Genomic DNA, 141932 nt, shown 5'->3' with positions numbered 1-141932 from the left:
GGGGAAGCCACCGGGGGAAGGGGAGTAGACTGATGAAGGAACAGGAAAGGTGGCAGTCCCTCCAGTATCAGGGTGGCGCTGCTGCACACCTGGCAAGAGTTGAGTGGTAGCAGAGTGAGGTGCCAGGCAGGCCTGGAGCCCCTGAGCTGGGTTGCCCGTGGGTTTGGAGAACCACAGGTTTTGCTGGTGCATTTGATGGGATCTAGGAGATAAGGAGAGGGGTCCAGGCTGACTTCTGGGGTTTGAAGGAAAAATGGCAGGAAGGTGGAAAAGGGGAAGCAGGGGAGAAGACAGTCCGGGCTGGGAACCCAGTCTCCCAGGTATTTAGCTTGATTCCCAGAGGAGTCAGTTTTCCATTTGTAGGATACACAGTGGGACCAAATGCTTAGGTTTCTGCCATTCTTAAAACCCAAACTGGAATCTTTTCTGGAAAACAGTGGAGCTGACAATCAGGAAGGGGTTGTTGAAAGAGCAGCCTCCACATCACCTCTCAAGGTCATTGCATAGACTCAAGGGCAAGTGACTTGAACTGCGTGGAATGAGAAGGCACACCTCTGCGGTGACAGATAGGTGGCCCTGATGGAAAGGTAAGAGCAGGAAACTACAAATTTTTGATGAAGTCCTGTTCAAATTGGAGCTGCCTCATTATAGTGGCTTCTTACTACACAAAAAGAGGTTTGTGACATTCATAAATACTGAAGTGTAACCCAGCACAGTGGTCTGTGCCTATAATTCCAGTGACTCAGGAGGCTAAGGCAGGAGGATCACAAGTTCAAGGCCAGTCTCAGCAACTTAGCAAGATTCTATCTCAAAATAAAACAAAATTAAAAGGACTGGGGATGTGGCTTAGTCGTACAACGCCCCTGGGTTCAATCCCCAGTACCAAAGAAAGAAAGAAAGACAGAAACATGACATGCCTGTACCTTCTCTCATTTCCCAAGGACAAGAACTTTGGCCCAGATCAGTCGTGAACCTGAACACCCTTTCAGACCAAGGTCTTGAGCAGCAGCTTGTCATTCTTTCTGGAGGATGAGAGAGAAATGTGTATAGAGTCCTGACTGACAAAAGAGATTTCAGCTGTTGGCAGACATCACTGGGGTTGATATGAGCAGGTCATTGAGGCCAAACTCCCTTCTCACACACGTGCCAACATATGCCTTCAGGGGAGTTGCTGACCCCGATGGGCACTAATATTTGCTTCTGAGTTGGGTGGTGAAGTTGCCATGGAGGGTTTTGAGTTTCCCTTCAAAAATTGCTATTGAGTTGCAAAGATCTTTCTAGAGGAAACCAGGTTCTCCTCAGGCATCCCCCAACCAGTAACTGAGCGTGGCAGGAGTCCTAGGACCCAGTCATTTGTGCTTGGTGCCATACTCCTCTCAGGGACACTGGCTGCAGAGCTCCCAGAGAAGTTGTGTGCAACTCAGTCAGGCTCTACTAAGCCCGGGGGCTCTCTCTGCCCATCACTTCTTCCCCTGTTCTCTTTTGCACAGATTACCTTTAATAACCCTGTTACATCTAGAACTCCTTCTGTGCATCTGCTTCCTGGAGGGACCAGACACCTTTCTCAGGGATGTGTAATGAGAAAGAAATGAGAGGACATGAATGAGAATGCTGGGTCTGATTGGGCAATTGCTGGGTGGCACTGCCCACCTGGAACAGAGAGAATGGCATTGTCTGAAGCTGATTCGGGCACCTACCCAGACACCCTGTGGGTCTCAGGCAATGTGAGCTGATTTGGATTCTCTGAACCTCAGTACTTTCTTTCTTTTGTATCAGACACTAAAATGTCCCAGTGCCAGGAAGCCCATGAATAAGGGCATGCTTGTCCCCAGCAGCAAATAGCCCTGACTCGAGGTCTTCCAAGCCTTGGCCAAGCCTGCTTCATAGAGAGACTAGCCCATAATCAGACCCCACCTGCCCGCCCTGCAGTTGCTGTAATGTTTAGCAGTTCAAAATGGTGACATTTACCCCTGGAACCCAATGTCCACGAAGTCTAAAGGAAAGATATTCATCTGTTACATGAGTGATCCCAAATTCCCTGAACACACAGGACCCTGGCTTCTGCTTCCACCCTACCAAGGAAGCCGCATGTTCCCAAGCCCTGGACCCTTGCAGCCTGACCGGGCTGGAGGGGCCAGATGGATGTAAGTGTTTGACTCACTGGTGCCGATGGTATTTGGCACAGTAGTATGTTTCTGAACCAAGTATCAGGAAACCTGGACTCTACCCAAATTCTGCCACCAACTTTCCTGTATGACCTTAGGAAAGACATTATTAGTTCAGGTTGGCCTTGGCATATTTACCCATAACAGGGTGCTCAGAGCTGTGATGAGAGTTTTGAAGGGCCGAGTCAAACAGCTCCTGGGTTGGAGCTGGATCCCTGGGTGGCTGGATCTAGCACCTACATTCCACCAATTTCCACTAGCACAAGGGGAGAGGGCAAGGTGGGGGGGGGGGGAGAGAGAGAGAGAGAGAGAGAGAGAGAGAGAGAAATCAGTAACTTTCTGGCCCTAAGTGCAGGAATTGGTGATGATACCCTTTGTCAAGAGGAAGAAGGGCAGGTTAGAGAGAGGGAAGTGTTGGGACATTGCAGGGGCTGCTGTAGTTTGTCTAGGTTTATGCTCAGCACATTTCCTCAACCTTCCTTTCTAGTATAGAGTCTATCTATAGTGGACAAAAGAGAGATAGATAGATAGATAGCAGCTGACTCCTCCCACCTAGTTTTCAGGGATAGAATTTGACCCAGATTTGACCAATGAGAAAACCTCACTCCCCTAACCACCATGATTGGTTCTGTGGTGGACACATGACCCAAGCCAGCCAATCAGAATCTTCCCTGGGATTTTGGGGGATGAGATGCATGCTTTTCTCTGGAATCACAAGTAGACAGTGGAAGTAACATTGGAAATGCATGTGGCTGTTGGGGCTGCCATAAGAAGTCATTCTGCCTCAGAATGAAGACCTCTTCTCCCCTTCCTCTGCCAAAGGAAGGAGGGCAGAGTCCTGATGTTATGTCATTTGGACACCTGAATGCAGCTACACCTGAAGCAAGATGTCCCTTTGGACTTCTCACTTGTGCAAGTCAATAAATTCCTCTTCTTTCTCTCAACAAATAATATCTGAGCACTTAGTAAATGTCCAGTACTTTATTGGACACTGGGAAAACAACGTGGGAGAAAATATACATGGTTGAGCTCTTTGGGAGTTTGCAGGTTGATTGAGAGAGCATTTCCCCTAGCTATGAATCTAACAGGAGTTTGTCAATTGAATTTTCACAAGGGATGTGAAGAACACAACAGATGGTGTCTGCAAGTACAGTTTTATGAGAAATGTAGAGGCAATCTACACGTGTGCATTTTGTCTATTGATCCTCAGCAGAAACCAAGAGCACAGCGTTAAGATGTGGTTTGGTAAAAACGACTCTGTGAAAGCAGAGAATTGCGGTGCTGGTGTGGTGTGTGCCTTCCTGGCAATCTGAGTTGAAACAGAAAATAGAACTTGGAGAATCTCTGAATGGCTGACTTGTCCTCTGGCAGCCTCTTTTGGATGACAATTATCCTAGCTGTGCTCTTGACAGAAGTAACTTGAGAGATAATTTTTTAAACGTTTAGCTTTTTAATAATAAAGATAACATAAGCACATTAACAAACATTTGGAAATATAGGAATATATTCCTTATAATCCCACAACCCTAATACGACCATTGTTTAAAACATTTTTGAGAATACAATGAGAGAGCTTTTGATGTGGCGCATGAGCTCCTGTAATGTGTTCATTATTCTGTTCTTGGCTTACCAAGAGTCTGGGCTCTAAAGTGAGGATAAGGTAGTAAAAAGCCAGGTGTGGGGGCACATGCCTGTGATTTCAGAGATGTGGGAGGCTGAGGCAGGAGGATTGTGGATTCAAAGCCCTGCCTCAACAACCTCATGAGGTCCTAAGCAACTTAGTGAGACCCTGTCTCAAAATTTAAAAAGGAGCTGGGATGTGGCTCAGTGGTTAAGCACCTCTGGGTTCAATTACTGGTGCAAAGAAAAAAGCAACTCTGAGGTCAGAGCTAGCAAGATAGAATCCTTCCCTATTCATTTAAGAATTGTGTGACCTTAGTCAAGTTACTCAGCCTCCCTGAACCTCAGTTTCTTCTCCTATAAAATGGAGATAGTAATGATAACTATTTCATTAATGTGCTATGAGATTGAAATGAGATGGAGTTGAACAATATTAATCCTTTCCTCACTGCCTGCCTTAGCCACCGACTAAGTACAGTCACAGTCCCCTGATCCTGAATGAACCCCATGTCCCGAATCCTCCAGTGACAGACATGCATGGACCATCAGCCATGTATGGGCATAGGAAAGGCCTTGTGTCTTGGTGTGGAGAGGGACACTTGCGTGCTCTCTCTGCACACCTCCGGGTGGATCTGGGACCAATGCAAGTGTCTCTGGAACCAGACTCCTCTTTCTTCCTGGATCCTCTCCTCCTAAGTCTACACATTTGACAGCGTACGTCATCCTTCATCGTCTGCAGAGAAGTCAGCTGCTACTTGAAGAGGGATTTGTATTCATCCACAGTAGGAGCATGTCCATCTGGCAAGTCTGGGACTTTCCAAATATCACTGCCTGCCCTGCACAGGCACCTCCGTCCCCGGGCATACCTGCCACTGCTCATCGACCATTCATTCAACACCTTCGTAAGCCAAGTGGAGTGTGGGATGTCGGCTTCTCTGAGACAGAGAGCACAGCTCCTGCTGTCAGCCTCCGTCCAGGGCTGCAGTAAGGGACAGGGAATCAGCTCTGCCCAGCTGAGGGGTCCTGCTTGCCAGAGATCACACAGCAAGTCAAAATTCAGGCCTTGAACTCAAGTCTCCTGACTCCAAACCAACTGTTTGTCTTTGGGAAGGGTTTGGCAGAGGCCAGGAAGGTGTTTCTGCCAGAAGGTAGGACCAGCCCAGGCCCCTCTGTGATCCTGAGACCGTCCCTGGCTGCCCTCTCCCCAGTGGTCCTGGTGATGCCATCATAAGTGACAGAAAGAAGGGTGGCTGCCCCAGGGATCAGACAGGGTAGCGGGTTGAAAGGTGGTTCCCTCCAGATATGCCCACCTGGAATTTTGAAATGCTCGCAACCTTACTTGGCATAGAGTCTTTACAAGTATAATTAAAGCAAAGATCTCAAGATGAAGCTCATTCTGGATTAGGTTGGGGCTGAATCCAAAGATGGTGTCCTTATAAGGGCCAGAAAAGAAGACCCATGAAAGGAAGTCACCTGAAGATAGAGGTGGGAAGGGAGTTATGCTCCTGAAAACCGAGGAAGGCCAGCAGCCCCCAAAACAAGGAGAAGGAGCAGGGAGACAATTCTCCCTCAGCCTCCCCAGAACAAACCAACCCTGCTAGCACCTTAATTTGGAATTCTATCCACCACCCAAACTGCAAGATAATAAGTTTCTGTCATTTAAAGCACCCAGTGGATAATTTGTTAGAGAGGCCCCAGGAAATCCGTTCACCTGGGGGCTCACTGATGGGCAGAAGCCCGGGGCCAGTCAGGTTGCACTTCCTCCTGCAGGGGCTCGGTCAGCAGCCACGGGTCCTCAGACCTTGCAGGAGGTGGGGAAGAGAGAGCTCACTTCCTGTCTGTTTCATTCAAGCATTCAGTCACTACCACAGAAAGTCGAAGCGCCCCCAGGGCGGATGCTGGTTAAAGATGGTAAAGACAGATTTTATTCAGTCACCATCAGTAGAGAGACTTCAACAGACTTTGACAGAGGCTGTGAAGAGGAGATCAGGCATTTTAAAGGGAGAGTGGCGGCACAAGTGAGGCTGGAACAGTCAGGGGAGGAAAATATCAAAAAAGCAGGGAGGGAGGGTGGTCAGTGAGGTTGGGTCATTGGGGTTTGCCCCCTGGCACTTACTAAAAATTGTCTCTTACCATTGGTGAGGCGGGGAGACAGGGTCCCTATCCTTAGATGTTGGCTGGAATGAATAGTGAATTTGGAAAAGAGTCTTGAGCTTTTCCAGGCAGGAACTTAAAGGATAAGAGTTGGGTCACCCTGAGGACAAGACCTTGAGCTTATAGGGAGCATGCTAGAATGTGTTCAAGTCTCTCAGGATGGGCGGTCGGGAGGCAGGGGTGGGTGAGATTCATTGGGAGTCTGCAGTCCTTATGGATCAAGGTCGAGGCTTCAGAGAGAAGAGGGCTCCCAAAAGCCTGCAGGCCCAGGATTGCCTGTCCTGGGACAAGAAGTCAAGGGGCCTCCTGGGAGAGTGAGGGTGGGAGGACACTGCAGATGCGAAGTGTGTATGGAGGAGGGTGTTGCGGTTTGAATATGGCTTGTCCCCCAAACTCAGGCATCCAGTTACGGTGTTCAGAGGCGGGGTCTTTGAGAAGTGATTAGATTGATCATTGTGATTAGATTAAGTTAGGTCATTAAGGTAAGGCCCCAGGATTGAATCGTAGGGGTTTTATAAGGAGAAGGTGAGAGAGACCACACAGACACAGAGATATACATGTGCCCTTCCCTTGATATCATACAGCCAAGGGGGCTCTCACCAGAGGCTGTGCCCTGAGACTTGAACCTCTAACCCCCTAAATTTTGAGCTCAATAAACTTGTTTTCTTTGTAAGCATACCTTCCTCGGGTATTTCATTACAGTAATGAAAAGATAACTGATACAGAGGGACACCCAAACAGACAGGAGGTAGGAATTGGAAGAGAGGGAAAGATCCAAGTTGACACTGAAGGTAGTAGAGGCAGGGAGGACAGTATCTAAGGCAGGGGAAATAGCACATTTATTTGTTTGTTATTTCCACAATCCCAGAGTGCTGGGGACTCGAACCCACGTCTCCAGCATGAGAGGCAGGCACTCTACGAGATGGGCTATATGGCCTGCATGAAACAGCACATTTAATATGGAAGCCAAAGAGTTCAGCATGTTAAGAATATAGGACAGTAAAAGATGGGACTGGAGTCAGGTCAAGTTGTGACAAGTTGTGACATTGCCTCTATGCAATGGGTCCCATGCTCAGAAGTCTAGCTCCATTTAGGCTGGGGATGGGATCCAGGTGTAACATTGTTGAAAGCTCTCTTGGAAAAGCTAAGATGGAGGACTTGAGGCTCACTGTCTTAATTTAAGGATGATGTGACATCTTTTAAACAGTCTGAAAAAAATAATCCAGTTTCTTTTATTTAAAGAATCCAGGGGGTCCTGGTTGAAGATTCCAGTGATAGCCCAGGGTAGGAGAAGAAAAAGCCTGGTTCAGGGCAATAGGCCTGGGGTTTCAAAGGTATTTAGCAAGGTGGGGGTGGGGCACTGGAAGCATTTGGTGACGAATGGGATATACTTGGAAAGGTCAGATGACACTCAGATTTCTGGTGTGGGCAGTTGGCTGCATGGTCACTAAGATAGTAGCAAGAGGCAGGAGCAAGCAATAACTGGTTTAAGATTTTGTTTAAACTGAGGACCCCTAACAGGGGCCTTTCGGCAATATAGAAATGGAACCAAGGGAGGAGTCTGGCCTGGAGATCAAGCTGCCAGAGTTGCCAGCAGAATCTAGGCTCTCTGATAAAGCCCTGGGGAATTCCATCGGTGGAGGGTTGGGGAGAGTCCCAGCAGTTGTAGGAGGTCTGACCTCAGCGGTAAGGACAATGGGCAGGCAAAGCAAGAGAGTGCCAAGAAGGAGGGAGTGGACCCTAAGATGCCAAGAGGCCAAACAGGACCAGAAGGAAAGGTGCCAGTGGATTCTGAGGGACGAGGAGGCTGGGGATGGGCCAGACTGGCTCTTTTCCTCCTGTGGCTCCTCTGGCCCCAGCCTGGCTCCTCCTCTGCTCTTTGTCTGATACAACCCAGGTGTAAGGTGAAAGGGAGCTTTGTGGCCCCCACTCCTTCCCGGGGAGGAATCCCAGCAGGATGTCAGTGTTCCCTGGCTTAATACTGAAACCTAACAGTCTTGGTTTTCTTCCCCTTTTCTGCCTCAGGAATGAAGACAGAGAAGGAATACAGAATGGTCCCCTCATCTTCCCCACCCTTCTCTAAGGCAGCCAGAATAATTATGACAAATTTTCATAAGCATGACATACATAACAAAAAGAGTACTCCTGGTGAGTGTAGAGTTCCAAGCATTTTTAGAAATTAAACGACCATGTAACCCCCAGGATGAGTTAAACGCACCATCACCAACCCCTCACCCACTTCCAGCCACTCTTGCCAAGTACGGACCTTATTTTGACTTCCAAAGGCTTAGATTGTTGTTTCCTGGGTTTGGTTTGGTTTGGTTTGGTACTAGTGATTGAATCTAGGAGTGCTTTACCACTGAGCTAAAGAAGGACAATCCTCAGTCCTTCTTTAAATATTTATATATATAGTTGTAGGTAGATACAAGATCTTTATTTTATTTTTTTTGTGGTACTGAGGATAGAACCCAGGGCCTCATGCACACTAGGTGAGTGGGCTACCACTGAGCAACAACCCTAGCCCCCTTCTTTAATTTTTTTTTTTTTTAATTGAGACAGGGTCTCACTAAGTTGCTGAGACTGGCCTTGAACTTGCGATCCTCCTGTCTTAGCCTCCTGAGTCACTGGGATTATAGACATGTGCCACTGTGCCTGACTCCTGTGTACTTTGTAGCTTGAAGTAAATAGAATCATACGACATGGACTCTTTGGTATCTGGCTGATCTTACTCAACATTGTGTTTCTGAGACATATCCTCTTTAGTGTGTGGATTCCATAGTATGAAAACACAGCTTCATTCATCCCGTCTACCATTGGTGAGCATTTGGATAGATTCCCATGTGGGGCTCTTTTGAATAGCACAGCTATGAGCATTCTTGCCCGAGTCTGGATGGACAGATGCTCACGTTTCTGTTGGGTGTGTAGCAGGAGTGGAGTTGCTGGGTTAGAGAGCGCTCTGTTTTAAGGCTGCAGATGGACGGTTTCCTTTTCCGGTTTCGTGAGTCAGCCTGTCTCAAGGTGAAGATTCTGATAGGATTGAAGTGAGTGGTGATGGGACAAAGAGGAAGAGCAGACAGGGAGCCACAGGGAACCCTCAGGTGGCAGGAACAGAGGAGGGAGGCAGACCCAACGAGGAACTGGTCATGGAGTTGGTCTGGAGACCCTGCCTAGAGTCTACCTCCACCTTCCCCCGTAGGATGCTTTGTCTCCTCTCCTGCTTCTCCTGCCCCACCACCCACCCCAGCCCACCATCTCGGCCCACAGTCCTGAGGAGGACTGTCTCAAAGCTTTCTCAGTCCTGTTTCCAGGAGATTCAACCAGGAAGTTTTCAAAAATCCCAGGGTTCTGCCTCCTTTCCTGGGGATTCTGATTCCATTGGTCTCGGGTGGAGATTCTACTGGGATCCAGGGCAGAGGACCACTGAGCTCCAAGTAGTCCCTGGGGCCACAGTTGTCTTGAGAAGGGAATTGGGGAAAAAAAGAAATACCCATGAGCACCTGAATTGCAGAAAGCCCCCTGGACCCAGGCCCTTGTGACACGAGGCGAAGAGCAAGTACAGGGAACGTGGGTCTGAAATTGTGCAGCTCTGCCCTGGCCCCACCTCCAGTCCAGCCCTAGCAGTTGTCACTCCATATAAAAATGAGCACACCATACCAACAGCTTGCTGCCTCTCCCTCAGTGATGGCCTGCACGCTCCCTTGATAGTGTGTTCTTTGCATGGTGGTGCACGCCTGTAATCCCAGCAGCTCTAGAGGCTGAGGCAGGAGGATTGCAAGTTCAAGGCCAGCCTCAGCAACTTAGTGGGATTCTGTCTCAAGATAAAAAATAAAAGGGCTGGGGATGTGGCTCAGTGGTTAAGCACCCCTGGGTTCAATCCCTGGTACAAAAAAGAAGGAGAAGAAGAAGAAGAAAAGACAAAGAAAAAACAAAGTGCATTCCCTGCTTTACCCCAAAGGCAAAGGCATCTCTTTCTTGAGATTGCCCCCATTCTTCTCGTTCTTCTTTGAATATTATCAGCTTTCCTAAATAAACCTCCGTCCATGCCTTTGGCTTAGACTGGAATTCTTTTCCATCAGGTATGCCAAGAACCCTGCTGGTCCTGAGTCAAGTTCCCCCTTCACTCTGGGAGACTTCTCTTCTGTGACGGTCTCCAAGAATCTAACTACCCAGTGAAGACCATCCACCTATCTAAATATTGTGTCAGGCAGCACTCAGGACTTAGGCAAATGGACGAGGAGAAAGGACCCCAGAGGAAGGATTTCCACAGCTCCCAGAACATTCCGAGCCCTGCACTGGGGAAGGAATCCAGGGAAGGACCCCAGCTTGGGAGGAGTGCCCCATGGGGCACTTGCCATGCTTACACAGCCTGCTCTGGTGTCCTGGACCTTGGCTCTGATCCTGGTTCTGCTCCAGCACCCCTGATTCTCTGGCCGAGCGGGACCCTGCACAAGGGCAATGATCAGGCCATGTTCAGGCTTGAACCCCAAGTAGCTCTCTACAGAGAAGGTCACAGTGACAGTGTCCCAGGGGCCCTGATAGAATGGGAGGAGGTAGCGATACCTCGTACCTGCTCTGGAAGGGGCTGCACTGGCAGGTTGAGCCTCCGAGTGAACCAGGGTCCCCTTTCTGTCCTGCTGTCCAGTAGTTCATATCTGCAGCCAGCACAGGAGTCTCAGAAAAAAGGGCCCAAGTGAACTCTTTGCAGGATGGAGACTGATCTGGCAAATGAGCTCCGCCTCTTCTCTGAATGGTCCTCCTAGTCCACTGAAGGTCAGAACCAAGAACTTGGGTTCTAGGCACAGGTCTTAGGATTTGAGACATGATAGGGGCAGGTGATAGGATTTGGTACAGCTCTGTTTCTGGTAGTGTGACCCTCATCAGCCAGTTTGGACTGTGTCCTCTCTTGCTGTGGTCACAGCACATCCTGGCTGAGGCGGCAGTCCCCAAGTGAGCTGACTTTGAGGTCATTTGGTGGGTGACCTTTTTCTTGCAGCCCCACATGGCCATCCAAAATGAGAATGAGACTTGTCACTGAGTCCCCACTGAGTTGCCAGAAAGACTTCTGGGAGCCCCTGCATCCCCCCCCCACTGTCCCTTCCCCCCATCTTCAATCCCTAGGGTCTGTGGAAAGAGAAGCTGGAGCAGGGGTACGTGTGGGGGCTGTCCTGGAGCAGCTTCCCCTCCCCCTCCCCTGCAGGCTGGGCCACTCCTCTCCCTTCCTCCCCCTCTCCTGGGGCTCAGGTGCTGGGAGCAAATCTCTGAATCCATGGAAACCACGGAGGAGGCCCGGAAAACAGGAAGGAGGAGGGGGATGAATGCTGTCTTGCTAATCCTGGGGAGGGGGAGGGAGGATATTCCTTTCCTGGATGAATAAAAGCTTAAAATACCATTTTCTCTCTCACTGGCGGCCACCCCACCAAAGGACTGGCTCCTGCTTCTCCCCAGGGCTGTGGAAACAGGCAAGGGGAATTCTGTTTCCCCAGGAGAAGCTAGTGGGGCCTGGTTAGGGAGCAAGAGTCAGGATAGGGGAAGATGTGGGGGGCAGGCTTCGGGGGCTGTGGATCAGGGGTGATGGGTGATGTGGTAGAGGTAGGGTCCAGGAGCAGGTGTCGGAGCTGGGGTGGAGAGTAGGGCTCAGGGCCTGGAGGTGGGGTCAGTAGAGGAAGGAGGCAAAGCTCTGGAGGTGGGACAGGGAGTAGGGAACTGGGGGTGGGGGCAGGGACCAGGATTAGAAGATGTGCTTGGGCACACAGGGTCTGAGCTCCCACTAAGCAAGGCAGCAATCCTTTTGCTGGGGCCCCAAATAACCTTTTGGCACTGGCCCTGAAGAAAACTGTCTAGAATCCCGGTAAATAACTGCAGGGTCCTTTCCTAAAACCAATCGACCTCCCCATCCTGGGCAGGGTTTTGACCTGTGACCCTGGACCCAGGAACTGGGAAAGGACAGTGGAGGAGACAGGTGAGGATGGGAGGGCAAAGGTTTGGGGGCGCACAGGATTCAGGCAAACTCCCCAGCATTTGCAAAGGGAGGCCCTCAGGCAGAGGAGCACTTGTGAGAGAGAGATTTTCTGTTTTTAAAGTTGTTTTATTTATTTTTAATTACACAAATGAGTGAATATATTTTCCTTTCAAAAAGGAGTTACAATCCCCTCCAAATTGCTGCATAGGATTCCCCCCTGCCTGCCAAGACAACCTGTAAGGGAGTTTATTAAGCAAACAAAGTGTCTCCCTGCAGGGTAAGAGAGAAAATGAGAGGAAAAGAAAGGGAACAAGAAAGGGCGCATGCTAGAGAGAGTGGAAAAGCGAGGAGAATAGAGAAAGCGAGTAGGAAAGAGAGAAGTATGAGAGAAAAGATGGCGGGGTAGCTACCGTGAAGCAGTTGAATTCCACCGGGCTAACAGGGGACCAATAACGGAGAAGGATACTTGCAAGCTGACTGATGAACCAATAGCTAGCTAGGATGTTCACAGATTGACAAGTGGTTGGGAGGCGGGGAAAATGACTGCACCGGAAAGGGCAGGGAGAGCAGCTTTGTACATTACATTACACAACCATTTTGGCTTATTTTCTTCCAAAAGCACTTCTTGATGTGCTTTACATACACAAACACAGGACCACAAGGACACAGACCAGTCTCTGGTGGATCTTCTACACTGTATAGTAGAAACTTCATCTCTGCTTCTCATCACCAATTTGTTGAGATTCCTTCTTGATGTCTACAGATCTAGGACACTCCTGGTCTCCTCGTGCTCCCTCCCCTGAGTAGACAGGAGTTCACGGATCAACAAACACGTTGCCTCCAATTTTTCACTATCACAAATAATGCTGCAACTCCAAGTGATCTGGTTTCCTTCCCCTGATACTCAGGAAACAGTTTCCTTACTCTAGATAATGAGAATCGCAATTACAGGGTCTGAGACTTAGTTTTCTTTTCCTTTCCTTTCTACTTGTTCTGTTTTAATAGACATTTCCAAAGTGTCCTCCAAAGTCGCTGTTCCAATTGCATTTCCCTACAGCCTGACAATATTCAGTCTCAGTGCCAATCTTGGAGTGGGAGAGATGGGCTAGTGGGCAGCAAGGACTGAGCTCTGAAGATACCCCAGCTCCCTGGCCAAGCAAGTGAGCTTTCCGGCAGGGAGAGCAGAAGGAATGGCCTTGGGTGTGAAGGATTCTCTCTAGGGGAAGGGAGGGAATTAATGAGGAGGGGTAATGAACTTGGGATTGATGTTCAGCTGCCATGCTTCAGCCCAGGAGAGGCAGACCCCAGGGCTGGCACAACAGTATGCATAAACTCAAGGCATGAGAGTGTCTTGGACAGCTGCCCAGACAATGGGCTCCAGACTGGACCACAAACAACAGATAGCTATAGTGCTAGTCAAAAATCCAGGTGCCTGAATAATGCCCAAGCCCTCCCAATTAGGATCCTCCAGGAATGGACTGCATGGCTCTACACACAGAGAAGGATCTTGGAGTTTGTCTCTCTGCTGCAAAGACCTTCCCTAGATGACTTGGATGACTTTAGAAACGTCCTCTGTCCTCTGGTGACAGCGGGAAAAATGAGCTCTTGGTACAAGATACAACTTTAAGAAGAGTTTGCTGTCAACCAGTTCTGCAGCTTGGAGTTCAGCAAATAGCCACAAAGATTTTGTGAGTTCTTTTCATCTTGCTTTAGTCCCCTCCCTTTAAGAACTGGGGACACCTGCCAGGCACGGTGGAGCATACACCAGCCTGAGCAACTTAGTGAGACCTTGCCTTAAGTAAATAAATAAATAAATAACTAAAAATAGAGAGGACTGGGGATATAACTCAGTGGTAAAGTGCCCCTGGGTTCAAATCCTAGTATATATATAAAAAAAAAAAAAAAAGAAAGAAAGAAAAAGAAAAAAGAAAAGAAAAGAAAGAAAAAAGAATTGGCCCCTGGTGGAGATTTTAGGTTCTTTCTCCTCCCAGACCCCTGTGAAGACGGGTCTGGTTGCCCATCCCCATGGAGACCGGTACCCAACTCTGGGAAGCTGGTCAGCCACCCTGCATCGTCCAGCAAGGAAATCTCAGAGAGGCGCTGTGCCAGGCTGACAGCTGGCCCCACAGGCAGATTTGCAGTCTGGGCACCAAGACGAGATGCCTCTTTGGAGGAGCTGCCTGTGCAGGGACGCCTGCCTCTGGCATTACCACTGTCAGATGATTTTTAGTCCATTTTCCCTCTAGCCCTAAATGCATAGTGTGACATTGATCTGTGAGATCTGGAAATAAAATTGTGATTCTTCCCAAAGGCGGTTTGACCTGACTGTCCAGAAAGGATGGGGAAGGGAGAGAGAATCCTACTGGTTCCCCATGCTACCAGTGACATCCAGTTCACTGTCCCATAGCACAGCAGTGGCAACTTCTTGGGTATCTACTAATCTTTTTGAAAGAAACTCTGTACGTCATGGCTAGTGCTTGGAGGTGGGGCTGGGCACTTGATTGTCCAGTCCAAGCCTTGGTCTAGGAAGGTGTCTCACTCACAGGACCCTTGTCTGCAGTGAGTTGGAGGAGGTTTTAACTTTGGGAATAATCGCTGTCTCCTCTTGCTGTGTGCTTGGCTTCCCCATAAGGTCTGAGTCTATTTGATCAAAGCTAGTCTAGGGATGAATTTCCTGCTGTCACCTCCGTGTAACCCATCCAGGTCACTGGGAAGTATAATCCCCTACTCTGTGTACCCCACGCTAGCCTTGCCTGTTCCCTACCAGCAACCTGTGACAGTGTGGTCTGCATCTCCACACTGGCCCATTGGCTTGTGGTACATTCATGGCTCCATGGACATACTCACCCAGCCCCCTCTGTGTTACAGGGCCTCTCCAGGTCTCTCCAGGGACTCTCTCCTGGGGTCCTTGGAGGAGATTTCTATAGAAGCCCACAGAGTCCTCCTGCACTTCAAGTCTGCTGTCCAGGAAGCCCCACCCTGGGCACTACCTCTCTGCACTGATGTCCATCTCCCTACAGTGTAGCAGGTGTCTATGTGGGGGGTGCTGCTCCCCAAGTCCCTCAGGCTGTGCAGCACATGGTACCTGAGGAGAATAGGGGTCCCTACAGCCTTCTCTGTACTGAAGTCATGCTGTACTCCAGGCTGGGGTGAGGGAAAGTCAGACTTTCTCCCCAGGGCTCCATAGCAGTGCTGCAGGGACACTGCATCTCCCGGGGTTTATGTGCAAATAGCTCCTGCAGCATCTGCCCCAGTCATGTCTCTGGGACAGTAGTGCCACGGTTTCTTCCTTTTGCTCTAGGCCACTTATGATCATGGCAGAACACACTGTCCCATATCACGGCCGCAAAACAACCATTGATGTAGCTTGGGAATTTGCAGCTGGTCCAGCTGGTCTCTGCTGAACTCGTTCATGGTTCTGCAGTCAGCTGTCAGGTTGACTGGAGGCTGCCTGATCCGAGCTGGCCTTGCCTGTGTGTCTGCTGCTTGGCAGGCTGGTGAGCAGAGGTCTCTGCAGGTTAGCTAGGGCATCTTCCCATGGTAGTGGTGGCAGGAGTGCCAAGAGTGGCAGGAGAGTAAACTCCGGGGTTGAGCATCTCGCGAGGAATGTCTCATTATCCAGAGTCAATCATGGGGCCACCCAGTGTCAGGTAGTGAAACAGACTCCCCTCTGGACGGGAGCAGCTGGAGCATCACAATGCAAGAGTGTGGACGCAGCAAGGAGGAGAATTTGAGGTCAAGTTTGTAAGCTATTAAATGTCCCTAACCCTTCTTACAAACCTGCTTGCAGCCCCTCTTCCCTATATTCAAAACCCTGCCTACAAGCAGAGCCCTGTGGGCTGAGGCCCCAGGCTGGCCCAGAGGCTGGGTACAGCGGAACACCCATCTCCGCAGCCTCCACCCACCCTTCGATCTTGGGTTCCTGCATCCTGTTAGCATCTCTGGGTTGGCTGGGCTCCCTGTCCAAGAGACAGGGTATGGCAGCCTCAGGGCCCAGCTGGTCCTCTTGAAAAAGCTGAGCCCTGGCCTCCTTGGCCTGGGATTACAGACTCACCCTTTTGGGTCAAGGTTGTTCTGTAGATGGACAGGGCTAGAGTGACCTCACCGGGTGGCTCACCCACCTTCACACCTTGGGGTTGGGATGCTAGTCCCTCCCTGCTGCCCCCACTTCTCACATGATCATGGAAATAAAGATGGTGGCAGTCATGACCCGGGGCTAAGCTGAGTACCTCCTGGGATCACCCTATTCGATCCCCTCAACAATCCTCTGGGCTGGGATTTATCAATCATTTCCATTTTATCCATGAGGAAATGGAGGCTCAGAGAAGCTGGGTAATTTTTCCAAAGCCACACATTAAATAAATAGCAAAGCCAGGAATCAGACCTAGGGTCCTACATCCACAGTCCATGTCATTGTGTTCATGTTCTCAAATAACAATCAGGGTCCTAATGAGGAAACTTACAAGTTCCACATTTGTGTCATCTTAAACTGTCCCCTGAAGGTCCTGGTGTTTGAAGCCTCATTTGACTCTTGGAACTTCACTATGTGGGAAGCAAAAGCCAGTTGTTTCCACCACCAAACCAAGAAAGTGAAGACTAGAGATGTTCCTCTGCCTGGACTCAAGCCCAGCACGCGCTTCTATCTCGCCACAAAATTTTGAACATGGCATTCGTGTTTGGGGATATTCATTTGGCAATGACACAAAGGCAGAGTGAGATAAGAGCTTAAGAGCTGAAGAAATGAAAATTAACGTTTCCCCTATGTAAACTGAGCATCCAAATTATACCAAACCATGAAATAAGAAATTCACACCTATGTTGGAATAAAGTAGCTGTATTCTAGACTTTCTGATGGCAGTATTCAAGATGAGTTTATGGAAGCGAATTTCTCACTTAGGATGGGGGTACTGGTACCCCCAAACTCATCCATCACTGTATAGGGCTTCATTAAGATTTCCCAGCTTCTTAACCCCTGCTTGTTTGGAAAATGAAACTTGGTGAGATGCCATGTACTCACCAAGCAGAAGCAGTCCAAAGGGACAAGAAATTCAGGGAATGGACAGGAGATTTAGGCTCTGCAACTGATTGTACTGTCCACCAAGAACTTTGTGCCACCATGGTGGGAGTCCCTGAGAGGAGTAGTTGTAAATGCCAGGGGGGACCCATTGTCCCATCTGAGATCTTCAGTGACTTGGAGCTGAGCAGAAGCAGTCTCTTCCCTCTGGACAGGAGCTGCAGAACCAAATTCCCCTGCTCTGGGGCTTCGCACTCATACTTTTGAATTTAGGAATTTCATTCATTTTATCAAGATCTTGAATTGGGGTAATAAAGTTACACCAATGAATAGCCCAACACAGATGGGCAATGTAATAAAGGTGAAAGCAATAAAAGGTGGAGCTGCCAGCCACTCCGCACTGGCACGGCTTGTAAGAAATAAAAGTAATTATCACCTGTACAACCTGGTCGGCCCGCTCCGTGTGTATGGAAGAAAACAATTTCAGAACTTTATTTCCTGTATTGAATGTCGATAATTGGATGTATTTATAAGTCTCACTGGAAGAAAACAGCTTGTGATTTCAAGATGAGAAAACAGTCTTCCAAACAGTGAAAAACAATATATTCCCCACTTTCACACACACAAAAAAGAGCTTGTTTCCTTCGATGTTTTGAAGGTGCTGCTGGAATGATTTGTCTTTCCGAAGTCACCATTCCATTTCTCATCTTGAATTGCCTCGTAGACCCTGGCAAAGCACACAGCAGGGACCACTTCATCTGAGGAAGTGATGGAGGCTTCCTAGGGAAGGTCCCTCAGCTGTTGCCCAACTCTTTTCTGCAAGAAGATGAATGCCCAGATGGGCTGGGCTCAGGGAGGGACGGCAGGAGGAAGGATGTGATGTGGGGCTCCTTCGGGGGGCTGGTGGTGACTCTGAAGGAGCTGGGGTGTAGCCTTGGAGGAGACAGCAGGCCATGCTGGCCTCAGAACCTTTGCAGCTGCCGGAGCAGCTGACATTGCAAGCATGGATGACGGATCAGCTAGTACAGCTATGGAGAGACAGCTGAGAGAGAGAGAGGGAGGGTGGGCGAGCGAGAGCATCCTGCTGGCTCTCTCCAGGCCCCCCTCAACCTTGACTCTTCAGCTCCTGCCCGAGAGATGAACTTGGGTTCTACATCTTTCCCGCTGTGAAACCCTCAGTCACTGTCCATAAGCAAAGTAGCCGCACAAAACTTGCTCTTTGCTCCACCCCAGCCCAGATGGTAGGCTCCTCAGGGACCATCTGGAGGGTTCCTCTTCCTCCTCTTTCCCCAGACTGAAGATCCTCCAGGGCAGGGTCTGGATCCCTATCCTTTGTGGCATCATTGGACACTGGGTGGCACCACGGGCCACAGCTCTACAGTTAGGGGCAGAGTCAGCATCTGGGCCTCCACAGGGAGGTCCCGCAGAACTTCCAGCAGACCAGTGTCCTTGACTGGTCTGGACACTCCTCCTTCTCTGTAGTACTCTGCACCAACACCAGAGCCCAGGTGAGCAGTAGAAGAGGAAAGGGGCTCATGTCATGGTTCATGTAGGGGACGCCTCTGCATGACCTCAAGGGTGGCTTGCAAGACACAGTCTCCAGACAGCCAGCTGACCGCAGTGTCCTCAGAGCTGCAGATGGAAGCTGGTGGGCAAGGCGGGCAACCTGGTTGGATGCAGTTTCACGTGGACAAAGAAGGAGGCTTCCCAGGATGGAGCTTCTCCTGCAGGTTCTGGCTTGGTTGGGGCACTTCTGAAGAATAAGGATGCTCTGGTGACGGGGCTGGTGGAGCACATTTGCCTCCCAGCCACCTGTAGACCATCGGGAGGGAAGACTGTCTCACCGAGGGCCTGCGACCTCGGACTCAATGCTGTGCTGTGTGAAGCATGAGCATGCTGCCTGGCGCTCTCCCTCTGCTGATTTACACACTCCCACTCCGACTCTCTAAAATCAATCTTTCCCCAATTGCCTCCTAGCTCCCAGCAGCATCCTGGGTCTGCCCTGCATGAGTAACTACGCAATCTTCTCCCACACCCTGAGCGGCTTCTCCTGGAGCTCCGGCCAGAGCCTCTGATGGACAGAAGCAAGGGAGGGGGGCAGCCCTGCTGGACCTCTGATGGGGAGGCAGGGAGGGCTGCCAGACTTACATAACTACCTACCGGCAGGACAGGCCCTGCTGGAGGTCCACAGTTCAGATGGGCTGGGTGGGAAGGGCCTTCCTATACTGCCCACTGACAAGGGTGCTCCATTCAGTTGGCTGTGCTCTCCCCCTGTTATTTTGTAACTATTTAGGAAATTACTTCTTTTCCATATTAGTAAGCATTAGGAGCTGGCAGTTGGTTTACTTTTGATGTTTTATGTCAAAAGAAGTGGTGGTGGGATTGTGTTAGCTGAGGGCGGGTTTTACAAAGTGGCACAAATAGCTTTCTGGTCACCCTTTGTTATTTTTAAAAGGTGCCCCTTATTAGGGAATTGAGTCTCTTCAGCTGAAGGTGGGGCTACTACATAATGGAACAGGGTGCAATTTCTCAAGGACCCACTGACCTGTGTGAGTTCAGGCATGTTACTTACCTCTTTGGGCCTCAGTTCCCTCATCTGTAAAATGGCACTAAGGATAATCCCTATCTCACAGGGCTTTTGTGAAATTTCTCTGAGCTAACATTGGCAAAGCGTTTGGGTCAGCGCCTTCCCATAAGTGCTCCATACCTGGAGGGCAACAGCTGCTTTCTGAGTGTTACCCGCCCCCCCACACCTTTTGAACCCAGGGGCACTTAACTACTGAGTCATATTCCCAGTTCTTTTTATTTTGTATTTTTTTTTAATTTTGAGGCAAATTCTCATTAAGTTGCTCAGCACCTCACTAAGTTTCTGAGGCTGGCCTGGAACTTGTGATCCTCCTGCCTCAGCCTCCCAAGTTGCTGGGATTACAGGCGTGCGACTCTGCCCAGCATACTCCTCCTTCTCTGTAGTACTCTGCACCAACACCAGAGCCCAGGTGAGCAGAGAAGGAAGCCATCCTGCACCCCTCTCCACTGTGCCACTTCTATTCCTCCCTGGCTGCTCTTCCTCTGGGTTCTTCTTCACTATGGAGTTGAGGAGGCTTGGATAAAAGATCCTACCAGACCTAACTCCCAAGCTCCATACTCAAGGCCCTACAGGATCTGGTCCTTGCTTACCTCTGAGGCTGTACTTCTCTCCCTACATTTGCTCCTGGAAACTGAGGGTTTCGTTCCTTCAATTGCCCCAGCCTTTGTTCAAGTTCTTTTCTTTCCCTAGCCTGGTCCCTCTTTCCCCTCTTCCTGACCCCTCAGCCCCATACTGAGGACTGAACCCAGCAGCGCTCTACCACTGAGTTACAACCCCTAACCATACATAAATTCCGTTTTGAGATATGGCCTCCCTAAATTGACAAGGCTGGCCTCGAACTTGCGATCCTCCTCTCTCAGCCTCCGGAGTTGCTGAGATTTAAGGCGTGCATCACTATTCCCCGCGTCGTCCTAAGGTTTCGTTATTCCAATGTGTTCTTCCCGCGGGCGTGCTGGGAAGCCGGGTCCCGGGCTGAAGCACTATCAAGGTGTGTACTGCCTCAGGACACTTCCTCCCACCAGAAATGGGTCGGAATATGCTCCGGTCCAGCCTCGTCCCTCGCCTGCAGCCGGAGATTGGGGCCTTCTTGTTCTCCACGGTCCAGAGTTCTGCCTCTCTGTGTCCAGCGGAGCCCGACGCTGGAGTGGGCGGGACAGGGGCTCTCAGGACCCACCCCCAGGGCCCTCCCGGGACACGCCCCTAGGCCCCGCCCCGTCCCCGCCCCGTCCCCGCCCTCCACAGTGGGACCTGGCTGGGTTCAGCTGACGCCGTACTTCACGTGACGCGTGTGCCGAGTGAACATGGCGTCTGCTGCGAGGTGAGTGGTGCTCCTCTCCCTCACTCTTGCAGCCGCGGAGAGGGGGCCTCGGTGTTCCCCGCTGGACAGTGGGTGAGAGCCCCCCTGGCTCGTTGGGTGGCAGCGGGCTGTGCACTTCTTCCCGCGGGCCCAGCGTCCGAGCGCGCCGTGGCGAGCTGCAGTCCCCGAGCCAGGGCCAGCGCTGGTGCCCGCAGCTCCCCTGCACCCTCACCGCTGTCCCCTGGCCCTTGAGGCTGCCCTGGCGCTCAGGCCTCAGCCGCACGCTTGTGGTGTCCTCACCATGTGACGCCGAGGTGGGAGCTCAGATTCAGACGCGTGTCCCTTGCCACGCCCCTCAGATGGGAATGCTGCTAGCCCAGACTCCCGGCCCCTAGGCGCTTCCCAGAGAGGGCAGTGTTTGAGGTGGGCGTGGAACCTCCTTTTCCCAGAGAGGCTCTTTCCCCGGTTCCTTCGGGACCCAATGTCAGCTCCTTAGAGAAACCTTCCCTATCTACCTGTCATACTCTTTGTAGCCCTGTCGCCTGATAAACTGTAGAGTGCATTGATGTGTGCACATTGTCTTCTCCCCATTTAGAATGCAAGGGCAGGGCCTTTCTCCGGTTCACACTGGGCCTCACTAGCCCAATGCCCTGCACACAGTAGGTGATCCATAGTTTTGCAGAATAAAAGGATTAGTTGTCCTAGTGGGAAGAATTGTAATGAACAGGCTCATTAAAATGTTGGGGAGATTGTTCCAGATGAGGGAATATTTGAGCAAAGGTTAAAAGATAAACAGTGAGAGTAGAGTTTGTCCCGAGGACAGGGAGGAGGGGTGCATCCCTGGGCTAGAGGGTGTGGTGTCCCAGCTGGCCTCTCCAGACTTTGTCCTGAGGGGTGGGTAAGGTTTTAATGTACTGTTTAAAGAGTTTGCTCCCCTGGTGGCTGTGAGTTCAGTAGAAGGGGTTGTAGGTCTGGAGGTGCAGGGAACTAGGAAGAGTGGGGGTAGGAGAGGACAGCATCCCAGATACCAGTGTGGGGAGTGAGGTCTGAATGCAGAAGCTAGTACCCAGAATGCATTTTTTGGGAGGTGGGGGGAATGGCAGCACTGTGGGTTCTCACTTGACCCCCAAGGTGGGAAAGCTTCAAATGTACACATCAGACATTTAGTGGGCACTGCTGTGTTCCAAGTATAGCACTGGGCCTACCCTTGGGTGCTCACAGGCTTCTGGGGCAGATGGACATTTGAGGCTGTATCTGCCTCAGGTCTTGGATGTGCTATGGAGTGACATGGACTCTACGGTCAGGGAAGAGTGTGGGAAAGCTTCCCTCCCTGGATGACCTTTGTGCTGGATGTTAAGCAGCATGACACACTTCAGGTAGAGAACTATGCAGGCAAAGTCCCAATTTGGTGTGAAGGAGCTCAGGATAAGAGCTTTGAACCCAGCCTGAGACTCTGTCTTAAGGAACAGAGTGAGCAATAGGCATAGGCTGGCATCTGCTGGGTTGGTTATCTCTCTGGACTGGCCGGGTGGTTATGGGGAGTCCCAGGGACTGCATTTCTCTTCAGGGATCCAGGGCTGCCTAAGGCCTGCTCCTCTTCTGAAGGTACAGAGGAGCCACACTGGTGGTTGGAACTGACTGGATACTGGAAGGAGGGGCTCCTGTAGCAGAACTAATTCTCCGGGATGGATGAGGAGGATAAAACAAAAGTGACAGAGGTTTTGGAAAGGGTCACCACTGGAAGGGAAGCCTGACAGGTGGGGGAGCTTCCAGAGGCTGGGCAGAGACTCCTTGGGAAGTCCCAGGCTATTCAGGGCCGCTCCTAGAGGTTTTGACCCTGAACCTGAGCCCAATGACTTCCCCAAAGGGAAGAGGTTTGTGTTGCCAGCAAAGCCCAGCTCCCAGCTGTACCACTCACAGGACAGATCAGAGTATGATGCATAATGAGCCATGAAGTCGTGGCCATGGGCTCCCAGGGAGTTAAACTTGGTTGCTCATAGAGTCCTACCAGAACCGCGGAATGGGGAACTCCATGAGAATCCCGTGTGACTGGGGTGTGCCTCACGAGTTGGGGAACGGTGGAAGCCCTAGGTAGCATCTCAGCCTCACTTAGTAATTTAAGGTGCTCCTCTGGGGAGTGTTTCAGGGTAGATTCTACTCTGCCCTGCCTGGACAGGGACTTCTGTTTTGAGACAGAGGGTCAACTGTACTCCCCGTGAATTCCTCCATGAAGAGGGCCCCATCCTGTGGTGCTTGGTGTGTGGTAGCCCTGCCTTCTTGAGCCTTGGACTTGAGCTTTCCGTGGACAGGGTTGAGGCCTTTCAGCTTGTCACGCCTGTCTGCACTTGCTCCCTCACATGGCTTTTTCCATTCTCGTTCCTTGGACCCCTCTCCTTCTGGCCCTGAAACACCCTTGTCCTCTAACATGATTACAAGTTCATTCACAAACTTGCAGGCCCAGCTCAGATGGTTCCTCCTCCCAGAAACATTTCCTGGCCTCCTACTCAGAACTCCAGAGGATCCGAGTTTGCTTCCCTGGCAGGACATTTTTCCTCACCAGCCCATCATGATTGGGTGAGGGCTTGCTTCATTTCATGGCATTCTTGGAGCTTAGAAACTTATTCAGTTTATATCTCCAGGGCCAGTCTGTGATGCCCTGTGATTGGTACTTGGTGAAATGTGCCACATAAATGAAAGTGGCATTTACTCCCAATAGGTCCAACATCCTGCCCTCCTGTCCTGGGAGACACTTGGCAACTGAGGAAAGAAGTTGTGGGTGGGAAGAGGGACAGAATTCCAAGGAGTAGGAGGGATCTAGCTCTTAATTCTTTAACTGAGAGGCACCCAGGAACTGTTGCAGAGCCAAGGGAAGCAGCAGGTGAACTGCCTTGGGTGTGTACCTGTTGGACCATAGGTACACACCCAAGTCAGCATTCTTCTGGAGAGTGTCTGGAGATGTTCTTGTTCAGAAGCCTATCCCACCCCAAACTGAACCCTGTGCTCCTGAGTAAAGGTCTTGGGTGAGCACTGGGAGGTGCAGATATGGGTCTGTGGGAGCCAGATATGCCCTTAGTGCTCCTTTGCCCTCCCTGACCTTTCCCTAGGCTGGGTACTAATTCTACAGAGCCCTCTGTGGGTCTCTGTCTGTGCTTAACCCCCTCATCATCCTTAGGAGAGGAGGAAGTGGGGTGGGGAATGCTCACGAGCTGCTTCGAGGCTCTCTCCAGCCATTGTGACCTGCTGGCCTTGATAATGGTTAGGTAGCCAGGAGACTTCCCAAGCATCTGCTGGATGCCTGGCCCTATGCAGGAGGCTGAGAGTTGAGAAGTAGGCTAGTTCTTGACTGGCCTCTTACTGGGAGCTTAGCCTTGTCCAGAAGTGACTTCACATTCTAGTGCAGGAATCTTATCCTGGTTTGTGCTGTGGACCCCATGGACATTGGTGAAGCCTGTGCACCTGCCAGTCCATTTTGTGTTGCTATAATAAAATACCTGAGACTTAGCACTTTTTAAAGCAAAGAGGTTTATTTTGGCTCATAGTTCTGGAGTGTTAGGGCTAGTCTTGAGGGCCTCATGCTGCAGAGGCAGGTAGCATCAGATGGCAAGAGTACACAAGAAAAGGGCAATCTCTTTGTGTGGAAGAGAGGGACCTTGTGGCAAAAGAAGAGCTGAGAAAGCTGAACTCACTTAGTAATAATCCACTGTCGCAGTAACTATTCCAGTCCTGCCAGACCTGACTCATCCTGGTGAGACAGGTATCAGTCTCTGAGGATGGTGCCCCCCGATGAATTAATCAGCTCCCTGTAGGCCCCACCTGTTAAAGATTCCACTGCCTGTTACACAGGACACCAAGTCTCCAGCACATGAACCTTTGGGGACAAACCATAGCAGCATCCTTCTTGGCATAATGTTTTTAAATGTATGAAGTAAGTACAGAGGATTACAAGGAAAATCCATTATATGAAAATACACTTATCAAAGTGTTAAATTTGTGATTGGTCATATGTTTCTTCTTAACACATTAACTAATAAAAGCTAGCAGCAGGTCTAATAACTAATTTTGACAGCAGTACTGTGAATTGAAAGTGCCTGTGATTTCTGTGGGTGATAAAATGCATATGTGTTGCTGATAGTGAGTGGTTAGTTGCTTACATTAATAATTGAAAAAAAATGTAATTTTGTATTAGAAATTAAAGAAAATAAAGGTATAATTTTTTTCCCCAAAAAGTAGATGAAGCCTCTAAATCCTGTATGTGTAGCCCTAGGGATCCACAGCCCTTTGGTCAGAACCCTAAAGGTGGCCTTGAGGGGAAAGGAGAGGGTGGCACTGATGTGGGGACACAGATTGTATGGAACAGGGACAGTTTATGGGGCAGTGACAACACCCTCCCTGGGGGCTGACCCATTCTCAGGTGTTGTTTTTGGCCCTGGGTTGCTTGCTGGGCCTTGGTGGTTGGCTTGGATGGCTGGCCTGTAGGGCCAGAGGCTTGTTCTGCCTTTTCTTGTCCCTGGAACATGCCTATGTCCTTTAATGCAGTGAAGTGGGCCTTATTTGTCCTAGGTCTCAGAGGTGATGTGGCTTGTGCCTTTTAAATTCCAAGGACCAGTTAATAAAAGTTCCAGCAGAAACCAGCTGGAGGTATTTTATTAGTGCCGTTTTTGCTGAATTTGCAGGTAGAAGTCACCTGCCTTGGCTCTGGGCCTGACAGTCTCTCTGGGGGCCTGGTTTATGCTGTGAGAAATCAAAGGGCATGTGTTTATAAGCCTTGATTCTGGGGTGTCCTGCAGTAATTAATGACTGTAGAACATTGCCCTGTGTGGTAGTTCAGGCTGAGCTGTCCTTCTCAGGCCCAGAACTCTGGACAGGATAAGCTCATTCTGGCTGAGTCCTGTGGAAGTCATAAGCGCAGTCATCCCTAAGTGTCCTAGGGGATGGGTTCCTGGAACACCCCCTCCCCAATACCAAAATCTGCTAGTGCTCAAATCCCTTAAATAAAATGGCCAGTAGACCCCAGTGTGGGTGCCCCAAGTGATTTAGGCCTCTCAAGGATCCGACAAGAGACCCAGCCCTTCTGAGCACCCATTCCAGGTGGGGCATGGCCACAGCCAGGTGGAGGCGGTGCCTGACATGCTTAAGGAGGGAGGCTGGTCAGAGGGAGGTGGAGCTGCGGGAGATGTAGTGGCCCCTGTTGGGCACGTTCATCCAGTGGTGCCATTGGACAACACTGGCTGAGGCCATCTGTAGCAGGGTCCCATTGTGATTGCCCCTTGTGCTGATGGGAAGTCTGTAGAGATGAGTTTCTCCCCTGTGGCCCTTGCCCCATGAAGGAAGGGGTGTGGACGGCTGTGGGGGACCCCAGGGCGTGGATGTGGACAGAGGCACTTTCAGTTCCTGCTAGCAGGGCCAGATGGGACATCCATATCCATATTTACAAACTGTCACTAAGTTCCCTTTGCCCTTTCATCCTTGTGGCTGAGCATGACAGACAAGCAGACCTGGCTTAGAGGAAGCCCTGGTCATTTGGGTCCACCCACCCACCTGCTCACCCTCCTGGGAGGAAGGAAGGGCATGTGCCAGGGAGGGTCTCGCCCTGCTGGTGTGTGTGGGTTGTTTCTGACCCTTCCAACCCTTCCTGACCAGGCGAGAACCCTGCCCTGCTTCCTGCCCTGCTGGTGCTGATGCGGCACCTTTGATCTGCACGTCCTGGTGTGTGGTCTCGTGTTTCAAGTGTGAGTTGCACATTCAGCAGATCCTTACCAAGTGCTTGCTGTGTGTCATGCAGGGTGCTAGGCCTAGTGCACAGAAGTGACCAGAACAGGGCTAGATCTGTTCTCATGGAGCAGGTGGGTGGAGAGGGTGACCCCGGTGCACACGCTGCATTTTGGGTAGAAGGCAAAGGTGTTGTTTTGACTTGAAGTGAGGAGCCTGCTCAAGGGTGTCAGAGGACAGTTTAATGCAGGGACGGTTTTCAGAGCTGTGGACAGGTGAAGAGAACCTGGAAAGAAGAGGAGGGAAACTATCCAGTATCCAGGAAGGGCTGCACCAGGGCTCAGGTGGCCTGGCCGGAGCTGTGACCCTGTGTGGAGGGACTGCCATAGGCCATTTAGTTTCATACCTTGCCAGGGAGGGAGCCGTGGGTTCTCTGTCCTTGTTACCCCTCATATCTGGTATCTCCTATTGTCTCAGCCCACCTGGGGCCAGAGGCAGGGCTCAGGCTGATGGAGCCGTGTAGGCCTGGGCAGAGTGGGGTTGGGTGATTTGGGAGGGCAAGTAAGGAAACCTGGCCCAGTGTAACTTGGGGGCCAGGCAGGAGGAGAGAGTTGCAAGTTCAAAGAGGGAAGCCAGAGAAGACTGTCGTTAGCAGGTGGCACTGGGGCCAAGATGTACAGGAGGCACTACCTGCTGTGTCCCTGGCGTGAGGGCTAGGTCCTCTGAGGGGTTCAGATGGGGTGTCCTGAGGCCTCTTGGTGGCCACACTGCTGTGAGGGAAGGTTTCATTGCTGTCCCTAGGCAGAACCCTCTCTGCTTGCATCGGCTCTGGGCTATTCCTGGCTTCCTCGAGCACTGCCCCCTGGCTGGGGAGCCTCGGGGGACTCCCTTCCATGCACCCCACTTGTGCCTAACTCCCACTCTGCCCCAGCCACCCCCTCTTCACCCTCTGGCTTCCAGCTGGCTGCTGGCTCCACCCTTCCTCCCCTAATTTGTGGAGCAGTGTGCTTTGTCCTTCTCTCATGGAATGTGCATGTTACCCAGCAAGAAAATAAATACATACGTTGATCAAGAGGCTGCTCGAGAGATGAAGGAGCTGAGGTTTGGGTGGGGGTGACTAGGAGAAGCTGCTCTGTGGAGAGGGAGGCATTTCTGCGGAGGCATGGACACAACGTGAATGCGAGTGGACGCTGCCTGTCCCTTTAGGCAGCAGCAGCAAAGGATGGAGCCTTCCAGGTGTTTTGGGGGGTTAGAGAAGGCCCATGCTGCAGGGGAGGAAACCTTTTGTCCAAGAAAGGGGGAACCTGACCCCCTCATCACCTGGCAGACTGGGGAGTAAATCTGCACTTTGTTCTGAGCCCGCAAGCAGTTGAGGGCCAGGAAACTGGGACCAAGAGGGTACTCAAGAGTTCCTTGCATGGTCCAGGCGGGAGGTGGGGATGAGTCACTCTGAGGAGGTGGTCCCCAGCGGGCAGAAGGGGTCCAGTTCTGGGTGTGCGTGGATGGTAGAGCCCATGACTTTGCTGAGAGACCAGAGGGGGATGAGAGGGAGACGAGGATGACCCTGCAGCTGTCAGGGCAGAGGTGCCTTGCTGGTGGCACCAGGAGGCAGGGGCTTTGTGAATCTGCAGGGCACGCCATTGGCCTATGGGAGTAGTGGGAACTTAAAGCCAAGGCACTGCGGGAGGGAGCCCAGTGATGGAAAGGTCCAGAACCCAGCCCTGGGGCTACAGCAGGAAATCTGGCTACTGGAGAGGGAGACAGAATGGAGGAGCTGGTTTTGGTCAGTGTCATGGGCACAGAGAAGCCTGGTGAGGACTGGGGACCAGTGCAGATTCAGGAGTGTGGGATCATTGTGACCCCCTGGGCTGTGTGTGGGGGTGGGCAGTGTACAGAGGCCTGGTGGGGTGGGCCTGGGAGAGCGTGGATTGTCAGGCCAGGGATAGGGACGGGGGCTGGGTGACTCTTCAGGGGATATTAAGTGCAAAGGGAGGGAGAAGTCATTTTCTTTCTCCTTGTGAGATGGAGGGGTTATGCGTGTTACAGTGTGTCTGGATGCTGAGGGTGATGACTCTGAAGAGGGGAGATTGCTGCCGGAAGGCCATGAATAGGGATGGGGCTGGGGGTGCACAGGTCGGGGAGAAGCCTCGGGGGTTCCAGAGGCAGATGGGGAGTGCATGTTGGACAAGAGTGGTGTCTTCTCATGACCGGGGAAGCCAGTAGGGCATGAGGTGATGGAAGAGAGACATCTGCCTGCCCTGCCAGGCCCTGCTTTACCCAGCCCCTAGCCGGGCTCTCCTCAGTGACACCCTTGCTGGTCCCTGTGCTGTTCTCAAGGTCTGTACCCCTGTGGCTCCTGCTCACAGAGTCAGCTTGTCATGGTTTTTCCTCAGTCACTCAACTCAGGGTGCCCTTTATGTGTGTGTGTGTGTGTGTGTGTGTGTTGTGTGTGTATGTGTGTGTCTGAGTGAGAGAGAGCGAGCGAGCGAGAGAGCGAGAGTGCACGCACTGGGGTGTTGTTAGGGATGGGGACAACAAACCCAAGCTGTGGGTCAAAGAATTGTGGAGAATGGGAGAGAATGCTGGGCACATGGTGGAGGGACCAGTGTTGTCTGGGTCAGATCTTGTGTTTCACACTGGCCCACCCCCACGGGCAGCTCTAAGCAGACGGGAAGCTCCTGGAGGCGACAGTTGTTGAGTGACATCTCACCACGGCAGGCTTTCCCTCCATGGCCTCACCCTCTCACCAGCTGAACAGATCTAGCTGTCCCTCAAGCCCATGGTAGGCCAGGCATTCAGGGACAGCAGGACAGGGTGGATGACGAGCCCCTACGGTCCTTGGGCAGCCCAGCGAGTGACCCTCTCTGAGCCACAAGCAGGTGGAGCTCTGACTGGCTTGCCAAGGCTGGTGGGGCCCCAGTCTCAGACCTCGGGCGGTGGGCACTGGAGGTGCTGACGTGCCTGGGGGCGGGTGTGTTTGTGTCTTTGCAGCCCTTCCTTCTCCCTGGGGAACGAGACCCTGAAGGTCCCCCTGGCGCTCTTCGCCCTGAACAGGCGGCGCCTGTGTGAGCGTTTGAGGAAGAACGCAGCGGTGCAGGCCGGCTCGGCGGTGGTGCTCCAGGGTGGTGAGAAGATGCAGCGCTATTGCACCGACACTGGCATCCTCTTCCGCCAGGTGAGCCTGGGTCTGCCTCCAGTGCTGGCCCTGAGAGACGTGGGGCCAGGAAGTCCATACTCAGGGGCTCAGCGTCCAGAGCTGTCCCCAGCCACGCTCAGTTCCCTCAGGTCAGTGGGCGGAAAAATGGTGTTCCCTGGGAGCCAGCAGCAGGCCTTCACGGACAGGGAGCATTTGGGGTGGGCCCTGAAGGCTAGGTGAAATCAGACAGGTGAGGGCTGACGTGCAGAGGGTGGGCTGGGCTGTGTTCCTGGGGTTGGACGCTGTCTGCACTAAGGAGGACCCAGAGGGGATGAGTGATTGATTGGGCGCCTCGTCTGAGCAGGAGTCAGAGCCTGGCTTTCATCCTGGCTTGGCCAGTGCTGATCCTCCCTGAAGCTTGGTTTCCTCTTCTGGGAAATGGACTGGGGACTCCTTTGGTTCTGGAGCCCCGTGTTGTCCAACCTGGATGTGGTAGCTTCAGCTGAGAATAGCTGGCAGCACTCAGTCCCTAGGAATAAGGACCCTTGCCCGTGAAGTCAGGAGGGCCTGGCATGGGCTCACTACTGTTGGTCCTAGCATTGTACCCACTTTACAGATGAAGAAAGCGAGGCTCAAGAGGGGAGATAACTTGCTAGGAGATGAAGCTGGGATTAGAACCCCGTTTTTGACTCCATGTCTAGTGCTCTTTTCTCCTGGTTGTCAGGCCCAACCACAGTGGGAATACTAGAATCTCCTTGGGGACAGAAAGCCTAGAGGACATGGGCCAACATCCACATCAGTGGTGGGACAGGGATTGTGAGGCATTACTGAGATGGAGAGGAAGTGGCAAGGCCTGGCCTCCCCAGGTAGACCACATCTGTCCTGACAGGACATGGACAGGCTGAGATCCTTTGCTAAGGATGATTGCAGAGGGTTTTTTACGGAAAGCTCCTCCTATCCCAAGGGTCCCTTCCCTCTGCCCCTTTGTTCTTGCAGCTGCAAGACTCCAGTCCCTGGCAGCCAGCAACATGGGGGCCTAAAGTTTTTTTTTTTTTTTGACTAGGCTTGATGCTTCTTGAGGTTTACAGTGTTTAAAGATCAGTTTCCTAAATTCAGCTGTGGGCTGCCTTACTGATGTTAGGTCGGGTTAATCTCAGAAGAGCTCCTCCTGTACTTCATACTTTGATGACGTTGTGTTAGCTCAGTGCTTAGTGCTAAGCACTGAAGTTATCAGCTGCCTGGGGGTGGTTGGAGAAGTAAGAAGTTCTAAATGAGGGAATCCATTTTGGTGCAGACATCTGACTTGGTGTCTGAATTGAGCTGGGATTGTGGGGCTGTTGCCCGTTGTGCCTCAGGGCACCCTCATGTGCCTGGGGAATGTGGCTGGGGAGCTGGGGCACACACACAAAACTCACATCACTGGAGAGGACTGGAGGCACCATTGGAGGAGCCACCGGGATGCCCTTGCCAAGCCAAGGCAGGGCGAGACGGGAACCTGTAGCCAGAGCCAGGAACTGAGAGCCGAGGTGGAAGGGCTGTCTGGGCTTGGAAGTCAGTTTCCAAGAGGATGAGGGCAGATGCTCTTTTCTGGAAAGAAGACCCTGTTTGCTGCTCGCCTCCCCCCGATCCCCGTGCCACTTGTTTCTGTCCTAATCACTGGGTAACGAGGCTCCTCATTCCCTCCACAGGAGTCCTTCTTTCACTGGGCATTTGGTGTCATCGAGCCAGGCTGCTATGGCGTTATCTACGTCGACTCTGGGAAGTCCACTCTCTTTGTGCCCAGGCTTCCTCCCAGCTATGCCACCTGGATGGGAAAGTAAGGAGGCGTCTCTGGCCTGTTACCGTGGTTGCTGACCACTGGCTGGCTGGGGGTGATGATGGGGGTGGGAGTACATGTTGGGCCAGTGGGTACCTGGGAGGGACAGTAGCAAGAGGGAGGGTGGGTGGGTAGGCCCTTTGATGGCATGCTCTGTGCCTTGGTTGGGAAGGGACACCAGAACTGGGGCATGGTGGGTGTGTTAATCTTGAAATTGAATTCTCAGCTTAGCTAAAGCCTGAGGTTTGGGCCCCAGTGGGTAGTCACATCCTCATGACCTTGCTGGGGGTGGTGTGGGACTACACATGCCCATGTAGTGGGTTTGTTTGGATCAGGGAGAATAGTCTGGGGCCCATCACCCACATGCAGGGCCACAGATAAGCCTGCCCTTCATTGGTCTATCTATGAGATAGGGTGGGGGCTTAGCGCTGTAGTGTGTGACAGGTGTGGGATCAGAGACTGGGTCAGGTCCCCCAGGAGAAGATGCTCCTCCCCCATCCTCCAGGGTGCCTCCCAGCTCCATGGCCCTCTGGAGAGTTGTTCCTGCCTCTTGCAGGCACCGAGGCAGAAGCTGTACTTAACCAGGGATGTGTGAGGTGATCAGAGGATCCTGCTAAATGCTCCCCACCTTCCAGCCTGTCATTTCTGCCTGGAGAGTGATTATTCTTGGCTAATGTGTAAATTGCAGCCTTCGCTGCCTAGTGCCCCAGAACGCTCATTACCAGGTGGGCTGGTGAGTCAATGGCTGGTTTGAATGACAAGGCACTTGGCTGCTGCAGGGACTCTGGGCTATTTGCAGAGGGCTAGGGCCACTGCGGGCTTGCCTGGACTTCCTCTGTTTCGTGGGCTTCCCCTCCCCCTCACAGGCTCTGTAGTGCTGACTCCACAATCTCTCTTGCTGGCCCTGGCTTGTAGCTCTTGTGCTGTCTTGGGGTGGTGAGGCCGGGCCCACAAGTGGGTGTCTATTCTACTCTGAGGATCCCAGCCTGGCCCTGGGTCTTCAGCTCTACCGTGGGGACTCCACTTTGGGCAGAATTGGCAGTGGAAGAGACGTGGGCTCTGTTTCTCCTGGGGGCTGTTTTCCCGGCATGGCCCTTGGGAAAGAGGGTGGGGAGTGGACACACCCCACACAACTGGCCTTTGGAGTGAATGGCTGTGCTGCCACTGCGAGGCCTCACCTGATCACTGCCTTTCCATCCTGTTCTCAGTTCATGTTCACTTTTATTCCATTCTTTTTTTTTTATTTTATTTTTATTTTTTTTATTTTTACTGTAAACAAATGGGATACATGTTGTTTCTCTGTACATGGCGTAAAGGCATACCATTTGTGTAATCATAAATTTACATAGGGTAATGTTGTTTGATTCATTCTGTTATTTTTTCCCTTCCCCCCCACCCCTCCCACCCCTCTTTTCCCTCTATACAGACCTTCCTTCCTCCATTCTTGCCCCCCTCCCTAACCCTAACTCTAACCCTAACATCCCTCCCACCCCCCATTATGTGTCATCATCCACTTATTAGCAATATCATTCGTCCTTTGGTTTTTTGAGATTGGCTTATCTTACTTAGCATGATATTCTCCAATTTCATCCATTTGCCTGCAAATGCCATAATTTTATCATTCTTTATGGCTGAGTAATATTCCATTGTATATATATACCACAGTTTCTTTATCCATTCATCAGTTGAAGGACATCTAGGTTGGTTCCACAATCTGGCTATTGTGAACTGAGCAGCTATGAACATTGATGTGGCTGTATCTCTGTAATATGCTGATTTTAAGTCCTTTGGGTATAGGCCAAGGAGTGGGACTTTTATTCCATTCTACAGATGGGCTCAGTCCGTACGACTGCCCATTTGTAGAGGAAATGGGCTCAGTGTGGTGAGACCTATGCAGGTCCCAAGACCTGGTCTTGCTGGAGCCACAGTTGAAAGCTTATGTCATTGATTCAGTGACCTGGTGAGTAGGTCTGGTCACCATTTGGGACTCCAGTTCCTTCCTGCAAAATAGTAGTGGTGCTGCTCATGAGCTGCCACCTGGGCTCTTGTTACAGTGGTGGTCACATTTTTGACACTGACGTGAGGCAGCGATAATGCCAGGGGGTAGATTGCAATGTCCAGAATTGACCACAGCAGTGTTTCTGGCCATTTGCTATTTAGAAGTGGAATCTCTTTTCCCTGACCCTGGTCAGGATCTCCTGACCACATCGATGCGTGGAAGTGGTAGTGTCACTAGGTGACTTCAGAGGCTAGATTGTCAAGTGTGGTGTTAAGTTCACCCATGGAAGCAGCCACCCCACCACGTGGAGAGTTCCCCACTGACAGCCAGTGCTGACCATGAATGTGAATGAGCCACCCAGTGGATCCGAGCTCAGCCTTCGAGTCATCTTGCTGAGGTCCTACATGTCGTGGAGCAGAACTTAGGCATACTCTCTGGGCTCCAAATGCCTGACCTAGAGAATCTATGAACATGATAAATGGTTTTCTGTTCCATCGACTGTCAGAGTAGTACCCAGAACAACCTTGATGAAGAGTTTAGATCTGGTCCCTATAAGAGGATTCTTGCAGAATTTTTTCTCCACCCCAAGCTGGTCATAGAAGCAGAGTTTGACCTAAGCCCTTCTTTGCGTGGCACATCTCAGTAGTAGCCAGGACTCCTGTGCTGAGTGTCCTGTGGCTCTGGGTGGCACCTGCAGTTTTCACCTGGCTGCCCTCTTAGCCTTTCTGTGGTTCTGCCTCAGAACTTGCTGAGTACTCACTGCTCAGAGTTAGCTCAGCTGTCAGACTAGATGCCTCTGTGAGCTATGGTCTGTGGTGGAGGAAGGCCTCTTCAGGGAGGTTCAGGCCTCCATAGGGCCACACCTGGAGTTTCTGTCTGGAGAGGTGGAGGGGCTCTGAGTACCTCTCTTCTTCTTTCTGTTCCCTTCTTGTTATGAAGAACTGGCTCTAGCAAGAAGTCAGAGGGTGCTTGTCCATGGGTTGAGAGTGGATATCTTCTGGGGCTGTGGGAGGACAGGCCTGGTCCTGCCTTAAGTACGCCTCTGTCCAGTGGCTAAACTTGAGCAAATTTCAACTTGTCTCCTCGCATCCACCCTGTGCACTAGACTTGAGGGTTTAAAACCCAGTAGCCTATTGGTCAGGGAACAGCAGTTAGCAGTTGGCTTTTCTGAATCCTACTCTTCAATAATACAGGAATAATGTTCTGTGCTTTGGCCACAGCTGGGTTTCAGAGAAGCTGTTAGAAGTCTCCTTTAGTTTGCCCCTGTTTTGCCTTGCCAGCTCATGGTCTAGTGCAGTGCAGGGTGACCTTGAGGGTGCAAGCAGGTCTGTAGGGCTGGTCTCCTCTGGTGGAAAAGACGCCATGTGTGGGCTGGACAGGATGCTGGGTAGTCTTGGTCCCCAGGGGCATTCTGGTCCCACACCTGCAGCCCTGGTTCCCTGCTGTGGCCACTCCCAGTAGGCCTTTCCCTTCCTCTGTTCTGGGGTGGCCCTCTCTGTGTCCCCCTGTCCTGAGCCTGTGGGAGAGAAGGCACAGTTGTAATGGGGCACTGACAGAGGGGCTGGTTGTTCAGGCTGGTGTTGGGGGGCAGCCAGATCTGATGTGTGTGGCTGCTTCCAGACACTCTTACAATCAATAGGGCACCCGGAGTGAGCTGATGGGATTACCTGGCCTTTACAATCAAAACCCACCAGACTGAACATTTGACCTTCAGCTCCTCAGCTTCCTTCAGAGTCTCTATCTGATGGCTTTTCAAAATCCATCTGGCAGATACTGCAATCCAAAGCCATCCAGGGAAACAACACCCCCGTCTGCAGGATCTGTCGCTTCCTGCATATACTGTCTCTGCTGTTGTCAGGGTTGCAGACACCCAGGGGGCTGTGGGTAGCCTGGTGCTGCCTGCGCCTCACCCCAATCCCTTTTTGGAGTAGGAGAGTGGTAGTTTTGAACTCATTTTTATTTGCAGCCTTTGTTCATAATATTGTGGTACTTTTTTAATGTAAGGGTGTGTTCCATCAGAATCCGTCTTAACTGATGGCAGCTCTGGTTGACAGAAAATTTGGGGTGTCAGGGGTCCTCAGAGCAGGTAGGAAATTGCTTCTGTAATTCAACACCCTGGGAAGATTCAGGGCCCATAGAAGGTGAACAACTTTGGATGAAGGTGAGGACCTCCTGTAATCTCTGCAGAGCCCAGTCTATAGGATGGGAGACAGTGTGCCTAGCTTGAGTTTGTAGGGAGCTGGTGCTCAGCCTCCTAAATGCCTTTCTGGGCCTCAGGCTTCCCAGGAAGTGTCAGGTGAGTTTTTCTAGAGCTGAAGACCCAAGGCCCTGAGCATGGCTTCTTTCTCTATAAGAAGCGGTATATGGCTGCCGGTGTGTATGGTGTGATGTGTGTGGAGTGTTTGTGGCATGGGTGTGTGCGTGTATATGAAGTGTGGTTTGTGGTGTGTCTGTTTTTTTCATGGCCCAGCTCCCCATGCACACATCCTGGGTCATGAGGGCCGAAGCTTCCTCAGCCTCTCTCTGGCCTCACCCTGGCTCCTTCCATTATCGGAGGTGTTGTGGAGGGGTGTCTTTCAGGGGCACAGGCCTTACTGAGAAGGGGCTGGTGGGGTTCCTTTGGCTCTTCCTGGGCTGCTTGTAGGCTCCCCCAGCACCTACTCTCCGGGGCTGTGCTGACCCCCTGGCAGGCCTGTCTTGATCACCTGTGCTTATGGTGGCTCACTCTCTGCTGGGCCTCTCTGAAGCTGAGAATCTCACAGGAAGCGCTGCCGCTCTGCGGGCTCGCCTGCAGGAGAGGTCTGCAGGATCAGACGCCTGCATTGCTCTGGAGGGGGCTGCTTTTCTCTTTGACAACCTAATGAAATCTTGAAATGGTTGCCGACTTCCACTCAGGAGCAAGTGCTGCCTCATTCTGCTGTGAACAGAATGAAGGGCAGCAGCATTGTTTGGAGCTGAAGGCAGTCTCTGGCTGCTGGAAATTGATGGTGACTGCTGTAATTTGGCCCTATTACTTATTCATTAACTGTATGCAGGTGGTCAGCTAGCCGCCAAGACCTGCTCTTTGAAATTTCATTTTCCAAGGGGCTCCATCGTGTCTGCATTGTGTGACATTAATTTAATGTCTCCTTCCCACCCGAGGCCTTGTGCAGGGTGTTGGTGCTCACTGCACAGTGAGCAGATATCAGCTCTGACTCTGGGCTCATGCTGGGGCCCACCTGCTAGCCAAGTAGGCCTGCACAAGCGGGGTCCCTGGGTATGGGCCCCCTCTGAGGGACAGGAATCCTATTGAGTGGGGGGACTTCTCTTTCTCGCTAAAGCTTCCTTTGCACTTAAAGGAAAAGTCATGCACTTGAAGCATCAGCTTCCCTCCAGACCTATCCTCTCCTTGTCCAGTTCCTTTTGTTCAAATCTGCCATATGATGGGGCCTAGAATGAGCTCTTTTTTTCTGGACCCCTGATTCTAGATGGGGAATGGTGTAGAACCTCTAAGTGACCACCTCCTGCCCTGGTCAGCCTGGCCCTCAGTGGGTTCAGAGCCACCCAGTGACCTCTCCAGCCAGCCTAGCAGGGTTCATGTGGACATGCTACTCCTGTTCCCATCAACCCTGCCAAATCATGGCTGCCAAGCCTTCGGTGTCTGGTTTGACATGGTGGCCTGGCATATCACTTCAGGTGACATTTAAGTGATTTTTACTATAATTAACTCCAAAACATGGAAAAAAAAAAAAGTATTATTCAAATCTAATTATCTCTGCCCTTTGAAAAAGAATGAAATGCACAGTGCCAGACAAGATGCTTACAATTCTTCAGGTTTTATTTGTCAAATAAAGAACCACGTCTGTCACTAGGGAGGCACCTTGAGGGCCAACTTGCACTTTGACTAGACTGTCCCATCGGCATCATTGAGGAGGGCAAGCGCTACTTGGGCAAAGGACATTTGGTGGGTCTGGTACGCCCACTTCTTCCTGATGTTGAGGTGACAGTGGTGGGCTCTCCTGTGGGCTAATTTCCCATGCTGCACCTTGACTTCCACGACCAGTGAATGGAAGGACTGTGACCACCAAGCAAGGAGTGAATAAGTGAGACACCCCCTTGGGGTCACCCACAGATCTCAGCTCCCTCACGTTTGCCTCTCCTTTACTACTACCTCCTTTGGTTTCCTGCTGTTAAGTCCTTGACCTCAGCCTGGCTGGAGACCTTCCCATGAGGCCTAACTTGCAAGACTCTTAGGCTGGAAGAGCAGGTGGCTTCCTTCAGCAGGATGGTTCAGGTGAGCTGGGAGGTTTTAGGCCTCCTATTGGAGTGGAGGTGGAAAGGCCAGGTGCCTACCTACATTAGTAGTCGGGGCACCTCTGTGTAGGAACCACGAAGGCTGGCTTTGAAGTCAGATCCTTTGTACTTCATGAATCCAATGGAAATTTGCTTTCCGTGCCTGTTTTATCTGGAGGTGATGAAGTAATGGGGCCCAGAGTTGGGCAGGGTTGGGGACTTGCTGAGGATGCAGGCATTTATGTGGAGCTGGCCGTCATGGTGGATGTCAAGACACCCAAAACCCCTGGTGATTGAACCCAGGAGTGTCTATCATGGAGCTACCTCCCCGGTCCTTTTTTAAATTTTGAGATAGGATCTTGCTAAATTGCTGAAGCTGACCTCAAACTTGTGATCCTCTTGCCTTAGCCTCCTGAATTGCTGGGATTACAGGCGTGTACCACGCTCCAGCAACACATTTTGCCAGTGACCCTGCCTCTTGCTTTTCTGGATCTTGTTTTTGTGCCACTTGCAGGGTCAACTACATGCCAAGAGAGTAGCTGCTCAGTAGCAAAGGGCCTGCCAGTTCTCTAAGCCAGCCCTGCAGCTGGGACCTCCAGAATCCTGATGGGGTACTTGTCATCTATTTCCGCCTGGAGCTGCTTGAGGCCATGCTAATGGAGGTGTCAGACCTTGGCCATTTAGCTTTTGTTGAGTCCTGTCTCAAACGTGGAAGTTAATGTGTCTGAATTGTGTAGATTTAATTAACAGCAAGAGCTTGATACCCAGTGATCACTTCAGAAGGGCCAAAAGGGAGAAAAAGCTAAGAGCATTCTGGGCTGCAGTGAGCAGCCAACCACACTGGGGCCAGTGTTTCTGGACTCTGAGGTGCATTTTCTACCTGACCCAGCTCACTGTGAGTGTCTGCAAGCTCTCTGCTGCCTGTCCCAGAGCCCACCACCGTGCCCTGGGTCCTGTGGTCTGCACTTTTGGCAGTCAGTTCCAGAGGCTTGTTCTTGTGGAGAGGGAAGTGGTGGAGGGCTAGAGAGAGCTGTGGGATTCTGGTTCCTGGTCATTCATGTCACACAGGCCATGGATGTAGGAGTTCACTCTTCAGGGACTCACTCTGCATCCTGAAGTTCTGTTCCTCTCCTGTTTCATCTTGGACTCCCCAGACACCTGCTTCTCGTCCATATACACCTGAGGGCCCAGGAAGCAGAATCTGAAAACCATCTGCTGTTCTTTGTCTGAGACCAGTGTAGGGTGTGACATCTGCTGATGACAATGCCGTGAGACCACAGGCAGCCTGGCAGGGCAAGGGTGGAGGTGACTCCCCTTGTGACGACGTGCGACGAGGTGTGGGATGGCGGTGACTGTGTGAGTGTGCGTCATTGGACTTGGCTGGCACTGGCCTTCCCCCATGCAGTTAGTGTTCCTCCATATGTAAGCCCCGTTACCAGCAGTGACATTGACTCATCTGCTGGTCGGGGGCCTGGGCATGGGGTGGTGGCCTGCTGGACCCAGTGTGAGGTCTGCCTGGCACAGCTGTGACCCACAGGCTCATCCTGAGGTGGGTGAGGACTGCCGAACCTCATCTACCCTGTCTTTTCTCATTGGCTAATTTTTCAGGGTTGATGAGTAAGCTTGAATTTTTCTCATCATGTTGAGTAATACTTATATTGACTTCTTTAAAATGTTAACTTTCCTTTAAAGAGACTCCATTACAGCCTGGGAGGCTGCTTATTTCGTGCCCTGAGGGTGGTGCATACTGGCTGGCTGCCTGGTGGGCTCCGTGCTGGTGGAGAGAGATGATGGAAGCCAGGGGCATTTGTCTGTTTCTGCTTGCTGCAGGCAGCCAGGGACAGAGAGAGGGGTGGAGGTCAGATGGGGGTAGGGGTGCCGTGGGAGGCAGGTGACCTTCTAGCCCTGTGCCCTTGTCCTCAAGTCTGTGCTGGGCAGACCCACTCCATGCTGGATGCTGACTGAGACAGAGATGGGCCCAGAGCCTCATGGCCTGGGCTTAGAGGGCAGGAAAATGGCCATGCTGGGCCATTGCTAAGCCCTGACCCTGGCATTCCTTGTGCTTCCCTTTGAGGATCTATTCCAAGGAGGACTTCAAGGAGAAATACGCTGTGGACGACGTCCAGTACACAGATGAGGTAAGTCACTGGCGCCTGCTCTCTCAGGCAGCTCCTCGGCTTCAGTAACCCTTCTGCTTCTGAACTTCCTCTCCTCCCACCGCCACAGCCTGGAGACACCACTGCCCGGTCACCAGCTCTCAAGAGCATCCCCACTTAGAAAGAACTGGCAGGAAATGTGTACTTCAGACTTCTTGGAGGAAGCCATTTGTGCCCCGGGCATTGCCTCAGACTTAGGTGGAATTGTCTGATGACCTGGATTGTGGCCACAGAGATCCACCAGGGGAGGACATCTCTGTGAGGAAGCCTGCCTGCAGCAGGGACTCAGGACTGATCAAAGGAACCCCTAGGCTTGGCTGAGCCTCTGTGTGTCAGGAGATTTCCTTATAGGCCTTTGCCAGATACAGGTGCTGCAGTCTCAGGAACCCAGGGCTGGACTTGGAACTCTCCTGACCTGAATCCACCTCCCAGCCTCCTTGTCCATCAGGTGTGATGTGACCTGGTTAAGTGTATGACTGTCCCCCTGAGGCTTTGAATGTGTCCAAGGCAGATGAAAGGGTCCTTCTCCAACTTGCACTGCCAAGAGGGCAGGACTGTGGCAGAGGCGAGAGCACAGCTAGGAGCTCCGTGGTCCAAGTGACCAAATGATCAAGACCCTCTGATACTGTGGCCACTGCCTGGCACACAGGAGGCCCCTCCGCTCTGTTTCTGGCACCATCACCCGGGTCAGGAAGCCCACCAGGCTACTCACTTGACATCACATACAGAATGCAAGCTGGGCTTTCCAGTTCCCCTTCTCATATAGGGCCCTGCGTTTAATTATTGAGATGGTGGCTTCCCTGACAAGGGGACACTCGGGAGACCCTCGAGAGGTACTTGAGGCATTGTGGTGAAGACCCAGTGCAGAGGCTGGCTTCCATAAGCAACTGGGGGCTGGTGGGGTAGAGGGTGTGCTTTGCACACTTGCTCTCCTTCATGGCACCTAGCAGATGTTCAGAGGAACCAGGGTCACCTACTGAGATGCAGAAAGGACCGATGTAAGAGAAACAACCACGCACCACAGGGAAGATGCTGCCTGCCCCCAGCCTCAGGGAGTGGTAGGGTCTGGGGTGGGAGGGACCAGGGAGAGCTGCCCTCCTCTGAAGGGCCCACTGCCCTGCAGGACTGCTGGCCCAGGCCTGCTGGATACTTCTGTTGTTCAGCTGCACATCCATATTGTTTGTGATGTTTCCATTTTAAAAACAAATTCAAAATTTGAAAAGCATTGCAGGCCACCAGTGTACACTAATGTTTCGGGAGACAGCCGTGAACGAGGGTTTACTTTCAAGAGCTTCAGTGCCTGCGTGGTGAAGCCCAGCTCTCTGGAGCCAGATGGGCTCTCTCAGCAACACTGGTGAAGGCATGACTAATTCCTTTGTGAAGAGTGGCCCACAGGCCTGGTTCACGTCCTGATTAGGAGAATGAGTGAGGTGGCCATGCCTCCTTTTGTCCCTAGGGCAGAATCCATACCCACTGAGCTCTGACGCATGCTGTGGATGCCCATCCACCTGACTTGCCAGGGAGATCAGAATGCCTAGGGGATTGATTCTGGCCATGGCCTGCAGCACAGCAGGGGCATTTAACAGCCCTGGTTGGGGGGAGCTGATGTGTCCCCTGCGGCCACTGCTCCGTGGAAATGAGGCCCTAAGTTGAAAGAACTGTGCTGTCCTGTGTACAGGGACCGCATTTAGAGCCAGTGAGACATAGCCACGTTGTGTTCCCTTAATTTTTGAGGCACCGCATCAGAGCATGCCGCTGAGAGCGTAGCTCTAATGGGTCTCCACGGGGAAGGGTGGATGGAGCTGCCAGGCCAGGAGAGGTTTCACAGCCGCAGAGGTAGCCAGGGCCCACTGAAGTAGTCGTGATCAATAAAAGATGTTGCCCTGCCAGGACTCTCAGACGCACAGCCTGCTCTCTGTCGGGCCTCGATCCATCTGAGCGTCAGGCAGCATGGCGAGGGCTGCTTTCTCCTCCATTATTCCTAACCAGCACGTCCAGAGAGTCGTTACGGAGAGAAAAACCATCAGCCCGCACATTTGTTATCCGGCTCCTCTCTCCCAAGGACAATAGCAGATACAATCCCCAAGTGCCTTCTCCTTCTCTGATTCTGCTGCCGTAATTGACAGAATCGTTGTGTGCTGATGAATGTAGACCCTGCACGTCAACATAACAACACACACAGGGCCTGCTCCGTGGCAGTGAGGCAGCTCTGTTCCTTTTCATGAGCCTCCCCCTCCTCCAGGAGGGGCTGGGGAGTGGAAGGGACTCAGCCAGGCCTTTCATTTGTACAATACAGGCTGAGGCCTCATTCACTCTCAGCAGTTACTAAGTGAATGAGGGAGGATCCAGGGAGATGAAGCCTCAGGCACAGCGGGAGAGAGGGTGGTTGGTATGGGTCTGGAGGGTCACTTGGCTGTGGGCTTCATGACAGAGTGTACAGCTTTTGACCCAAGTGGGTCAACTTTGTTTTCTTCCTCCCTCCTTCCTTCTCTTCCTTCTTTCCTTCCTTCCTTTCTAAAGGAAATATGTTTTTAAAGAAATTTAAAGAAATAAAACTTCATATGCCAGGATGTTCATCACAACATTATTTGTAATAGCTCGTCATTAGAAATAATTCATGTGAATAGAAGGATGAATAAATTATGCTGTGTCCGTTAAGAGAGTATTCCACAGTCATAGGTTCAAATCTGGGCTTTGCTTGTAGCTGTGATCTTGGGCACGTTTTCTAGCCTGCAAGCCCTTCTCATTTGTGAAATCTGGCCATGGTGGCAGCACGTTCATGGGTGGTTAAATGAGATGATGGGTGTAAGATGACTGGCACAGGCCATAATCAAGGACTTATTGAATGTTTATCATCCCCAGAGGTAGTGACTGCCAAAAATTGCGTGTTTGAAGAATATTTAATGACAGGAAATAAGTGAAGCATGTAATTTCATATGATTCAAATGTCATTACAGATCTCTGTTTTTATGTGCAGAGCTAAAAAGTCTCCTGGGATGGGATTGCAGGTACACTTTATTGTTGTGTGCTGAACTCCAATTGTTCAAGAGTAGCTGCACATCTATATTGTTTGTGGTATTTCAGAATATTCCAGCTTTTCTCTGGGAGCATCTCTGTATTAAAATAGATGTGTATACATACATCAAAATGTCCACTTAGCATATATTCATTGTAGAGTGTATCAGTGACAGCTCAGTCAGTCTGGTAAACCAACACGTCCTCCTTCTGTCACAGTGTTGAGGGTGTCAGAGTTTAGGACAGGGACTGCAGGGGAGGGGGCCCCTCATGCAGTAGCCCAGGTACAAGGCAGACAGAGGGTTGGGGGTCTGGAGAGGAAGAAATTGCTCCTTACAGGGCAGTAGCACCCTGGGGGCCAGGAGTCACATCTAATGCTGACTGATGGGTACTCTGCTCGGGCATTGATGACCGCCAGTGGGGTGGTAGAGGAGGGGTGAATGAACCTGCCTTGGGGATGTGGACGGATGGAGCAGGAAAGATCAGGGGAGGGCATTCTGGGCAGAGGTACCACTGAGTGGGGAGCAGGGATGTGGAGAGTTGAACTTGGGTAGGGTGTTGGGGGAGGAGAAAGCCACTGACTTGCTGAAGGGATACCCGAGTGGGCTGTGGAGGGGGTGGGGAACTGGAGAGTGTTGGGTGGGCTGGAGGCCAAAGGGTGGAGCTGGGGCAGGCTGGCTGCCCTAGTTGAGAATGGGGGCCAGGAAGGGAGGTGTCTGCCCTGGGGATGAGAAACTGTGGGGCAGTGCCTGTGGCTTTTGGAGTGGTGGGGATGGCTCTTTCAGGAAGGAGTTGGCAGATGGGCAGAGGTGGTAGCTGGAGGGTGGGTGGGTCTGGCTGTTTGGAACAAGGGATCTGCCTGGTATCTGGAGGCAAGTGCCGTGGGGACTTGCCAGGTTCAGGTTTAAAACCCTCTCTACCACTTGATAGCTGTGTGACTTTTAGAAGTTCATCAATCCCTGTAAGCCTTGATTTCTTCTTCTGCAGAATGGGGACAGTAATGTACCTATCTTAAGGCCCTGCTGTATAAATATGCACTGTCATTAAGTAATGGTGGTACATCATATCCAGCAGACTTCTTCACAATTGCTCTAAAACATTTCTTTTCTTACCTTTCAGATTGCCAGTATCCTGACATCACAGAACCCCTCTGTCCTCCTAACCTTGGTAAGTGGCTAGTGTCCAGGAGCCAGGCAGTATTTGGTAGAGAAGAGGTTTTAGGGAGCAGCCCTTCCCTGCTGACATCGGAGTGGTGGGGAGAATTAGGAAATGAGAGGAATGTCATTGGTAATAAATAGCCACATTTGCTTGGTCTCTGTCCAGGACCATCCTTGAGGGTTCCTGGGATGTCAGCTTGAGACCATAATGGACAAGGCACCATGTGCATTTGTAGGGTTAAAACCTGCTAGAATATGTAGTTGTGTCGGTCTGAGCTCATGGGCTTTGAGGGTCAGCTTACTCCTCCCCCAGTAGTATTTGCATATAACCTGTTGTTGATAGAATTTGAAAAACGCCCTTGGCATCCGTCCTCAGGTAACTGGGCTATGAGCACAGCCTGGGGTGCAGCATGGGTTCCTGGCACCCTGGCAGGGCTTGGGCTCAATGTGGGATGTCTCAGAGAGAAAGCGTGCTTTCTTGCTCTTCTTTGACCTTGGGAGTTTCATATATATGGTCCTTCCTCCCTAAGTAATCCTTCTTCCCTTTGTTAATTGATTTTTACAGGAATAGTTCTTGGTAATTTTTTTCTTTAGTATTTGGTTTCTTTATTCTGTGCTGCTGTTTTGGCAGTAAGAAGGAAGGTTGCATTCGATGATTGTGGTCAAAGATGGCCCCTTGTGTTTTATTGGGTATGTGGTTAGACATCGATTGGCCTGAAGTCCTTGAGAAAGCAATGGTGATTTTAAAATGCCTTGCCTCTCTTGGGGGCATCTTTTTCTCTAAATCTCTTGTTTCTACTTCCATCCAGTTCCATGTGGAGTCTCCTTACAATTAGAAAAAGGAGAGGGATGGAACACCTTCACAACAGTCTTGTCTGATGTAGGTCCCCCATCTCTGGATTTGATAGCCAATCATCCCTCAATTTCTGTGGGTTTGGTTCTAGAACCCTCTGGAAACTAAGACCTCCAGGTGCTCAAGTTCCTTATATAAAATAGCATAGTATTTGCATGTAACCTGCATACCTCTTCTAATATACTTTAAATCATCTCTAAAATTTTTATAGTACCTCATATAATGTAAATAACTGATACAGTGTATTTAAGGAATGATGGAAAGAAGAAAAAGTCTACGTGTTCACTACAGATGCAATTTTTCTTTCAATTATTTTTGATCCGCAATTGGTCATATCCATGCACTACTTATGGATAGGGGGCCTGCCTATACCCCTGGACCTCACACTGTTAGTGAGAAGTGTGTGGGTGAAAGAGAAGATAGGCCCAGCCTGGGCAGAGCAGATTGGTGGTGGTGGTGAGCAGTCCCTGGTACCTGCTTTTCTTGCCTGGGCCCCACCTGAGTCCAGCATCCTACCTGGTGTCACCAGAGTATCCTGACCCATCCATGGAGGAGACCTTGTGTGCACCTGGGACACTGCGGGATACATGAGGCCCCTGACTCATGTGCTTTTCAAGCTGCAGTGCAGAAAGGAGGGCCTGACTTGGAGCTGCCTGGCTGGGCTGGGGCCGGGGGCCTTACTGGTGAGGGAAAGGCAGGAGGGGAAGGGTTTGTTGGTCCAGGGTTGGGACTCCCTGTTCTCCTCTATCTTGAACCTGCTTGGAGGAGGCAGGGCCTCCTGGGCAGGCTGTGGGGACACTGTGTGGCCCCTGTGTGACTTGTATGTGTTCTCACCCCTCTTTCCCTTTCCCCGCAGCGTGGTGTCAACACCGACAGCGGCAGTGTGTGCAGGGAAGCTTCTTTCGAGGGCATCAGCAAGTGAGTCGGGCCCCACAGCTGTCTTTCCATCCTCCCCGTACTTGCTCCTTGGCCAGAAGGTCTTCCCCAGCCTGCACACCAACTATGAAACATGCAGAGGAGCATTCTAAAAATGGGAGTCAGCTGGGCATTTTGAGGAAATATTTTTTTAAATTATTGCCCTAAAATCGCCTACCTTTTACCTTAAGGAGAGCAAACCTTCTCTGTAGTGCCCCATAACCAAAGTGTTTGACCCTGGCTGCTGTGCGCGGGCTCCCTAGAGACAAGCTTCGAGCTCTGGGGTCTTTTGTAAATCACACTGTTTGCCATATGGGCCCGCCCCTTAGTCCTGGCCACTAACCTCTCCCTGTCCAGCTCTCAACAAATTCCTGTGTCCCCTACTGCCCCAGTCTCAAGTAGTGTCCCCCTTACCTGACCTCACTCCTCAACTGAACTCTGAGAGTAGCCCCCAAACCCTGCTTAGGAAGGAGTTTTCCCTTTCTAGGCCTCTCCAGGTGTTGGGTACAGGGAGAGCAGCACCTTTATCTCATTGTCACCCCCATCACCCTGCGGCCCCCAGAGAGTGCTGCCTGTCAGCTGTGCTATGTTCCCAGACTGACTGGGGACCAGCTCCAGGGATCTGTGGGCCTGCAATGCTGGGCTGACACTGCTGCAGACAAGCCCTCAAGGAGAGGCCCTGCTCCAGGCTGCTGAGTAGGGACAGTGGACAGCACCCAGCCATGCTCCTGAATGAACTGGGCCCCCAGCATTCTCCTCCACCACACATTCCCTGTAGCCACTGCATCCTCTGTTGTCCTTTGGTGGACCGAGGCAGTGACGGAGGAAGCGCCTTATAATTATGTATGAGCCTCAGCTGCGGGAATCTGTGCATATGTGTGATGTAGTGGTGATTAGAAAGGATTGTGAGCTCATGAATATGTATCACTTCCCCAGTGATAAGAGCGCTGGGACCGGGGAGTGGGTATCAGGTTTGCTTCTCTCTGCATCCTCTAGGGATTTTGCTCAAAGTGGCCCTGCCTCCCATGCCACTAGCCTGCTCATTGAAATGCTGACCATGGAGCTAGAACTACTGTCTCTCCCCAGGCCCTTGGAGGGTGTGCAGGCACAGCCAGATGCTGCTGCCCAGGGCTGGGCCTCCCCATGACCCAGGTGCCTGCATTTAAGGCCCTGCTCTACTTCCTTGACCAACACCATGGACCATCTCCACAGCATCCCTCTGTCTTCTCCTAGGTCTTTCCTCATGGGAGGGCCTTGAACTGTGGAGGGGTACCCTGACTGACTTTGTGACTTTGATTTCCCCAAATGTACTCCATGCGCTTGTTGTGGGGACTTAAGAGATCACATTCATCCAGTCTTCTTGGAGCCGATGTTCAGTAATTGCTTGCCTACAGCAAATACCAATTAAATTCTCTTGCCTTGTGGGCCTGTCTTCCCATCTATACCATGGGCTCCATAGGCTTCAACATGGCGGAAGTTCCCAGGTCATGGTCAGATGCAGGGCCTCTTGGCTGTGGGGCCTCTGCTTGTCCCCTCAGAGATCTCTGTTACAGAGGGCTGAGCTTCCCCCAGGCCCAGGACAGTGAGTTGGTGTGGCAGGTGTGGTCCTGGGTGGGAAGCTCAGGATGGGGTCACTGAGGCAGACCTCTGCTGGCTGCTCTATGAAGTTCATACAAAAGAGGCAGGGACAGCATCCCTGTTATGGGGGAGTTGGAAGTGGAGGCCTCATCTCCACCACTGGGAGGATTCCCTGCTGTAAACTCCAGCTTCTCCCTCTTTTAGGCAGACCCTGCCCTGTTCTCCTGTTTCTCCCCTGAATCTCCACAGTCCCTCCAAGGGACCCGAGGGTCCTGTGCTCTACAAGCTCTTACCTCAGCATCTGGAGATGACTTCCAGAGAGCCAGGGACTAGCCCAATGTTGCATCATCTCCCCTGGCACATAGGCTGTATTATCTTCAGCCCATGGTCTGGCCCGGATGTGGGCTGACTGGTACCTGACAAGCAGGCACTCATCTGCTTCTCTGGGCTGAGAGACTGTCCTGGGCATTGGGTGGATTGATTTCCACACCCACATAATGGGCTGTTGGCTAAGGTCTCTGATTGGTTGAGATGCTGCAGGATAAAGTTCTCACAGCTGTTTTTTGCTTTGGAGTCTCCTGGTCTGCTCATGGTACCCCTTCCTCTTCTATCCCCTGGCAGGCTTGTCCCCTCATGCCTCTTCTCTGGGCCTCACATCTCACCATTCTCTTTGTGTAACTCCACAATCGGGGGTTGCTCTGCTGGGGAAGGGACCTTCACAGGTGCCCCCTTCTTAGTGTACCATGGGCACTGACTTGGGGCCCCGGCCTCTGCCTCCAGGTGCCCCCTGGATCCTTCCTCCAGGAAGTCACATGTGTATTCCTTGGCTTTGGGTCTAGCTCAGCCCCCTGTTTCCCACTATCCAGACTGCCAGCACCTCAATTCTGCTACTCCCTGGCCTCTGGGCCAGGCTGGAAGAGACCTTGTCCTTGAGGGCCACTGCAGCTCAGTGACCACATTCACCTGCCTGCTGAGTGCCTCCAGCTGTTTGCTGGGGATAATAATAGACTGTTTCCTAAGCAAGATGAATCTTGCTGTCGTCCTATTTTCCAATTCTCAACTACTGTGTCCCTAGTTGCCTCTCACTGCCCTAATGAAGCGTCTTATTCCTGGAATTTTTACTTTTGACCCTGTTAAACATCTCTGCTGCACCTCTGTCTTGGATTTTTGTTGAACCCTCCACTTTAACAGAAGTTCAGGTTTGGGCTCTCAGTTTGTCCTGATGGGCCCTCTCAGGCTACCTTTGCTTTTGCTTGCAGGGAGGAGGAAGCTAACACTGGCCTCAGCAGGCCACCCATCCCAGGCCCTCAGACTCTGGTTCCTTGGGTGACTGGCCTGGGCCCTTCCCTCCCAGTGTGGCTTCTTGAGTTTGTCTGCCTTGGGTGTCTGTTCCACTTGGGCTCAACCTTGGCAGACCTCCCTTAGCTCCCAGGAACAGAGCCAACCAGCCCATTGCAGGAGTGCCCTGGGTCTCACAGTGATAGGGATGGCAGAGGGTTGCATCAGAGGGAATGGGGAGGCAGAGGCAGGGTGGGTGATAGACAAGCAGGAGGCCAGAGAGATCAACCCGTGATCAAGGGCCAGTTGGCTCACCAAAAGGGTGTGGCTTGGTGTGATTATGATGGGGTGAGGGGAACAAATGGGAGCAGTCTGCAAGCTCCATGCTGAGTTTGGAATCTGGCCCAGGCAATGGCTCCCTGCTTAACCTGACAGGAACAGTGATAAGTTCCTGGAGGGTTTGGAAGAACACTTCACGATGGACTCTGGTGGGAACATGGGGTACATCAGTGGGTTCAGGCACTCCTTGCCAGGGCTTGGTGAGAGCTTGGTGGGAAGCTGGTGTGTGGGCTGGGGCTATGGGAAGCTGAGGTGGGGAGCAGAGCCCTGCAGTAAAGAGGACTTGAGACTTCTTCCTGTGGACTGTGGACACCAAGGCTCCATGGAGCACCTGATTCCTGCACCTGGCAACCCTGTCAGATGTGATGGGTCATTGTTCATAGCTGAGGAGATCGATCGTAAGGCAGATTTTCCTTAGAAGGAGACTGATCATGAAGGGAAGGGAATGGCCTGTAGGGGGTCATGTGGTCTGAATTGAGGGCCCTTCATCCTTCAGGTTTGCCTCACTTAATAGGTGTGTCTCCCAGGCAGGCAGGATCTGTGCCCGGGAGTCCTGCATGGGGACAGCAAGTTTTAGAGGACTACATTTCATGGTGTTGTCTGAGAGAGAAATATGGTCCCTATTTTACATCAGCTGGTTGTTCAGAATAAGCATATTTCTTATCTTTTGGCATTTGCTTAAATTGCCTTGGATATTTGAAGACAATTGGTTACAAATTAATTCAATTTAAATAAGCAGTTAAATATGAAATGCTGAATTTGGGGGTTGTTAATGTAGGAGTATTAATATTCAAAGATGTGAATTTTAAAACCCAGGAAGTAGAAGGACATTATTAAAACTTGATGATTACAACAAAATGCCAATTTGTGGTTTGGGGACCATGGCTTCTGGCTACTGTTAAGTTGCATATCAAGTTAATATTTAGGGTTGGGCTTAAAATTCCATGGAAATCTCCATGAGGGGAGAACCCACCCTAACCCCCTAGCAGGGAGTAGAGTTGGAGGCCTGCCTCATGCATTGGGTTAGACCCCCTCCGGGGTTGAAGCCAGAGGCCCAGGCAGGAAGTCAAGCCCATCCTCTTCACCCTTTCATTGCCTACCCCACAATTAGAGCCCACCCGGAAATTACTGACTTCTAGGACACTCTTCATTCTTATGGCCATCAGTGGGGTTTTGTTGTTAATTTTATGTAATTGATATAGTCATCATAGAAAAATGCTAGTAGCACAAAGGTAAAAATATGGAATATCCAAGTTTCATTACCCAGAATTAAACCTGTCAGTACTGTCTTTTGAATTCTTCTCTGTGTGTCTGAGTGTGTTTCTTTCTCTCTAAGTATGTTTTTGTGGCTGAATGTACATTTGTGTATGTCTGTGTGTATACATTGGTTTATTGGAGTCTGTGTATCTATATGTGTCTGCATCTGTTTATCTGGATCTGGGTCTTTGTGTATATCTGAATATATCCTTGTCCAAATGCATGTGTGTATCTGTGTTTGTTCACATGCTTCTAAGTATATGTAGCTTAGTGTGTATTTGTGTGTATAAGCCTATGTCTGTGTTTTTGGGCATATACAGTAGTCCTCTGGTTTTGCTTTTTGTGATGTAAGTTAGCTATAGTCAACTGAGGTCCAAAAACATAAAAGGGCAAATTCTAGAAATAAACAGTTCATAAGTTTTAAATTGTATGCCATTCTGAATAGCTTGATCAAATCTTGCACTTTCCTTTCCAATCCCTTTGTCTAATGTATCCATGTTATATATGCTACCCACCCTTTAGTCACTTGGTAGCTGTGTTGATTATCAAATCAATTGTCACTGTATCCCAGTGTTTGTATTCAAGTAAGCCTTATTTTACTTAATAGTGACCCCAAAGAGCAAGAGTAATGATGCTGGAATTTTTATTACTGTTTTTTGGTATAATTGTTCTGTTTATTATTATTGTCAACCTCTTATGCATTTAATTTATAAATTAAACTTAATCATAGATTTGCATATACATATATATTTGAAAAAACAGTATACACAGGATTCATACTCCCTGTGGTTTCTGGTATCCACAGGGGGTCTTGGAACATATCCCCATTGGATAAGGTGGGACTGGGACTAGTGTCTATTGTGTATATCTCAAGCATTTGTTTGTTGTGTATACACTTGGGTGTATATTTTCTAAGCATATGCCTGTGTGTGTGTGTGTGTGTGTGTGTGTGTGTGTGTCTGGCTGTGTGCTGGGTCACTCTACTGCCTTTGTGTGTGTGCGTGTACGTACATATTATGTAAAGTGAAATTTTGCTAGTTTGTCTGGCTGTCGGTAGATAGGCCATTGCTTTTCCTAAGGTCAAAGTGACGTTTGGCAAAATGGGTGGCAATGTCTGTGTTGTCATCGTGATTCATGTTGTCTGCTACTCTGTTCTTCACTACCTTGCTGCCTTTAGTTTCTTTGGTGTTTCACAAGTAGGTCTTTGATTCTACAGCATTTAGGTTGACTCTGAATCAAGTATTCCTCTTTGTGTAGTTGGGAATTAGATCTGGAATCCTCTCCACCTGCTGGTTTATGCTTGCCTTTCTCTTCCCCTCTCCCTGCTTCTTAGTTGGCTCAGCCAAGAGTAAGGCTGCTGACCTCACAACCGTGGCATTACTTCGGTGTTTTCAAACATAAGTAGTGAGGCTGTGGAGAGTCCCTGGCTTGCAGGAGCTCAGGAGCTCACAGGCCTGCATGTGCTTGCATGTGGTGTCCTGACCTGTGATGGAGCAGGTCTTGGAATCCAGGGAGCTGAAGGCTTGCCACGTCTCCTCTGCTGAGACCTCTGCTTTACTGGGACACATCATTCTTCCCCCGCTGTCTCCCCGATAGCTTGAGCTCTGGGTCACATGTGGCTCTCCTGGGTCAGAGATGTGCCCTGACGTGAACATTTTTGTCTCCTGGGGTCATCTTTTCAGTTATGTTAATCTTATCTAAGAGCAACTTTTGACTTTTTTCTCTCCTGTTTTATTTCACTAATTTGTGCTCTTTTAAATTTCCTCCCAGTCTCTTTTGGTTTTATTTGCTCTTTCTGTAGGAAGAGAAGAAAGGGACATTGTTGGGATGGAAACTTACTTGATTTTTAATGTTCTTCTCTCTTCATTTAGGACTATCAGTTATCTAAGAATTGCTTCAGCTGCATTTCACAACTGATATTTCATACTTTTGTTTCTAGTTTCACTGTGATTTTTGTCTTGGAACAGAGGGTATGTAGAAGTTTGTTGCTTCATTTCTAAACAATTTGGGAGTTTATAGTTCCCTTTCTGTTACTGACTTCTAGTTTAATTCTGTGATGAATATTCTCAGTATCTCATCCTTTTGAAATTTGTTTCAACTTGCGATTATTATGATATTTATTAGTATATAAATGATACACACTTGAAGAGAGCATAGATTCTGCATGTTGACGGTAGTGTTCTGCATGTCATTTGAGTCTAGTTGGTTAATTGTATTGTACATCCTTCCTGATTGCTCTGCTTGTTCTTATTACTATGAGAGGTATGTGGTAGTCTCAGCTATGCTTGTGGCTTTATCTATTTCTCCTTTCTGTTTTGTTAATTTTTATAAAGCAGCTTTATTTAAGTGAAATTTGTATTATATAGCATTCACTATCTGCATAGTTCAGTAAGTTTTAAAAAACAATTTAATTGGGATGTAATCCATGTACCTTAGGACTTACCCATTGAAAGTGTGCAGTTAAGTGAGTTTTGTATGTTTACAGAGTTGTGCAATGATCATCACAATCAATTTTAGAACATTTCTATTACCCAAAAAGAAACCCTGTGCTCCTTTATAATTTTCATTCCTCCATCCTCTCACCCCAACATTCCTTTTACCCCAGGTCTCTAGGGATTAACCTGCTCTGACATTTGATATAAATGAAATCATTCAACATGTAGTATTCTGTGTCTGGCTTCTTTCACCTAGAACATATTAAACTTTATTCATATTATGGCATGAATCAGTACTTTGCTCATTTTTGTGGCTAAAATAATTCTTTTCTATGAATATTTACCACATTTTCTTTGTCCATTCATTAGGTGCTGAATGCTTGAGTTGTGCCCACCATTTGGCCATTATCAATATTGCCGCTCTGAACATTGATGTAAAAATTTTTGTGTGAACATGTTTTCAGTGGAATTATTGGGTCACATGGTAGCTCTTTAACTTTTTGAGGAATTGCCAAATAATTTTTCAGAGCAACTGTACCAATTTATATTCCCAGCTGCAATGTATGTGGGCTCTTGTTTCTCTCCATGCTCACCAACACTTGTTATTATCTGTTTCATTATAACCAGGCTGATGGCCCTGATGTAATATCTTGTGGTTATTATTTACATTTTCTTGAAGACTAATGTTGAGCATCTTTTCTTGTGCCATTCGTCAATCTTCTTTGGAGAAGTTTCTATTCAGACCCTTTACCCATTTCTGATTGAAGTGTGTTTTTTTTTTTTTCATTGTTATTGAAATTCTTCATTCTTTTATTCTGGGTAGCAGCTCTTGATGATTTATGAAATTTTTCTCCTATTGTATAGTTTGTCGTTTCAGTTTCTTGATAGGATCCTTGATACACAAAAATTTTAATTTTGATGAAGTTCAGTATCTAGTTTTCTTTGTATCTATTTATACTTTAGGTATCTTATCTAAGAAATCTAGTCCAAGGCCATAAAGAGTTAAACCCATGTTTTCTTCTAGGAATTGTATAGTTTTAGTTCTTACATTTAGGTATTCGATTCACTGTGGTCCATTTTTTTATGTGGTGTTAGGTAGGGACCCAACTTAATTCTTTTTCATTTGAATATCCAATTGTTTCAGCACCACTCGTTGGAAAGATTGTGTTGACATTTAATGGATTGTATTAGTACCCTTGTCAGAAGTCAACTGGCCAAGGAAAAATATTGTATAATTGTACATATATGAGGTTATTAAAGTAGCCAAATTCATAGAGAAATAAAATAGAATAGTAGTTACCAGCACTGGGGGTAAAGAGAAATGGGGGTGTTATTGCTGAATGACTGGAGAGTTTTGGTATAAGATGCTGGACAGTTCTGGAGATGTATAGGGACAATGATTTTATAACAATATGACAAAGCCACTGAAGTGTAAACTTAAAAAAATTAAAATGGCACATTTTATGTGTGTTTTATCACAATAGAAAGGTCGCTTTACCATTAATGTATGAATTTATTTTGGGACCTACAGTTTTATTATGTTTATCTAGATGCTTGTGTCATATTTCTGCAACCTTAACAAGATACCTGAGATGATCAACTTGTAGAGAGGTTTATTTTGGCTCATACTTTTGGATGTTCCTGTGCCTAATCAGTTGACCCTCCTGCTTTTGGGTCTGTGGTGAGGGAGCACATCATAGTGGGATCGCGTGGCAGAGCAGAGCCCATCTCGTGGCCAGGAAATAAAAGAGAGTGAGGAGGGGACCAGGGACCCCATTGCCACCTTTTGTGTTTGATTTTTTTTTTTTTTCATTTCTCTTCCTCCTCCTTCTCCTCCCGTTCTTCCCTCTCCTCCTCCTCCTTCTTTCTTCTTTTTTCTTTCTTCTTCATTTGTTTATTTTTGTGGTTCTGGGGATCGAACCCAGGGCCTTGTACCTACTATGTAAACACTGTACCATCCAGCCTATGATGGGTTTTTTTTTTTTATTGTTCCATTTTGATTCCCTTGTTTTCTGTATGTTTTAGTTATTTTCTTAGTGATCGCTCTAGAGGTTACAATTAAACCCTTAAATGTAAAACTCTAGTTTATATTAAAATCGACTTAATTTCAATAGTATACAAATCTTTGTCTCCGTAGATTTCCATTTCCTCCCCCTCCTTTTTGCTGTTATTGCATGTGGATTGCATCTTTGTACATTTTGTGCTTATCTACAGATTCACAATTACTGTTTTTTGCAGTTGTCTCCCTAAGTCAGTTGGGAGAAAAAAAGGCCTTAGAAGAATACATTTGTACTATCTTTGTCTTTCCCTATATGGTCACCTTTGTCAGTGTCCTTCTTTTCTTCATGTGAATTCAAGTTACTCTCTGGTGCCCTTTTATTTCAGTGAAAAGGGTTCTCTTTAGTATTTGTCGTAGAGTAGGTCTGCTAGTGATTAATTCTCTTGGTTTTTGTTTATCTAAGAAGTTTTAATTTTTCAGTTTTAAAGCAGTCTTGCTAGATGTAGAATTCTTAGTTGGCATTTTTTTTTTCTTTCAGCACTTTGAATATGTTATCCCATGGCCTACTGCTCTCCTTAGTTTCTGATGAGAAATCTTATTATTAATCTTATTGAGGATCCTTATATGTGATGTATTGTTTTGCTCTTGTTGCTTTTAAGATACCAGTGTCCCTCACCTTCCATTGGGGTAATATTCCAATAAACCCTTTGTAAAGCCAAAAAATGGTTTAAACGAATCATTGTGAGTGTAGATACTCCTTGTTACGTCCTGATAAATCCATTATAAAGTTGAAAAGCCCTAAACTGAACTATTATAAGTTGGGGTTCATCTGTATTCTTTGTCTTTTCACGTTTTGAATATGATGGATCTAGGAGTAGATATCTTTGAATTTATCCAGCTTAGGGTTCATTGAGCTTTATGGATGTGTATATAGATTAATGTTTTTTTCAGTCAAGTTGGTGAAGTTTTCAGCCATTATTTTTTCAGATATTCTCTTGACTGCTTTCTCTTTTCATTCTGATGCTCCCATTCTAAATTTGTTGGCATACTAGACAGAAGGGGCTGTGCTGTCTGCATTGTGGGGGTGGAGGGGCAACTGCACTTGGGGATGGGCCCTGGGCTTCTAGATCTGCGGCAGGAACTGAATAGCAGGACTTCTGCAGGTCAAGGAGTCAGAAAATTCATTTGAGGCCTGTTTTATTGTTTTTGGCCACGGCATGTATGTATTGAATGAGGTACTTCTCAATGATAGATACTGACCTAATGGGCTTTGTTTATTTTCTTTCCATAGGTTCAATGTCAACAACACCATTCTTCACCCAGAGATCGTTGAGTGGTGAGTACAGTTGTGGCCAGCTTGGCTTTTTGTTATGCTCAACTCATGGAGACAGGAGACCCTGTTATTTCTGCTCACCCAACTCAGAAAGCTGGTCCCTAGAACTTCCTTCTTTAGCCTTTTCTGGATTATTTTTTTTGGCAGGGTTTGGGGGGTGTTGTTGTTGGTTAGTTGATGGTTGGTTTTCCAAAAGGGCCTGAGTCACTTGAATATCAATTAAAATTCACTTATCATTTCTTTTTAGTCGTGTGTGTGTTTCTAGGGGTAAACCCAGGCCCTTAGGCCTGCCAGTCATGTGCTGTACCGTTGAACTATATTTTCAGTCTTTCAAAATTCTTACCGTAAGCCATACACAGCTCAGAGAGAAGGCAGGTAGTGCAAAGTATAGAAGTGAACATCCCACACAATCCCATGCCAGAAAGGTGAGCATGTGTTCCCCCTTTTGCACAGGTATCTGGACAGATGTGGCATTCTGTTATACATGTTCTTTTGTGGCCTTCTTTCTTCATTGGGCAGCCCTTACCTGCAGCACACCTGGTTTATATTAGATACCTGGAGGATAAGCCCTCTTCGATTGGGCATGACCTCTGTGGGCCCTGGCAGTGGCCCTCCAACTCTGATATGCCACTGATTTTCTTCCTAAGCCATCAAGTTGTTCTTTGATAGCAGTAAAGCATTTTTTGCTTTATTGCGTGACAGTACTAATTGTAAATATAGAAGAGAGGTGAGGCAGGACCTTTGCCACCTTGTCACTCGCCTATGAAATATGTAGATGTTTTGCTTTTGATCTTACCAAATCTAGTTGATAGATACAATTCACCTAACCTTGGCGCTTGGGACCAACACTGTGACCCAAAGATTAATAGAAATTTGCAGTTGGAGAAGGAGAGGGTGATCCAGGCCAGTGAAACATTAACTCAGGGATACCAGAGAAAGGGTGGTGGCCTTGTGTGACTATGGGGGCCGGGGAAGTATAGTCTTAGGATGGTTGGAGAGGTGAGCTGTGACTAGGCCAGTCTTGGTATCAGTTTTGACTCTGTCTTGAGAAAAATGGGAAATACAGGAAACCCCTGAAGGGTTGAAACTGAGGAGTGTGGAATCAGGTTTGCTTTTCCAAAAATAATTTTGGCCTCTGGCTGGAGACTCAGTTGTGGGGCAAGAGTGGGAACAGATTGCCTGTGAGGAGGCTGTTGCAGGGGTCCAGGTAGCCATGGAAGGGGTGTGGTGAAGATGCAAGAGAAAAAGCGACTATGACGGGGACTCGTGGGAGGAGCCAGCTGTGGTGGTGTAGCGGAGGTGACTGGGTTTTTGCCCTGAGCAGCTGGATATATGCTTGGTGCACATATGAAAGTGACATGGGGGACTCATCACTGGAAGGGGGATGCTGTGGCAAGTTGGGACTTGTTTGGGATGTGTTGTCTGAGGCAGGTACCAGTGGACGAGAGGGCTGAGTTGCAGGTTGGAGACAGACATCTGGGAACTGATGACAGGTGTCAGTACTGACCCTCCAGAGAGGCCAGGTGGGCTGACCTAGCTCTGTCAGCAGCCTTGGCCCAATTTCTGTCATGGCCACACACTGTGAGGGTGGGGGCTATGACCTTCAAGTTCACGGCCACTTCTTCCTGAATAAAGGAATGAATGCCTGGCCTCTTGCTAGCCCCCAGCTTGGCAGAACAGGTCCACATGCTCTCATGCTGCCTCACCGTGACTTTCCCTCGAGGTTGCTTACAATGGGGGCACTTTGGAGACCGTGACTGGGTTGTGCACTCCAGCATCTCCCTGAGGGATGCACCATTAGTTTGTCACTTTGGAGTAAGCTTGCTTTAATTCAAGTGACATTTCCAAGGCTCTGAGGTGGAGTCTGCGTTCATAGAATACCTCTCAACTTTATTAAAGTGAACAGCGGAAAGTACTTATTTGGCATTTGATGGCAGTAGAACGATTTCAGAAATGTCACATTGTCCTTGCTGCCTCAGGGGTGTGTTTTAATAGCACAGATCTTGGTCTCTGCAGTGATGCGGCGGCTCTCAGTGGATCCGTTGCAGCCATGAACGTCGCCCTCGCCCTGTGAATGAGGGAAGGGTTCTGGGTAGAATGGTGGGCAGGTCCTTCATGTCCCAGAGAGGGTCTGCTTTCCATGATGTTGCTTGTGGGCTCCTGGGTCTTGAAGGCTCCTCAGCACCCTCTCTCTCTGTAGAGGGAAGCTGCCTGGGGGAAACTGTCAGCCTAGACACCTGAGTTCTAACCCCCCAGCCCAGGATCCTTTTATGAGCCTCAGCTACTTCATCTGAAAAATGGAGATGTGGTAATACCTAGCTCACCGTGAGGCTGCAAAGAGTCACCCAGCCTCCTCTGCTCACCTGCAGAGTAGGTGGATTGAATGAGAGCATGAGCCAAACGCTGACTGTCGAAGCTCCCTGTGTGCAAGGGACTGAACTGAGCACCAGACTTGCCATCTGACTCAAAGAGGGTGTTTTGGTTTGGTACAGTAGGTAGGTTCTTAGTTACTTCCATGCTATTGATAAGGAAAACTGAGGCACAGGGAGGTTAGGGACTTGCCCAGGTTGTTGGTTCCAGAACTTGTGTAGCCCCTTGTGGCTCAGAGGAGCACTCTTGAGGCTACGGCCTGCCAGAAGGTCAGCCTTTCTCCCTGTTCACTCCTGGTTACCTTGGAAGCATGGGGTTCTTGGAGCCAGCAGAATGGATCTCGGGCTGAGGCCAGGATGTAGCAGGGCTGGAGGACAGGGGCTATGTGGCAAAGCTTCCTTGGCACCCATACATCCCCCAGCCCCAAGCTAGCTCGGGTTCTTCCCCGAGCCTATCTGATTGGAAGGCAAAGAGCAGACTGCCAGCATGGGGAAGCTCACTTTCTCGTTTTCATTTGGTTGTCATTCATTTCCTCTGTGTGACTGTTTTATTGTTTTCCATTCTCTCAAGCAGTGCCTTTTTGATTTCCTGTAAATTCCTCTGTAATCATACTCTTCCCCACAAACATGAGATCATAACTGATTGTTTCTTTTCTTGTGCTGGGTATTACAGTTTGAATGTGTAGGTCAAAAGTTGAAATTTAATAAGAGCAGGCATCTCACTTCCATAATTTAGGCTGTGGTTCTACTTCGCAGTTTCACAGATGATGAAATTGATCTGAAGGTAGGGTAGGAAATAAAAGGAGATGCCTTCATACCATCTAATAGCTGAGTGGCTTGGGTTCTGGCTAAGTACCTCTGGAAGTGTCACAGAAGAGCAAGCATATCAGCAATTGCCGTGTGCCTTCTTGGGTTTTAAGTGAGACTGTTCAATTGAGTCATACGCCGGTTTTAGAACTGTTAATTACACTGAGTGAAAGTGTCCTGCATGCATTAAGCAGGCTGTGGGTAACATATCTATTTCTACTCCCCTGCCTCTGTGAGCACAAGACATGGTAAGCCTTGAATGGTTTAGGGGTGAAGTGCCCTAGGACCCCACATTCTGAGTAGCACGTCCCTAATTAGAAAAGTTATGTAGATGATGACTTATATGCTTGGTGCACATATGAAAGGTATTCCAGTATGATTGCTCACCTTGGTCTCCTAATGAGTAGGCATTTAACCCTCCATTTGATGACAAAGTCAAATGGAAATTGGGATTCCCAGGGCAGAGGGAGAACGAGTTGCCATGAGCCAGAAGGCAGGAGATGGGATGTAGGATATATAGCTGGGCCCTAGTGTAGGTGTGGAGTGGGCCTCCCATCCACATCTGCCTGTCCCCAGCCAGGTCTCAGGCAAGCTCCACTCATGGCTGAGCTTGGTTGTGGTTCCCTTGAGAATTATTGATTGAGCCTCCTGAGATGTGTAATTCCACCCAGCCCATTTCTTTTCTGTCCCTCCTATTCTGAGATTTTATTCTTTGTATTGCTGCATCTTGGGATGTGGAAGTGATAGTTGCTGCAGGGGAGTGGAGGGGGCAGGGGGAGTCCTGTGGTATTGAACTCTTGCCCACCTGGATTCCACAGAACCACTCCCTGCACATTTGTCTCCAGGAGAGATGGAATTTCCTGGTCCTTTAAATGGGTTTTGTTCAGCACGGTGGCACTTTGATGCTCAGAGAGTGATTTTGGAAATACTTCATCCTGTCTTACTACTATGTTAATCAGTGGAGCAATCAGACCTCAGTTAATTGATGTCTTAATCTTGGGTTTAATGCCCAGAGGCAGTTTTGTGACCTGTGAATATTTAAGGGCAGAAAAAGATTGTGCAAATAAATCTCTGCCTAATACAGTTTTTGTCATTTCAGGCCAGTAGCAGGAGACTCTGGGCACAGGGTAGCGCAGGAGCCTTCACTCCCTCAACCTCCCCATGTGAGGTTTGCCACCTTTCTGTTTGAGCACAACAAAATCCTTATAGGCATGGCCATGAACCCCTGATTTGGCATGAAACCGGGGTGCCCCTGCCTCCCAACCCATGCCAGGCACCTCCTTTGTATCTGGAAAGCCTGAGCTGCCTTCTGCCCCAGCTTCTTCTGGAAAGTCTGTGTTGTTCTGTCCTGAGCTGTGGTCCCTGTTATATCCTTGGAGGAGGTTCCCTTGTCCTCTTAGGGGTGTATCAGCCACCCACACCTCTGTGGACAGACAAGGCTGAGATAGTATGTGACACCAAGCATTCCTTCCTCAGAGGTGGTGGGGCTACAGAAGCTGGAGAATCCCTCTTTCTTAGCCCTGTTTACTCAGGAGTGGCCGAAGTAGCCTCATCAGATGGAGAGAAACCAGGCAGAGTGCTGGACAGTCTTATTTTCTGCAATAATCTTAAAAATAGTGTCTGGGGCTTGTATCTTGGTGATAACTGGGCCAGGAAGGATGGTTCCTCTTTCCCTGGCACCTGGGTGAGACTGCAGGCCCAGAGCACCCGATGGATAATTGGCTAAACCAGCACACACAGACGTCTGTTTGGGCTGGGATTAAGTTGGGCCAGCCCAAAGAACAGACAGGCCAATTTTATCAGAGAACCGCCTCTGTGGAATAATTTGCCTAGGTTCTGTTTGAATTTTTTTTTTTTTTTTAAATGAGACCCAAGAGTGTGGGGGAGAAAGTCCTGGGTAAACCAGTTAGAGGCCCAGTGTGTCAACTTCCTCAAAGTAAAATCACAAAAGAAAGCAGGACTTGACCTCAAGGGCTGAAAACACACATCATCTGTACTCAACATTGAGTGTGGTGTGGGTTGAGGCTTCTTTCTCCTTGGGCTGGGGATATGCCTTCCGCTCATCTTCAGGGTGGGGAACCTGGGAGTGTGGGCTCCTGGGGGCTCAGGTGCTCTGCTCTGCTTCTTACCTTTGTGGCCCAGCCAGGCAGTGGTGGCGAGAGTCTGGGCTGCAGAGGCCCCAGGAGGCTACCTATACGATCTGGTACAGATGAACTCCGCTTGGGTGGGGTGGAGAAGGAGGCCCTTTCTCTTGAAATGAGGCTGGAGAACGTTTTCCAGCTTGGGTGCAGTGTCTGGATAGCGTCGGTGAACCTGTTTCTGTGTGCCTGCTCTGGGCCAGGCATGTTCTGGCACTTTGGGACCCTGCCCTTCGGGATTTTAGCCTTTTGGAAGAGACTTAAAAGAAATTAGAAGTGTGAGAGCTGTCTGAGGATTCCCGTAGACTGCCCAGGGAGCACAGAGAAAGGATTTAGCCTCCGGTGGGTGAATGGAGGAGGCCCTCGCCAGCCTTGGGAAAGGAGTGTTTCCAGTGAGAGCTGGAGGCAACTTGGGTGAAAGGGCCTGAGCAAGGTCCAGGCGGAGGAGGGAGGAGGCTGGAGATTGGAGCAGGGCAGATGTAGGGGAGGTGGAAGCAGGGCCTGGGGAGCCTCAGGAGTCATGGTATGGAGTTTTCCCTTCCTCCTGAGGATACCTGGAGGCCGCTGAAAGGTTGTCAGCTAGAGAAAACTGGAGAAGATTTGCATTTCCTCAGCAACCCCAGCTGCTGTCTGAGAGCAGGCAGGGCCAGAGGCTGTCAAAGTGGGGTCCAGGTAAAGAGAAAGGGAGGATGTGCGGGTAGAATGGCAGCCCTTGGTCCTGGGTCAGATGTGGGGAGCCACGGGGGCAGCTAGAGGGAGGTGTCTGGGTGATGCCCATGGTCTTTCAGCAGCAGGAGAAACATGGAGCTGGGGACATAGTGGAAGTTCTCTCATGCTGAGCTCCAAGCACCAGGGGACCTCCAAGGGTTGAGGAGCAGGTGCAGAAGGCAAAGTGCAGAGGGAGGGGGAGAACAGGCCAGTGTGTACCTGTAAGCCCTGCGATCTAGGAGGAGGTGAGGAGGACTGGCAGAGTGACTGGGGAAAGAGACGAGGTGGGAAATGATAAAAGCATGTCAGGAGGGCTGGGGAGATGGCTCAGTCGGTAGAGTGCTTGCCTTGCAAGCACAAGGCCCTGGGTTCGATCCCCAGCACTGCAAAAAAAAAAAAAAAAAAGCATGTCAGGAGGAGGGGGAGACATGAGCGAGGAGGAGGGGTTTTCAGTGGTGGAGCTGCTAGTTAAGAGGGGTAGGTGGTTGGAGGAGGTGGCTGGGATCCTGAGGGGGGGGGGGGGAGAGAAAGAAAGACTCTGTGTGTGTGTGTGTCTGTGTCTGTGTGCCTGTGTGTCTCATCGGGAGGCATCGCTTCCCTCTTAAGGGGAAGAATATGAACAGAGAGGTTAAGGGGAAGAATATGAACAGAGAGGTGAACTTCATGGTGGAGGCAGAGTTCATTCATCTGCTGAGGAGGAGCCTGTGCATGGAGAGGGGCTGGAGGAGTAGAGAAGGTGGAGGGAGTTGACAGCAGGCCTCCTGCATGCTCTCCAGCTGGGGGCCGTGTGGCAGTCAGCTGTGGTGGGTGCCTGGGAGCTTGAGGACTGTCTGGCCAGCTGTGCACCTTCCCTGGGCAGCCAGTGCTCAGCAGCCCTGGAACAGGCATGGAGCAGGCCGGATGGGGTGCAGGAGTGTACAGTGTTGGCACGAGTGGTGGGAGAGGGATGGGCCCGCCATCTCACCCAGCAGAGGGCCAGAGGTGGGCGTGGCCTGGGCCCACTTCCATCCATGTTGTCACTCTGGCCATCACTGCATTTAAGAGAGGCCTGCTCCCTCTGGAGGGTGGCAGTGACATAGTCACCACTAGGTTATCCTGGTGTAAGTGGACTTAGACCTCAAGAACCCAAGCTGCTCGTTTGAGTCCTACATGCATATCCTGTCTTCCCCTCCAGGAAACAGGAACAAGGATTCTGGTCCCCTGGTGGGACTGCAGCCAGCACCCTGCCCTGGAGTCAGGCTGCTTTCTGATGACAGACTGTGGGGTCTGCCTTCTCAGGAAAGGGCGTTCATTTTGGAAAAGTCCCTCTGGACTTGTGTGTTTGTTTTTCCACCTAACCTGGAAGGTTCCATAGTCTTTGGGAGGCAGTGGCATGCTATAAGATGCCTTTCTCATTTTGCAATGACAAATGACTGTCTGAGCCATCTGTGTGGCGTCATGGAGACTGTGAGTCAGTGGCTGCTTCTGTGAAGTCCCCAGGGGCTGTCTGTCTGTGATGGAGGTGGGAGAGCAGCCCACTTCAGATCTCACAGAGCCCCTGTCTGCCCTGCCGTCTTCGTCAGCCTGAGACCAGCTCATGGGCTCTGTGGTTGACTGAGGAGCATGAACAGGGGAGGGGTGAGGGGTACACTTTAGACAGAGGGGCAGGTGTTGGTCACTTGGGCTTTACTGATCTTGAAGGCACTTGAGTGTCCCATTTTGGGAGAAGGAAAGGTGACCGCATGGGATCTTGGAGAAGGTGGGTCACCTTTAGCAAAGGAGCAGAGCTGACCCTTGGGGATATACCTAGAACTTCTGGCCTGTTCTCCAGACTCCTCCAAGTCTCAGCATCACAGATGTCTCTGAGATGGGACCATCTCCTACCAAGCTTGGCTCCTTCCTGTTTCCCTCCATAGCGTCTGTACTTCCCCTGAAGGCGGCCCTTCTCCCGCTTTGTAATTGTGGATTTCCTTGCGTGGTGTATCTCCTGAGTCTCTGAGCCCCATGAGAGAAGGTGTTTGTTTTACTCACTCCTCACCTGTGCCGGGAACATCAGATTGGCACTTCCTTAACAGCAAGATGAAATAAGTGAATGGATATATATTTGCCATTATGGCAGCACCTTATTAAAGTTTTTAGTGTTATCAAATTAATATGTGCATTTGTTAGAAAACCCTGCTAGTACAGAATCAGAAGAGGGAAGGTAGATGAGAATCAAGCCGCGACCCTGCCCGCACTTCACCCTGCCTGACTTTGGATGGTATGATTACTTCTGCTTCTTTTACTGGTTCCCTTTATAATCTTGTCATGCACTCGACCCTCCTTTATATCGTATTCTGTGACCTCTCTCTGCCATCCCCCTCCCCCCACCCTCCTTCCCCCACAGGGGTCAGCCGAGGCTGTGGGAGGGTCCCTGAGGCCCTTTCTGCATTGTATCTTCAGTCCCCTGCCAACACCACCTGGCCTCTGCACTGTTTTCTCATCAGGGTTCTTACCATTTCCATTGTGTTTATGTGATCAGTAAATCTTATGTGTTTTTTGGGAAAACTTAAAGGTTAAAACAACAACAACAAAGCCCCATAAAACCAGGCTTTTATTGTTATCACCATAGTTGTGGTCTCTGCAGAGCTAAGGAATGTACCAGAGCGGCAGCTTCTCTTTGAGTTCAGCATTACCAGCCCAGGGTGCTGCTAGCGTCAGGAGCATATAGATATGTTTTCTTATATACTAATCATTTGTAGAAAAATGGAACTCCATGTTTTATGTATGCCCTGTTTGGAGTATGGTTTTTTATTTTTTGAATTAAAAAATTTTCCTTATAATAAAAACAGGCATATGTACATTTTTGGAAGTTAGAAAGTATTACCAGAGCTTGGGAAGGGTGCTGGGGAAGGAGGGATGGAGAGAGGACTATTAATGGATACAGGGGTGCAGTTGCACAAGAGGAGTAAATTCCAGTGTCCTTTAGCACAGTAGGATAACTATGGTTGACAGCAATTAGTTAAATATTTCAAAATAGGTAGTAGAGAGGATTTTGAGTATCCCCAACACAGAGATGATACATATCTGAGGTGATAAATATGCCAGTTACCCTGATCCGATCACCGGACACTATACATGTATTAAAATGCCACACGGGACCCCATCAATATGTACAATTATTGTTTCCATTAAAATATATTAATTAAAAAAAATCCCCAATTGACCTTGACATATCCCATTAATTTCCCATATCTTAGTTAGTTGTTTTCATTTTTTTCCCCATGATAGTGACATTGTAACTTAACTTGCCATTGCTGTGGCAAAATTCCTGGGATAATCAACATATAAGGAGGAAAGATTTATTTTGGCTTATGGGTTTCAAAGATTTCAGTCCTTGGTCACTTGACCCCATCACTTTGGGCCTGTGGTGAGACAGTACATCATAGTGCATAGATGTGGCAAAGGCAAGCTTCTCACCTCATGACCAGAAGGGCTGGGACCCCGAGGTCCCCTTTAAGGGCACCCACTTTCTCCAAGTAGGCCTTACCTCTTAAAAGTTCCCCCCCTCCCAATAGGCCACCAAACCTTTAACATAGGCTTGGGGATATTCAGATCCAAACCATAGCACTGAGTTACTGAGAGACTGGGCTGGTTCTGCTGCGGGGTATCCTGCCTTCTGGATTTGTACAGTGGTTCCCTTGCGGTGTCCTGAGCTTGTCCTTCTATCCCCATATTTCTTGTAAACTGAATGGAAGACCTAAAGCCTTGCAAATTTAAAATATCTGATAAAATACATCCTAAGTGATGTGCATTTCTTGTTGCACCACATTAGGACCCAAATAATATGTAGTTGACCTATCATCGGTGATGCTAGGTTGACCACTGGGTCACATTTTCTGCCTGGGACTGGAAGGTAATCTGCACAGTGTTACTTTGGTACCACATGAATCAATGTGGCTTCTATATAAATTTCTTGGAGTTTTGTTTGCCTTCGCCATATCACTAAGAGTTTTAGGCTTCTTATTGATTTTATGTGTGGAAACGAATCCATTCTGTTCTCAGAGCCACATGTCTGAGTTCTGATTTCTGATGGCTTTCCAGCCTTGCTATCCTGCATGTCCTGCACTTTTATTTAATTATACTTTTGGGCCAACTCTGCTTTCTAAAAATATCCCTTTATATCATCTCATCCTCTTAATTGATTTGTTCTCTGTCTCTCTCCACCCTTCCCCCATCACTTCCTTTTTGCTAGGGTGAATTCTTAAGTGTCTTCCCCAATTCTGAAATTTTGAACTTCTGAAAAGAATTTTCTTTTGCATTTGATTAGCAAATTGTGTGGGTTTAAAGTTCTTTATTTACATGCAATTAAGGGTAAAGGGAGTCAGTGAGGCAGAATAGGTCCTGCACTTTTTTGAGGGGCAAAGGGTGGGTGCCAAGCATCGAACTTAGGGGCACTTGGCCACTGAGCCACATCCCCAGCCTGTTTTGTATTTTATTTAGAGACAGGGTCTCGCTGAGTTGCTTAGCACCTCACCTTTGCTGAGGCTGGCTTTGAACTCACCATCCTCCTGCCTCAGCCTCCCCAGCCACTGGGATTATAGGTGTGCGCCATGGGGCCCAGCAGGTCCTGCGCTTTTGATGTTATTTTAGCTGTTTCAGTTTCTCGTATGTAAAATAAGGCTGTGAGCTTTACCACATGGCGTTCCCTAGGGAGCTGGGTCTCTGGGATAAGTGGGCAGAAAACGTGTTGGGGTATGCTCTCGGGATCAACGTGTGTGGCAGAGTGAAGAAGCAGGATGGGCCTGTAATGCAGTCCCAAGCACACTCAGCTGATCCCATAGGAAGCTTTGGAACTGGAGCTACCCAGCAGAGATGTCCCCAGTTGAAGCAGAAAGCTGGGTCTTTGTTCCCTCCATTGAATCAAGGAGACCTCCAGAGAGGACTGGTTGGCCGCCAGCACCCCAGCATGGGGGACGAGTGCGTTGGTCCTGCAGGGGGTGAGTTGGACCATGCAGCCCGTGTTCACTGCCATTCCCAGAACCTACCCCGAACAGGCCCCCGATAAATGGCAGTCTAAAGAGAAGGGAGGCTGTGTTCGTTTTCTGAGATTCGTCTAGCTTTGTGGGCCTGTTGTAAACATTTGGAAACACAGTTAGCCCCCCATGGGTTCCACATCCATAGATTCAACCAGCTGCTGTAGGAAAAAAAAAAATCCAGAAGGTTCCAGAAAGCAAGTCTCAGTGTTGCCATTCACTGAGCATCGTGTTGAATTCACATGAATTCATAGATCCTCAGCTTCTCTCCAGCACTTGTTCCTGACCTTTGTGGTCAGGCCTGTAACTTTGTAAGTGCTCTGTAAATAGTTGTAAAGTTGATGCACATCCTCCTGTAAATGCTAAATCTTCTCTAGATTACTTGTAATACCTAACACAATGTAAATTCTGTGTAGTAGCTGTTATACTGTATTCTTTAGGGAATAATGACAATAAAAAAGAGGCCTTACATGTTCAGAGCAGACGCAACTGTGCCAGGCCTAACTACAGAGTAGGCCAGAAGCAAATATGACACCATTTTGCATAAGGGACTTGAACCTGTGGATTTTGGCATCTGCAGGGATCCCAGAACCAAGCCCTCTCAAATGCCATCTTTTGAGGAGATTCAGGCAGGCTACCTAAGGGTGGCTTCATAGTGGGCAGTGTGGCTAAGGTTAGCATCTCCAGGCTCTGTGCTTTGCTTACGTAACAGACGTTCACAGAGCCATGGTACATAGCAAATGCAACTTTGAATTCTCACAACAGCCTATGAGGGGAGCACGTTGTCATGCCCACTTCACAGGCTATGAAGCAGGCGCAGAGTAAGGAGCTCAGCCGCACAGCTGGGGAGGGGTGCAGTTGGGGTTGGAGCCCAGGGTCTGTCCAGGCCAGTCCCCTTAGTGACTTACATACCTGTGGTCTGGCATTATGTATTTGAAATGGGCAGAGGTAGAAGATGAGTATGTGTGAAGCCTGCTGGGGATGAGAACAAGGACCCAGGCACCTAACACATTTGGGCACATGGCCATGAGTTCGTTGCAAGGTCCCTGGGTGTCCCCCAGAGTCAGTTGTTGGGGACACTTCTGGGTCCCTGGTTTTGCCTCCCCTGCCCTTGTGCATGCGCACTGTTCCTTTCAACCCTGCTGTGCCCCTCTTGTCTGCTCCTGGTCTCCTGCTTTTCTCTGTAGACTAGCTGTTGCCACATCTGTACCTGTACACACAGGCTAAAAATGGCTGCAGTCCCCTTTGGTCTCCCACTGCCTGACCTGTCTCAGGTGGGGCCCAAATCACGTGTTCCTGGGCTGCCCCAGGGACAGGTGGGTAGGGAGGAGCCAAGTGTTCCTTCAGCCATCTGAGCAGAGGCCTGGGAGGTGGCACCCTTAAGATTAAGGTCCAACCCCCTTGCCATGTAGAATTTATTCCCCTTCCGTGGATGAGGAAACCGAGGCTCAGAGAGGCACAGTGTGTCTGGCTGTAGACGCTGGGCTTCTTCCACCACCCACAGTAACTTCTTGTTCTGGTCATGGACCTTCTGGTCTGTGGCTGGTGTTGGGACAAGATGGCAGCTACTCTGCTCCCTCCAGGGATTTTCTTCTGCTCTGCTCTGGGTAATTCATCACTCCTAGGGCATGGGGCCCCCTCTGGTCCTGTACGGCACAGGCAGACCTTCCTTGCAGGCTGCGCAGGGTGGGGTTGGGTCTCCCTGGAGGGGTCCGGTCTGGAGGTCACTGACTTGCTACTTTCTTTTTCTCCTCTGAAGCCGAGTGTTCAAGACAGACATGGAGCTGGAAGTTTTGCGCTACACCAATCAAATCTCCAGTGAGGCCCACCGGGAGGTGAGTTAGTTGCCAACTCTGGCTGGGCAGGCAGCATTGCTGCATGTGGGGTTAGAAAACCACGTGGAAGGTCGTGGGCCCGGCTCTAGTCCCTGAGGACCTGTGAGAGGCAGAAAGTGTTGCTCGGGATGATTCTTTTCCCTAGTGGGCAGAGGACAGGGACAAGAGAGGTTCTGCCCTGGCTCCTCATCTTCATGAGATGGGGTGAGACTTCATGAGACTGGTCCTCAGGGAGTTTTCCAAAACAAATTCCCAACTTCGGGAGGGTAGGCCTCTCCTTCCTGGCATCCCGGCAGTTCCTGGCTCATTTCTTTTGTCCCTAACAATGACTCCAGCACTTTTATTACCATTGTCCATTTTCTGAAAACATCCTCACATGGTTGTTTTCCAAACTTCCCACTCGATAGAAAAACAAGACCAAATGAGGAAGTGTATCTTTGGAAGGCTGTTCGGGCTGCTGGGATAGCCCAGTGCCTGCTTCGGCACAGCGCAGCTTTGCATTAGGAGAAGTCAAGGGTGAGTGCTGGGCTGCATGATCTCTTGCACAATTGGTAGATCATCTTCATAGTCTTCTTGACTTTAGGCATTCACCAAACACAACTAGCCAAATCTTTGCTGTCTTCAGCCTGCCCACTACCTCCCAGCTGTAGCACAGAGCTCGGCGTTTATCCACTTCCAAATGGAAGTACTCCATAGTGGTTTAAATAAACTGTATGGATTTTGGAGCCCTTAAAAGTCCAATTTGTTACATTTCTGCACCACGGTGTGTGCACGTATCATTCCCTCCTTTTTTTTTTTTTTTTTTTTTTCTAAAGAAGAGCTTCTTTTGAAAAAAATGCTATACATTATTTATAAGGTCGTGTTACTTATCTGGTTAGTATAAATGTCTTTGCTTAATATCCATCCTCCAGGTAATGAAGGCTGTAAAAGTGGGAATGAAAGAATATGAGATGGAAAGGTAAGCTGTGTCTCTCTGGGTAAAGATTAAAATGTAAAAAGCAGTGATTTATGTTCCCTGAGCAAGTAACAGATGAGGCGCCACAGCGCAGTGCGCAGACCAGGTGGGGATTGCAAGCCGGCTTTGGGGTCCTGGGCAGAGATTATTTCTCTCCCGACTGTGGCCACCTCCCTGGCTCTTGGCAGAGTGTTTGATGGTAATGGTCTTTCATTACTTTTCAGGGTGGTTTAGTGCCCATCATTCTACTCTTGGACTTTGTTTCTGCAATTTGCAGGAAACTTTACCAAATAGCTGCTATTGTGACTCTAAAAGCCGCTAGTAAAACAGCTTGCCATTTTTATGTGTAAACACTGCCGTTATGTCTGCTGTGCTTGGGCAACTGGGTCGAGGGATGGTTAAGTGGCTCATAAAGTGCTCTGGAGAGCTCCATTGGCCTTCGGCTTCAATTAGGCCTGCAGTGAGCCCCTGCACCTGGGCTGCTTCCTGGGGCTGCCCAGCTATGGCAGGTATGGCTGGTCAGCTCTGCCCTGCTCCAGGACCCTGTGACCAAAGAATCAGCATTTCTACTGCCCATGGCATATGGAATCCCTTGACTCAGACCCTGACTTGCCCAGTGTCTCCCTTCCCACCAATGCTCTGGGTCTCCCACCAACGACTACACCACCCAGAACCTCTGGGAGGGGACTCTGAAGAACTGCTAGTCCCTCTCCCCAGCTGGGGTTTCCCTCTCACACCTGGTCTTGTAAGAGCTGAATTGTTGTTGCCCCTTCCCCTCCTCACAGGGCCCAGGTCTGGCCCAGATGCCCTCAGGGCCTGCCCTGTGCAGAGCTGGCCCTGGGGAATGCTGGTTCCACTGGTTCCACATTGCCCTCTGCAATGGTTTGGATGTTGTTTGTCTCTCAAAGTTCCATGTGTTGGAAGCTTGGTCCTCAGTGTGGTGATGTGAGAGGTGGTAGGGCCTAGTGAGAGACCCTTGGGTCATTGGGGACCCTGCCCTCAGAAGGATTAAGGTCATTCTTGTGGGATCCTGAGTTAGTTTCCCCAGAGAGGCTTGCTATTAAAGTGGAGCCTGGCACCACACAACTCTCAGTCTGATCTTTTGCTCTTGCAAATGCTTCTGCCATGATGTCATCCACACTTCAGCCCTCACCAGTGGCCAAACCAAAGGTCTGTTGAAATTTCATCCTCCCAAGCTGTGAGCTAAATATACCTCTTTTCTTTATAAGTAGCCTGCCTCTGGTATTTTTGTTATAGTAACAATCAACAGGCTAATATATCCCCCTATCCCCTCTGACCTGCCTGTTGCATCAGTATGGGGAGCAGGGCCAAGGTATAGGTAGGGTTGCAATGGCTGGGGCTGTGACTTGGGGATGGGGGTTTTCTTCAGAGTCTCTCCTGAAAGGCATTCTGAACAGTTAGCCTCTGTATTTCTCTTTATTTCTTACCCAAGTAGTAAGAGGTTAAAATGGCCTGGCTGCTGTGGCATCCCAGAATGGGGCATGTGACAGGTGTCCATCAAAGACTCATTTCCATCATGCCAAGGAAGACGGGGAAGGGCATGCACAGTGCCCAAGCTTTTGCCTCCATGGGATCTACTGCACTGCAGTCTCTGTGGTCTAATCCCCAGGATCCCAACCCTCCTGAGTATCTGAGACAGGAGGACTATGCCCCAGGGAGGTGACTGGGCCTTGGGTCCCTCAGATTGGCATTGCCCCAGAAACCTGTTCCCAAATCAGTTGACTCATAGTGACCCATGGCTGATGCCTCAAATAAAAATAACCAAGAAATTGAAGCAAGAATAGCTTTTCACAGTGAGGGGCCGACTCTGTGCTGCACACTGCAGCCTTGTGTCCTAAGCTGCAGGTGGTTCAGCTCTGGAGTGGCTTCTGAAAGGGTCCCTGAGCCACCGCCCCTGTGGTATCCCAGAGCCCCCCCCTAAGGCAGCCTGCGGACAGACTCCAGTTCTCCCCTTCCCCTCTACCCTTACAAGTCCCCCTACCTTGGTAATGGAGGTCTTTTTTTTTTCTTTTTCTTTCTGAGAAATTTCAGATTTCTAAAAAGTAGAATAATATAACGAACCCCAGAGGCTCCATCAGGTCTTTTGTTTTATTTTTTGTTTTGTTTTGTTTTACTGGAGTATTTTAAAAGTGAATCTCAAACATCATGTCATTCCACTTGTAGTAGATACTTCAGGAGGTGTCTCAATTGACAAGGATATTTTTCTCTTTATATAACCACCCTGCCATTATCACATCTAAGTAAATTAACAATACAGTTGGCCCTCCGTGTCTGAGTGTTCTGCATTGCAGATTTAACCAACCGTGAATTGAAAATATTTGTTTAAAAAAATTGCATCTGTACTGAACAGGTACAGACTCCATTCTTGTCATTATTCTCTAAATCACATAGTATAGCAACTATTTATATCATGCTAGATATTATAAGGAACCTAAAAATGATTTAAAGTGTATGAAAGGATATGTATAGTTTATATGCAAATATGGTGCCATATTATATAAGGGACTTGTGTATCTAAGGGGGATTTTGGTTTCCAAGGGGATCCCCAAACCTACCCTGTGGACTCAGAGAGACAAATATAATTCCTTAATATTATCAGTACCCTAGTCTCACCCCTCCCCTCCATCCATACAGGGTCCCTGGGTTGGCCCTGATGGTTCCTCATCTGCAGACAAGGGGGCCTGAAACTGGAGGCTGTAGCCAGCTGATCATGCCAGGAGACCGTGGCCAATAGCAGCTTTCCAAATGGCGCTGAGGATGGCTTTGGTGTGATGGGCCAGTTGTGCATGCTCCTATGCACCTACCTCGAGCCTTACCCACCCGTGGCCAGTCCTGGGCAATCCAGAGGGTACCTACGTCCAGTGGGAGCCATCTGGTCATGGATCCCTGAGAGCTTAGAATCAAGAAGACGACTCTCCAGGGAAAAGTAGAAGCAGAGATTACATTAACGACACAGATTCTGTTCCTGAAGGATAGATGGGAACAGGGGTATCACTCCTGTAGGTTGTGGGAAGATGGTTGTCTACAGATGCCATCATATCTTGGGTGTGTCCCTGGCCAGATTTGAGGAGGGCATCCCCTTTGATGTGTGGGGGCATCTTCTGTCATGAGGTGGGCAGACTCTTTCTGCCTCAGCTCCCTCCCTGCAGGTGTGTCTCTGTCACTGCCCAGGTCACTGCATCCATGGGAACCTGGAGGCTTCTTCCTGGGAGCCACATCTCATCTATTGTGCAACACTCCATCCACCACTGGTGTCAGGAAATGTGCGTGGCTTGGTTGGATGAGTGGAAGAGAGAAAAAAAGGTCCTGAGCTATTTTTCTGCCATCCTCTATGCCACTAGGGACTTCAGAATTCTTCTCTTAACTTGTTGGGGAATAAAAACATTTTAAAGTAGGAGGTGTTGGTTGCCCAGGGGACATGGCCCTTTTACCACAGGCTGGACTGCTGCCCGGAAAGGTCAGGGTGGCCTGACTGCTCTGTAGACTGTGGACTCACCTGGTTAAAAAGAAGTGAGCTGTTCTTTTATGCACAAGTGGTGGGCATCCCTAAAACCTGCTGGACCCGCCCCAGCCCCACAGAGGGACACAGGGCCAGAAGGACCGGGAATCCTGCAAGTCAGACTGGAAGCAGAGGCAGGAGGTTGGGGACACCACCAGGACAACCGTGCTCATATTCAGGCCAGGAGACCCAGTTCTAAGCCTCGTCTTTTTTTTTTTTAATTATCAAAGATTTGTTACACAGTCATGTGGGCATGTTAAAAAAAAATAGTGAGCTGATGGCATTTATAAGATACCTCATCCTCCGTGCTGTGCCTGTGAGTGAGCTTTCAGAGGAAATGAAAATCATTTTCTGAAATTGAGGTGTAGTAAATTGTGTTAAACCAATAAGATGTTAATGTTTGGGCAAATCGGGCTCTAACAGCATCTGACTGCAGGCCCAATCAGGCGGTCCATTTTACCGCCTCATATTATTTAATGTTAGTGGCGTAACCAGCTTGTAGCAGGCTGGCACCGGGCTGGCAGCTGAATCAATTACCTGCAAACACTAATTTAGAGCATGCTCAATTGGCTGTGTAAGCAGGTCCCGGCTCACATTTGCCACAAGGAGATTAATAACTTGATGTTTTTGACAGCCTGGGACCTTAATTGGAATTATGCTGTCTCTCTTTCCAAGCCACGAGTAGGATGTTTGGGGCCCTTACCTGATAGTGTGGGACTGGGGATGTTGTCAGTCATTTATGTGATGTGCCATTGGGTTGGTGTGGCCTTGTCCTCCTCCTCTGGCTGGAATTTTCCTTGGCAAACACTTGGTCCCATCTGAAGACCCTCAGCCAGGCCTGGGTTTTCCTGAGCTCTTCTGTTACAGACAGTAGCTTCCTGTTTTCTTTGAATCCTTTGTTAATGAAGAACTTGGCCTCACAGTGCAGTGTCTTTTCCTTTCTTTCTTTCTTTTTTCTTTTCTTTTCTTTTTTTTTTTTTTAATTAAAGGTCTTATTGCTTTTTCCTGCCCTTTGGACAGATGGAGTGAGTCACAATTCTGTGTTCACTGTGTCTGTTGAGTCCAAATTTGGGGGGTGGGGACACAGCCTGAGGGTCTTCATCTCCCTAGTGTGTGTGCATGCACACGCACACCATCACCCACAGCGCCCCCATACCTCTGTACACACCGCACCTACACAGACATACCCCACACATATGCTTGACTGCCCCTTCTCCCCACCGCCACATCCCCAGCCCCCCACATGGACAGTCTATCCAAGCCACATGCAGGGTCAGGTGGCTGATCTTCTGGTTTACCCAGGTTGCAAAACCTTTTGGCATTCTTGTAAGCAGCTTTTTTTTTTTTTTTTTTTTTTTGTGGAAGTGGAGTGGCGTTAGAAACTTGAAATGCTGCTCCCCCTTTCCTGCAGGCAGCAGATGAGCTCAGTGGGCCCTGAGTGTATCACTCACTCTGGGAAGCTCCCCCCCTCCACCCACTGAGCTGGGCACCTGTTTCTCTGTCACACCTTCAGGGTCTACATTTCCAGCTCCCTGGAGGCCATGAGCCTTCTCAGATGTCATAGTCCTCTTCTTGTCTGTGCATCCCTCTTGGCACACTGTCATCTCTGCAGAACCATCTTTTTGTGCCATTGCTGCCTGCTTCTGCTCCAGGACTTACCCAGGCACTGTCCCTGCTAGGCATATGAACAGACCTGGCCCTGTGTCTCTAGCCAGGGTTCGGACCTTCTTAAGTCATTCTGGGGACCCAGTTTCATTAGCATTGGTTGTCACCAAGAGGTCCCTATTTCCCTCCTTTTGGGGAGGTTCTGGAAATGCACTGTTTCCAGCCAATTAATTGCGGTCTGACTTACTCTGGTCTCAGCCTGGGCAAGCCTGTGTCTCAGTGAAGCTGCCCTCGGTTTATCAACCCCCATAAAGGGTACTAGGGTTTTGTTTGGAGCCCTTTGGGGCAGGTCTGGATCCAGGGTGCTTCTGAGACCAGGGCAAGAATGGATGTGATGGGTCCTTCTCCGTGGGCCTGGTCACTGTCCATGGGCAGTGCCCTGCACTGTCCACAGCAGATGCAGCCTCTCTCCATTGACCAGGCTGAGGGATGAGAGCTGTGGCACAACCCATGTGAGCAGGACGCCTCCCGCCCCTGTGTCTGGCTGCAGAAAACTCCCTCTTAACCTCAGAGTCTGTCCTGGGTGGAGAATTCCTGAGAATCCAGGGCAGTCTTTACTTCATCCTAGGCCACCCCATACTGGCTGGGCAGTCCTGGCACCAGGGTCTGGTCATAAATCTCCACGTAGTGTGCTGGGAAGCTGTTTAGGAAAACTGATCAGGGTTGCTCAGGGGCAATCGTTATGACTCAAGGTGGCTGACATCCCATGAGGTTGACCATTCTCAGGGGTAGCTCATCCTGTCCCTGAGAGGAACTGAGAAATGGGCACATTCAGGGTGCATACCAGCAAAAAGCTGGACAAAGAACTAATAAGAAGGACTTTCTTCAAATAAGGTTGATGCAGACCTAAAGAGAGGTGTGGAGGCAAAGCCATCCAAAGTAGGTATTGTCTTTTCAATGCCAGATGAATTGTCCCTCGAAAACCACATTAAACAACAGTGGTGCCAGCAGTTACCCTTAAGGATTTGCCTCCAGTGTTTCACCACTAACCTGGTTCTTACTGTTGATTTCAGATAAATATTTATCATGAGTGTAAGGAAGTAGTGTTTTCTTGCCTGCTGGGAGATTTTATCAGGAAAGGATGTCAAATTTTATCAGCTCCCATTTTGGCTTCTCACTTGGCTGTATTTGTGTGTTCAGCAATTAATAAATTTTTATTTTAGATCACTGAAAGATTAGAGGAAAGAGTTGCAAATACCCTGCACCCATTCTCCCCACAGTTAACATTATGGAACTTTTGCTACAACTCACGAATATCACTGATGCTTTATCATTTCTAACCCATCCTTGACTCCAGTTTCTTTAGCTTTCACCCAGTACCTTTTTCTGTTCTAGGATCCAGGAGACCATATTAAATCTAGTTGTCTCATATCCTCCAATTTCTCTGGGCTTTGAGTTTCTCACTTGCCCTGTTTTCGATGACCTTGATGGTTTCAAGGAATCCTGCTGAGGTAATTTGATGGGTGTCTTTCATTTTTAAGTTTTTCTTGTGGTTAGACTGGGCTTATGGATTTTTGGGAGGAAGATCACAAAGTGCCATTGTCATTGTGTCATAGCAAGGGTAGGTACTGTCAACATGACTTAAGTTGATGTTTACCTTGATCACCTGGCTAAGGTGGTGTTTGTCAGGTTTCCCCTCCATGAAGTGATTGTCCCTCTCCCTTTCCATACTGTGTTCTCTGGAAGGAAGTCACTATACACACATAATGATGGGGGGAGGTTTCACCTCCTTGAGGGGAAGGGTCTAGATGTTATTTATTGGTAAGTCTTCTGTATTTATTTATTTATTCAACTTTTTAAAAAAATTTATATCCGTATAGACCATGGATATTATTTTATACTTCGGGTTACAATCCAGTCTTACACTCTAACTTTGTGCCTTGAAGGAGGCTTTTTCACCTCTCTCTCGTGTTCCTTTGGCACACTCACTCATCCTTTTGCTTTCTGAGCACTTACTTACTTAATGGTGCTGCAGGATGCTCCATGCTTATCTTGTATATTTCCTTCTCAACCCTAGGGCAATCTCTCCAAGGAGCCTGGTTTTTGTTATTGGAGAATTGTTTTAAAACTAAGATTGAGCACTGGTATACATTAGATGGATATATACCTCTAACCTTCCTGCTGTGGAGCAGTGTGGCATCCTGGCACATGTTCTCCTTTGTCACGGTAGATTACTATTTTAATAGACTGAAAAGGGGAGGCAGGTTAAAGTACAGTCCCTAGAGGTTTTAGTCCACTTCTGCCACTTACCACCGTGTGACCTTGGGCAAATTGATAACTGTACCTCAGTTTCCTCATCTGGGAAGAAGGACACTGATGACACTTCATAGCATGCTTGGGAACAAGTCAGTGAATTAATAGACATCTAGTCTATAGAATAGGCTTGATATTTACAAAGCTTCATAATGATGTTTGCTTTTGTTCTTTTAATGAGCATTTTATGCAGGCTTAAAATGGGAGGTTGAACTATAAATGCCCTCTACCCCCTTACAAATTCTCTTAGCCATATATTGAGACCCAGGGGTTTTGTAGATCCTATTTTTTGGGAAACTTCTATATTTTTCTGTTTTCTGTAACAATATAGGATCTGGCTACCCCTTGAATATATATATGAGAAATCCTTTGATGTAATCAGAAGTTGTTGTTTCTCTGGGGAGAATTTCTTTGTTCACTTTTCAGGTTTTCTATGGGGTTGTTTTATTCTGATTTCATCACTCTTAGAATCAATACATGATATGTTCCTAGAAAGTTTTCATATTCACCAAGGATTTAGAATTGCCAATTTTATTAACTCTTACGTTTTTAAAAATATCTCCATAGTTGTATGTCCTTTCTTATTCCTGTTATGTATTCATGTACTTTTTCATTGATTAGCCTTGTGTGGATTTTATCTGTTTTATTGGTCTTTTCATAAAATCTGTTCTTTAATTTATTTTCAGCTCTACAGTTTGTCTAACTCATCGATTCTCAATTTTATTATTAACTTCTTTCTCCTCCTTTCCTGAAGCTTGTTTGGAACTTGTTTAGATGAACTCTACTTTGTTTTTTCTTTCCTAGTAATAAATGAATTTTGGCTAATCTGTTTTTGAACATTGCCTTTGCTGTATCCTACTAAGTTTTGATTGATTTGTTTTTTGACCCAAGAAACTAATTCTTTCCTAGATTGATGTGGGTTTTGTTAGTTAACTTTTTGTTATTAGTTACTGGTTTTGTCACCATTTATAGTTAGAAAATGTGGTCTGTGTAATTTTTTTTTTTTTTAATTTTGAGATTTTTCTTTGTGGCCTGTTCAAAAACATTTTTGTCAATATTTTATGGAACACTGGAAACTATTTAGTTTTTATTTTTAGTGTGTATTATAGTGTACATTAATCAGGTTTATTATCTTTTTCCATTGTCTTTCTCCTTCCTTATTTTTGTATGTTGGCTCCAAGGAGAGGTTTTTGAATTCTTTTTTGTGATTCTTAAGAATTAGGTTTTGTTTTTCTTGCTTCAGTGGTCGGTGGTTTGAGGTATACAGGTTGCTGATTATTATATCTTTATTGTATATTTTACCCTTATACAGTCTGCAAGAAAACCCTTTTAACCTGTTTAGTCTGGATCTTGAATCTGATTTTATCTGATTTTGGTATTGTAATTAGTAACCAATTTGGGGGTTTTTTGTTTGTTTTGTTTTGGTTTTGGTACTAGGATTGAACTCAGGGTCTCACATGTGCTAATCAAGTGCTCTACCCCTGAACTACATCCCCAGCCCTTTTTAAAATTTTATTTTGAGACAGGTCTTTCTAAGTTTCCAAGACTGGCCTTGAAGTTGTGATCCTTCCCAGCTTAAATGTTTTCTTTTGTTAGATTTTTCTGATGTATATTTGTTCATTCCTTTATGTATGTGTGTATTTATTTTTGTGGTGCTGGGGATTGAACCCAGCGCCTCATGCCTGCTAGTCAAGTGCTGTACTGTTGAGCTGCACCCTAGCCCTCCTTTATTGTTAAGGTTTGTTATTGGTTGCTTATAAGTTAGAGATTTTTTTATTCTTGAGAGTAACAGTATTTCCTAAGGATCCATCTTGGTGCCATTCTGGGCTTGGGTTGTGCTTTGAGAGACTGAATCCCACCCAGCTGCCAGTCAGTTGGGAGGACCAAGTGGAGGCCCACTCCTTAGGTTGCCGCAGAGCTGGGCCCTGGGCAGCCTTCCAGCTCTCCAGTCAGTAGGCGGCATGGGTGGGTGTGGAGGGCCTAACAATCAAGTAGCTAGGTGCGGATCAGGTGCCTTCTGTGTTCTTAGATCTGTGAAGGGTAGACAAAGGGGCAATCACTCACACCTAACCGACAGGATGAGGTAGGAGGAGGAGGCAGCCTACTGATTGACATATTTGGCTTGTCTGTGGAGTCAGGGACAGCTTGGCCACCAGTGAGGCTGGTCTGCCCACACTGGACAGGTCACTGGCCACACCCAAGGAGGGGTCTCACCCACTCTGTTTCCTGTCTGTTATTCCACTGGTCACTCCCCAGGGGCAAGCATTTAGTCTCTTGGGTCATGTTATCTGAAAGCTGAGATATAATTGTCATGTCATTCTGGACAGATTCCGCTCCCTGTCTCTGTGACTTCCTTCTCATTTACAGAAGGTAATGGGGTGAACTGTTAGGGTCAGAAGCCATGGACATGGACCTGGGCCTGGGGTTGTCCCTGCAAGCCCCATGATGGTCTAGGATCTGCTTCTTTAATCTGAGCACTGATCGCTCTCTTCAGCTCTGGGCCTTTGAAATTCCTGTTCTCACACACTGGAGATTTGGATGGTCGCTAGGGCTGGAGTCTTTTCTCTCATAATTCCCACTTCCACAGTAGTTTTAAGTTCCCATACTTGTCTCCCCATTCGTTTCCTGTAACCCCCTCACACCTGTTCTGGGGCTCACTAGTTGTGTGCATTTTGTAACTTGACCCCTTCCCCTTCTTAGCCTCTTCTCCATTAAGACTATACCCTGTTCTTCAGCTGTGCTGTCCTTGAGGACATGCTGGCTGGAGGCCGCAAGTTCCCTCCCATTTCCCACAGGGAGTCTTGCCCTGGCTCCTGCACGTCTGACTGGGGGCTGTCTGATGGCCCCCGAGCCCTGTGGAAAATGCTCAGGTGCAGAAGAAAACGGGGGGAAACCTGGTGGGTTGCACAAGTGAGCCCCCTGCCCTGAGGGGCTGAGGAGTGGGATGTGGGCTGCGCTAAGTGTCCCCACCAGTGCTGAGCCCCCTCTCTGTGGAAACAGGGGACGTCTCTTCCACAGTGACTGGCTGCCTGGAGGTGCTTTGATTGAACTCCATTAGCCGGTCCGCCTTCCACTTGAGGCCCCAGTAAAACTGACATCAGCACTGTGGGGCTCCAGAGTTCTCTCCATTGACCCAAGGCCTTGGTTGAAGGGCTTTCAGAAGGAATTTTCTAGCAAGGCAAGGCCAGAGTTTGTAAACTAGTAGCCTCTGGGCTCAACCCCAAACTAAAGGGTTTTTGTTTTGTTTTGTTTTGTTTCGGTTTTTGTTCATTTGTTTGTTTTGGTTAATTTGAATCAGTGATTAAAAATAGATTTTCCTGACTTTTTCTAGAAAATCGTAAGTAACCTTAAGTTGGAATTACAGAGAGCAGTGACCTGGTGGTAGCTGAGTAGCCTTTGGGTGCCTGCCACGGGCCTCACCCCTCCTGCTTACCTTCCGCAGCCCTGGGCCTGGCCCTTTCATCAATCTCAGGCTGCTGGTTCTTTCCTAGTTGAGAGATTTCTCATACCAGTGTCTCTAGCAAAGGAAGGAAAAGAAAGAGAGTCGAAAGGGTCATGTATTTCAAGAAAAATGGAAGAGCTGCAGAAAAAAAGACTTTTTCATGTTTAGTGTGTAAATGCCTGGTCAACTTCCCTCCTGCCAGGGTCCTCCAGGCCTCTGAGCTGTGTGGCCCCATCGCCCATCTCAGAGGGAGCTCTGTCCCGTTTGTTCCAACCATCTGAAAGCGCTGCGGCATGTCCTGGGAGGGCCTGGTGAGGAATTATCCTGTAGGAAGGGTTATTTTGGTTTGGCTCCCAGAGCAAGCAGACAGCTGTGATTATGCTGTGAGGTTTGGTGCCAGGCTGGTTTTTAGCAAATTCTCATCCAGACCTTTTACATGCTGGTGCAAAAAGATGTTCCCTGTGGGAGCAATTATTCTGGGCCTTGAGTTTTTTTCCCTCCTAGCTTCGAGTTCTGTGGATGTCATGAAGGGTTTAACCTAGGAACTTTGAAAGGCATTTCCCTATCTGCCAGCAGGCATGTCTGCTCTTGAAACCTGGAGGTAATTTATGATAGAACCATGGCAGGGCAGGGTTCCCATGGCTTAGAGGCCCCAATAATTGGCCTCATGTCACAGCCCCTCATGGGGCTGTGAGGTCACCCAGACCAGGCCTGCTTCTGCCCTGCTTACAGTTCAGGTCGTGTATTTGGCTCCTTTCAGACCATAGCATGGAGGATGGAAGGTGTGGGCCCCTGAGCTTCCTCCAGCAGCTGTGCCAGGCCATGCCACAGTCCTGGCCGCAGCCTCCCCCTCCCCTGGCTGACCAGAGACCATCAGGAGACTGGGCTGCTTCCACCGGCTCAGCTGGGCTCTTGCAGCTCTCAGGGGAGGCGGGGCTCTTGGATCACTGCCATGATGGAGGGTCTGAAGAGTCTGGACACCTAGGGGAGCCATCTGCTGATGGTCCCGGTGTTGATGACAGACCTTAGGTCAGGGGCTTGCATAGCATGATCCTGCCCTAGCTGCAGTGACACAGTCTGTGTCAAGCATCCTGGCATCTGCAGGAGCCTGGGGTGGCGGGGAGGGCATAGGACATGGGTCTGGGGTCATGTTACTGCTGCTCACAGACCCAGCCAGCTGCTTTTGTGTGAATTCCACCCTTTAGTTAGACAAATCCATTCTGCAGAGGCAGGGCACTAGAGTCCACACCTCTGCATCCCTCTCTTATCCTACATTTGTGTAACTGTGTGTTTCCCTGGGACTGCCTTCTCTGAGCAACACACACACACACACACTAAGCACTAAGCACTAAGCACCAGCTCAGTGAACATATTTGTGACAGCACTCTGGGGCCCCCTTGTTGGTGGTAGTGATTTCTGGCCTTCTCTGTGTCTGGCCCTGGGGGTATAGGGCTTTTCCCACATCATAGCTTCAGAAGCAGCTCTGTGGCCTATTTGTTTGGCTCTCCTGGGCATGCCAGCTAGGAGGAGGTATGCTGTGGTCCCAGCCTGAGGTGACAGAGGATGGTTTAGTGGCAGGTCCAGTCTCCCCACACAACAGATGTCTGAGTAGCTGCTTAGGTCAGAGCCTGGCTGGGCGCTCTGTCTGCTGTCTACTCTCTTAGTGTTCATCCAAGCAGAAGTAGGACTTGATGGGGCTGCCTCATGGCCGTGGAGACAGGCAGGTGGGTTTGACAGCAGGTCACAACTGAAAGCTGTGATCCCAGGACAGGATGGGCACAGGTGGAAGAAAGCCTCACCACTGTGCAGGAGGAGGAAGCTGTTGCTGCTGCCGCCAGGCCCTCCCTCTGGACCTGGCGTTGAGCAGCCATGTTGGTGAGCGTGCCCTTTTAGGGGAGTAGGAATCTTTGGAGAAGTGGTACCAGCTGCAGGGCTAGGGAGGCGCTTATTCCTGAACGTACAGTATACAAGCAGGGCACCTCCTGCCTCCCACTAGCCACAGCCAGCCAGCGTGTGCCTGTGAGGCCCTTGGTAACATGTGTGAGAGGTAGCAGGGGCTTGGCCATGGCATTGGCACCTGGTTTTGGCTGGATCCAGATAAGCATCAGCATCCCATAGGTGAAAAGACCCCAGAGGGAGTGTCTAGGTGCCAGGGTGAGTCAGGCCAGCAGCCAGCGTGGCCCCGTCCTGTGTGAGAGGGTGGTCAGCGCTATTCTCCCCAACTCTGGCTCATTAAGCAGAATCAGCTTTGCAGTCCATATATTTTCAACACGAGTCTTTGAATCGTTTATCTTGGCAGCTTCTTAGAGCTGGAGAAAGGTGGAAATTCATCTAGGTACTGAGAAAGGAGCCCGGAAGAAAAAAGTGTCGAGTGGCTGCCGCGATGGGTGGCGTGCCTGGAGACAGTGCTGGTGGCTCCGCGATCAAACAGCTGAGAAATGGTTTCCCAGGAAGAACTCGGGGAATTCTAAGTAGGTAATGAGTAGTGACTTTCTTTTGATTTACTGCAGGACTTGGCAATCAATCTATAATGCTTTGAAGAGAAAAGAAACGAGTCTCTAACAGGCACGATGTCTGGATGGTTTGGACCGGCAGCTCTTCTTGAGGGTGGGCAAAAACCCAGCTAGGGGCACGCAGGTCGGGGGCTGCTTCTCTTCTCTGCCAGGAGAACACAGGCGCCTCCTCCAAGTCGTGGCTGGGGCTAGCCTACGGGAAAGGGTCCTCAGGTCTTCTCACCAGCTCCTCCAAGGTCTTGGCTTTGACCCTGGGGGGACTCTAGTTCAGACTTCAGGTCCTGGGTGATGCAAGTCCCAGTGGTTTGTGGCCATCACCTCTCTGATAGATCTGGAGACCTCTTTGTCACCCTTTGGGCCTTGAGTTTCTGGTATTAGTCTGTTTGGGCTGCCATAACAAAATAATACAGACTGGAGGGCTTAAACAACAGGAATTTATTCTCGTGGTTCTGGATTCTTGAGAATCCAAGATCAAGGTGTTGACAGGGTTGGTTTCTTCTGGGGGTTCTCCCTCTGGCTCGCAGATGGCCACCTTCTCACCTTTGCCTCACGTGGCCTTACCTCTGCGGTGCACATCCCTGGAGTCTCTGTACGTTCGATTCCTCTTACAAGGACATCCGTCAAATTGGATTAGAGCCCACCCTGGCCTCAGTTTGGTTTATGAACCTCTTTAAAGTCCCAATCTTCAAATGTAGTCACGTTCTAAGGTACCAGGGGCTGGGGCTCTCCTGTATGGATTTGAGGGGGACACAGCTCAGCCTGTAACAATTCCTGTGCTCTCTGGAGAAGCCCGGCGTGGCCCTGGTCTGCTGGTTCACACGTGCTGACTCAGCACTGCCCAACATTCCAATGGGCTGGCCCAGCCTGGCCTCCCAGCTAGACTCAGAGGGGAAGAGAGGCACGCAGGGGAATTGAGCACAGCGATAAATTATTATCCAGGAAAATGAGGTGACCCTCAAGCTGAGGCCAAGAGGGGGCAAGGGGCCAACCTAGCATCTGCCACATGTTAAGAAGGCCTGTGGTAAAGGGCCCAGTGGGTGGGGTTCAGTGGGTAGGAGAGGGGTGGGCGGCAGGGCAGGCTTGCAGTGAGATGCTCCTCAGGCTACTGTGAGCTGGGACATGACCTGACCAGCTAAGGCTGGTGCTGTGGTGGTGAGTCAATGGAGGCGATAGCAGGGAGGACCCTGTGCCTGGAAAGACTGGACGCGTAAGTGTAGGGAGAGGGTGGTTAGAGCAGAACTAAGGGGACTCGTGGATAGAGTGGATGCTGGGGTGAGGGAAGAGGGGTCATGGTGATGGCTCCCAACCATCAAGTGGCATTGGGCTATGTAGACTGATCAGGCCTCGCCTGGCGAACATGGCCTGTCCCCTGACAGCGAGGCTAGTCTAGGCAGCCGCAGTGCTGTCCTTGGTCTGCTGACTTCTTTGTCTCCTGCCTCATGGTCATTGTATTTCCTGCTTAAACCACAGAGGCTCTGCCCTCAGGCTGTACTTTTATGAGGCTCATGAATTTGGAGGAGGAGAGATCCCCAAGGGCCCTGGTGCTACACTTTCAGTCAGGGCCTGGCTGTGTTTCATGTCCCTGCCTAGGAGGGGGAAGAGGGAGGAGGGGGAGAGAGACAAGCCTTCTCACTCTGCCTGCCTTAGTCAGAGTACTTCTCTCTCAGTCCATTCATTTGTTCAGCAAACATTTGTTAAGCACCTACATATGTCAGACACTGTTCTGTCCCCACTGAGCAAAGTTCTCAGGGAGGGAGCAGTGGGCAGCCCAGGTAGACACTGCCTGAGGCCTGTGCCTGAGGCCTAGCTGCACAAGCCTCTGGTCTGGGCCTTTTGCATGTCTATAGTTAAACGAGGGTATGATCCATTTACTCTTCAAAGCAGCCCTCTTAGTATAAGGGCTACTACTAAGCTCCTTTTATGGGTGAGGAACAAAGAGACTGAACAGTTTGTTCAAGATCACACTGTGGGCTACTGGAGGAGCCAGGGTTTAAACCCTGGCCAGTGACCCCAGAACCTGTACTCCAGTCTGCCGTGATGACCTTCCCCATGATGGAAAGGGCCCTGCTTCTTTCGACCTGGTAGTTATCATTGTACCAGGGCACCGGAAAGATAAAGTTGTCTTTTGGGGTAGCTGTAGTTTAAAACATATCTACAAAAAAGGGCAAATAACCTAATACATTATGAATTACTATGACACAGACCATAATGCCAGAATCAGGGCAGAATCTGATCAGTTCCAGGTAAAGAAAAAAGCTCCATCTCATGAAGAGACTGTGTAAGAAGAGGCAAGAGGCCTCACAACCCCCACCCCACAAGGTCAGATGAAGCCAGGGAGCCATTCAATTCCCCTAGCATTGTTCTCTCTGTGACCTTTCAGGACAGCAGGTCCAGAGCAAAGGGCTGGGCTATGCAGAGATTAAGAGCTGGAGTCCAGAAGGGTGGTAAGTGGGTAAAGGTCATGGACAGGAATGTCCCTGAAGGCCTGTCACAGCAGGTTCTGGACTACAGACAGGGCAAGACCTGGCACCCAGCAGGCATTCTGTAAATGCTCAGGAGTGAAGGGGAGGAACAAGGCCAGGCCACCATTGGAGCGGGGAACGAGGACCTGACAGCTCCACACCCATCAGAGCGAGGCGGCAGTCACTCTAAGGCTGTGTTCTTCCAGAGCCCAGCTTCCTGGGGATGTGGTCATGGACAGCCCCATGGTTATCGAGGAATCAGCTCCCTGCCACTGGGCTGGCAGATAAAGGACACATGTTGGTGTTGCAATGAGGCTACATGGAGCAATCATTCTCGGGTGGTCCTGAGGCCAGACAAAGGCCAATCTCACCAGAAGGATGTTAGATGCCAGGGCATTATTCTGAAGATGCCATCTTAAGAGGTCTTGGGGAGCCCAGGATGATCTCTTTGGACTTTATGGAAAGAGCAGAAACCAGACTCATTGTCCCTTCAAGACCAGGAGTGCCCAGTATCATTTCCAGATACCAAAAGTTTGACCAAAACTATCTATTACAACCAGCTAGAGGGCTTTCCATTTCACAGAGGTCCAATTTAACCATTCTGTGGGTTTGCTTGGATTACAGCAAAATCCTTGACTCTCTACCTGCTCGGGCCAAACAGGCTGATGGGTGCCCACCATCCCCTGCCCATGGTGAACAGGTCGCTCATGGTCCATTTTGCGCCAACGCATCGTGTTTTCAGCTTGCCTGTGCTGGTTGGTTTTGTCGCAAACCCTTACTGAATAATGGCAGGTACCAGTCACTCTTCTTGAAACTGGGAGACAAAACCGAGGAACAGATGCTTGTGAAGCTCTAGAGGGGGAGCAAACCAAAAAGTAAAATAAACAACATTATTAGGTGGTGGCAAATGCAGTGGAGGGAAGAAAGAAAGGTCATAAGGGGACTTACTGGGTCCTCTTAAGATTTGAGTTGGGGGGCTGGGGAGATAGCTCAGTCAATAGAGTGCTTGCCTTGTAAGCACAAGGCCCTGGGTTCGATCCCCAGCACCAAAAAAAAAAAAAAAAAAAAAAAAAAAAAAAGATGAGTTGGTGTGTGTTGTCAAAGGCCTTGTGTAGAGGACTCAGCTGAGACCCTTAGTGGGTGAAGGGTCCCAGGTTATTGGAGAAGAGGAACAGCAAGGAGGCCCAGGAGGTAAGAGGATAGAGCAGGGGTGGGACGTGAGGTCGGAGAGGTGCAGGGCCAGCAGAGCAGGGGCGCGGCCTGATATCTTGTGGAGCAGCAATGGCAGAGCAGATTGCAGTGGCGAGGGTCAAAGCTGGAGTAGCCAGAGCTCCTGCAGGGGTGAGAGGTGGTGGGGTCTGAAGGTGGAGTCATGGGGTTGCTTATCAGACTAGGGAGGGTTGTGTGAGGAAAGAGTCAAGGATATCAGCCGCATTTCCCACTTGAGTAGCTAGAGAGGTCTGGGAGAGGCATCAGTCACTGGGGAAGTTGAAGCAGCAGAGGAGAGACCAGAAGAGCATGCGGGGAAAGGTTCATTTCTAGCCAGGGGCACCCACCTTTGGCACGTCACACCAAATGTCATTCAGGGGTGTTAGAAATGGCCCATTGCTATGCTTCAGAATAGCTGGTATGAAATCGTGATTTAAGAGCATATTTTGGAGTCCCGTCTTGTACAGCTTGGTATTTGTTCCAGGGAGTTTATGAGAGGCATTATTCAAGGCTCGAGGGTGACAACACCTTCAAGGTTGTGGTCTGATTTAATCATGGGACAGTCTGATAGTCAGTGGGCCCTTCTTAAGTTGGGGACAGCCTGGCTAGGACAGTGCTGGGCTCATGACCCACTTAAGGAACTGGGGTGGACATTATCCACCTGGGTTGACTTCTTTACTGGAAGCCCCTAAGAAGCTAAAAGAAGTGGTCAATCGCCTGAGGCATTGCTAGGCAACCCTCACAGACAGAGATGCCAGGGAGGCTTGGTGGGCACCTCAGGCAGCCCACACAGGAGACCAGGCCACCCACATCCCCCCCACCCCTATGTGAAGAGGAGAAAGCCATTGCTCCCACTTGTCTGTGCCTGGGGGGATTTAGAGGGTCCCTGTTTCCCAGGGTCCTGCCAGAAGTCATGGCCACAAACACCTGGAGCCCCTTGGCTTAGGTGCACAGCCCAGAGGAACTTTCTTCTTAGGTATTCTAGGACTCGTGTGGGGGCCAGGAGGCATAGGACCCCAGAGTTGCTGTGCAGCCTAAGGCTGTGGGTGCACGTGAGGTGCTCTCAGGCCATGGGAGCCCGGGACGGCCACATCGTGCTTTCCCTCCTTGGGGAGGCACCTGGTCTCAACAGCCTGTGCCCAGCCTTCAGCACCCCAGGTCCTGTCCAGGAGTAGCCACTTGTGCTCGGCCCCATAATAGAACCACACTCGGACCAGCTGTCTGAATGCAGATCCCTCTCTGAGTCAAAAGCATTCCACTTGCTCCTGGTGTTTGTGTGCAACCATGGAGACCGACCACTCCTCAGCCCCACAGTTGCCATGAGTCCTTCTTAAGGTGTCACTTCATCTCCAAGGCGGGCCACCAGCATGGGAGGAAGATTTTCTAGGACAGCCAATCCTACTCTACTGGCCCCAGGTAGAACCCTGCTATCCCCACCTCCATCACCCAGGAGCTGCTCCAGTCCTGGGCTTGCTGGCTGGACAGTGCAAGATCTGGACATCAGGAAAACCTGGGAAGTAGAAGCCCTGGGGCGAAGACCCACCTCCTCCCTTGATGTTCTGCAGCTCCATTTTCTGCAACCATGTGTTTGGCCCAGGACAGGAAGTGCCCTGTGTTGGTCTGGGCTGGGCAGGATTGCTGAATGAACAGTGTGACTCCTGAGAAAGTTGGGGTTCAGTAGTTCCTCAGGGCTCAGAAAGCAGGTGGGTGTCTTCACTCAGTGCCCAGCACATGGGCCTGTCCCTGCCTGGTCAGATGCGCCCCATCTCAAAGGTTGATGTCATCCTTGGGGACTATGTCTGGCAGCAGGTCAGTTAGCACAATTGAGAGGGTTATTACCAGCTGTTCAGAGAATCACCCATGGCTTTTGTTCGCTGTGTCTCCTGAGTCAATTCACTATACTAGTTTTTTTTTTTTTTTTCAAGTCCCTTTCTTTGGCTCTGCTGTGACTTGGCTATTGCTGGGGACTGCTTGGGTATCAGACCCTATGGAATTTGGAACTCTGCCTCCTCCATCAGTGAGATTACATGCCCAGAACGTGAGCAAACAGACCCCAGACCACAGGTCCAATGCACTCTCGGCAATCACTGAGTCATTTCTGATACCGCCACCTGCCTGAAGATTCTCCCCCGAGGTCACCGCCTGCTTACCTGTAGTGGGCAGTTTGGCTGGATTTATTCTGATGGGCTCCTTGCACTTAGCTGTTGAGAAAGATATTTGTCATTTTGCTCCGAAACATCAAACACATCATGACCTAAGCGATTATGACAGCAGAGTCTTCAACCACAGCCTAAAATTTTAGCATTATTTATGATGCTTAGAGGTCTGTGCCTACAGTGTCTCCTTAATCCTGTCTAAATCCAGAACACTGTCTCCCAGGCCTGCCCGTGTGTCTCCCAGGGCTGTTAATAACGGCTCCAACCAGGAGCCCTGTTTGTGGATGGAAAATCCATCTGAGGCTTTTGCATCTCACGTGGCTGTTAAAAATTGATGTTTCTTTATTGATGTAACTGGTTCCTGCCAAATACTTGGGGACAAATAAAAGTGTCTGGACTCAGAGACACGTGGAGAACTATTTGTTCATGGACTTGCTGGCCAATTGATATTGGCAGTTAAACCAGCTATCATTTAAAAGAATCTTGAAAGTTGTGAGACAGTATCAGAGTACTGTGCCAAAACCGGGTGACACCTCCTTTCCAAGGGTCGGAGCCCAGGTGGCCCCGGAATGCATCTCTTCTCCAGACTCCTGGCTGCAGTCTGGCAGGGTGCTGGCTTCGCTTGGCTGCTGCTTTTCTCGTGTGCCTCCTTCTCTTGGCCTCTGGGTTTCCCCTGGCTCTTGTCTCTACTGAAGGTGCCGCCTCCTCCGAGGAATCTTCTCGCAAGCCCCATCCTGTGGCCATGCCTCCCAGCAAGTGGCGTCAGCCTTGGCATGTTCCATATTCTCACAGTCACTCCGAGGGACTGCCACTCCACGGGCGGGGGCCTGGTCTGTCCTGCTCATGCTGCCATCACAGCACTGAGGGCCCGCACACAGTAGGTATGCAGTAGTGTTGCCCACGGACCTGACAGACGTGCTGCAGGGTGGGGGTGTGGTTATCCCAACAGATTCCTTTCCAGGCCCTCCTGGGATGCAGGGGTGGGGTGTATGGGTGCCCACACCCCATTCCTCCCGGGAGCACTGCCCGGGCTCTCGCTGTCGCTGTGGAGTGGTTGCTGGAGAGGAGCAGCAAGTGTGGGAGGACAGGCGGCAGCGACATTGATTTTCCCGTAAAGGTGCAATTCGTGGCGAGAGACTCTTCCTGGCAGTCCCTCTCCCATCCTCTCTGGTGAGCCCTGTGCCCCCAGCGGAAGAGAGAGTGGAGGGGAGTCTCTCTGGCCAGTCCTGCCCGTTGGGCACTTGGCTCATGGTCCACAGCCACAGTGGGACAGGGGAGTCCTCAGCCGTGGCCAGGCAGGAGCACCCCGTCCTGGGCTGTGGAGAGACACTGAGCATCGTCAGGAAGGAGGCCCCGGGCCTCTCCGTCCCTCGTTCTCTCCCTCCTCTTCCTCCTCCTCCCCCTCCCTCTGTCCCCTCTTCTGCCTTCCTCTTTTCCCTTTCTGCTCCCTTTCTTCCTGACCCTTCCTTCCTCCTCCCCCATTTTCCTCTCCTCCTCTTCCTTCCCTTTCTCTTCACATCCTTCTCTTTTTTTCTCTTTTTTTCTTCTTCTTTGTTCTCTTGGCCAAAAGCAGCACCCCAAAGACAAGGTGGGGTGCTGCTGTGGTTTAGATATGTTTTGTCCCCCAACAAAACCCATGTTGAGGCTTGGTCCCCAGTGGGACCAAGTGGGGGCAGTATCAAGAGGTATCAGGACCTTGAAGAGGGATTAAGGCTTTTCTCCAGGGAGCAAGTTCTCGTTCTCGTGAGACAGGACCGGCTACTTCCAGAGAGGTTGTTATGAAGCACACCTGGCACCTCCCCGCAACCACTGCTGCACACGCCCACTTGCCACACTCTGATATGCTCCTGCCATGATTCCACCCACCATGTTATGAGGCTTTCACCAGATGCAGCTGCCATACTCTTAGACTTCCAGAACTGTAAGCTAAATAAACCTCTTTTCTTTATAAATTTTCTGGCCTCAGGTGTTTTGCCATAGCAACACAGAATGGACTAAGAGAGGGGCAAAGAGATCAGAGGGAGCCTGGGGCTGGTTTAAGCTCTGGCCCATCCTTACCTTCCTGAGCCCATACCTGCCTTTCATCCCCCTACTGTTTCCTATAGGCAGCCTTCCTCCTCCAACCATTCTCTACCTTCCTGCATCATTTGCAGAGTGAATGTTTAGTACTGGGCACCAGAAAGTGGAGGATCTGCCAAGAGGGACACCCATGCCAAACAGCCTTAGAGTAGCAGAAGCATCCTGTGAGGCTGGTGCCAGTGACTCAGCTGGGAACACCATGGGAATGTGGTTGGGAATGCACCAGGTGTGAGGGGCCTGGGACCATTGTCTGCCTGCAACCCGTGGAGATTCTGACCCCCAGGATGCTGTTGTGAGAGAGAACTGAGAGTCATTCACATAACAGCTAAACTCACACTGCCTGAATGTGACAACAGCCACAGTAGCATTGCCATTCCTGTTGCATAGGTGGGGCAGCCGAGACCAGAGAAGCACACTGCGGGATCCAGGGTGAGCTGTGCTCAGAACTGAGCAAGGGAGGCAGTTCTGGGGTGGCCCTCATACCTCAGCCAGGCCTGAGCCCCACTGTTTTTCATTCACTGCTCTGGCCAGGGTGAGGGCTTGCCCATAACTCACCACCCCTGCCTGTAACCACCCTCCACGCCCCCCTGCCCTGACCTCCTGACCACCTGTCCTTTCTGAGGGGCCCTGGCGGAAGTGACAAGGGAGGCAACCTGCTAAGTTGCTCACCCAGGGGCCTTCGCTTGGCTTCTAGATTCTGTTTTCCATCATGCTAATTACATTTATTATTCATAAACTGCTAAAACCGGCTTCTTGGGCCTCAATGTTCCAAGCCCCCAGGCTGTCACAGCTGAGGCTCCTCTGTGTCGGGTTGGCCAAGTGTCCCCTGTGGTTTTGAGTCGGGATCAGACGCTGGCACAGCCAAGGGGCCTTGGAGTTTGGAAATGAAAACAAAGGATTCCCCAGTGTGGTGGCTTTCCGGCAGCCTGGGGTGGCTGCTGCTTTTTCTTTTCTGCCTGGAAATGCTGGCTGGATGAGGGAGGGTCACCTCAGCCACCTCACTTGGCCTCATCCTATTCCGCTGCATGCCTTTGATCTTCCTGAGTCCTTGGGCCTGGACCGGACCTGGTCCCTGGGGCTCCATCCCGTGGAGGCTGATGTCTGCCTCTTTTCCTTCCCTCCAGGCTGTGCTCAGATGTTTGTGACTGTCCAGTAGTTGAAGGCCCCAAATACGCTGTCTTTATCCTTGACTCTCAAAGCAGGGAGAACCCAGCCATACAAGGGCTGGACCTCGTGTGTGACTTGTTGGCCTTCCTGCTGTGCATCATTTCTGACCCTGTTCCCAAGGTTCAGTGACCTCTCAGTGGGCACAACCTTTCCCAGTGCCTTGTGGACATCCCTTGCTGGCAGCCATCCCCAGCTCCCCATCCATGATCAAGTTCCATTGCTGTGAAGTCCTATTTGTAGGGAAATCTCTAACGTTCCCACCCCTGAGGCCAAGGGAAGGCCAAATGCACTGCCATCCCGTTTCTGCAGGAGGGGTATGGCAGGTGGCCCTCACACCTGGTGAGCCATGCTGACACCTTACACTCAGACTCTGGCCTAAGGTTCATTCAGTGATGGTCTGGAAGGTTTCTTTCCTGTCAGTGAAAAGAAGCAAGCAGAAAACAAAGATGCAATAACAACTGCTGGGAAATGGCAGGTAGCATCAAACAGAACTGAGCGTCCTGTATCTGACCCCCCCAGCAGTCGCACTGAGCATGTAGCAGATGATCAGGCTCTGTCTGTGGTCCAGGAGGTCGGGAGCTGGGGGAGACCCAGGCCCATGGACAGTGGGTGGAAAGATCATGGTACGTTCACACAGCAAGTACCCCAGGCAGTTTGAATGAGCAGATTGTTGTGACACACAAGAACACGGATGGATGAATGAGTCTCCCAACGACAATGTAGAACGAAGAAAGCTGTAAGAATGTACATTTTAGGAATGTGCCATTCCATTTGTATATGAAGTTTTCAAACAGTCAAAAACCCTGGTAAAAGAGGAGTAGGAGGAGCGGGCAGTGGTGGAGCCCACTGGGAGACCAGAAATCTTCCAAGTCTCCATCTGGGAATATGTTTGTGGACAGCCGAGGCGGGTGCACTTTACGGGATCGATGTTACATACCTCAAGAAATAGATTCAAAGAAAAAAGAAAAGCTTCAAAGAAGAGCCACCATAGTAAAATTCTACGCAGGAAGACCGCAGCATCTCTTATCCTGAGTGGTCCTCATAATTTCCAAATTTACAGGCTGACACCGTGAAATGACCATTTGTGCGCTTTCTGAATTACTCCATTGCTGATGACAGAGAGAAAATGTAAAGTTAAATGCAATTTAGGGAAGTACTGCCTGGGCTGTCTGTTAAGGCCAAGGCCTGAATATTGAGTCTATTAGAAGCAATTATAAAAGGGACAGTGCTTCTTAATGTTTCTCATTTGACAAGAAGGTTTTTAAATATGGGGCATTAGTTAATAAAAAATCCCCAGAAGCCCATTGTAATATATTATCTAATTCCTAACAGTTCAGAGCCACTAGAATAGGTAAAAAGGGGATGTAAAATTAATATATAGTTATTATTAAAATTGCCTTATAAATTAGTTAAGGCCCCTAGAGGCACAAAGTAGGCATCATTATTCTAAGAGTGTCTCAAGGGCTTTGCTGTGCCCTGTATGTTTGTGGAGCAGGTATGCCCCCTTCTCAGGGTGGACCGAGTTCGGCTCTATGGTTCAGGGATGAAACACCTGCTCACACTGCAAGAGGTGGGAGCCAGCTGAGCAGGCAGGCTCCAGACATTTCATAAAGAAACCTCTTCCTAGGTTCTTGAAATTTCTGGGGAGGCTGGGTGCTTTGAGGTCTTAGTGGGTATATTCTGTGCTGAAGATAAGAAAGACCAGGGAAGACAGCCCTGTCCATGTGTGCTGGAATTGAATGGGAGCAACATAAAAATGTTTGCACAGCTCCTGGAGGACCTGGGGGACTGGCCAGCTTGTCCCAGACCTGGCAGGGTAGAAATAATTGCTCTAAAGTGTCTTCACCCAAGAACACCCAACTGAAAGCAGGATGGGAGGGAAGCCAGAGGGTGGGCAGACATGTGGGCCAGCCACATCTGCAGCAGGCTGCTCGTGCTGAGGGTGCCTCTGAGCAATATGTGAATGTGACTCAGGCCATGTCACGGCCATCATCTCCAGGCAGTGTGTGCTGGGAACCCAGGAGGCTGACCTTCCTACCTTTGCTATGCAACTGTGCATTTAATTGGGGGATTTAGAAGCTGTGACTGTAAATCCATTAGAGTGGAGCTGTCTGCTGAATCTCAGTTTGCTGTCCAAGGAGGATTTGGCCAGTGTGATATTTTACCCATTCTAGGTGATTTGCCTGTACCTGCTGCATCTGTTCATGGTGGCAGGCTAGTTTCTGGAAATGGCGCAGTCCTCCCAGGAATAGAAGCTTCCTGCTGCCTCCCAGGGATATAGCTATCTGGGGTTTTCCTGGTGACAGCACCAGAGGCCCATCTGCCATTTCATTTGACCCTGCAGAACTTTGGTTCTGCCCCATCCTGTCTGTTTCCCTCACTGCAGCGAATGCTGGAGCCACCACTGCTGTTTCCCTGGTAGTGAGGAGCTAGCTCATCTGGCTTAGGTGAGTGGCTGTCAAGGTACAGCATAATGCAGTGGGCAGCCAGAGGAAGCAGGTGAGGCTGTTTTCCAGCCAGTCTCACCTCTCCGGCTCACACTGTGATAGGGATACCTCCTTGTGGAGACAGAGGTTTTGCCAAAGAACCTGATTCCAGAGGAGGAAGATAAGTGGGCTTTCGAAGTCCAGCTGAGCCGAAATTCTTGTGACTTGAATTCTCCAAAGCACATATATCAAGGAGTCTTGCCTACAGCCTGGTATGGCAATGCACGTTGGTGGTCTGCTCAACTCAGGAGGCCGAGGGAGGATGTGATCACAAGTTTGTGGCCAGCCTCAGCAACTTAGCAAGACCCTAAACTCAGTGGTGCAGTGCTTCTGACAATTCCCAGTTAAAAAAAAAAAAAAGTCTTGCCTACCGAGTTCATTTCTGTGCCTGCTGGTGCAGGATAGAGAAGGATCAGGAATTCTGGGTAGAGGAAGGGCTGGGGCCTCACTCTCTTCCAAGAGTATATCTTTCCCAGAGATGGTTTCTTTTTGTCCTCATTCATTAAGGGGCACCCATGACACCTAACTAGTGACAGCCACTTTGGGTTTCATCTTCCAGTTCCTGAGGCCAAGAGGCAGAAGAGAGGTGGCCCCTAGAGTCTGAATCCCTGTCTCCAGGCAGAGGCACTACGAGATGGGCATAAAGAGAGGCCGAAAGGAGAGTCTCTGAGGAGAGTGCCCTTCCTGGGAAGGATCTGTGCCCTGTTGGCAAAACACAGAGGTGCAGGGCAGATGATTTAAGAAGACGTCAAGAGCAAGGATTTCAAATGCCTTGTCTTGTGCAGAATGAGGAAGGGGACAGTGCTGCCCTGTTTTACATTCCCCTCCCTTGGGAAATTCTCTGCATGACTCCCAGGGTGATCAGGACTGGACCCCAGTCCTGGCCTCTAGGAGGCCCCAAGGCATTCAGATTTTGGATGATCTCAACCCCCACTCCCCACAATGAGGTTTCCTGATCTGGGGTCAGGAAGAAATTGGGTTTGGGTGATTGTTGGTTTTTTCTTGTTGTTTGTTTTTGTTTTTATCTGTGTTACTCAGGATAGAACCCAGGTAGCTCTACCACTGAGCTACATCCCTAACCCTTCTTATTTTATTTTGAGACAGGGTCTCACTAAGTTGCCCGGGCTAGCTTCCAGGTTGTGATCCTCCTGCCTCAGCCTCCCGAGTCTCAGGGATTATAGGCTGCACCACCACCCCCGGCTTGGTTTGGTTATTTTTTAATTTGTCTACAACAGTGATGTGGAAAACAGATCCAGTTGTGTGTGGTTCCTTCCAGTCAGGCTGCAGGTTTTTCAAGGCACTCCGGGTGGGCAGCAGATGGTATGCACTCGCGACCCCTTGTGGCAGCTTCACAGATTTGTCCTGGTTCTCAGAGTGCTTGAGGAATGCGGGCTGTGTTCCCCTGGCAGGGCACATCAGCTAGTGAGGCAAGCCTGGGTCCAGGGGAGCTCTTTGGTCTTAGACAGGTAACTTTCATTTCTTTCAAAAAACATTTTCAAAATGAAAACGTCTTTAATCTGATACGAACATAATACCTGCGCCAGTAGGACACTCAGTACAGAATATTATAAACAAGATATGGGGGACAGGGTGGGGTGGGGGGAGAATTCAATGGTGCAGAGGCTCACTCATCCCTGTTGCTTTAGCCAATAGGCTCTGGATCTCTCTGGGGCACAGACAGACTGACTTTGATGCGCTGAATCACTCTGGGCAGAGTTTGTTCCTGCTTTGTACAGTGGAAACCTCTTCTGTCAGTGAACTGGGACACACTGTGGGGCTCCACTACCCCCCACTCTGTCCTTAACCGGACAGCCAGATGGTTCTTGACTTCCCTGTATGACACTATGATGATCAGCCTTATCTGGCAATCCCTTAAGGGATATTTAACTGATCATCTCTTTGGGGTAAATTCCTGCTCATGGAATTGCTGGAGAAAATTTTGAAGCACAAGGCCAAACTGCCTTCTTAAAAAAGTTGTTCTCTCTTCTCAATGGTGACTGTACTCCATACTTCCTGGGGATTTGCTCACTTAATCCTGTGATGGGCATGTAGCATCCTCTCCACCTTTATAGGACAGGCCACGAGGGTTTTACAGATCCCACAGTAGACAGATGGGCCTTAGAGGAGCCAGGTGGTCTCTCTCTAGAAACCATACTGTGAGCCATTGTGCTGGACATCCCATGAGTGTTTGTGTGTCCACAGGGCCTCAGGATCAGCTGTGTTGTTCCTGTGATTATTCCAATCTGATAAAGGCAAAGTACTGTTCCATCTTTATGGATGCTTCTGTGATTACTGGGAAGGTTAAACTTTTGTCAGCATTTCCTGGGCAATTTTCTTTGTGACTTGTCTATTCTTTGCCCCATTTGCTGTGGGGACATTTGTGCTTGACTTACTAATCTACAAGAGCACTCTGTAATAGGACTCATGTTATTATTCTATAGGTTAAAAATATTTTTCCCAGTGTGATATACAGAAATTTTAAATATAAGTAGTCATGTCCGTTCTTTCTCATATAGTTTATATCTTTGCATAATTACCATTTCTGCTATCTCAGTACTTTTCAACTGTTTGCATTTGTTTTCCTCTGTCTATACTTTTATTTATATCTTTGAAAAATGTTTTCTCCATAATTATGAAATATTTCAAACACAGAACATATAGTATAACACATCCATGCATCTACATGCTTTTTGTTCTGTATATTTAAGTCTCCATCTAAAATGCATTTAAGATTCATGTATAAGCAAGGATTCTTTCTTCTGTCCCATCCCTGCAAAATGACTGACCACCCCTTTGCCTTTGGAATGACTTTTGCCCCACTGCTTTAAAATTCTGCTTTTTCCGTATTCTAAATCTCCATGTGTATTTAGTCAGCATAGGACAGCATTTGTTGCTGTAACAGCAAAAACCCACCTCTCGGTGGTTTAGTACAAAGACTTGTTTCTTGGACCTGTTGCAGTTTGAGTTTGGCATATGGATGTCCCCCAGCAGTGACTCAGAGCTACTCCCATTGCCTGGCTGCCCCCTCTGAGAAAGGAGAGAAACATGGAAAATTCATACTGTTAAAAGCCAATACCTGGAAACAACACGTCACTTCCCCTCATATTCCTTTTGGGGGGACGCAATCACATATTCACGACCTAAAGCAGAGGCTGAGAAATGTGCCCAGAAAGAGGAAAAGGAATGGGGAGCTTCTGGCCACATCTCCACTGGGGACAGTAGAGATGAAGGGGGGTGTATGCATGTGAACTTTCTCTTTTAATCGTTATTCAGGTCAGCTCTTCCTGCCATCAGTTACCCTTTCATCTGATACTGTTTTTGTCAGCTTTTTCACTGCTGTGACTAAAGGACCTGACCAGAACAATTGTAGAGGAGGAAAAGTTTATTTAAGGGCTCACAGTTTCAGAGGTCTCAGTCTTTGGACAGAAGAGTTCATTCCTCAGGGCTCAAGGTGAGGCTGAACATCATGGCAGAAGAGCGTGGCAGGGGGACGTGGGTCACATGATTATCAGGAAGCAGAGAGTCTCCACTCTCCACATACAAAATATATACCCCAAAGCCACATCCCAGTTCCCACCTCCTGCAGCCACACCCTGTCACTTCAGTTACCACTCAGTTAATCCCTATCAGGCTTAATTTACTGATTGGCCTTACACTCTTATAACCGAATCATTTTTCCCCTGAACCTTCTTGCGTTGTCTCATACATGAGCTTTTGGGGGACACCTTACATCCAAACCATAACAGATACTTACTGAGGACATACTGTGTGCTCACCACTGTGTCCATCCTTGGGTTCTAGATGTCTTGGGCCTGCTGCCAGGAGTTCCTTCAAGACTGGTTGGGAAAGGAGGCAGCACTGTTTTCAGCTCGGGATAGGAGTGAGGGCAGAGCTCATCTATGAAGAGCGTTAGGTGGCGGCAGGAAGGAAAGGCCGCCTGAGAGAACCCAGGGAGGTTCCTAGGCTAGGTGGTCAGGCCAGGATGCTGGATGGGTAACACAGGCAGTGAGCAGGTGCTGCTGCTGCTGCCTCTCTCCTGGCTCCTGAAGCCCCTCAGGAGGGCTGCTAGTGCTGAGAATACTCCAAGACCCTCCAGCCACTGCCTCCTGGGTAGACAGTTGGCCCAGGAGGGGATCTAGTTAAAGACAGCAGATAGATGAGGGAGGTGGCAGTAGGGAGGGACACAGTAATCGTGGGAAGAGGAGACTTGATGGGGTGCTGGCAGCAGCTGGGCTTGGGGTGGGTGCTAAGGTACATTCCAGAAGGGAGAGCTCAGGATACACTGAGTGCATGTATGGATGCCTGGTTTCCCTGCCTGTGCCCAGCACAGTTGATAAGAAAGCTTGACTTCCCTAGGTTGACTCCTTCTTCCTTGTCCTCTGACCCTCTTTGGTGTTCTGTGATGGATTTTCTGAATTTTGGTGGGGGATCTGATAGCTTATGTGGGTCATCCTGTGAGATGCAGCAGAGAGGATGCAGGCCAGGGGTTGGTGAGGCAGGACTTCCTACCTCATGGCCAGACAGAAGTGGGGAGGGTCCCAAACCATGTCACACAACTCTTCCTCCTGCCTTGGAGAGGGAGGCTTATGGGGCCCTACGGGTGATTCCCAGTGAGGGGACAATGTACACCTCTGACAAGTGCCCTCACTACCACGCAGACCACAAGATGGGATTTCTCACGTGGAAGAAATCCTGTAGTTGGTCTGCTGGCTTTGTGGTGAGCAGGGCTAATGCCATAAAAAGAAAAGGGTATTTAACTTTGCATTGATAGGTAAAGAATAATCAAAATATAATTAAAAGCATGAATTCTTCTAATTATTGTCCTTGTATAATGTGTGTTTAAAAACAAGACATCTGCAAAGGCTTCCTTTTGAATACATGCAGAAACAAGAGAGGGTATCATTTTAATTAAAAATGGATTATTTCAAAAACAGTTTAATCATCCTGTCATCAAAGGACTTAGATCTTATTAATTAGCTATTGATTAGTAGGTTTAAGTTACCCAAAATTTAAATTCGTGGCGATCATTGTTGGCATCCCCCTGAGGAGTACGTTTCAACCCCCACCCTACCCCCGTGTGTTTGGGATGTCAACAGAACAAAGATTCAGGGTACACCATCTGAAATCACTTCCGTCCCCTGTGTACCCATAGTGGACATCCTGCTGCAGGTGGGGACAGATGGGGAATGCTGGTAGCTGTCTCCCCTACCCCATCTCTGTGCTCTGGAATGAGAAGGTGCTGAGAACCCAGAAGGTGGTGTCTGTTTCCCTGAGCATGTCCTTCCTTCTGATTGGCCCTCCCGACAGGTCATTGAGGAAGCACAGTTGTAGAATGTGCTGGAATATGCTAGCCAGGCAAACCCCCAGCCTCAGCCGGCCCTGGTGAGAACACCTTCTTTTCAGGGCTGATCTTTCTGTAGGGGCAGCGTGAGCACAACCCCCATTTATCATCTTAAGTGGATAAAGACTTTCAAAGTGATAAATAGTATTCGTGTTGTTCCTTCAGCCAAGTGTGGCTAAACTAATGCTCAGAGTCGTGAACAGCGATGGGAAGGCTCATTAGAAGAGGGGCCCTTGGCAGTTCATACCTAACAGCTGACAAGCTGCTTCAAAATGTAGTCACAAGCAGGGTAGAAAGGGTCCTTCCCACCAAGGACCCACAGACGCTGGACCTGCCAAAGTGGATCTTGGCTTCCCTCCCCTAGGGGTCAGACTCTGTACCGGGCTTTATGGTTCCTGCATGCTTAGAAGAACCTTCTCAAAGAAGAAACAGATCTCTCTCCTAGGCACCTGGGGTCTCGCCCTCCTGCCTAAGTGTCCATGGGTCTTGGATCCAGGCTGCTAGAAACACACCTTATCCTGGGTCCCCCCAACCTGGGGGTGGCCCACCCACCTGCTGCACACTGACCACTGGATTGCCACTTGCTCCCAGGTGACCAGGTCCTTGTGCTCAGATCCCTGTGCTTGCACCACCTCTGTGGTTTGTGTCTGCAGGCCTCATGGGGATAGTGCCTACAGCCTCTTCTCTCACCCCTCACTTCCTTCAGTGGAGGGCAGCTGGGAGGGAAGTGGGGGACATGGGACCCAGAAGACAGATCAGAGTGTACTGGGGCCCGGAACTGGGTCTCTGCATGGGGAGGGCAAGACTGCCCTTCAGAAAGGCATTAATCTAAAATGGTATTTTCCTGAGATAGTTATTTCTGAAATGACACATTTGTGAAATATTTTAAGATTGGAAAGCTGAGAAAGGAATTCGATATTTAGAAACAGCGTAGCACTGGAATCTTTCAAAATGAAACAAACATCCTAGAGGGATTTAAAAAGTAAAGCATTTTCTTTCCCTAAAAGATTGATTTGGGGCTTCTGTCCTGCCTGCTCTAGGTAGGATATGGGGCCCTGCAGGTTCAGTATTTAGAGAACATCTGTTTGGCTAAAGCTCTCAGGGTTTTTTGTTTTGTTTGTGGCACTGGGGATTGAACCCAGGTTTCATTTCTTCAAACCAAAGATAGTACATGGAGCTCCAAAGACCTCCGACCACCCTGGGTACAATGCAGAACCACCAGGCACAAATGGAGCTTTGTAAGTGGGCCTTCATCTCGAAGCATCCAAGAGAGACAGTGCCCTGACCAGGCTTCATCTGATGACCCAACCTCAGGATAAGCTGTTAAATGAAGCCTGTGGAAGCATTGCCAAGTGAGACTCCTGCCAGCATTCTGGGCCAAGGGATGTGTCCGTGCTAAGCCTGCACTGTTAACCAAGCAGAGCGTCCTCACAGGGGCTCGATACCTTCCTGTCCAAGGCCCTCAGCTGTTGGGTTTATAGGACCTGGCATTGTTTCCTCAGCACCTCAGGTTTTAAGAACCAAGGGGCCTATTTGACCATTTTCCGTGGAGTCCTGGTGTTCCCCGAATGAACTAGGGAGCAGAGAGGTCCTGGCACAGGAAAGAACTTGTGTTCTGTTTGAGGTCTTCCTGCTAGCTGCTGAATGGGAACTTGGCGAGGTTCCAGACCAAAGTCCTCCCATCCAGAGCTAGAAACCAGGGTTTTCCTCAAGGAATCCTTAGTTTTGCATCAGCCATTCACAGTGCTTTCATGATTTCAGCCTAATCCATAGCCCACTTTGCTATTACCTGCTTACTGGTTTTCTTTAAATTGACTCCCTTTAAATAGGCTTCAAAAGAAAGCTTTTTATCCCTACCGTAAGTGAAACTCTTCAGTATAATTTGCCAGTATAAATGGAAGGCAGCACTTTAAAATAAATAAAAAATAAGGTAAATCTGTTGATCCACATGATGTCATCCCATGGACTCTTACTGTACTTTGGGAAATATTGGCTTAAAAAAAAAAATGCTCCTTCCTTCCTCCCTGATCCCAGCCTTTTCCCCAGAAAGCTCTCCATGTTCATGGGGTAGTGGAGTGGAACGCAGGCATCCTTTGGAGATAAAATGGGCTCTGGGTCAGTTTAAACTAGGATGATATTCTTCTACCACGGAGAGCCTTTCTGAACCCCCCACATGATTCCTCTCATGACCTGGTTCAGCTTAAGAGGGGAAGACGTTTTTAGGACTGAGAAAGATATTATTGATGAAGTCAACATAGCTAGTGCAAGATGGGGTCAGATAGAAGCAAACTTTCACCCCAATATCAGAGAACTATCAGCAGATTTACTTATGTTTACCTCTTCCAGGATTTTCCAAAGCTAGAGCTGTCTCTTGCTCAGGGTTTCAATCCCCAAATGGGTCTGGATTCACAGGCCTAGAACTTCCCACGTGAGCCATGTGCTGCGAGTTGTGAGTTTCTTCCTTCTGTGTGTTGTCACTCTCCCGGGAACCCTCCTGTGTACCTGCCCCAGACAGGTACCCTGCTTCTTTTTTCTGAGCATCAGCCAAGAAAGTACTAGAGAAGGTCAGAATGTGCCAAGTGCTTGAGAAAGAGAGTAGAACTTGTCCCAAAAGCCCCAGTGAGGGCAGGGGAGAGTCCCTGCACAAACGCAGACTGCAGGTGGAGCCCCTAACTGCCCCCCATGTAAAGAATTGGTGAAAGAAGATGAAATGGAGCTGTGCCTCTTGGCCTCCATCACAGTCAGTCCAAGGCTGACTGATAAAGTAAGTGTGAAAACAGTCCACAAAAGATGTCAGGGTTTATCTAATCATAGGGATGGGGAAGGGCTTCTTAAATATTATGCCAAAGGAAGAAGCCATAAAGAAAAAGCTTTAATGCATCTGACCAATAAAAATGTAAATTATCTGTCCGGAAATGCCATAAAGAAAATTAAAGAGCAAAGGGGAAAACTTGTTATACAGATGATTGTCAAAACCACTGCCGAGTATCCTTCAAATATAAATACCTTAAGGATCAATAAGAAAAAGGTGAACATTCACATTTTTCAAAAAGAAGCCATTCAGAATGGAAGAAATATGAGGAAAAAGTACATAAGCATGTTCAAACTTGTCAGTCCATCAATGAAGCTTTAAAATACTGGGTATTTTCCTCCCAGATTCCCGGTCCTGTGGGCAGACAAGCTCTGAGGTGCACTGCTCAGGACCCTGAAAATCCTTATGAGTGTCCAGGGGTCCATTTTGCAGAACATTCCCTGAGACTGAGAAATGCGCATTTGCTCAAAATTCCTAGAAGGAATTTTGTCTGAGAACAGTGAAAAGACATATGGCCATGAGCATCCATCATAACAGAGGTGGAAGTAACCTAGATATCTGCCGGTGGGAAGCTGGTTAAGTAAATTATAGGCTGTGGTACTCCCAGCTGTACATTCAAAGTTAGTTATTCAATTACTCAACAAAAATAATCCTGAAAACCTCCTGTGTGCCAACCTCTAATCTGGACTCTGAGGGATACTGCAGTGAACAAAATAGATAAAACCTCAGCCTAGTGTCAGTCAAGAGAGGATGGATAGATAGATGGATGGATTGGTGGTAGGGTAGATAAATGGGGAAGTAGATTGATAGGTGATAGAGATGGGTTGGTGGTGGATGGATGGATAAATAAATGGAGAGGTAGATGATAGGGGTAGATTGGTGGATAGGTAAATTGATAGATAATAGAGATGGGTGGGTGGATGGATGGATGGATGGATGGATGGATGTGTGGGTCAAACATTTATCCAGGGACTCAGGAAAGGCCTTTCTGTGAAGGACTCATTGAAGGACAGACCTGAAGGAGGAAAGGGAAAGCAAATGGATTTCTGAGGTGGATCCCCAGGTGAAGAGAATGGGACTCATACAGGGACCTGAGGCAAGAGCTTGCCTGGAAGGTCAAGCATGGTAAGGATGTGAGCTGTCAGAAGACCAAATGAGATGGAGAGTAAGAGAGAGGGGGACTGCTTATGGGAAGCCAGGATGGGTGTGAACAAGGTAGTCCTGGTTCCTGCTTTAAATAGTAGAAGGATTCCTTTTCAGAACGTGTTCTATAGGGGACAGGGACTGGTGCTGGGAGGTCAGCCAGACCACTTTCACCATTGACCGTGTAAGAGAAGCCTAGGGGACCTGTAACAGGGAGGGAGCAATGGCAGCAGGGAAAAGTCATCCCATTCTAAATATTGTGACAGCATTAAAACATGTGTCTCCTGACAAGGCTTACATTCTTGCTTTAGCAACAATCTTCAGTGGACAGCCTGCCCTCTTGCAGGCCTGGGTGGAGCTTTTGGTCCTTGCAAATCCATTACACTTCACCTTGGGCCCCATGCATAGGTGTGAAGTGGAAGAAGGACAGTGAATAAATGAGTAACTACCTGGAAAAATCCCATGAACTGTCTCCACTACAGCGGGACCCACACATGATCCTGTGACTCAGGATTTCTACTCCTTGCCATTTGCTCAACAGAGATGCATGCACACAAGCCCCAAAAGATCAGACAAGAACTTCCACAGCAGTGTTATTATAATAGCTATGATGTGGAGACAGCCTGAATGTTCATTGATAGAAGAAAAATACACTAGACTTTACTCACTCAGTGGACACAACCCAGCTACTAGAGCAAGAGAGTGACCAGCACCCACCACCTGCATGGGGCTCACACCTGATGCTGAGCCAAAGGAGACCAGACACAGAACACATCACCTGATCCCATTTACAGAAAGTTCCAAAGTAGGCAGAACTAATCTATGGTATTAGAAGTCACCCATGGAGAGGAAGGACTGATGGGGACAGGTGGGGGATACATGGTTGTGCTCAGGTTATACCAGTTCATTGGACTGTGTCCTTATGATTTGGGTCCTTTCCTGAGCATATATCATATTTAAGTAAAAAGGTGACTTTAAAAAGAAAAGTTTACAGCTAATCATCTTTAAAGATCTGTGTTTATGTTTTTTAAAAATGCCTGGAAGGATGTTCAAGAAAATATTTGATAAAGGTTATCACTGGGTGATAAGATTGAGGGTAATTTTTTAATGTGTATTTCTAGGCATTCTGTGTAAGGATTTCTAAGATCTCTTCCATGTATATATATTTATATAACTTGTTAGTAGCCTACCATGACCATGGCTCTGACAACTAAGGAGATCAATTTTTTCCCAATAATTGATACCACAGAAGTCAGAAACTAAGCCTAATCAAGCATGTCAAGAATAAAGGGGAAGATTTGTTAATTGAATGTCATGTTATGTCCTCAGTTATGCTTAATACAAGATAGGCAATTTAGAATTCCCAATTATCCAATTAAAATGCTAATTATCTCTTACCTTGATAAGGCCTCTCTAGGAGAGAGGGCGAGCTGATGCTCTCCGTCGCTTCTCATCTCCCTGTCTTTTACTGTAACTGCTGCAGTTTTTGCTGCTGCCCTTACCTCTGGTTGGTGAGTCCTTCCCTCTCAGGGCCCCTCATCCTCTCCTGCAGCACCAGCTGCTGCTTCCCAGGAGCCACCAGGGCCCTTGGCTGGGCTGGGTGGGGCCATTTGTCCTTGCAGACCTGTTTCAGCTCAGCTTGGAGGCATTTTCCACAGTATCATCCACCACAAGACCTAACAGAGCACCTAGCCCTCTCCTGTGTGACCTCCTTCAGTCCTCATAGTGAGGCCCAAGGCAGGTGCTATTTTAGCCCCCACCTACACACAGAACCAAGGCTGCAGAGGTATCTGTGTGGAGACCATAAGCTTTGCAGTCAGAAACCCTGCGATGGCCCAGGCCTATAATACCAACTGTTTGGGAGGCTGAGGCAGGAGGATCATAAGTTTGAGGTCAGCCTGGACAACTTAGCCAGACCCTGTCTCAAGAAAAAAATTAAAGGAACTGGGGATCTAGCTTAGTGTACTTGCCTAGCACTCCTGTGCCTAGTGAGATCCTGAGTTCAACCCCCAGTATTGCCTGAAAAAGAAAAAGAAAAAACCCTGAATGGACTCTTAAGCCCAAACCTAGATTCAGTGGACTCCCTGACCGTTGTTACTTTGTCTGCAGTTTCCTCGTCTGTGAAGTAGGACAAATGCTCCTTCCACAAAGGATTGTGCTAAATGCTTCAGGTGACTGTCTGCTGTCTCACTGGAGGGGCTGTATGACCTGCCCCAGGTCTCAGTCTGAGTAGGCAGCAGAGCCTGGATTGAATCAGTCTGCAGGAGTCCCAAGTCCCAAGCATCCTTACTTTCAAGTGCAGTCCCTTAGATTGCAGGCACTGGTGGAGGTGCCCAGCAGGAGCTGAGGAGTTGGGGAAAATGACCTGGGCAGGTGGCAGGGCCTAAGGAGTCTGTTTTCATCAGGTTGCCCACATAGTGATGGTCCCTGCAAGAACAAGATGGCAAGCTCACATACTCAGAGACTGGACTGGCCAACCTTGGAAAATGTTTCCCTGGCCAAGCAGTCTCAACCCAAGAGCCAGGACTGGTGTGGGCATGGCTATGGGAGGGAACAAGGAGGCTTAGGGAGCACTGAGCAACAAAGCAAGCTGCAGAAGGCAGAGACTTCCCTGTAGCTATTACAGATCGCCCATGCTGCATAGTCCCACTTTGGTGCAGGTTGTACTATGAAGCTGCCTAACCCTCTGATAGCACTGGTTTTCTTAATAATGCATTGCTGGTTTTAGTCCAAGGCTTTAAGCCAGTCTCTACCTGGTGATATACCACATGAATGTCACTTGCTCATTTAAACACATGCACAGCCTAGGTAGTGGTGCATCCCTAGCCTTCTCTGTGTCTGTCCTCACCTGGGATCTGGGGAAGGGGAGGACAAAGGAAGTACCCTGATTCGCCTGTCCTAGTGCCTGCACTTCACAAGGCCCATAGAAAATTCATGCTAACAGAACTGGGACTGTCCTGGGGTATTTAGGCAGAGCCGTGAACCAGTGGCTGGACCCACACAGCAACCACAGGGTGGGTAGGGGCCCTGTTGCCAGAAGCCTCTGATGATCCATTGCTCATCCCAGAAGAAAGAAGCAGAGCAACTTCCACCCTCCCCCTGGGAGTTCTAGAATGATTGGGTACATGTTTCCAATCCCATGTGAGAGAAGTTTCCTGCTGCCTACTTCACTGATACACATGAGTTTGACTCCAAGGCTCACTCTGGGACAGCAGGAAAGGCACCTGTTGGCCTTGAGGATTGTCAGTGGGTAGATCTTCAAAAGGTGTGTTGCATTTGTTACACAGTTGTGGTCATTTAGACCTGGCAAATGTCATTGTCACTAATTAGAATGCATGTGAATTACAAGTTACTGAATACTGAGACAATTATACCTGACACTGTTGTTTGATCCCAAACCTTACAAGGTACTCTGCACTCCCTTCCCCTCCCACTTTTTACACACTCAAGGCCCCAGTCAGTCCCTGAGGAGGCAAGACTCCTGTATCAGTTTTCCCTGAGGGCAGAGGCAGCCATGACGGGATAGCAGGCCAAGATGCCACTTGTCAAGCAGGAAGCCCACATGTATGTGTGAGTCCCGAGGCTGGTGCAAGGACATCTTTGCATTCTCTCTGGACAGTGCCCTGGCGATGCTGCATGTGCATCGTCCTGCACGGGGCCTGGTGGACTCCCAGGGAGAACTTGGCTGTGCTTGACCATGCTGGAGTGGCCAAGGGTCTATGCAGGTTCTGTTTGGTTTTCAAGGAGTAGCCAAAAGGCTCTTTCTCAGAGTGCTGAGATGCTGGTGACTTTCTGGCCACCTGCAGGAAGGATCCCTGTGCTGTGGATTCTCTTACCACATGCAGGAGGGATCCCTGTGCTGTGGACTCCCTGTGAGGCCTCTGAACAGTGACAGTGATGGCTAGCACATGCTGCACATAGTGCCCATCATGTACTGAGCAGCCTTCTATGTACTCCTTATGAATTGAGTCATTTAACAGGCAGAGCAACCTTGGAAGGGAGGTAGCATCTGCTGGGGATAAGGCTCAGTTCATAGAGTGCTGGTTCAATCCCCAGCACTGCAAAAACAAAACAAAACAAAACAAAAAAAAACAGAAGGGAAGTAGCATTATCAACCCCTTTTTGTAAATTCTTTTAGCTTTTGTTTATCATGGGAGGATTTTATTTCATCGTCAAGTTTGAAGGTAAGTTTTGCTGGGTATAAGATTCTTGGTTGGCATCCATTTTCTTTCAGGGCTTGAAAAATGTTGTTCCAGGCCCTTTTAGCTTTTAGGGTCTGGATTGAAAAATCTGCTGATATCCGTATTGGTTTCCCCCTGAATGTAATTTGGTTCTTTTCTCTCACAGCCTTTAAAATTCTGTCTTTATTTTGTATGTTAGGTATTTTCATTATAATGTGCCTTGGTGTGGGTCTGTTGTAATTTTGTGTATTTGGAGTCCTATAAGCCTCTTGGACTTGATTTTCCATGTCATTCTTCAGATTTAGGAAATTTTCTGATATTATTTCATTGAATAGATTGTTCATTCCTTTGGTTTGTTTCTCTAAGCCTTCCTCAATCCCAATAATTCTTAAATTTGGCCTTTTCATGATATCCCATAGTTCTTGGAGATTCTGTTCATGATTCCTTACCATCTTCTCTGTTTGTTCAACTTTGTTTTCAAGATTAAATATTTTGTCTTCAATATCTGAGGTTCTGTCTTCCAAGTGTTCTATCCTATTGGTTATGCTTTCTATGGAGTTCTTAATTTGGTTTATTGTTTCCTTCATTTCAAGGATTTCTGTTTGGTTTTTTTCAATATCTCTAACTCTTTATTGAAATGATCTTTTGCTTCCTGTATTTGCTCTTTTAACTGTCCATTGGTGTGATCATTCAATGCCTGCATTTGCTCTTTCATCTCATCATTCAATGCCTGCATTTGCTCTTTCATCTCATCGTTTGCTTTCCTTATCACTTTAATTATGTACATTCTGAACTCCCTTTCTGTCATTTCTTCTGCCATGCTGTCATTGCATTTTATTGATGTAACATCTAGATTTGTTTGGGGCATTTTCTTCCCTCATTTTCTCATATTGTTCAGGTATCAGTGGATCGCTAAGATATTGCAGATTTCCTCTACTGACTTATAATGTCCCTGAAGATTTCTAGTATATCCCCTCTTATCCTTCAGTAGCCTGAAGTCTTGGAGGAAGTTGATAATGCGGTGCTCCACAAGGAGGCTGCCTCTCTAGGGGTGGTGGCCTTCAGGTGGGGTATATGCCCTGCTAGTGGGCAGAGGTGCCTCCACTTGTTGACCAATGGTCATCCAAAGGGGAACTAGGCTACGGGCTGAGGCAAGGCCTGTTTGAGCCTGTGTCTCTGGTTTTACCGTCCTTGTGGGAAAACCTCACCTGGCAGGGAAGACTCACCCTAGAGGTTCCCCTCAATCTACAACTACTGCCTGGACTGGGCTGCCTTCCTCTGCAACGTTCCCAGAGGCCCGGACCTACCTCCTGGTCCTGGGAGCCTCACCCTTCGCAGACGAGTCTCCTTATGCTGCCTCTCCTCAAAGACTACCCTCAGTCCTGGAGCCTTTGCTCTGCCCCTAAGCATGTCTCTGTGTGGCTCTTCCACCAAGAAGCCGCCTAGGTCCTGGGACCCTGCTCTGCACCTAATCGCCTGGCTATGTGGCCCCTCCTCTGAGCCGCCACCTGGAGCCCCGTACAGTCGCTCCGAGTCCCAGCGACCTGCCGCATGCCTCTTCCTCCAGACTGTCGCCCAGTGTTCCGGTGCAGTCTCTAGGAGTCCAAGCAACTCACTGAGCCTCCTCCTCCCGCCAACCGCCTGTAGCCCTGGGCAGTCACTCTGAGTCCAAGCGACCCGCCCGTTCCTCCTCCTCCTCCGGGTAGCCCCTCCGCCGGTGTTCAGGAGCGGTCGCTTTGAGTCCAAACAACTCACCACTCGCTTCCTCCTCTGAGTAGCCGCCCGGAGCCCTGGTGCAGTCACTCCAAGTCCAAGCAACCCACCTCACTCCTCCTCCTCCTCCGGGCAGCCCCCCAGTGTTCAGGAGCAGTCACTCTGAGTCTAAACAGCTCGCCACGCAGCTCCTCCTCTGGCAACCGCCTGTAGCTCTGGTGCAGTCACTCCAAGACCAAGCGACCCGCCGCGCTCCTCCTCCTCCTCCTCCTCCGGGGAGGCCCCGGTGTTCAGGAGCAGTCGCTCTGAGTTCAAACAGCTCGCCAAGTAGCTCCTCCTCTGGGCAGCCCCCCGGGTGTTCAGGAGCAGTCACTCCGAGACCAAGCGACCCACCTCGCTCCTCCTCCTCCTCCGGGCAGCCCCCCGGTGTTCAGGAGCAGTCACTCTGAGTCCAAACAGCTCGCCGCGCAGCTCCTCCTCTGGCAACCGCCTGTAGCTCTGGTGCAGTCACTCCGAGTCCAAGCGACCTGCCGCGCTCCTCCTCCTCCGAGCAGGCCCCTGTGTTCAGGAGCGGTCGCTCTGAGTCCAAACAGCTCCTCCTCTGGGCAGCCGTCTGGAGCCCCAGTGGTTGCTCCGAGTCCAAGTGCTGTGCTGAGCGGCCTCCTCTATGATGCTCCCAGTTGTCCGAGTTCACTGCTCCAGTGGGGGGAGGGGTGTCTCTTTGGGCAACTCTACTTCACAAAGTTCCCTGCGTTCTGGGACTACTGCCCCATCCAGGACGCCTCCCCAACGGGAGAGACTCACCCGGCTGCTTTGAGTTGGTCCCAAGTCTCTCAATATCTCCTCTTTTGAATTCTGAGTCCTAGAGCAACATGAAATGCAGCCACCCTCTAGTCTGCCATCTTGAAACGCCCTCATCAACCCCTTTTTACATTGAGGAAACTGAGGCATGGAAGGCCTTTCAACTGGCAAGTGACCAAGCTGGGATGTGACTTTCAAGAGGCTGGGGGTGTGGGGCCAAGGGCAGCCCCTGTCCTCTGGTACTATTCAGCTAAGTAAGCCTCTGTCCAGACTACCACTCTCCTAAGTCCTCTGCTAGGTCACATGGGCTCCACCACCCCTAGCCAGCTTCCCTTTCATAGGTCTGTTCCTGTCGCTCTTTACCTCTTGGGGACCTGAGGTCCATCGAGGCCCAACTTCTGGAATGATGTGACCAAAGCCACCCCTCCTTATTCTACCTCCACAGACCTCCTTGGCCCCAGCTACCAGTGCTCACAGCTTGTGCTAATAGCTAATAATGGTGGGCACTTGCTGCCTGGGGCAGCCACTTTGCTGTTATCTGGGGCAACTAATGTGTTTTAAGGGACTGCGGCTTATCTTCTTGTTAGTTGATAAACCTCTGAGGGCAAGAGCTGGGCTGTGTGCCCAGGAACTATCCACCAGCGGGATTTGTGGGTCCCAAGGGGGGAGGCCCAGCAAGACTTTCCCTGGAGACATGGTTTCTGCAGATGTGGGCCTGGGCATTTGCTGTTCTTGCCCCATTAGTCATCTCCAGGCACTGACAAATGGTCCTGCCCCCGTCTGTTACTCTGTCACTGCAGTAACTCCATCTACTTTGTTATTCACAGCACCGATTCTCCCAGGTTACTTAAGGGTTCTCATTTATGCCCAGATACAAAGCATCTTTTACCCGAGTCTTGCTTGAGAGAAATTTATAGACAAGGATGTTGGAGGAATGGGCAGGCAGGGAAGAGCTTCAGGGAGCACAGAGCAGCAGGGATGTCTGGGACTTGGGCAGATGGCCCCCCTGCTGCTGGGGAAGGCTGTGTTAGCCCAGGAACCTGGTCTGGTGCCCCCTACACCCTCCTCCTTCCAGGTGAGCAAGGGGGAGCAGGGGCGGCTGGGCTCAGCCTCATGCTTGCACTGTGTACCAAATGCAGATTTATGGAAGGAGCAGGTGGAGGTGGTCAGGGGTGGGGGAGACAGCACTTCTGCCTGACTTGCTGTCTGCTGTCCTCTGACAGACTATTCATTTTTAGAAGTTTTGTTTTGGTTCCTCATAAAATCTACCTATTCTCTTTTTTTCAAATCATCCTCTTAGGTCTTAATTATTTTATATGCCATGAAAGTCTCCACCTGATATGCTGTTATCCAAAGTCGTTGGGAGGTCTCTGCCTGCTGTTTGTTGTATCTGAAAATACTGCATGGTGTGTGTGGCGGGGGTTGCAGGTGTATAGGTGTGGCGTGTGTGTGTGTGGTATGGGTGAATGCACAAGCAGATCTTCCATGGCCCAAGTTGAGGGTGTGGCTGTCCTGCTTGGCTTTGTGACGGCTCCTGCTGGGAGCTCCAGGTATCATATCCAGGGACCAAGTTTTGTATTAATTTCTAGCTTGGTGGTTTCTAAACTTGTACATTTGAACTGGAAGCCCCTGGTGCACAGACTGGTGCTTACGAATCCTGAGATGTTTGGTGTTCATCTAGAGCCAAGCAAGTTTCCTTGATTGCTGGCAAATTTTTTCCAAGTCCCCTTTTCTTTATGAATACATGTTATAAGGTATTCCCCCCAAATCTCCTGTGTCTGCAGGAATATTCAGAGATGAAATGATTGAGTTGTGACAGCTGTAACCCTAATCAGTCTGACCTAGTTTGAATGGACTGGGTGGTAACTGTAGGCAGGTAGGACGTGGCTGGAGGAGGTGGGCCACTGGCAGCGTGTCCTAGAAGGGTGGATCTTTCTGTGGCTCCTCCCCACCTTCACTTTCTGCTTCCTGACCCTGCCATGAGGGGAGCAGCCTCCACTGAGCCCTTTGCCATCATGTGCTGCCTCACTTGGGCCCAGATCAATGGAGCCAACCATCTGTGGACTGAGACCTCTGATATTGTGAGTCGCAAATAAACTTTTCCTCCTCTAAGTTGTTCTCAATGGATATTTTGGTCATGGCAACACAAAAGCCAGCTAAATAGTGCATCACTACACAAGTCCCTGCTTTGCGTGCTGGGGCATCTCAGTGCTATTCCCTTTAAAGTCCCAAGTCTGACTTTCTGGCTTCTTCTTTTTTTCCTTATGAGCTCTGCTCTACTGTTGTGTTTTATGGTGCCCATCCGAGTGTTGGAGGTGAGAGGGTTTCTGGCTATGCCTCTGCCATCACTAAAATGTGGCCATGGACTTGGACCAGTTAGTAGTTACCTCTCCAATGCAGAGTCACCTGGACCCCTCCCCCTTGTTTGTCTCACAGTTGCCTGGATTTTCTGTGAAGGTACAGAGGGGACTTTAGCAAGTTTTCTCTGGCCACTGTGGCATGTGAGCCATCAGTGGAAAGTTGGGTCAGTCTGTTTTTGCTCCTGGTCATCCCAGCTCTGCTAGCTGAACTCAGACCAAGCTGTGTGGAACCTCCAGGTCAGGCCTGTGACCCCAGTTTGGAGCATCCAGTCTTCAGTCCTCACCTGGAAAACATTGGAAGTGTGTTACACTTTTCTCCACGGTCCCCTGCACCACCACACCAGCCCCAGAACTTAAGTACCTTTATGCATCCACAGCCCAGGCCCCAAATCTGCAGGAAATGCTCCTGGGCCTATTTTGTCCACCTGTTACCACCATCAAAGCTTCACTGTGTCCTCAAGTCCTGCCAGAAAAGATCACTGAAAACAAAATTAGGTGCTGAAGTCCAGTGTGAAGAACATCAGACTCCTTTGGGCAGAGTGAATTTTCAGCATGTGGCATCTCTCTTTTCCTTTCTCCTCTTCCCTGTAGGTGTGTGGAATTGTCAGTGTTCTTGGCAAAGATGTCTAGTGTTGGGCTGCAGTTACAGGTGAAAACTGGGTCAGCCTTTCCTTAGTTAGATGCCTCTGTAAGTCGTGCCTTATACTCGAAATTGCTTTTTTTTTTTTCCTTCCACAAAAGCCAGGGATACTGGAAGGTCATTTCTGCCAAGAGGATTATGTAGCAGGAAAACTTGCTGCGGGTGAAGGCACCAAACCCAACCAGCCTCCTTTCTCATAGGCAGTGCTTGTCCATCTGCACATGCCAATGGCACAGCCAACCCTCTGCCTGGCCTTTCTGAAACCAGCCAGTCCAAGTACAGACTGTGGTCATCTGTAGGTCACTTGCCCCAACAGAGGCCTACTGTCTCCATTACCTTGAACATGGCTACATGTCTCCTCGAGGTGTACTTCTGCTGGGGCAGGCTCACACCTCCAAAAACTAAGGGAGCACTGTCTTCTTGCGCCATTTACAGGGAGCCAATTTTGAGACTACCTGTAGAGACTTCCGCAGGAGGACTGGTGGTGTGGGGCAGCCTTAGTAGGAATGGGTCTGGGCTGTGGCCTCCATCAGCGCTGTGAACCTGGGTCTTACTGTCCCCCGGTCTCCTGGAACTGAGGTAGACACTAAGGGCAGCAGTATAAGTGTTCCTACCATGAGTAGGGACCAGCCAGGAGAGGAGCGTGTGGTTTTCCTCACCTCCCTGGCAGCTCCTGAAGTCCTTTGTGTTGTGGAATTGCAGATACCCAATTATCCTGGAAGGTTTGTAAGGCAAGTCTGAAAGCCGATTGAATCTAGCAGAACCATTCTGCATAACAACTACTTAATACCCAATCATAACAATTATATATAATTTGTGTTTACAGTGTTTATAGCTGGGAAGATTAAACTCCTCCACACAGACATTCTCTAAACAGACTTAGAACATGCAGAGCAGGCAGGGCCGCCAATTGGCATGCCCACAGCTGGTCCTTGGTGCTCTGCAGATGGCTACCCTGGTGGCAGGTGGGCAGGGTGGGGGCTGCCTGGACCTGCTTCTCAGCCAGGGCCATGTGAGAGCTGGACCGAGCTGGGGTCCTGCATGGAAGCTGCTATTACCCACGTCTGGGTAGAGCGAGGGCAGTTGCCCCCTCCAGCTGGGGTCTGCAGAGACCAGGCACCTGGTGTGCACGGAAGACCAGGGCAGAACCTCAGGAGCCATTTGGTCCCTGAGAGCTGCGAATCTCATGCCAAGAGGAGGCTCCAAAAACCTGAGGCATGTAGTGAGGGAGGGGGGATCAGGACCACTCCAGAATTCTGGGCAATGCTGCCTCCCTGGGGTTCAGGACTCTGATGTGGCTAGTCTGGTCCATCAGCCCCTGGAGCCATCTCCAAGATCTACCCCGGGAGACCCAGCAGGAGGAGACAGCTTACTGCCCCTGTAGACCCTCTTGGCTCCCGGCTGGGCTTTGCCAAGATCTGGCCATTCTCTGCCCTGCTCATCACTCTCTCAGGCTTGCAGGGCTCTGCTGGTTTCTGGCTGTCCTGGAGGCCTCCCTGACACTCACTGGACTCAGCCTGGGGCTGAGTTCCTGCCTTGGCCTCCAGACCTTGCTGCTGAGCAGGGTTGCTCAGAATGGGAGTGTGTCCAGGACCCCAGCTGGTTTACTGCTTTCCCAGGCAGGAAGAAGCAGGACCTGTCCTGTAGACCTGCCCTGCCCTGCTTCCTCTCCAAGCAGCCTGTCACTCACCCCTCTGTCTAGCCCAGGACAGCCCTGGGGCTGGAAGGGCTTGTGTTCCTCTGCAACCTTGCATCCAGTCTCTCCAGCAAGGTGAGGGGTCCGACTCGCATGAAGGCCTTTCTCCAGCCATGTAGAAACATATGACCCCTGCCCCAGTCCACCTGGCCCCAGGGGCCAGGACTCCAGCGATCTTTCTGTCTTCCTGATGAGCCCTGAGCCCCCAGGTTCTTCCCTAAGCTCCACACTGACCTCCATGGCCTAGAGCAGGCCCTGGGTTCACACACACTCTGGGGAGCTCGGGTTTCTTGGGGGCACAGCCGAAGTGGCCTGCGCTGAGGACTCGTACGAGAGGATGGGGGCCGTGCGTGCTCCAGTGGTCCCAGCCTGATGTGTTCTCCCTTGCAGCCTGTTCCAGCACTATTGCTACTCCCGGGGTGGCATGCGCCACACCTCCTACACCTGCATCTGTTGCAGGTAAGTGCACCCTAGGTCTCCTGGGAGAAGGTCGGGGGAAGGAGAGAGAACTCTACCTTCTTTGTCAGCTTGGAGGCACTTGTTCACTTACACACCTGGCCACCCAAGCCTGGAAGTCACTTTTGCCCCCAAGACCCCAGGACTAAGGTTTCCTCTGCCTGCCAGACCTGGTATCTAGGAAGGAGAAAGCAGCCAGCTTACTCCAGAAGGGCACCTGCTGTCCCCTCCCTCCCATCCCAATGATGAGCCCTGGAAGGCCACCACTGCCTTCCTCTCCAGAGCATATGGGGACCGGACTGGGAGCCCAGGATGGGTGGCTTCTGTGTGCAGCAGGGGTGGAGCGTGGATAGAGCTGTGTGGGTGAGGGGGCTGCGGTTGTGTGTCCATGGGCAGGTGAGTGTGGAGCACTCAGTGTGGTGCACAGGGACCATACCATCATGGCCGGGGGGCGATGGGCCCTGGGTGGGTGTGTTTGTCACTGTAGGTATCTGTGTGTAGCATGTTGTGTCCGGGGTGCTCTATGTGGGCTGTGTGTGCATCTACTGTGCGTGACTGGGTGTGCTGAGAGTGCACGAGCAGTAGCAATGACCACGAACGTAGGGCAACTGGTGGCCACAAATGTGTGCTACTGTGCAGGTGTCAGTGCCCATGTTTGTCACTGTGGGCGTGATTACACAGCATGTCCTGGGGCTCACTCCACTTCATGTCCCATGCTCTGTGAGGCTCTGCCCTTCGGGTCTGGCCCCTGCCCAGCCAGAACGGAGCCGGGCTTCTCTTGCTGATGCGCACGTCCTCACACATGAATAATACATAGGAGCATCTCAGCCCTTGGAAATGTTCTTCTCTGGTGGATAGAGAGAAAAATCATTATTTCTACTTTTATGATTCCTGAGACTCCCAAATGGGGCCATAAATATTACACCCAGGTGTGTGTGTGTGTGTGTGTGTGTGTGTGTGTGTGTGTGTGTGTGTTTTCCTTTGGACAGCCTTAAAAGTCCTTTTTTCTTAAAGGCATTGCTCATTAGGGAAGCTCTTTTGAGACACAGATAAGTGAGAAGCTGCTGACTTCCTGTCTCTCTAGCCCTGAGCAGGGTGGCTTCTGAGGCTGCCAGGGCCCTTTCCGTGGATCCCTTCTGCCGTTGGTCCCCAGGAAAGTAGGACTTCCTCAGGGTCCCTCCCTAGGTCCACAAATTGCTGTTCCCCATTTCTGTTCTCCACATGTGCTGTTCACGTCCCCAGCCCAGTGGGCATTGGCCTGAGTGGCCATCAAAGCCCAGAACCCCTGCAGGTAGCACTGTCATGAATCAAGAGGCTGTGGCTGGTGGGTGGGTGGGGGGTACCATGTTCCCTGACCCCAGGCCGTGGACCTGGTCCAGCCACCCTGTGGCCTCTGCTGGAGGATGGGTAGCATTTCCCCTGGGGCTAGGCTTGGAGTGCCAGCCTCCCAGGGCTGCTGGGTCAGGATGAGCCCTTGACTGTCCTCCTGGCCCTTCGCAGTGGTGAGAACGCATCTATATTGCACTATGGACATGCCGGGGCTCCCAACGACCGGACGATCCAGGACGGAGACATGTGGTAAGTGAAGCTGGCCCTGGGGCTGCCCCAGTTCCATTTGACTGTTGGTGTCAACTGGGAGCCTCTGGGTCCCTATCCTGAGAGTGCTGACCACAGCAAGATTCCCCAGGAAACCAGCTCAGATTTCCTTGCCAAAGCCGCTGACCTGCATGATGCTTTCTGCAGAGCCAAAGGCCCCTGCACCTACAAATAAGCATCACAAGACGGGTGGAGGACAGGGTGGCTGTGGTTTCCATGGGATCATGGGCTTTCCAAGGAGAGCCTGAACTGTCCCCAGCCTCTGCCAGGTCATCCTTTCCATTCAGGAAGCTCCATACTTACATTTCTGTGCCCCAGTGCCTAGAGGCCAGGAGTCACACACACCCTAAAACCTTCCACCCTCAGCCACAGGTCCTCTTGGCATATGCAAACTACTGGTTCAGCAAGTCCAAGGTGGTGGCTGTCCTGAGCATGCTGTGCTGTGATTTCAACCCTCTGTGGAGGACATGACAAGTCTGACATGGGCAGGCCTTGTGGCCTCCATCCCAAGAATTGTGATCCTATTCACAGATCCCCAACATGGAGGGCAGAGCACACTGGTCTAGCACTCCCGGGCTTGGCAGGGTTCTGGGGGCACCCACAGACATGGCCTCCTACCCACAGTTGCTCCAGGTTCCCTGCCTGTCCTCCCCACCATCCAGCATGGAGCTGCTGAGAGCTGTCCAGATGCTGGGGTCTGGGGCTTAGCCCCACACTACACAGGGTCACCCTGTCTTGGACTTCAAATGTGCTGTGGTCACTGACCAGCAGTAGGAGGTGCCCGTCCCCCACACTCTACCCCCAGTTCTTTGGCGCCTTGTCATCCATGGCTGATGCAGCTGAACAAGGTACCTCCAAGCCCTGCTGGGCAGTGTCGTGGTTTCTTCTCAGCTGTCTAGTGTGGTGGGCTGTCCTCTTCCCCCTCGGCTTCCCCAATGTACTCATTCCCCAAACTGGAGTTCCCATGATGACTGCCCACTCACCTGGCCCTGGCCTCATCTGGCAGGCCTTGGCTCTGCCACAGGGAGTGGTCGGAGCCTCATGCGGGAGTCCTCTGCCACGTCCACCGAGGAGCGCGAGCATACATACCTAGACTGACAGGCAGACGACCAGCTGCCCAGAGAGATGCTGTGCTCTGAGCTGTACTAATGGGAACCCACTTAAGCCCAGGGTCGTCCCTGCCACAGGGCATGCCAGTACTGTGACTGGCCATAGTATGTCAGCCAGGTCAGTCACTGGACGGGACGTTTGGTTCTGGCTACCATTGTCAGGAGCCCAGCTCAGCCTTCTGGAAGAAAAGCCACTTCCCTCTCTGAGCCTCAGTTTACCCATCTGCAAGTGGAGATGGCACAAGCATCTCAGGACTACACACAGTAGCTGAAGGGGTGTGTGAGAAACCACCGGGGGAGCTGAGGCCTCTCCCTAGGTCCCTGGGCCAGCAAGTCCAGGGGTGGGACAGAGATTGGGGCCAAGAGTGACTGTAGAGGTTAGGACCACCCACTGGCCATGAACCGGGCCCCAGTGTCTATCTTTCGGCCTGCCCACACCAACTCCAGAGTCTCTATCACCCATAGGCCATGCTGAGCCCAAAGAACTGTGGGCCAGGGCCTAGTCTGCAGGCTGGGACGGTTAGAACAGAGCTCAGTTACCCTTCAGAGGCAATGTCCCCAACAGGGCCCTCCCTTATGTGTCTCCTCTTGGTTTCCTTCCCTGACCCCACACTGCCTGTCCTTGGTGTGGGGCAGAGTAAAGGAGACAGAAGGGTGTGGGGTAGAGGGATTTGGGGAGGGGCATGGATCCTTCAGACTTGGTTCAGCCAGAGACCAGGGAAGTAGAGGATGGCGACCCTCTCCCTGGGCCATGGCTGAGTCAAAGGTAGTCCCAAGGATACCACCTGTGCTCTTCAGACTCTCGTCTTCCAAGAACTTTTCTAATGGTCTTTGACTCTGTGGTCCATTCTGGCTGGATCAGGAGGATAGAACCCAGGAACCCAGCATCAGGACAGAGGAGGGGCTGAGGTTGAGGCCAGCCACATCAGCAGGGTCCCTCTGTCCTGGGGGCATCTCTGACTGACTAGAAGTCTCCATGCCAGAGCCAGGTGGCCATGAATTTTTCTGCTCCTTGAGCTCAGCCTTCGTCAGAGGCCTTGGCTGCTACTCTACTTTACCCTCTATCTGACCCAAAGGGGGTCTGAGAGGCCAGTCCCAGCTGTATTGCTGGTGGGGCTAAGGCCAGGGTGCTGAGCACATCAGGCCTGCACACCTCCCAGGTGTAGTGGCCTCAGTCCTAGTGGCAGCGCATGGCACCTGCATCTCCTGGTGCAACTGTAGACAGAAGGGATCGGAGGAAGCCCACGAATGTTCATGCCAAGACCAAATTGGTGAATTTGTTTTTCTAGTGCTAACTTTGAAATGTAGCCAGTAGAATAATTATGAGTTTATTATAGTCAATTTATTATGCAGCATTTAGAACAACATGTTTTGTTGATTACTGCTGCTGCCAGATTGCTGGCGGCATTTATAATCCATTGTTTTATTGAAATTGATCTGCTGAGTGCCTACTGCATTCGGTAAATAATAAATCACTCCGTTATCCCCAAATAAAAACTATGGAACTTCATCATAAGGTATGAAACTGGAATATGAGCCTCGTGCAGTTTTCCCAAAACCCGGTGCCTCCTAGGGCAGGGCGTGCGTTCGAGGAGTTCGTCACAGTGGTAGACTCTGGGTCCCGGTCTTTGACATTGGGTTAAAATGGCCCAGAGATATTTTAACATTTAGTAATGGGGCTATTTGGGGAGTCAGAGCTGGTCCAGAGCAGTCAGGCCACACTGGAGAAGGATGCAGAGGATGCTGAGGAGAGGCCAGTTCTTTCTGTTGTTCCTTCTGTATATACATATGCGCGTGCACATGCGCGCACACACGCAGCCTGAGAGGCCATGATGCTTGACCGTGATCTCAGAGGTTCCCAGATCAACTGCCTGCCTTCCCCCTAGCTGAGCAGCCACCCCTCAGAGCCTTGTTGCTGGGGGTAATATAGCAGCCAGCTCCAGGGAGGCTCAGGGTAAGTACAAAGTGCTGGGCATTCAGCCTGGCACAGTGTGGGCCCTCAGCCGGCGAGAGCTGCGGCAACGCGTGTGCTCACCAGAAATGGGCCAGCCAGGGCCTCTTCCTGCTGCACTCTGGCCCCGGGAGACCCACCTCCCAGCAGCTGGCCCATGGCAGCGCAGGAGCCAGGCTGGCTCATTCATAGAGAGCTCTTGATCCTCATGGCCTTCCCCTTCTGTTTTTAACCCCGACATTATCCTCTTTGGCTCATGTGCCAGGTGGACTTGAGGTTGAAGAAGCCCACTCCCCAACTCCTCCATCTGGAGCTGGGCTCAGGCCACCGTGAGCCACTATGAGTCCTAGTCCTGACCCGCTCAAGGGCCTATTCATTGGACACACTGGTTCATACTTGAGGTCAAGTTCATTAGCCAAGAACGGAGAAAAGCCCATTTCTCACCCCAAGTCAGTGGCCCCCGGCCCCTCCCTGTTCCTCCAAGCTAGACCCCGCCTACCTGCTCTGCATGGCTCCAAGGGAAGGAACAGGAGCATGGTTTGCCTTCATATCCCAGGGCCATCCCCTTGGCTTGGTTCAGAGCCATGAGGCCTTGTCCTCGTGGCCTGTGTACTCAGGGCCTGTTGCTGTGAAACCTCTTGGAGTTTTTCTCTTGGTTCCCAGAACCCTTTCCAGCTATGTTCCTGGGGTTCCCCCAGGTACCCCATGAGCAGGTCCCTGTCCTAGAGGAGCCATCAAGCACTTCTGGTTTTCCTTTTTAAGGCAAGCAGACCAGCTTTCTAGAACAGGGTTACAGGAGTGTGGCAAGCAGCATTGCTACTTAATGCTTTCAGTGTGTTCACACAAGAGTTGGTGTCTAACAAGGTCACTGGAGGCCCTTTTGAAGTGGAAGGCCCCAGAAAGCCCCTCCCCACTCATCTAGCCCAAGCAGGTAGGTGTGAGCTCAGTCATGCTCAGGACTTATCACCTGAGCCAGTCATCTTCTGAGCCCTGTGCTCGTCTGTCCTCCCACAGCCAGCCTGGACAGTGAACACCAGAGTCCCCAGGTTGGAGATTCCGAGGGCCAGCAAGCTGCACCTGGGGGTCACCAGGGAGCACTACTGTGTCTAAATCCAGTGGGAGGAAAGGCCTCTGGACTGGGCCATTCTCATGCAGGACTCCTGGTCTGAGCCTTCTAGCTCCCCAACTCTCCTGGCCCCTAAGCAAGTTCTTCCCACAGGACAGAGGTGGGGAGACTAGGATGCACCTCCACTGGGTTCTGACTTATAAAGCTGCTAGGATACCCCTCCTCATCTGCCACCTCCTACTTGTATCACCATCAGATCAGGTGGCAGGGCTGGGGACTGTGGCCCCTCTCTGAACCTTATAGAATTCAGGGCCAAGGATGCCCCAGGCCTGGATTGCCCAACTGTAGGCAGGATGTAACTGGTGGGTGGTGAGTCAGACCTTCCTGTAGTGGCCAGAAGAGGGCAGTGTTGTCTCAGGACATGGGCTGGGCCTCTCCCCTACTGGGCAGTGGTCTACTGTATTGCTGAAGGGGCATGGGAGGTGGGCCTGCAGCCCAGCTAGGGAGGAGAGGCCTGTCTCAATTTTAACCCCCATGATTAGCAGCTTACCAGTTTCCTTTCTTCCTTCCCTGCCATGGCCTAGGGCCTCATCTGTCTCCCTGCCCTGAAAATAACCAGGCTGAAGCCCTAACTCCCCTACAGAGGGAGGTGGGGACACCACTCAGTGTCACCAAAGCCCAGAGGAATAAATACTACCCATTTCATACCAGGAAAGTGCTTGAAGGCACCCTGAACTGTGAGTGACATGTGGCTGGCATGTGCTGCTGCTCCCATTGCCAGGGTCACATCCCCAAGCAAGGGTGTCACCAGAGCCCTCCTCTGCATGACTGACTCCATCGCATATGTGCCAAACCCTCCACCCCGCAGCCTGGGTGTGTCCACTTACCCAGGGCTTCAGCAGCCCCTTGGCATCACTTAGGCCTTGCAGGCTGGGGTGGGATAATTCTGCCCACTCCACATTATCTGTCTGGCACTGTGGTTCCCAGAGGGGTGAGTCTGTGCCTTGGGCTCTTCCCTTGCTGGCAAAGGTTTGGGGTGAGGAGAGGCTCCGTGATCCATTGTTCCTGGTGCCTAGTGCCTTGGTGAGCTTTAGAGTAAGAGTGTCACCCAGGGCCTGTTTCCTGATGCCAGGCTCCAGTCAGACCCTGCCCCCACCTTGCTCTTTCCTCAGTGGGACACCCGATTGTCACCAGGGGGCCCCATCCTGAGCACTTTGTGGTCTTAAGAACATGCCCAGTCCTATGGGCAAAAGAGCTCTCTGGAGGGCACAGGCCTGGTCAGACAGTTATCCAGACAAGTTGATCGTGGCCTTTAAAACCCCTTCTCAGAAGTGCCCTGACATTCTACCCAGGACACACTCCTGGCAGCTATGCCCTGGCTACACGCAGACACCCTTCCACGTGTTTTCTTTCTGTTGTGTGGTTCGTCGGTGCTTCGTGGCTGCACCCGCTCAGTTGATGTCAAGACCCACGGTTTGAAAAGCTCTGGTCTAGACAGCCCGGGTGCTCACAGACATCACAAGACACTAGTCACCAAAAAAGTGAAATGAAGCATGTGCTCTGCGCATGACATTGACCGCCTGTCACCCCTCACCCACAGTGGCGCTGCCCTGCTGCCCAGCCCTTGGCCCACAATGCCCTAGGGCAGCAGCCCCTTGCTCAGGCAGGCAGCTCCGTGGTGCTCTTCCTGGGGCCTCCACCTGACACTGGTGTCCTGCATCTCACCACGACATCTGTAAAATGGCAGTGCTGATTCTCTCCAGACTTAGAGGAGGCCCCAGCACATGGTTGTTCTCGTCAGCGAATGCACCAGAGACTGTCGGCTCTGGGGCTTGGGGACAGGAAGCTGTTTCTGGCGTGGGCTGCTTACGTGAGCACTGTTCCTGTCTGCCCAGGCCCATAGGAGCAGCTGTCCCAAGGCTGGGTTGAGTGGGACAGACATGCCCAGAAAGGTCCTGGGGAGAGGTTCCCCTGGTGTGTCAGCCCATGATCCTAGGGAGCCTCAAGGATCCCTAGTGATGACCTTTGTCCCTGCTGGCCACACCTAGAGGTGGCACTTCACAGAAGGCGTGACTGGGAGCAGGCAGCTGGCCTGTGCATCAAAGAGACCAGCACTCACTACCCGGTCAGCAGGGACAGCCCACTGCAGCAGGCACAGGGAAAAGTCACCCATTTGCCTTCCTTTTTCTCTCCCATTGAGTTTCTGGAGGGAAGTGAGAGTTTCCTACAGCTCCAAACCCCCCAGCCTGACCTGGGGTGCAGACAGGGTCCGCACTGCTCCTAAGGTGCTAAGCATACACGTGTAAGATGCCAGTCTTCAGGGAAAAGCAGCTAAGAGCTGTGCCCCATACTCAGATTAAAATGAAGTTCTACACTGAGTACAAAGTGGCCCTTGTATAAACATTGCAGCACTTCCCTCAGATGCCTTCTGCCTGTGGGCTGGCCAGTCCCTGCCGGCGGGGAGGGACTGGAGGGGGACCCGGGAAGGTCCGGGTGGGCCAATGGTGGCAGGTAGCCCAGGCCTGGAGCTGCCCGGGAAGAGCCAGCGGAAGACAGAACCTCTCATCCCAGCCAGAAGCACAGCTATAGGAACACATGTGGGGAATGAGACGCCAGCATATTGCTGGGAGATGTGTAATCTCTCCCCAGATGTCTCAGATTATTACACAGATTCACTGGGCCAATGATGGTAGTGTCCCTGGTGGGTGTCCCCAGGCAGCAGGGAAGGAGGGATCCAGTGTTCTCAATTGAGCCAAGTATGACCAAATTCTCCATTGTCATTTTGCATTCGGAGTATGGATGAAGTGGACAGAGGAGTTGGAGGGAGATGATTTATAAGAGAGATGACTTTTATCCCTGGATTCCAGAATGGCTTGAATCTGGATCGCTTGAAACTCTGAGGGGGATTTAAAAAAAGAAAAAGAAAAAGAAAAAGAAAAAGGCAGAAAAAGATAGGGAACTGAGAACACAAAAATAGACTCTAGCCCTGTCCCCGAGTGCTGCTGGGCAGGATGGAGCTGGCTGGCTGGTGTATACTTCCTTTTCCAGAAAGTAGATGATTTAAAACAAAAAATACAGTTGAAGTCTTCTAGAAGCTGGAAGATAAAGCCAGGCTGGCTGAGGAAATCCAAAAGCCTGCCATCCCACGCTCTTTCTGTTTTATTGAAGAGGGCTGGGAGAACTTGGTTCAGAGTCTGGTTTGCCCTGAAGAGTCTTATTTTTTTTTTTAAACTGTTCTAGATGATTCCAGTATTTGGTGTGCTCTTGTGGGCTTCCTGATTTTTTAAATAGTTCAATTTCTGTTTTTCTTTTAGATCAACAGAGTCCAATAGAACTTTTTGCCCCAGAGGGCTGCTGCAGGTCACCCTCTGATGTGGCACTCCCAGGAATCTGTGTCCCCCACACTCCTGGCTCTGTCCTGTCTGCCCAGTCCATTCTTGGATATTCTAAACCAACAAACCACAAACCATTTTCCTCTGTTGACTCCAGGGAGCCCAAATGAAAACACTGTGCTTTCCCCAGGCAAAACGAGGCTGGGGCCCCATTGCAGCTCCATCCCTACTGTTGCCTGAACGCTGGCCCCAGGAGGACACAAACCTGCAGTGACTGTAGTGGTCCCATTGTAAAGGTGGGAAAACTGAGGTCTTAAAGTCTGAATACTGGAGCCAGGAAAAGAGAGCTCATTGCTGGGCTGGGTACTGAGTTGCAACTCGGGGCTTTGGTACAGTGTTAACAGCCTCAATTTCCCTCTAGTTTAGGGCTTAGATGTGCCCCACCCTCCGGGCCATCTCTGAAGGAAGTGTGCCCCACACAGGAGTAATCCTGTAGGCAACTGTTGGCCCCCACTGCATCGCATCTACAGCCTCCTGGGGAGCAGGCACCTGGGTGTGTCTGCTTGGGTGTCTCTGTTTCCTTGCGAGTCAGCCTCAAGTGAGGCCCAGGTCCCCCTGGGTCTGCTCCAGGCAGGGTTCTCCCTGAGACTTTAACCCAGCCCCAAGTTCTCTGTCATGCAAGTGGGGCCTCTACCCCACTCTCTGAGAGTCACCTGAGTTGTTACCTGTGCTTCATGCACTGTTGACACTATTTATGGTGTTTTGCAATCAGAAAAGGCAGGAGATTAAAACGTGCCCATCTGAGGACTTTGGACTCCAGCAAAGCATCCAGGGATCCTGTGCATTCAGGCTTTTCCTTTAAAAATCTGCTTCTGTAGGGTGGCCATCCCTTGCTTCACATACAGACCCAGGGTCCCACCCCCTGCTCTGTTCCACATAATAGGGCCCCCAAAGACCAGCATACAGGCAGCTTCTGGAATGTTTGTGGTCACCATTCGAGTTGGATTTGGGTGAGAGGCCCTTGTAAAGGAAGCCACAGCGGTGCCCCACGCTCCGATTTGCCAGGATTTGTGCTGCTGTAGATGAACCCCCATGGGAATCCCAGGATGGAGCCAGACACCGAGCAGAGCTGGGCTCAGCCAGTGCAAGAGGGAAGCTCCCACCTCAACTGGCCTGTCCCTGTGGTCACCTGGCTCCAAAGACATGAGCGAGAAACCAAGCTAGGGCCTGGATCAATGTTCCTCAGCCAGTTTAATGAGGATCATTGTTGTAACTGCCATGACCCCGTGAAGGAACTAATAGTCCCACTCTGTTGTCAGCAGCTCCAAAAGTGCTGAGGTGGGACGGGGGAGAAGGAGGTATACTATCTGCGTACCTCTACCCAGGCTCCTCCTGGCCCACTGGGCGACCCCATATCATGGGGGCTCTTCTGAGCCCTCCTGGGAGCCATTCCTGGACCCAACATGTGCAGACATGTCCTGTCTGGCTCCACCTCCCAGGTTGAGCAGTGCAGGAGTCTTATCTGCCTTCCCCCTGAAAAGGCCTATGCAGCAAGGGCTGGCCCTGCTCCTTCCAGGCCCTGCTATGTCAGAGGCCCCGGCACGGGTGTCCAGTGGGGTGGCTCCATTGCATCCTCCTGACTGACTGAGTAGGTTTGGCCTCTGCTGGCCTCCTGAGCCTCTCTTGTGATCCCCTACTGCACACCCTCCCTGTGCTCTATACCATTTGTGTTCCCTGCTCAGCCACCTGGGGATGCCAGGGTGCCAGGCAGCAGCTGTGTTCACCTAGCCCCAGGAAAGCCTTCTGGATATGAGGCCATCCTCTTGACATTTCTTCTCCACCCCTCCCTCAGGCCTGGCAGGACAAGTCTGTCACCCCTCAGTGGGGAGAAGGATAGTGTTGGGCACCTTCCTCTGAACAGGGGGATCCCCGGGCTAGAGCAGAGCTAAAGGTGCCAGCCATCCACTAAGTGTGCCTCAGATGCTCAGGGCCTGTGGGGAGCAGGTGATATGGCCCACACCACATTCTCTGCTGGGCACTGTGTCCCCTCCCAATTCCTTCCTCCTCCTCTCCCCTCTGGCTAGATTTCAGACCTAGGGGATCTGTTGACATGCTCATATGGAGTCAGGTGGCCAGTGGGGGCCTGGGGACATGTCTGTCTTTCTTATTTCTCCAAGTGAGTCCCCACAGGGGCCAGGCCATGGAGAGAAGCCCCACTGTCCTCAGCCTTCCCTGCTGAGGCTGAGCCTGTGCCACTCTCTTTGCTGGAGGTAGAGGTCCCCAGATGGTGCTGGGTTCCTCTGCTGTTCATGCCCCTCTGGGGAACACCAGATTGGAGCTGCCTATACTGGTCACCTTCTCGAGATGGGGTGATCACAACACCCTACTGCATCTGGGCCAAAGTAAGCCGTCCTTGAGTCTCACATGTGGGAAGGGAGCAAGAAGACACCCCGAGCACCCCGCCCAGCTCACACCCTCCTCTTTTCGACCCTCCAGCCTGTTCGACATGGGCGGTGAGTATTACTGCTTCGCCTCGGACATCACCTGCTCCTTTCCGGCCAATGGCAAGTTCACCAAGGACCAGAAGGCCATCTACGAGGCAGTACTACGGAGCTGCCGTGCCGTCATGAGCACTATGAAACCAGGTGAGGGGAGGGTGAGTGGGGTCAGCTGAGGAAGACCCCCCTGGTATGGGGAGGGAACAGCCGTGTGACAGGCACCTGCCTCTACCCCTCCATACTTGACCAGGGTCACGCCTAGAAAGCAGGACTGACCACCAATCAGGTAGAAGACTGGAGTCTGGGAGCTCAGCCCAAAGTCACCCCATGTCCCATCTGGCCACCTCTTCCACACATCCCTCCGCCCACACTGGTCACCAGAATGTCAGCGTGTCCCATGCCTTGTCCCAAAGCAAGAGTCCATTTCAGGGAGAGTTGGCCAGGTTTGGACACTGGCATCTGGGTGGACACTGGAACCAGGCCCACTCAGCAGCTCTGTGACCTTGGACAGAACGCTCTTCCCCTGGATGGCTGTCCCTTATTGGTACATGGAGAGGCGGCAGCCCACGAGGATCGGGCTGAGCCATGGGAAGCACCACCAGCCCTGCCTGGCTTGTGTTCAGGTTCTATAGTGGTCACTGCAACTCTGTGATGGGGGTGGGGATGTCTAGGCCCAAGTCTGCCATTCTTTCCTGCAACCAGCCTTGGCCAGCATGTTGTGATCCTGCTGCTGCCTGTCCCCCAGCTTTCCACGTGTGGCTTCCACCTACGTGTCCCCCCACCCCCAGACAGCCTCCAGAGGCCTCTTGATGTCCCACATGAGGTGGTCTTGGTCCACAGCGGTGGTCCTCTGGAGGGGAGAAAGTGCTCCTCCAAGCAAGACTGACGGTTCTGGCATTCCTTCTGGGCCTGTTGGGTCCTCCCATTCTCCCCATTTCAGTCGTCAGCCACTGAAGAAGCCCAGCCCTCCATAGTTTGAGATGGGTAGATCCAGCATGTACCTGATCAAATGCCAGCTCCAGCGTTTGGCTTTTTCTACTGGGAACAGGAAGAGACCCTTTTCCAGCAGTGACCAAGGAGCCCTGACTTGTCACCTTTGCCTGGGTGGGGTAATTTAGGGATGTGGTCTTGCCATATTCTTGCTTCAAACCCTCCAGAGCTTCAGAGAATTCCATCTGCAGGCCTTTGATTCCTTACAGCCCAAGTAAGGTACCCTTGTGCCAGTTGCGCTCCAGGCTGGGCACTCTTGGGGACATGTAGCTGCTGGCCACCCCTGGCCATACCTAATGATCTCTTTGTCTGCAGCCCGTCCTGCAGTAGGGATGGGCTTTCCTGCTTCTCTTCCAGCTTGACCTGGTGACTCGCCTATACTGTCCCAAGCATAGCCACTGACTTCTGCATCTTTGGTTGTAAGCAACAGAGTGTCATTGGGCGCTGTCACAAATCCATAGAGGTAGGGAGGGGAGGTGTGACGTGTAGGGCCAGAGCTGGGGCAGCACAGAGGTTTAGGGCCCCCCAGGGCAGTGTGGGAGTGAGCTCCTGGCTGGTGGCTGGCTAGGGCCAGTCTGCCCTGACTGCAGAGACTCCAGTCACTTGCATTTTTTTTTTTTTTTCTTTTGTACCAGGAACTAAAGCCAGGGTGCTTAGCCACTGAGCCACACGCCCAGCCCTTTTTAAATTTCCAAACAGGGTCTCACTAAGTTGCTGAGACTGGCTTTGAACCTGCGATCCTCCTGAGCTGCTCAGCCACTTTCTTTTAAGGAAGCCCCCATTAGGGATGAAGGCAGAGAGCCCCTGGGGTTTCAGCTCCTAGACTGCCCCAGCCCTGCTTCCTCCAGCACTCGCTCGTCACCTCCTTCCCTGCTGTGCAGGCCCCCAGCCTTCCCTGGAGGGGGGGATGCTCAGGCATCTTCCACAAGTCACGTGAGGGTCACTGCAGCAGGAGAGAGCACGGCGAGGCTCCTGGGGTCTAGAACTCATGAGAGCCCCTGCCCACTCCAGCTCAGCAGCCTCCTGGCTGTGTGCCTTGCTCCCGTCCTCCAACCTCCTCATGCCCCAAATGGCTGCAGGAGTCCCCCTCCTGTCTCAAAGTAGAGTCCACTCCAGGGCAGGCTGGGCCAGCTGCAGTCACAGGCCTCAGCTCTCTAGTGAAGGGCCAGCAGAGAGCTGGCTGCAGCCCAGTGTCTCCTCTGTGTTCTGGGGATGGTGAACAGAGGCTTTGGGACCCTCTGGGACCCTGGCCATGACAGGCCTGCAATTGGACTTGGAGTTCCTAAACAGGGGACTGTGGTGGTCAGATTTGTACCCCTCCATGGAACTTGGATTTTAAAAAGAAGAAAAGACTGTGAGCTCTAGAACTGTAAAAGCCCCAGGATGTGGCCTCTTGCGGACCCAGAGCTTGCTGGCTCAGCATCTGGCTGAACAGTCCCCTGCGGCCCCCTGGCCCATTGCTGGGATGACTTACGGCCATGATCACGGGGCCAAGGGCTGTTTGGGAAGGGACATCAGCAGCATTTGTTTTCAAGGGAGGCATGTTGTGAGTGGATCTTTCTGGATGACTCTTGGTCTATCTCCAAAAGACCCCACCAGAGCTTAAGGAGCCATAGGGGATTCTGGGGCACCCCCCAGTCCCCAGCCCCACAGGCTTCTAAAAGAAGACCAACATAGAACGGTGAAGTCTACAAATGAGGTGTCAGAGGGCAACAGAGTTGGGGAGCGTGTACTGTACCCCCTTTTAATTTGACTTTGAAACCACAGAACTCATTGTCCAAGGAGTCATCACCAGAGGGGTACATCTCCCATCTTCACACCACAGATGAGCATTCTTGCTCAGTCTTGAATGCCGCCAGTCATTTTAAGTGACCAGTATTTCAGATGGCAGATGGTTTGGACTGGGGAAGGTGGGGTGTGGTGTCTTCTCCCAGTGTCTGTAAGCACAGTCCCTCCCCGGGAAGCTGGGGCACCCCTCCCATGGGGGACCCTCCAGTAGGCACAGCCTCTGGTCATGTGACTCATGGGACAATCTCCGGCCCAGCCTTGGATGCCTGGAGCCACCAGGCCCAGTTCAACGGAGCTGGTCTCTGAGACCATGAGAGGCACCCTCTTGCTTACACCCTGACTTCGCTCCCCAGCACACATCTGATCAGGGAGCCGGCACTGAGGCTTCTGAGGATCCCTTGTATTCGAGAGGGGAACAGAGCCCCCGGCATTACCCTGTGCACATTTTATCACCCATATAGCCAAATTGTGACACATCAAGGGTTCCCAAGGGCAAAGCTGAACCCCATCTGGGTTCCATGGTGTAGGTCCAGCCATGGGGGCATCGGAAGTCCTGTGCCCACAGAGCCACTCTCCAGGTAGAGTCAGATGACCTCTCCACAGCATCGAGGCTGCGGTGGCCAGGTTGGACCCCTGTCTGTTCCACTGGGAACACCCCCGGGTTGTGGGTTCAGCTCCTGGGCCAAGACAAACACCCCACCGAGACTGCCCGACTGCTTCCCGTGACCTTCCAGGGAAGAGTAAATAAAGACAAGCAGGAAATCACACAGTGCTACCCAGAGAGGCAGAAATTAATAATCACACATAGACTCTGGTGAATACAGCCCCAGGGGAATTGAGGAATGCTGTCCTTGGCCCCCGCATCCTGGGGCCAAAGTGGGAGCAAAGCATTCCTCACGGTCAGTCAGAGAACAAGGAAAGAGGGCTGACCTCATCCAGATGGGACCCTGGTGGGCAGGAGGGTGGCCCGGACAGGCTGGCAGCTGCAACACCTGGGAGAATTCCATCCTCATGAGGCCATGAACCAGCATTGGCTTCCGGTGACTGGAGTCCAAGCTCACTGTGGCTTTGGGGTTAGGGTAAGAGGCCCACCCTTGCAGGCAGCCCTGTCTCCTTGGCACCAGGAAGCCTAGCCTTGGTGAGGGTATCAAGAAGGAAAGGTGCTACTGGGGAGGGGTGGGCCGAGCTCAGTGGGGTGCCCTGAGTCAGAGCTACACGGCTGCACGGCCCCCCTGGAGTTGATAATAGTATCTTGGTCCTGCACACTCCCTGTCCCTCCAGCCACTATGTGGCCCTGGCACCGAGGCTTCTGCACGCATCGCCAGCAGGCACTCAAGCCTCATGCAGCCTCACCCTCCTCTTCCCAGCACCCAGTGCGTCTCCCTCTCCTTGTATCCCCTGCCTTGGCTGATGGGCCCTCCCTCCTGTGCTCTCACAGGAGCTCCAAGCCCTGGAGCCTCCACTCAGGAGACCCCATTACTCGGTGCAAACCCCAGTAGTTTTGCACAGTGCCTGTCATTCCTAGCCTCAGGGTTGTGACCCCTTTTGGGACAGTGCTGACAATAGGAAGTCAGAGGAGGGGCTCTTGGTGGTAGGAAGTACCCTCACCCCAGAACGGACCTGAAGGCAAGGGAGGGACACGGTTGCAGGGGCAACCAACTAGCTGGGGGAGGGACATGGGGCCATGCACACCCCAGCTGACCCGACGTGTGGACTCTGGACCTTTCCTGGCTTTTTGCCTCCCTCCCAGGTGGGCAGGGGTGGAACCCAGTTTCTGAAGCTCCCATCAGGCCTCGTCCTTAGAGACTGGGAGGAGTATGAGGGTCAGGCAGACAGGTACAAGTGGGCACGTCACACTAACCATACTGCTTTCTGTAGCAGGAGCCAGGACCAAGACTGCTGTTTGGCACCCTGTGCCCTCCCTTGGGGTTCCCTGCCAGGGTGTAGGGGGACGACCTCAGGGAGTGTGCACAGCAAGGCGCTTGCAGTGTGGACAGACCTACTCCCTGCCCTTGTGCAGGGTGAGTGGGTCCCTGAGACAGGCAGGGTGGGCCAGGCTGCAGGCCCTCAGCCTCATGCCAACTTGGCTTGCCAGGCAGCTCCCAGTAGCCTCGGTCCTGCCCTGGGACCGAGTCCTGAGACTTCCCTCCTGCACCCCCAAGGCCTGGCTTGCATGTCATCCATCTCCTGAGGGCCGTTGTCCTCAAATGAAGTGAGCTCTTTGTCTGGAAATGACTCAGGATGCAGCACGGGGGGCCTTCTACTGCCTTCCCAGCTGGGCTTAGGACTGGGAGCCCTGGGCTGTCACACTCTGGGCAGGAAGCCTCACAGTGCTGATGGATGCTACTGAGGCTCTGAGGAGCCAGCCTGGGCCCAGGCCCAGCAGGCTCCAGGCTTATCAGGAAAGAGTGCTGCCTGAGAGGACCAGGTGGACACAGAAGACCAGGCGGTAACCTGTGGCTGCTCTGGACACAACCTGGGGCCTGGGTACGGGAGCTCTTGCTTAAACTTTGAGCCCAGCAATTTCAAGAGGCAGATGGTGTGGCACTAACCATGAGACTACCCTGCCCATGCCAGGTCTGTGTACACAGAAGTGGCCACAGGATCACAGCCCTGGCTACAAGAGAGCCAGGAGGGAGACCAGGTCTCCTCTCACTCTATGTTTACCAAGCCTTTGCCACATGCCAGGCACAGAGCAGGGTACAAGCCCCACATTCTCTGGATGTAGAGGCCATAACCAGGCCCAAGCTGTGCCCTCTTGCTGTGCTGTCGTGTCATGGAGGGGCTGTGGCAGCACAGGAAGGGGCAGTCAGAGGTGCCTCTACAGGAGGCCCAGGGTGATGAGGGCTTGGCGGCTGTGGTCCCAGCCAAGAGCAGTTAGGAAGCACAGGAAGTGTCAGCTCTCAGAACCATGGCTTTGGTCTGGCTGCTGCCTTGGTCTGGCAACTAGACCCAGGAGTGAGTGAGGAATGAGGCTGGAGTCAGAGGCCGGCTGAGGAACCTGGGCTTTGTCCTCGGCTCTCTGCCCCACATCTGAGTGGTATGCAGGATGCAGGTGAGGGGAGGAGAGTGGGCAGGGCCCTGGTTCAACAGACGTTTCAGGGAAGCCGGCCCAAGAATTGGTGCTGGCTGGAGGTGGAAGGGAGAGTGGGGCTGCCTCCACCTGGTCTCTGCAGTGTGGGCTCTCCAGAATGGGCAGGCTTGGGGTCCAGGATGCCTGCTGGCTCGGACGGTGGGCTCTGGGGCCACAGTTTGCTGAGGTGGGAGGAGTCCAGGAGTCAGGGTGGGCCGTGGTCTGCAGGGAGGCTTCCCAGTCTGTGCCCACCCCACGCCAGCTCAAGAGCGCTAACCTTCACACACTTCAGGGGCCCTGCCCCAGGGGCGGGTGTCGTAACCACCATCCGGGCCAGACGCTGGGCCAAGTCGCTGGAGGTTGAATCACTGTCACAACCCTAACCACACACAGGCAGGAACCTCCCACTCATGGCCAAGAGAGCTGCGCACGGGCCTTTCCCGAGGGTCACAGGCAAGGGAGCCTGGAGGCGCCGCTGAGCTGCCTAGGACACACGTCCAGGCGGGCACTAGGCCGGGCCCCACGAGGGACCACCGTGGATGTGATTTATACCCAATTCCCACCCTCTGCTGGGCCCCAGCCCAGCTTGTAGCCCCACTATTGAAATTAGTCAAGTTGGAAGGGAGGCTGCGTTTCCTGGGGCTCCCCTTCAGTGACCAGAAAAGGCCCCCATCTATGAGAGCTGAATTGAGCGGGTACTGGGGCATCAACCAATGTGCTGGAGACCCCTCCTCAGCCCCATGTGTCAGCCCGCAGGGTGGGAGCCGAGTTTGGAGAGCGGTTGGGGACTCATAGGACTTGTGGTGCGCTTGCTATGCCAGGCCATGGAAACAAGAAGCAGTAAGACTGTTGCCACCAAAAGGTGCCATGAAGAGTGTCTGGGGGTGTCTCCAGGGAGCCAGTGACTCGGTTGCTGAGTTTCCAAGGAGGGGTGGCACAGGCCAAGGCCCAGGGTCTGACATGGAAAGGCTCAGTATGCTTCTGGAGCAGAAGGGAGGCCTGGCCCCTGGAGGGTCCTGCAGAAGGAAGGCCAGCGTGGGCTGGGGTGGGTTGTCCAGGCCATGGGGGTCTTAGGGAAGAGCAGCAGCTAGAGGTGAGGATGGCATGGCGTGCACCCTCGGAGCACGGTGACCCGGAAGTGTTGAAACCCTCTCTGGTTGGTTATAAGCAACTTCTCAATAGTGGCTAATGTCACTGGGGGTGCTGTCCACAGCTCCCTGTAGGCATCAAAGACAGCAGGCATTTCCAAGGGCCAGCACTGTGACTCCTTGACAGAGGCAGTATCAGAGACTCAGAAGTGGGGAAGTTTACCCAGGTTACACAGCCGGTGAGCAGCTGAGGATTCTAGTTACTTGGTCTCCATTTCAGGAAAGCCTGACACACTGGCTCCACCCACAGGAACACAGGGGCCAAGGTGCTGTGTGGCCTGGGACTCCTCTAGACATGAGCCAGTAATGGCCCAGTGTACCCCTAGGCCTGCCCAGTAGCCAGATTCCAGACCCCAGGAAGTCTGCACCCACCTCGGCACCTTGCAGGCGAGGGTGGATAGGTGTGCTGGGCTGGGAACCAGACACTGAGGAGTGTATTCCTCTCTCTGTCTCCATGTTTCCACTCCCTGCAGTCTTGGGCCACTGCCCCATGAACTGGTTTGAGCCACCCTATGACCCAAGCTGTGGGGTGACCATCTCTGTCAGGGAAGTGGCCCAAACTTGAAGGGCTGGTGCCCAGTGAGAGTGTGTGAGGGGTGTTGACCTATGTCCCCCCATAGGCCCTCATTCCTGTTCATGCCACAGGGTCCTGAGCCTCATGGCCCAGCCCTTGCCAGTTCAGGATCCAACAAGGCCCCTCTCGGTGTGGGATCCCCAGCCCTCCCCTCTTGCATCAGGGGTCATCAAGGTCAGGGCTATGTGAGGACAGGTCTAACTCTGAACCAAGGCAGGACATGGTGGGGAGGCCCTCTGGAGCCAGGGTTGCCCTGCCCTGTGGGACTGAATTCTTGTTGGGAGGTTCAGGACTGGTGCTGACATCCCCGCTGCCAGAGTACTGCAGTGACCTGGGCCTCAGCTGGCCTGCCTGGCCCAGCATGTCCTGGGGCCACTGACCTCAGCCAGCACGTGGCCTTCTACCTCATGAGGTCAGGGCAGGAGGCTCTACTGGCCTGGGATCCTCATCTAGTGCTCAGTGAGATGCTGGGAGGTTCCCAGAATCCAGAAGCAGACCCTGACGCTGGTTCAGTCTGTGACAGTAGTTCTCCAAGTGGCCTGTGTTGCAGCCCCCAAAGGCCCTGGCCCCACAGAGCCTGTGTGGCCCCAAAGCTCTGTGCTTGCAGTACTCTCTACAGTGACCTTTGGCCTAGAGACATGGGGCAAAAATGAGTTTGATCAGCAGCCTGGGCTTGGACGCTGGGCTTCCAGGGAGATGGTTCCAGTGCTGGAGCAGGCAGGGCACAGACCCCTGCCCATTGGCACTGGATGCTGAGAAAGCTGCACCTTCACCTAGAAACCTTTGCTCCCTTCAGTCCTTCTGAGGGTGAGCCTGGCCTTCCAGGATATGCAGGGACGCCCCCTACCACCACCAAGCCTCCGGCCTCCCCCTTCCCCCATAGAAGCAAAACTCAGGCCTGAAGTTCTTAGGTAGCTTTTGGGCCTGAGCCACCCACATCTGTCATGAGAAACATGTGCTTTTTTTTCTAGTGCCCAGGAATCTCGCTGGGCTCCCCTGGCCCTAGACAGGGGTGGTCACCGCATGGGCTGGAATAGACCAGAGCTGGGCTCCTGACTATGGGTGGCAGGAGGGTACGCTTGAGGCAGAACAGAGAGGCTGAGCATGTCCAGAGCTTTGGCTAGAGAAGGCCAGCACAGGGCCACCTGGGCCACATCACCCTTGGTCCCTGGAGTGGCACTTGGGTCCTTCACTTCAGGTCCTCTTCCCCAACCTGTGTGAGGACGCCGTGTCTCCCCATCCCTTGCTCTGTGAAGCCCTGGCTCACTGCAGCCTCTCTGGGTCACAGGTGTCTGGTGGCCTGACATGCACCGTCTGGCTGACCGCATTCACCTGGAGGAGCTGACGCGCATCGGGATCCTGCAGGGCAGCCTGGATGCCATGGCCGAGGTCCATCTGGGAGCTGTGTTCATGCCTCACGGGCTCGGCCACCTCCTGGGCCTTGATGTCCACGATGTGGGAGGCTACCCTGAGGTCAGTGTGGACATGTGGTCTCAATTGGCCTGCCTATGGGCTGTCACTGAGCCTGGCTCTCCTTGGTGCAGAGTGAGGTTCCGAGATACAGCTGCAGATATAGTGAGACAGGAGAGATGGGGCTCCCTGTGGTAAGAGGGGAAGAGAGGAGGAATTGGGGGCCTGGTTAAGGCAGGAAAGGGTTCCTTATCCAGTGACTCTGTCCACCGGACCCAGGGTAGAGTTGGGTGCCTCTACATGCTGGGCCTTGGGACTATTATCTCCTGCCCAGAGAGTGGTAGTTAGTAGGTGCGTAGTGCATAGGACCGAGGGGCTGAAGCCATGTCCCAGTGACAGACCTGCACTGTACCCTTCATGCCCTCCTGCCTCTGACTTCATCCACTTACCTCGTCCCTCACAAGCCCAGCAGCAGAGCCCTTGCCCCTGCTCCCTGGCTGGCCTACCCCAGGACCTCTGACAGGGCAGGAAGGCCTATGAGATCATCTCCAGACAAGACTTCCCCTCCCCCTCCTAGCACCCAGCCCTAAAGGACCACCCAGAGGATGCTCGAGGGCCCACAGGAGGCCCTACCAGGCAGGTGGCTACAGCTCCTTTGGGCCCCTGTGGGCGGGGTAAGCTGTCCCTGCCGCCTGGCCGGGTGCCCACCATGCAGGGGGCTGATTATGCAATCGGTGCACGCCCTGGGGCCCACCAGCCAGTTAGCCAAGACTAGGCTTGGCTCCTTGGCTGCAGGGTATTTTGAAAGCACTAAGAATGATTGGGGGGGGGGGGCGTTGGAATTGCTCAAGAGAAGCATTATTATTCAATTATTTTTTCCTCAAGTGTAAACAGTTAAATTTGGAGAAACAAAATCAGTTTTAATTTCCTAATTTCTATCCTTCCCATTGTGTGCAGGGAGCCAAGAGCAGGGCCTTCCAGACATTGTTAGCTGAGGTTCGTTATTCATTAGTCGCCAAAGCACTTTTTTTCCACCAAAGAAAATTGGCAGCAAACTGTTTTCATCTTTTCCAGTAAGCAGCCCTTTGTGCTCACAGAGTCTATTCTTCTGACAGATAAACACTGTGGAAAAAATATGGCTTTTCCTATAAAAGTCATTTATTTTATTTCAGGCCTACAGACACATCTGGGTCTTCTACTCAGAGCCCAGTAAAAGTTGAGACTTCGTCAAGACCTCTGCCCAGGCAGAGGCGGGTATGGGCACGGCATGGGCACCCCCAGCTAGGCTGGCGTTCCTGGGCCAGGGGAGGCCCGTGATCTCCCTCGTCATGGGCCTGCACCCCATTCCACCCAGCCCTTCATGCTTTCTGCCCAGCAGTTGGGCTGGCCTACCAAGCATTCCCCGGGCCTGTGCCCCATTCTCAGTGACCCCCTGAGAAGGGGTTCCTATGCTCAGTGGGCTGGGGTGAGCATATCCTCTGTGCCCCCTGGGATCCTGTCCATTCTCCCCCAACGGCTGTTGGAGGGGTGGGCCTAAAACTTCCTGGGCGGAGAGAAGCTGGTCTCTCCATGCATAGGCAACCTGCCTCCCTCTGCACACCAGGGGTCTATGGGAGGGAAGAGTGACCTGGAGAAAGAGGCATGTCCTTGTCAGGGCTTTGCCAAATCCCTAGCTTTGAAAACCATGGAGCGGGAAAAGGAGACAGGCACTGAGGGTGTGGCATGAAGGAAAGGGACAGGGAGGGGATGCCAAGGGGCAGGCACAGGCTTTGGGAGCAGGAAAATTCTGGAGTAGAGACCCAGGATCCCCAGCCCTGACAAGCTGCTCCTGGACAGGGGACAGGCCCTCTCACCTGAGCATTCCAGGAAGGACCATCCAGCCAAGGAGCACCCTGTCTCCCGGCATTCCCTTCCCTCCTGCCTGCTTCCAGCTCAGGGGCCCAGAGGCAGTGTAGTGGAGCTGGGGACCACACCATCCAGGCATCTGTGCCAGAGGTCATGATGCCTTGGTGTCCCTCGCCATCTCCATTCTGGCCTGCCCACACCAGGTCAGGGTGGCTGTCCCCAGCCTGGCAGAATTGCAGTCACAGCCTTCCCTGTTGTGCCCAGCCTTGGAGGCTGAGCCAGCCTGTTTCTGGTTACCTTACATGAACCACTAATTGAAGTCTGATGTTCTTGGCCCCCAAACAGTCAGAAATGACAGCTCCATCTCCAGCAGCGGGCTTCCTGGGGAGAGCCGCAAGTGGGGCAGGGCAAGCTCAGATCCTGACCAGAGCTTGCTTGCTGCCCGCTCACTCAGGCCTTGACCGCAGGCCAGATGGGTGCCCTCAAGGGCCTGGGGGGGGGGGGGCAAGAACACTCCTGCAAGTGTCCTAGGCACCACCTGCCTTCAGTCAGGCCGAGGCCCTGTTAGCTATGCCTGTGTGAATGGTGTGCCTGGGTGGGTGTGCACTGGGAGAGGCAGCATGACAGACAGGGAACAGCCATCACTGGTTCATTTCTGGTTCCAGGGCTGGAGGCCATGTCCCAAAGCCTTGCCACAGGGCCCAGAGACCTCCTCTGGGAGTCACACCACCAGGCCATGCACATGCAGATATTTACTCGCCATTGCCAATGCTGGCGGGCCCATCCCCAAGAGAGCACCTGTCCTGCTTCCTGAATGGTCATATGGAAAATCTGGGGCTTGGCCTTGGGGTAGCTGAGACCTGCACTTGTGAGACCAGTTTCCACTTGAGCTGCCTGGAAGGAAAGACGTGGCTGTGGGAAGACTTGCAGCCTCCGTAAGAGCTTTTTTGGCTTCCCTGGTTTGGCTTCTGCCATCCCCTATCCTGGAGAGGGGCCTGAGTGAGGGCAGCTGGACACCCAGGCAGCTTCGCGGGCCCACCTGGGCAGCTTGCCCTGGATATGTGCCCATCAGTGTCCACAGGGCTCCTGAAGGCAGTTCTGAGGTTAACCAGGGGCCAACACTCAAAATCCAGAGGTTTGTGCAGAGTGAGGGTCTTATTGGAGGACCCAGCACAGCAGGGATGAGCCAATCTCATGGGTTTGAGTGTCTCCCACTGAGGCAGTGGCCCCAGTGGCCAGCCCTGGGGCTGTTGGTTGGGTCCTCCTGCCATTCCTCTCCCCACAGGGTGTGGAGCGCATCGATGAGCCAGGCCTGCGGAGCCTGCGCACCGCACGACACCTGGAACCAGGCATGGTGCTCACCGTGGAACCAGGCATCTACTTCATCGACCACCTCCTGGACCAGGCCCTTGCTGACCCGGCCCAGGCCTGCTTCTTTAACCGTGAGGTCCTACAGCGCTTTCGGGGTTTTGGTGGGGTGAGTACCTGTGAGTCCCAGTCTTGCTCTCAGAACGTCCACTGTCCCACTGCTGCTGCTTATTTCCTTTGTCACCAGAATCAAGGCCCTTGTAGAAGAGAGACAGTCTTGACTTCCTCACCTGAGAAGGGCCTGGCCTGCCCTTTACATGGTCTGTTACCAGACAGGCACCTCATTCCTCAATAGGAAGACATAGATTGTCCAAACCCTGCCCTCCCCAGAGACTCCCATTCACCGCAAGGACAATGAGGTGACACAAGCAAATGACCATGGGAGATACCTTCTCCAAGAGGGCATTCCACAGAGGCTTTGCAACTAGTTTCTTTTGGGGAGTATTGATCACTCTTAAATGTGTTAGTCAGCCTTCTGTCACTCTGACAAAATACCTGTGATAAATCAACTTAAAGGAGGAAAGATATTTCCCCCACAGTTCTGAGGATGGAACCCAGGGTCTCACACATGAAAGTGCTCTATCACTGAACTACATCCCAGCCAGTAAAGGATGATTTTGGCTTATAGTCTTCTAGCATCCCTTGTCACTTGTCCCCATTGCTTTGGGCCTGAGGTGAGGTGGAACATTGTGATGGAAGGTGCATGGTAGAACACAACTGCTCACTTCATGGTGTCCAAGAAGCAGAAAAAGAGGGAGGAAGGAGCTGGGGACACAGTATATCCTTCAAGGGTAAGACACTCCCAGTGACCTACTTCCTCCAACTAGACTCCACCTCCTCAAGTTGATACCACCTCCCAAAAAACCAGGAAGCTATGAATCCATGAGTGGATTGGTTCCACCATGAAGTCAGAGCCCTCGCGATCAAGTCACCTCCCCAAGGCCCCCTATCTGACACTGCTGTATGGGGACCAAGATTTTAGCCAATGAGCCTTTGGGAGATTTAAGATCCAAACAATGAAAGCTGCTCCCACACAGCAGGGATCAGGCTGGAGCAGGTCAGACCTGTTCATGTGGCACGTGAGGCCAGCTCAGTCATAATGGGCGTCTGTTGGTCTGACCCAGGTCCGTATTGAAGAGGATGTGGTGGTGACAGAGAACGGCATGGAACTGCTGACCTGTGTGCCCCGGACCGTGGAAGAAATTGAAGCATGCATGGCAGGCTCTGACAAGGCCTTTACACCCTTCTCTGGGCCAAAGTAGAGCCAGCCGGAATGCCCAGTGAGACTGGGGCTGGCCTTGTAACCTCTCTCCGTGTCGGGCAGCCTGGTGATTGGCCTCCCTATAGCAAGAAATGGTGCTCAGGAATCAGATCCTAGCATTGACACTTGATCATACCAAATAATCCTGTTTCCTAGGAGGAAAAATACTTTTTAACCTTCTGCGAGAGCACACCCTTAATCTCTTATGTTTAAATGTTTTAATCTCTTTGCTTAAATGACAGTGAATTAAAATGCTGATTGAAAAGTGTTTTTTAGTAGCAACTAAAATGTGCCTTGCTGCTATTTGTATTCCTGTTCTCAAGAAAGATGCATTTCCAGTATTTTCTCCCCAAAATCAATGTGCAGAATTGAATTTATAATAAAATATTTCCTAAAATGTTTCTTTGTGTATGGTTCCCTCTTCATCCCTTTGTAGATGAGCTCTGGGGACCAGGACCCTAAAAAGATGGCTCTTCTAGTGTCAGCCTCAGGAGTCTGTTCACAAGGAAATGCTGCTGGTGGCACAGACCCTGTCCCCTGGGTTCTGCATCAGACTGGCTTAAGAGAACAAGGGCAGAGTCCTCCCCCATGAGCCTGCTTTGAGCCCCCGGGACACTGCTGAGCTTCAGTATCATCTGTCATATTTGCTCCTAGGCGTCTGTCTCAAGCCACACAGGCCATCAAAACCACTGGGGTATTTGGAAAAAGGTTCTACAGATTCACACTCAGACCTGAATGAGAATCTCCAGAGCTGATGCCCAAGGAGCAGTGTAAACAAGCACTCCTAGACACTCCAGGCACACAAGTTGTGAACTACTCTCAGGTGACATGGTGGCAGAGCAGTGTGCCACGCTACACCCCATCAGTGCCAGTGCAGCCAGAGACATGGGGCTGGGGAGATGTTGAATCAGCCCTGCAGAAACATCCCAGGCACTCAGGACAGATTGGTGCAGTTATCCTATACCTTACCTTGGCACAG

General features: G+C 50.8%; 1 protein-coding gene across 1 annotated transcript; it reads left to right on the top strand.

The window, feature by feature from the left end:
• The first annotated feature begins 20746 nt into the window (after positions 1 to 20746).
• On the top strand, positions 20747 to 141354 carry Pepd (peptidase D). The gene is made up of 15 exons (XM_047529535.1): positions 20747 to 20817; positions 29497 to 29680; positions 31330 to 31457; positions 39803 to 39866; positions 44019 to 44066; positions 45766 to 45827; positions 56002 to 56046; positions 68819 to 68894; positions 69806 to 69852; positions 115879 to 115947; positions 117445 to 117522; positions 127495 to 127643; positions 136358 to 136542; positions 139610 to 139801; positions 140817 to 141354. The coding sequence occupies exons 1-15, from the start codon at positions 20801 to 20803 to the stop codon at positions 140952 to 140954; spliced, it is 1482 nt and encodes a 493-aa protein (XP_047385491.1). The 5' UTR covers positions 20747 to 20800; the 3' UTR covers positions 140955 to 141354.
• Positions 141355 to 141932: the final 578 nt, after the last annotated feature.

The sequence above is a fragment of the Sciurus carolinensis genome, chromosome 16 (assembly GCF_902686445.1).
Source record: "Sciurus carolinensis chromosome 16, mSciCar1.2, whole genome shotgun sequence".
NCBI classification, from domain to species: domain Eukaryota; kingdom Metazoa; phylum Chordata; class Mammalia; order Rodentia; family Sciuridae; genus Sciurus; species Sciurus carolinensis.
This window is presented reverse-complemented; position numbering and strand designations above follow the sequence as displayed.

Excerpts from the sequence above, each read along its gene's own strand:
- Pepd (XM_047529535.1), top strand. Across the intron at positions 69,853-115,878 it reads AAAGAATATGAGATGGAAAG|CCTGTTCCAGCACTATTGCT; the intron begins GTAAGCTGTGTC and ends TCTCCCTTGCAG. Across the intron at positions 127,644-136,357 it reads CATGAGCACTATGAAACCAG|GTGTCTGGTGGCCTGACATG; the intron begins GTGAGGGGAGGG and ends TCTGGGTCACAG.